This window comes from Quercus lobata, chromosome 1 (assembly GCF_001633185.2).
Source record: "Quercus lobata isolate SW786 chromosome 1, ValleyOak3.0 Primary Assembly, whole genome shotgun sequence".
NCBI lineage: Eukaryota > Viridiplantae > Streptophyta > Magnoliopsida > Fagales > Fagaceae > Quercus > Quercus lobata.
The window spans coordinates 104738-248916 of NC_044904.1; the positions used below are offsets into that span (position 1 = coordinate 104738).

Genomic DNA, 144179 nt, shown 5'->3' on the forward strand with positions numbered 1-144179 from the left:
TCCTTATCTACTCTACTAGCATTGAGGATGATATGCAATCCTAGCTCCCTTCCTGTAGCCCAGACATTTCCTGGGAGGGATTTAGATCATACCATCTTTCTTGTATGTATAGCTCATTTTGCTTCTATCTATCAAATCTCCTTTTCCTTTAGAATCATTAAGATAGTGTGACTTCTAACTTCTAAGAATAAAAATTGAGTTGTAAATTTCCACATAATGCCTATAGTTGTAGATTTTCATGAATGCTTGTGATAGTACTCAAAATAGAACAGGAATATTTGCATACTGCAATGCCATAATTCATAAGTGACCAAAGGTGTGATGAAGAAAGGTGGGGTCTCCACATGCTTGAGGACCATATCTTGTTACAAGAATATTCATTTCTATTAGTAATATTTGGTTGCTCTTGGTTTTACCATTATGCAACATCTAGAAGACCTATTTATTTATATCCTCCTTTTTTCTGCGGGCTCGACTTATTAGTAAGATCAAAGACTCCTTAGTTTTTTTCAGGCTTTCAGAGCAGGTTTAACTGATTATAGAATGCCCTGATTTTTCTGAAGTTCTTTCAGAGATTATTAATACATCAATGTAATGAATTCAGTCTTTGGCATAGTAGTCATGAAGATTAGTCTTAATGATCATCCCACATTGTATAATGGAACCCATCATTAAAGTTTGATATGTATAATGAGAAAATTGGTTGCTGAAGAAGTTGTTGCGTTGGATGTTTGTGATAAATCATTAGTTGAAAGTAAGAATTCACTTGCTGAAATGTGCTCAAGAATTTGCCTTGCCGAAAAGTGGAAGATAAAGCCTCTGAGCTTAGATGGCTCCTAGATTCAGCCTTGTAAAGAACTAATGCATCAAACAAAGTTTGAACCTACTTACACCATAAGAAGCCTGTCCTCCGCCTTAGGTACAGTGTCATGTTAACTGTATAGTGTAGGACACCACAGATTTGGTGTGGAATCTTTCTATGGGGCTTTACATGGATAATATAGGGTGGATTTTCCTTGGCAAGGAATTTGGAAGACTAAAAGTCCCTAGAAATGTTGCTTTCTTTGCTTGGACAGTAGCTCATGGTAACTCTTTGAAAGAAGATAGTCACTGTTGATCAGTGTTGTATGTACATAAAGGATAGGGAGACTCTTGACCATTTCTCCTACATTGTGCTATAGCAATTTGCAAGGGACCTTTGGTATATAACTCTCTTGTTTTTTGATATCTCTTGGGTCGTGCCCTTTTTGGTGAAAGACCTCTTAGTCTTAACCTGTTGGAGAGGTGGTTTTAAGGGCCATCAAAGCACAGGCGTGTGGAACACTATTTTTTCCTTATGTGTTACATTTGGAAGGAGCATAATTTTAGGTCTTCTGAAGGGTTTGAATCCCCCTTTGCTTAAATTAAATTTCTTTTTTCTTAGACTGCTTTTTGATTGCCTTAAAGAACATTGGGGATCTTAATTGTTCTTTATTCGAGTTCCTAGATCTTTTTAATTTTAGGTTTTAATTTGTTGTATAGCTCCTGTATTCTTACTGTGTTCTTGGGCTTTGCCCTTTTTTCCCCTCCTTTTTCAATAGGATTTGTTAGTTTATTAAAAAAGAATATTGACGGGTTGTTTCTCACTTTTTTTTATGCATATGCTGCAATCTCTTATTACAAAGTCTGCTCCATGGTTGCTTGTTTATTTTTTGAAATGGTTAGAAATAGTTATATGAGATATTTGCTGGTACTAAACTCGCCCAACTGGGCGGTGGTAGCTCCATGTTTGCATTAAACTTTGTTATAAAATGATCCACATATTGAAGAACCATTTAGGTGCAGTTCCTTTGCAATCCTATGAGATTAAATTTTTGACCAACTTTACTTTACTTTCCTTTCCTCCCCTCTATCCAAATGCCATAGATTACTGTTTCTACAAATTTTGAATGATTACATAAGGGAGAGGACCAGAGAGGTTCATAACTTTATGCTTGTTCCATGCAATTAAATTGGATTGGTGCTCTTCCTTATCTTGTTAGATACAAGCCGTACATGGTTCTTTTTTCCGTGACGTATCTATATGTGGCACGCGAACAAGGACACTTATTGCATTTTATTTTATTTTTTTAGTTTTTGGTGGTAAATTACACTTACCAAACAGGTTATTAGGAAAAGATTAGATGCAAGGCAACAGGTAACATGCCCCATCTACTAGATGCAAAACAAGGCGACCACTTGTAGTAGACTGGCTATAATCGTTCTTGGGACCACCACCACCACCACAATATGACCCACACCCACCATATTCAAATCTATCACTACCAAGTGAACTCACCGTAGGTTGGAATAGGTGGGTTCGTGGGTGGGTCAGAAGCAGGTGGACGGTTAAGGATGAGATGCAAGAACATAGTTAGAGCATTTAAAGGGCATTCACATTGGGTCTTCTATATGTCATATGTTGGTATATTTTAGTATCAAGACTCAAAAATAGCCCATTACTTGGTCTTGTAAAGTCTTGCTATTGTAAAAAAATTTACAATTGTGCTATAGTGCCATCCTAAATGTATGATGGCACTATAGCACTATTGTAAACGTTTATATATTATTTTATTCTCAAAACCAATAGCTTTGTCTCTCTCTCTCTCTCTCTCTAGAACTCAGCAACGCCAAGCCTCTCTCTCTTCTTTGTTGCTTCAGTTCTCTCTTGGCCAAACAAATATCTTTCTCTCTAGTGGGTTTGATAAGTGTGTTTTATTGTGTGGTGGTGTTGGTTGGGTTGTGGGTTTTATTGTTTGGTGGTGTTGGGTGGTTGCGGCGATGGTGGGTTTGATGAGTGTGGTTGTGGATCGGTGTGGATGGTTGTGATTTACCGCTGTATGTGGATGGGTTGTGGATCGGTGTGATTTGCCACCGTATGTGGATCGGTGTGGATCATGGTGGATTGTGGTGGGTTTGGGGCTGAGGATCGTGGTGGATCAATGTGGTGGGCCGTGGTGGCATGGTGGTTTGGGGCAGAGTTTTGGTGGTGGCTCTGGTGGGTTGGGGTGGGTCTAGGGTTGAGGATCGTGGTGGATCGGTGGGTCGTGGCTCATGGTAGGTTGTGGTGTGTGGGTGGTTTAAGGGGCTATGTGTTATGGGTTTTGTGTGTTGTGGTGTAGTGGTGGCAGCATTGATCTAGCAGCGGAGGTGGCTGGATGTGGCAGTGAGGCATGGATTGGTTGTTGGGGTTTTTCCGGCGGTGTGTTTGTGAGTGTGTGTTTTGTAGTGAGGCATGGATCGATTTTTGTCTTTTGAGCTCGGATGGGTTGGATTTTGGATTATGATGGGGTTTGGATTGATTGGTTTGGGTTGGTGCGGTGGGCAGTGGTGGTGGTGTGGTGGTTATTGGGTTGTTTTGCTATGGATTTGTTGGGTTTTTTTTTTTTTGGGTTTTGGTTCTGGTGGGATTTGGGTGGGCAGTGGTGGCGTGGTGGTAGTGACTGGGTTGTTTGGTTTTTTTTAGTGGGTTTGCTGGGTTTTTTGTGGGTATTTGCTGAGTTTTTATTTTTATTTTTTATTAATAGTTTGGGTTTTGGTTCTTGTGGGATTTTGGTGGGTAGTGGGTAGTTGTAACGTGGGGGGCATGGTGGTGGCGTGGTGGTGATTGGGTTGTTTGGTTGTTAAGAAAGTGATAGAGAGGCAAGGACCGGAATTAGAGAGAGAGGAGAGATAGATAATTTGTTTATTATTTTATTGTATAATTTATATTATTTTAATGTGTTATAAAATAAAAGTTGAGATGTTAGGTGTATTGTAAAATAGTATTGTATAATAGATAAAATAGTTTTTGAAATGATAAAATAGAATAGTTTGAAGATATGGGATGTGAATGCTCAGCATCTAGTATTTAAAAAATATCTTATTTTACCATCTCAAAAACTATTTTTTCTATTATATCATACCATTTTACAATACAATACACCCAACATCCCAACTTAAAATTTACCATACACTACATTGAAATAATATATCTATATAATAAAATAATATAACCTGATACCCAAATAAAACTCAATATTCAAATAAAACCCAAAACCCAATAATTTTTTTTTTTTTTTTTAAATACCATCATGGTAATGTAGCATAATTGAAAGTTTTTTCACAATTAGAGTTTCGAGTAATGCACACTTCAATGGTTTTGATGCTATAAATTTACAATTGGGGGGGTTTTACAATTCCAAATGACTGTGGTATTTCGCTAAAAAAGTTATTTTGCTATTGAAAAACTCAAAAAACATGCTTTATCAACGTAGCTAAAGCTAATTTTTTTTACAATATGATACAGTAAACTAGTATCTATAGCAATTTGTTGTAGCTCTAATTTAAAATTAAAAACCATTTTATTATTCTCTCTCTCTCTCTCTCTCTCTCTCTCTCTCTCTCCGTATCATCTTTTCCCTTTCTCTGACGTCCTTCTCTCTGTCATCTTGCTCTGTCTCAATCGGATCTTGCCAAGATCCATGACCGGAACTCATGGAGATCCACCACTGATAGTGGTGACATGCGGTGGTGCCACCACCAATGGTGATTGCCTCCTTTTCCCTTTTTTTTAAAAAAAAATCTTTTTTTATCTTATTCTTTTGCTATGGCTGAAAATCTCTCTTTTCCTATTATGTGTATATTTTTGGTTGAATTGGGTTTGACTTTGGGTTTGAAACGTTAGATTTTGTAGTAGTTATTGGTTTGATTTTGGCTTGTGGGCACTATGGTGACGGTCGATGGATGGTGGTCATGGTGGTGGTTAGGTTGTTTTTTGGTGGGTTGATTTTGGGTTGGGGTTTATGGTGATGGCATGTGGGTGAGTTTCAATTTGTGTGGTGGTTGGCTGGTGGGCGAGTGGGTTTCGGTATATGGTGGTTGATGGTGGGTGGGTAAGGTTTGTGGTGTTGGTGGCTAGTGGTATGTATTTGTTTGATGGGTTTTTCTGAATTATGCAATGGTTGGTAGTTGTGGCTGGTTCGCCGAAGCTATCGCTAGTTGGTGATGTGGGGGTTGTGGGCGGCAGTGGTGGTGGTGGTGGCTGTGAGTTTGCTAGGTTGAGAAGAAAGAGGTGTGATTTTGTTGGACGATCTTGATTCAGAAAAGAGAGAGAAACGGAGAAGAAGGGAGAGAGACATAGAAAGAATAAAAATAATTACAAAGAAATAATATTTAAATGAGGTGGTAAAAAATAGAAACATTGATGTTGGATGTATTATAAAGTGGGGTGGTAAAATAGATAAAATATATGTTTGAATTGCTAAAAGTTAGAAGTTTTAAATTCATCACTGTGAATGCCCGTAAGCATCTCCAGAGAGTCAAGCCTTAAAAATCAAGCCTAGCAATATCTCCAAATGAAGAAATTTGTTTTTGCTCATCTATATATATATTTGATTAACATGGTTCTTGAGAATGAATAAAAACATTAAAAAAAGAATAAAGAAATAATAGTTAAATGGGATAGGAAAATGATAGAAAGTTTGTTAGAAAGTGTATTTAAAAAAGTATGTAAGCAACAAATAAAAGTAATTGTTTACTTTCCAAACAGCTCACTATGTAAAAAAAAGTGAGTGTGTGCACTTTGTGTACAATAGTATGTGTAAAATAAGTGTCCAAATTTGGTAAGGATAAAGTGTAAAATTCATGGCTTACATCATTCAATAAGAAATTGTCATATTATCTTTTTACTTAAAACTCAATACATCCTACTATACCTAATAACATCTTAATAAACTCCTAGTTGAGTTGGATTTTCATATGAGTATTAAAATTGATTGTGTATGGTTATGCATATTTTTTAATATGTGATATGATGATATGACATGTTGGAATTATAGAACCTAAAACTTAGGTTTTACACTACATCCTTATAGAATTTAATCTCGTCAAACAAACACCACTCTGGTTTATAAACAAGCCAAACTTGATCCTTAATTTTAGGTTTATTTAATAAATGAGCCGAGGCCATGCAAAAAAACATACTCATGAATAGGCTCATGAACAATGGGACTTGATAGAAAACAATTTGAGTTCGGGTTGGTTTAGAAGCCTGGTAATGAGTTTGACTAATAAACTCATATCTTACTAAGTATTTAATTAATTGGGAGTTGAGACCACTCGTCCAAATCAAATGAGCTTAATAATATGCTTAATATGATCTTAATAATGTACTTGTATTGGATTTCTTCGATCTCAAGAACTTGATATTGAGCTTGAGCTCGGAATGGTTAATAAATTAAGTCAAGCCAAATTGAGATCAAGTTTTCTAAGAAGCTTAAACTCAAGCTCAAACATTCTTTGTAGACTTGATTCATGCTCAAATCAAACTTCAACATTTTACATTTGTTGTGTTGAGCCGAGCTTCAACGTTAAATTAGAAAATATATGATCTGGTTATTTTCTCTTAACAATCACCTTCTGTTGGATTTGGTTGCCAATTGCTAAAGGAGCTGTAATCTCCATCACTTGACATCATTAATGCGTGGGTCCAAACATAAAACAAGATTAATTGAAAACGACATCATCTCAATTCTTATTTCTGAAGGCAAGTATACTTAGGTGTATTTATTATATCTGTAGGAGTGAAATTCTTTGGTAAATTCGATTGAAGATCTCCAATTCTATAGCTAAGACTTATTATGTCGGCGAATGAATTTTATCCACAAATAGTATTCCTCGATGAGTTTAGATTAGGCTTAATGGATTTCACTCTTCTCGTTTTCTTCAATTTAATTAACAAGTAAAAAAGATTTTTATCTATTAACTTCTATATGTAAACTGGTATAGTTTCTAATTGGTGAATAAAAGATTTGGGGTTTAATCTCTACTTACACCAAAAATCAATTAATGCATTTCCATCATCTGTTTGTAAACTGGGATATCTATTACACTTTATCTATTTTATCAACTCATTTTACAACTTACTTTATATCCCAGTTTTTATATATACATACAACCTAATAAAATAATATAAATTAACTAATAAAATAAATATAAAACTACCCCTCTCTCCCTCTCCTCCCTCGTATCTCCTTTCATGGCCAAAATTGGAAATTAACACTGTTTTTCAAATAATATAATTAGTAGGCACTGTTTTCAAACTATATTTTTTACTAACATCTCGAGTTTAAAAGACTCGATTTAGGGCTTATAAATTGAGTCTCAAAGACTCAATTTTAGTGTTTTGATCACGTCTGACATGGCATATTTTCCACATGGCGTCCACTTGGAAATCGAGTCTCTAAGACTCAATTTATAAGCCAAAAAAAAAAATTAAGTCTAAGTCTCTCATGTACAAGCCATTCCCAGAAATACCCAAATTTTTTTTTTAAGAAATCCCAAAAACACAACAATCCCAGCACAATGAACCAAGGAAAAAAAAAAAAAAAAAAATCTTACCCACAGCACAGCAACCACCACCACCACCTAAAATCCAACAACACCACCAACGCCAAATCCATACCCACAAACCCAAACAAACCGGACTCCGCCACCTAATGACCCACCAAAACCCAAACCCATACAACCCACTCACCATTTCCCACAACCCAGTCACCGATACCGACAACCCAATCACCGACTCCACAACCCAGTCACCGAATCCCACAACCCAGCCACCAATTCCCACAATCTAGTCACTGATTTCCATAACCCAACCATCGATTCATCGATTCCACAACCAAGCAACCACCGTGACCCATACCTCAACCTCGAACACAAACGCCGATGTCCACCATAGACACTGATCTCCATAAACCCACACCCTCCATGCCACCACCTATCCATGTCGTCGCCGCCACCTAGCAACGCAGCATCTTTGGTCTGTGCTCCTGAAAGAAGAGAGGGCAGACATAGTGAAAGAAGGGAGAGAGGATTGAGGTGAAGAGAGATGTCTGGGAGAAAAGAGACGTGCATATTTGTGCTATACAAATTTTTTTTTTTTGACTGAAAAGGTAGAATTTGAATTAAAATAATGAAATAAAAGTACATAGGTGTAAGTAAGGGTTTAGATGTGCTCTAGGGCTATACATACTAGCTTGACACTCAGGACAAAGAAAAAAAAATATCATCATTACACCCATCCCTTCAAACAGCTAATGTGTCCGTTGGTACGTGCCCTCCAATACACTGATAATGTTTGAATAATATTAAATGTAAGACTTATAAATCGAGTCTTAGAGGCTCGATTTTCAAGTGGACGCCACGTGGAAAAAATGCCACATCAGATGTAATTAGACCTTGAAAATCGAGTCTTTAAAACTCAATTTATAAGCCTAAATCGAGTCTCTATGACTCGAGATGTTAGTAAAAAATATAGTTTGAAAACAATGTCTACTAATTATATTGTTTGAAAAACAGTCACTGGAAAACAACCAGCAACAACAATCATTGGAAAACAATCACAGCAACAACGCAGCCATCACCACGACCAACAACAGCAACAAAAACAATAAACACAATCACCCAAATCACCAACCATAACAACAATCACCACCAAAAACCCAAAACAACAAAACCAACACAAACCCACTGGATCTACCACAAAAAACAAAAACACCAAAACCACAACCAAAACCATATACCCACTGGAATCTGTCACAAACCCAAAAGAGCAAACCACCACAAACCACCACAAACTGCCATAGACCCATTGAGATTCACCATAAACTCAACCCAACAACCATATAACATCAAAACCCACCATCACCGAGACCCATTGAAACCCACCACATCGAAACCCATCAAAACCCTAAAATCAAACCACCAAACAACTCACCACTAAAATCCACCATCACTGAGACCCATTACAGTGACCCGCCATAGACCCACCCACTGATTTAACTCCACCACTGAAACTCACCACTGGATTAGCTCCATCAATGAAACCCACCACCAAAACCAACTCAGGAACCACCGAATCTCCACCCCTAAAACCTAGCCACCATCAAATTGATCCAAACAAAAATGTTTCAGACAAGAAAAAATAGATTATATAGAAACAAAGAGAATAGAGAGAAGACGGAGAAACGGAGAAGAGAGAAATAGAGAAAGCAGAGGGAGAAGAGTGAAGATAGAGAAGAGGGAGAGTGAAATAGAGAGAATAGATAAATAGTGAAGTGTGAAGACAGGGAAGAGGGAGAGTCACTATTCATAGGATGTAAAATATTTTGGGGGCCAAAATAGAAAATTAGCACCGTTTGCCAAATAATATAATTAGTAGGCACTGTTTTCAAACTATATTTTTTAGTAGCATCTCGAGTCTCAAAGACTTGATTTTCATGGTTTGATCACGTTTGATGTGTCATTTTTTCCACGTGGCGTACACCTGAAAATCGAGTCTATAAGACTCAATTTATAAACCAAAAAAATTTTAAGTCTCAAGTCTCTCATCTTGCCATTCCCAGAAATACCAAAAAAAAAAAAAAAATCCCAAAGAGAGGCCTAGGTCGCGCTGTGGCCTGGGTCTCGCGTGGCCTGGGTTGCGCTGCGACCTGGGTCTCGTGCGGCCTAGTCTGGCGCAGCCTAGGTCTCGCGCGGCCTGGGTTTGGCGCAGTGGTGGTGTGGTTTGGTGCTTCAAAGAATTCTCAAGAGGTTTTCTACCAATGAACGCACTAACGGAGGTTTAGATTTTGTGTAATTTGGATGAACAACACTTTTGGTGTTTTATTTCATGGTCAAGGCTCATGACAAGTAACCCTTAAAAAAGAAAAACTGCTCTTATAAATCGAGTCTCTAAGACTCGATTTCTAGATGGTCGCCATGTGGAAAAAATGCTACATCAGACATAATCAGACCATGGAAATCGAGTCTTTGAAACTCGATTTATAGGCTCTAAATCGAGTCTCTTAGACTCGAGATGCTAGTAAAAAATATAGTTTGAAAACGTGGCCTACTAATTATAATGTTTGAAAATCAAGGTTAATTTCCCATTTTGGCCTATTTTGGGTTTACAAACCCGGATGGAGCATGGTTTTAAGGGTTTAGTTGGTAAAATAGCAACTGGGGGCTTTTTACACCCCTAATGCTAGTGCTCTAATATGATTTACAAAATTCAAGACGATTATAAGGCTATCCTAGTTACCACACCAATGCATTTAACTCAACGCTATTCACTAGATGCAATAAACACAAATGTCATCCCTCTCTTATTTTATGCTGATGATATGATAATTGTTGGATCTAACTTGCAAGGTATTCAACAAGTTAGTTCCTATATCAACATTTGAGATGAAATATATTAACAACTTAACTACTATCTTGGTCTTAAGGTAACAACAATTGTAGACACCTCCTCCTAGCTATCACACTAAGGCTAGGTACGTATTTGAGCCGGACACATGATGACGAACCTTTCAATGATGATTCATTTATTTTGATACGTGGTTGGTGTTGTATATATAAATATATAAAAAGATAGGTTGTAATAATAATATATAAGTTTGGAGAGTATATCATTTGTGTAAAATGATAAAGTAAAAATTCAAAGTTCAAGATTCTCGATTGATTAAGAATACTGTTTTGATCAATCGAGATATTGAAGGAAGCTTCTATCTGTTTGACTGCAATCTCGATTGATTAAGATTTCTCAACTGCATCTTGACCGATCAAGATTTCTCGATTGCATCTCGACACCAAGTTTGATAGATTGAGATCACGATAAATAGTTTTTCAAGTAACTGTTATGAACTTTTGAAAAGGTTTTGTACCTAGTGGACATTTTTTTTTTTTTTTTTGAAATGTCATTAGTCTCCAATTGATATCTATTAATGGGTAATAATCTTTTGGGTATAAATAGTGGTTCATGTTCACTTGATAATTAATTCTTTTTTCTCCCTCAAATAGTTTATAAGAAACACAAGAAATTCTGTGGGTATTCTCCGAAATTGCTATTTATAGAATCCAATAAACTTGATTGTGTACTGGGGACAAATTTGTATTAGCCCTTTAGCAACTCACGTATGGGGACAAAAAATGTCTAAAGATAACATTCAATTGTGCTTCCAGGTCAATCATAATTTTAGTTTGCCTGTTGTATTCATTTTGTTCTTTCATTATTACTCCTTAAGTTTGAAATCCCCAACAGTTGGCAGCCAAGAATATTTTAGTGTCACTTTGTCTAGACATATTTGATGCAGTTCTTTATGGCAACATTACAATTGACAGATTTTCCAACTATTCTAAGTATGGTACTTTTTGTTTCATGGACTTCATTTCTCCTCAAATTCACTGCTGATACTACAATAATGTAAAATAGGGTAGGAGAAGGAAATGGTACTGATTGTCGGTCTACAACTAACATCTATTTTATGCTTGGCAACTTACACATTTGATAATGTACTGTTAAATAATATACAATTATTCTAATTGTAATTGGCTTGGAATCTTGATTAGGATAAATTAAAATAATAAAGTTGTGGGTTCTAGTTAGTTTAACTAGTAAACTCTCAATGGTTGAGTATATGTTTTATCAAAATGTATTTTAGTCCTCTAACTTTAACTAAAAATGCATTAATTGACTAAATTTAAAACTTAGATGACTAAAATGAATAAAAACAAAGTTAGAGGACTAAATTGAATTTTGAAGAAACTTAGATGTAGATTTTGCATCTTAGCCAAAAAGTAATTATCAAAAGATAACGTCATATGTTGAAAAAAAAAAGTTGGCAGATAAAACTCCATAAACTAACTGATATTATTATATTCAACAGGGTTTTCACATTCAACAGGCAACCAAAACTCTGCAGGTAAAATTTTAGGATGGAGAATTGTTGCTGCAGCTCCCGTATCAAAAAGAGCTATGACTGGGATGGGTCTGGAGTAAGTTTCTAACAGGATGTGTACTTGGGCTATGGGAGTGGGGTTGGTTAGAGGAGCTATGACGGTTTGGGATGTATAAATGGTTTGGATTTCTGGGTCTGAAACATCATCACTATCTGAGTCTGAATCTTCTTCTAATATGGAATAGACCATGACTGCTAAAGCTTAAGGAGAATATTCATCATCAAGTGAAAAAAGTGATTCTACATCAAAGAAAGGAGTGTCGTATGCATGAATCTGTGCTTGTTTAAGAAGCTTTGCTGCTTTCTCATTTTTTGGACAATTCTTTGCAAAGTGGCCTAGTCTTCTACACACAAAACAAACTTTTGAAGTTTTTTCTTTGAATTGCATCCTTCTAAGGAACTTCCATTTTTTGTTTTTGAAAAATTTCCTCCTTGGCCTTATATGGTGTCTCTTTTTCAAGGAGTATTTTTTGAAATGATCTCTTCTTTTTGTTGGGCAGTCGCAATTTTTCTCGTAGCACTTTATCTAAAAATCCTTTCTCTTGCAACTATCTTTAAGCCTACTGTGAACTTTGTCAATCTCTGAAAGAAATTTTCTTTGGTTGCAGAGCTTTTCGAGAGCAATGAGCACATGCTAATAAATTTCTCCCAAGGAGGCCTGTTGCAGAGTTATTTTTTGGAGATTTATCATCCGGAGAGTTTCATCTCCCAATGGTTCTGGGAGAGAGTTGAGAAAGGTATGCTTGGAATTGACATCATCCATGCCATTGAAAATATAGAATTGTCTTGAGATCCTATCAAAATGTTTTTCCAAATCTTTCCTTTCAAATGAGTAGCATTTCATCATTAAGAATTCTTCTCGTGCTACTTCTGTATGATGGGTCGGCGAACCAAGAAATTCATTATGGATGATAGTGAAAAAATCTTCTAGTGTTTTGCATTGAGCTACTTGTCTTTGCCGAAATTCTCCTAGGTTAATCCACCATTCTCTTAGTCTTCCTGTGATTCTTGCAACAAACTTGGCAATGACCTGGGCAATAGTAGAATTTAGGGCCTGAAGTTCAGCTATGCACCATGAATACATATTAAAAATTTCATTGTGCCATCTGGAAAGAGGGGCATTGTCAATGATAAACAAATGTTTTGAATATGTGATTGATGGTTGGGTTAAACGTGTTTGGGTGTTAGGAACAAAAGGTGGTGGAGGGAAAATTGGTGGTGGGGGTGGAGGTGGTTTAGGGCGGAGAACATCATCTTCTTCTATAGTTGGTTGGTTATCCGCCATGAACACCTTTTCTAGACCAAGATTAGACAAGTCTAAATTAGTGACATCAACTACTGGAAGCACAAAAGGTTCTCTTGGATTTTCAAGGGTGAGGTTTTTTAGGAATGATGAAATTGGATTTGGAGGGTCAGGGTCTACAGCTAACATGTTCATGTCTGGAGGTTTTGAAGAAGCACCAATGGTTGGGTCTGAGGGTTGGTATAATGGTTCTTTGTCCTTTTTCTTAAAAGAGGTTTATTCTGTGGCTTAGTTTGAGGTTCTACTTTAAGTGGAGATAAGTATGTTATGCTTGGAAGAATTCCACTTGGCTTGAAAGGGTTATGTTCAAGATGTGTAATGGCTAATGGTTGGAAACTTCGACTAGAAGAAGTTGATGAAATTGGAAAGGTTAAAGGTATGGACAGGTCTTTATATAATGACTATCGAGGTTGGTAAAGCGTATAAACAAGCATTGGGGAAGGTTGGGTAGCTTCCTTCTGTGAACCTTCTACGGAATGAAGTTATGCCAACAACTGTTTTCTTTCTTTTTCTCTCTATCCTATGAGAGGGAAAGAAACAGACATATCTTTAACTGTGGAAGCAATTGTTGCAAGCTCTTGTTCAACCATCTTGATCTTTTTCTTTAAATCCTCAATAAGAGAACTTGAGGATGAGAAGGTATGAGTAACTACCTTAGCTAGCTTTTGTTGGTTATCAAGGATTTTTGAAAGAGTTTGGTTTTGTGCCACAACATTTTTTGCTTGCCAATTCAGGGCTGCTTCAGCCGAAGAAACTTGTCTCAGGGTCCCATCTGGGTTGATTCCAACAGGATTTTTGATTTTCCAAACATGCTTTGTGTTAGTTTGAGGATGTTCGAAACTTTCAGGAGGAGGGAAGCCTTGTGAGTAAGAAGGTGAAGTATGGTCAAACATATAGCAAGGTAAGGGTTTCTGTGAATGAGTTTGACTAGTAGAAGAAGATTGACATCTCAGTAATTGGGGAAGGACTTTTTGATAGTATGGGATTAATAGGGATTTAAAGTTTTGATCATGATTTTCCTTACATGGAGGAGAAGAGATTTTTTGTTTTTTGGTTCTAGGATAAAGAACATAATAATCAAATTTTCCGGATGGTTCTTCAAGGAGATCAACTTCTGGATCGCCTGCTTCATATCTTTCTTTGAGGATCTGTTAGGTGGATTTTTTCTTCCTTCTTCTTGAATAATATTCTTCAAAACCTTCTTCTTCTTTACAGTTAGCACAATCACAAATATCCCACCATATGGGGTCAGAGGGTGATTTGCCTTCATAGCAAGGCTTTCCATCTTCACGGAATGCATTGATCTTGAGGCCATCTTCACCAACATATAATACCTGTTGAAGCATAGCAATTTGAGTTGGAAAGACTGTTACAACTTTCTTTTCTGGTGGAGTTACCAAGAATCCTGTCTCTACTTCGCCATTTTCTTTCTTGATAAAGAAAGGATTGTTCGACTGGACTGGCCTAATTGCTTGATGGAGCGTTTCATATTTCATATCCATGATTCTGTAAAGAGAAAAGTCATCTAGTCCCTGGTGAGTTGTCTCGGGACAAACGTGCACATGGGTGTCATTCCTAGATCAACTTGGATCAACAAAGCATCATTAGATTGGGCCATGTTTGGAACTACCATGTCAAAGGCATGATTTTGAAGTTTGTAAGCAAGCTAGTAATTAAGTGTAGTAGCAAATGTGTCTTGTACTTGAAAGGCTCTTGTAATTTGGACTTGCACCTTGAGAGCATCACAAAGATATCTTTAAGGGACATATTGAAGTTCGGAAAAGGCGGGACAAAAATTGTTCCCTCATTTATAGCAAAGGTGATGAAATTTTCATTTTCACTTGCTGGAATATTGAATTGGTCAAACTTGGAGGTTTGAACATATTCTTTTACAATAGAAAGGTGAGAAGGACCAATAATTTTTTTTATGGTTTTTTTGAATGAAGGTTGGGGTTTATCAAACACATTATAGAGATTTACAATGGGGAAGTCGATAATAGGGATTTTACTATCTTCTGGTACATGAGATATTTCATACAGGTAGTTTAACCTATTTGCTGTAGATTTATGAAGGGAAAGGTCAAAGGTGGGTTTAGTGGTATCAGTGATTGTTGAAGATAAACCTTCCATGATAGTTTTTTCAAGAAAGAACTATTTACCCAAAACCAACCAGGACCAAAACGCCAACTCTAGGCTCAAATGTCCACAAGGTAACAACGGGAAACTAGGTTCTTTAAGACTTTTGAAAACAACCTCCTTAGTGTTCTACTTGATTATCAAGTCCAGTGTTCTGATGTGAATAATACAGAGGATCCACGTATTGTGGCAACTGTAAATCACAGAGCATACTAATCAGGACAATAATCAAAGTATACTGATCAAAAGGGTGGAAACTGTATAGTAAATTGGCTCTGATACCACTATAGTAGAGAGTAGATGAAAGGGAGTGTAAGAAGATTATGGAAACTGGTTAAGGAAATATATTATCAAGCAAGTATACAAGATTTCATGGAAGTATGGAATAGAACACAGAACAAGATACAACAAACTAACTGATAGCAGAAAAGCTTCCTCCGCTACGGATTCTAGGAACAGGCAAACGAATTTCTACTGAACTTGAGGCAATGAGGCGTGAAGTAAATTACCAACATTTTCTACCGAACTTGAGGCAATGAGGCGTGAAGTAAACTACCAACATTTGATTAACATATATAAAGTTGAACTGGAGATTCCATACGGAGGGTGAGTCTCAATGGGCTAAAGTTCTGTGATTAAAGTATTTCACACATCAGAGGTTAAATTCCAGAAATGAAGCCAACCTCCCTTGTTCTCGTACTTGGAAGAGCATGAAGAAAGGAGAAGAAATATTTAGGAAAGGAATTCAATGGATTCCTAGGTATGAAAGCAGCCTTAGTTTTTGGCATGATAGTTGGTCAAACCTGGGTATTCTAAGAAACATCATCCAAGGCCCTCTTACTGATGAATCCTTCAATCTTAGAATTAAGGATGTTGCGGAATTGGGAGGTTGGAACTGGGATCTGCTTCATATAGAACTCCTTGAGGAAGTCAGAAAGGAATTACAAGCCACCCCCATATCGTATATGTAAGGTTGAATTTAATCAACCATGTGTTGGCTTTATTCCGTGACAAATTTGCTTATAATACAGCACTTAGAAACCCTATATTTAGGTGGGAATCATGTAAGGGTAGTGTGTGAGAGAGTGTGAAGAAATGCTCAAGACTGTGTAGTGAAACAGGGACTCGCGGCTTGATCTCGCGGGAGGTTTGCTGCTTGCAAGCCGCCAAAAGTTGCACACGCGCAGAGCATGCAGGGGAGCTGAACAGTCATGCCACCTGGAGCACTACAAGACAAAAATCCAGACTGGCCATTAAGTTAGCTTGCGGCTTGAATTCGCGACTCAATCAAGTCGCGAGGTCAAGTCGCTAGCCAACCCTGTTTTGGAAAAACTGACTCTTCGCATTCCATTCTCACACCAGTATAAATAGCTCTCATTCCCACAAAATATGTGTGGCTATTCAGAGAGAAAAACCCTAAAAGATGTTTCTTCAAAACACCTACCTAATTAGAGAGTGCTACTCATTCTTAGAGAGAAATCTTTGTAGTCTCTTCTCATTCCCTCTCTCATTGTCATACCTATTGAGAGGAGATTTCTATCCAAACACTACCCACACCCATTTAGAGTGTTGAGTGTTTTTTGAGCTTTGGGAAGTATTGGAAGATGCCAAGGATGGCGGATGCTATGGTCAAGTAGCGGAATCCGGTAAGTTAGAAAAGAAAAAGGTTCGACGCAACCTCGTTGGAGTAAGAAGCTTGGAGGGCTTAGGTACATCAGGTAGATTAGGCTTGGAGGGTCTATTGCTGTTCATGTATCCCAACTACATTTTCTAGTGGATTATTGACCGCTTGGAGGGCGGCGGAGAGGTTTTACGCCGAAGGGGCTTCGGTTTCCTCTTCGATAACACATTGTGTTGTCTTTGTGTTTACATCTTCCTTCCCTTTTATCTTTGCCTTTTATTATCTGCTGTAGGTTGTGATTTTAATTTGGCTTAGATAGTTTTTCCAATTCCATATTATAGTTTATGTTAATTTTCCGCACACTAGTTGTTTGACATAATGCTTGAATTGGTTAAGTTGTAATTTGGGGGTCTAAACGTTCAAGGGTGTTTTTACACTATTTGAACTTTCAGTATATTAGGAGGAACGAAGACAAATTGGCTTGGAAGCCTTCCCCGAGAGGCTCCTTTGATCTCAAGAGGGCGTACCTCCTTGCCATTGATCCTCTGCCTGACCCAGGATTTCAAGGAAGGTGGATATGGAAGCTAGACACCTTGCCCAGGATTCAAATATTCTTATGGAAATGCATGCATCAAAGCATAGGTGGCAATGAGTGCTTACAAGCGAGGGGGATGTTAGTAGACACTGCTTGCCCTCACTGCCTCAACAGACCTAAATCCATAATTCATGCACTTTGGGACTGCCATGTGGTTAAGAAAATCTAGCATCAATTGGGTGTGCACCATTCAGCTAATACTTTTTTCTCTTCCAACCTTCAGGAGTGGCTGTTTGCTAACTGCTCCTCCAAGAACAAACGTGTTACAGGTCAAGCCCTGTGGAATCAAGTATTTATGTTTGCAGTATGATTTATTTGGAAAGGTAGAAATCAATTAGTATTTGAGAACAAGAGGTTGAATCCGAAAATTGATATTGATATTGCCTATAAAGTAGTGGAGTACACTCACTGTGCTGGCAAGCCGTTGATGTCCAAACACAAGATCACGAATCAAATCAGGTGGGAAAAACCGAGTATTGGCTAGATGAAATTAAATGTAGATGGAGCGTCCATGGGGAACCTAGGTCAAGCTGGAGGTGGCGGTCTCTTAAGAGATGAGAATGGGAATTGGATTGGGGGATTCGCTAGAAGAATAGGCATAGCCAATAGCTTTACTGCTAAACTATGGGCACTCCGAGATGGGCTTCTGTTGTGTCAGTAGCTTAATGTTTAGGCAATCATTATAGAACTAGAAGCTAAAGCTATTGTTGATGCCTTTAATCTCTAAGCCAACTCTAATACTGTTGTGTCTTCTATTATGGATGATTGCAGACACTTGGTTACCCATATTCCCCAAACGAGCATTAGACATGTCTTCAGGGAAGCTAATAGGAGTGCAGACCGGATAGCCAACTTAGGACTTAATTTAGATTATGATTTTAAGTTGTTTTCCAGTTCGCCTGTGGACTTAATTTCTTGTTTGGAGGCAGATTGCCGTGGATTGTTTTGTAACAGGCCTTGTTTTGAACCTGTTTTTGCTTTTTAGTTCTTAATGAAATTCCCTTTTTACCAAAAAAAAAAATATTTTTATTTAAAAAATTATATTATTGATGGCAATTGTAACGTTCAACATTTTTAGCTCTGTAGCAAGCTGTAGCTGAATTGAAATGCTAGAACCTAGAAAAAAAAAAAAAGAAGTGAAAACAATTTATTTATTTAAAAATGGAGTTGTGTGACACATAGGCAAAATGATGTCACACTTGAAATGTTAGAAAAAAGAAAAGAAAAAAGAGTGAAATATTTTATTGGATTGTAAATAAAAGAAAAGAAAAAGAAAAAAGAGGTAGAGGAGAGATAAAGAGAAGGTAAATGATGGGGTGGGGTATGAAAATGTGGATGAAAGAGTGAGAGTGTTGTGTTGGTGGAATTTGATTTCAAAGGAGGGAGGGAGAGTGAAAATCAAACGGGAATTGGAAGGTGGGTGTGGGTGAGACAGATAGAGAGACCCGGCCCGTGGTACGTAGTTTTCACACGGGACGGGACACATGGCGTCTCATTTAAATTTCCTTAAAATGTTTTACCTTTTTCTTTTTCCCACTTTTTTAAGATGGAAGATTAATTTGAACATAAATATAAAAATAATATTATTAATATTAAATAATAATTACTTGAGACTTGAGAGAGATAGAGGTAGAGGAGGGACACAAGCACAAGCACAAGCACAATAATCTCGTGAAAGCGCCTCCTCCTTTCATTCATTTCTCATTCTGGTGTGGTGTGTGAGTTTTAATTAAGAACTTTTGAGTGCGTTCTCTTTCTCTTTCCGTGTCTGCGGATGCTCTTCCGGGTTGTTGCAGCTCTTCTCATAATTTGAAACCCCAATTTCTTTCTAAAACCTAAATACTTTTCTCTCTCTCTCTCTCTCTCTCTCTCTCAGCAGTTTAAGTTTAAGTAGTAGTAGTAGTGGTAGTAGTAGTAGAGAAGAAGTATACATACAGATACAGTAGTACGACGCTTATTAGGATCAAAATATTTGGATGCTTTGGGAGTTACGAGGTACATACACTCTTTCTCGTATTTGAGTGCCAAGAAAGCAGAGTTATTAAGAAGAACGAACCAAAAAGGGTTTTGTTGAGTGGAGGAGGAGGAGGAGGAGGAGGAGTAGCTTCAACTGCTCTCTCAGTTTTCCTTTTCATTTTCAACAAAATCAAAAATATATATAAAAAAAAGGTGAGTTCAATCAATCATTGTCTTCATTTCTGAATTCTGATCTTCTCAGAGTTACTGACATTTCTTTCATTCTTCTTCTTCTTAGTGAATTTATGCATACAATGGGGTCATTGAAATGGTGGAGATTTGGCCTGGGTTGTCGAGATCTGGAACTGTATAATGAGATCTTTTTACGGTGCTGAATAAAATCCGAGATCAATCGTCGTTTCGGATGTCTGCTCCTAAATCCTAAATCCTAAATCCAATTGCTTTGCTTTTCATTTTGCAATTACGATTGCTAGGGTTTCTGTTTTCTTTTTATTCCCTTTCATGCCAAAATGACTACAAAACGCGCCTACAAGCTACGTATCCTTTTTTTTTAATCTGTGCTAATATTACTGATATTGTAGAATTCAAATCATTATTATTATTGTTTATCTAGGGTTTCATTCTGGACATTGAAAATGTCCCTACTTGTCAATTCAGTTGTGCAGATCTTCTTCTTTCTTTTGTTTTGTTTTTATTGTTATTTAGCCTTAACCACACTATCAAACAGAGGAATTTGTAGCACACTCTTCCGCCGTGAATTGCCTCAAGATTGGCAGGAAGTCGTCCAGGGTTCTAGTCACTGGCGGAGAGGATCACAAGGTCAATCTTTGGGCTATTGGCAAACCCAACGCCATCCTGGTTCGTATCCTATCACTTTCAAATCTATCTTTCCTTTCAACTATCTTACCATTTTTATAATGTTTCTTTCTGTTGTGATTTTAACTCATATTAATGCACATTTACTGATTAGGTGACTTTTACTACCACTACCTATGATTCTTATGTTTATAATCTAATATTTTTGCCTTCATACCCAGAGTTTGTCTGGACATACAAGTGGAATTGATTCCGTAAGCTTTGATTCTTCGGAGGTGTTAGTTGCTGCAGGAGCCGCTAGTGGTACAATCAAGCTTTGGGATTTAGAGGAGGCAAAGAGTATGCTTTTTTTAAATAAATAAAAAATTTCTATATCCCAATTTCTTTGGGCCTATACAGAACAATTCTATGGCTCTGATTTTGAGAATGGCTTTCCTTATCAGACCTCAATTAGTGCCTTGGTTATCAATGTTATGTTGTCATTGCAATGTGATTTTGTGTGCAGTTGTTCGTACACTAACGGGTCACAGATCCAATTGCATATCTGTTGACTTTCATCCCTTTGGGGAGTTCTTTGCATCTGGCTCTTTGGATACGAATCTGAAGATATGGGATATCAGAAAGAAGGGGTGTATCCACACATACAAGGGTCACACTCGAGGGGTGAATGCAATCAGATTTACCCCGGATGGCCGTTGGGTTGTATCTGGTGGCGAGGACAACACTGTCAAGGTTAGAACTTAGAATTCATCAATAATTCACTGTCTTCTGATGAAAATGAAACAAAAAGTCCCACCCCCCCCCCCCCCCCAAAAAAAAAAAAAAAAAAAAACTAAAATAGAACCTGCCACTTTTTAATCTTGTAGACCTGTGTGACAAAGAAACTTATTTAACAGTTTCTTGAGCTGGATGCACGCTGTAAGGTGCTTGTTGCATTTTCATGCACATTTGTGTGCCTGTTGCACAGTATATATGCATGCATCATGAGCTTGGAGGGTAGGAAAGGGGCCATAAATGCCTTACATTATGATTTAATGGGCTGTGTGATGCACATTAATGCCCCCCAATTGAGTGACTTGTAAGTTATTTTAGAGCCTGGCATGTCTTGCCACTTGAGCTGCATGTGGCAGGAACAGACTTTCTTAAAGTTCATTTCAATATTGGCCCCAAGTTGGTGCTCTTTTCCAGTGCCTGTGTTGCATGGCTAGACGCATATATGCAGAACTAATCTACCTAGACATACATTAACAGCAGGATCTGACTGCTGGAAAGCTATTTCATGATGGTCATATAAGGGCTAAGAATAGTGGATTGATTTCTACCATTAGTGTCTTGGCTACATTGATAAAGACAAATCCTTAAACACCTTTATACCTTTGTTAATAGATTTAAAAAAAAAAAAGACTTTATGATATGCCCTTCTTAACAGTTATGGGATCTGACCGCTGGAAAGCTGTTGCATGATTTCAAGTGTCATGAAGGCCAAATTCAGTGCATAGACTTTCATCCACATGAGTTTTTGCTGGCAACTGGTTAGATTTTCTTGTTTATTTATGACTCTTATTATCCTCACATATGCTGTTTCTTTCCCCCTTGAATAATATTGTTGGTGATTTATTTGTTCATTTACTTTTTGATGCAATACATGCAATGATTAGCCAAGAAGAGTAATGTATGGCAACCTAATATTTTCTTTGAAACCCAAACTTGATTTTGATAGCTAAACCAAGTTTAAGATACCAAGCAAAGTTAAATAAAACAACCTACGGTTTTGGCTATAATATCTTTGGGTTTGAATGGAAACCTAATATTTTTTTGAAACTCAAACTTGATTCTGATAGCTAAACCAAGTGTAAGACACCAAGAAAAGTTAAACAAAACAACCTACGGTTTTGGCTATAATATCTTTGGGTTTGAATGGCATGTTTTCTTATTACTATATTTATCAAAAAAAAAAAAAAAACTTCTATGCACTTGTTATGTTTTGGCAAGTGTATTTAGGGTTTAATTAATTTACCCTAGTGCGCACACACATTATATATGTAGGTAATTACAATGGTAGTTCACTTTTTGTCGCTTACTATTATATATTCCTAACACTGCCCTCAAACTATATATATATATATATATATATATATATAAAATTTTAGCTTGTTACATGGCAAATCCAAACACAACAAATCCAAATGTGTCTTGCCTAAAGGCTTAGTGAACTTTTAGCCGCCTGAGTTCCCGTAGAGACATACCTAGTGGCAATTACACCACTTTCTTCTCTTTCTTGAAAAAAGATGACAATCCACCTCTCTTTGCTTGTTCTACTCATGGAACATAGGATTAAAAGCAATATGAATCATTACTTTATTGTTGCACATAAGCAATTGCAACCTCAATTCCTCGAGAAGATGCTTAATCCACATAAGTTCACATGATGTATGGGTCATAGACCTATACTCAATCGCTACACTGGATCAAGAGACAACACTCTGCTTCATACTTTTCTACTTGCTCAAGTTTTCCCTAGAAAATTCTCTTAGTTGGTGGGTTTTGATAGCAACAAATTTTTAGTGGTTTCTTAGGAGTGGTTCAAGGAGATAACGAAGCCAATTGAGGGAGACAAGGGAACCCTCAATATTGGAGGGAGAATAAAAATTAGAGGTAGACTCGAGTAATGTAACATCTAACTAAGGGATAGCAAACCATAGGTGAATAATACTCTAAGAAAACATACTTCATTGATCTAGATCAAGTTCATCACCCGTGGACCTAAATTGTGAACATAGAAAATGCACCCAAATATCTCGGTGAACGAAACAAAAGTCTTTTAGGAGACAATACAGTATAAGATTTATGACCACCAAGAATGACCTAAGACATGCTATCAGTACTGCATCACTCCAATATGATTTGTCAACACTCATAAAATAACAATGCATGAGTAACTTCCATAAAATGTCAAAACTTGCGCTCTGCCACACCATTTACTTTTGGAGTATATTGACAGGAAGACTGGTGGATTAGCCAAGAGCCTTATAGCTCAATTGGCACCTCCTATTGTTTCCTACCGAGACATTCAGGATACAAATTTCCCCTCCCTTAACTATCAAATTATTAAAAAAGAAAAGAAAAAAGACTGGTTGATCATGCCATCATCATCAAAAAGTTTAGACAAAGATACTTATCAAAAAAAAAAGTTAAGACAAAGATGTATGAAAATATTCACGTGCATTATCAGACTCAAATTTATGAATTGAAGTATCAGACTGTCTTTATTTCCATATAAAACGATTGAAAATTAAGTACGATTTTGATTGTCCTGAGAATGATCAACAAAAAATGACAAAATACCTAAATCCTAAATATGAAGAAGCTTTTATTGGACCCCAAATATCTGAATCTACTAAATGAAAAGGATTACTAACATGATTTTCACGCTTAGACACAAAGCCTATAGTGCAAAGACTTGATGACAAAAAGCCTATCTGATATTCTTAGATGGGTTTATAGTATTTGAGTGCTCACTCCTTTTAAGATCAGTCTGAATGTCTAAAGGAATATGTTTTAATGATCCATAACTATCTAGTCATTTTTAAAATATAAGTCTAGTCATCCCATAGATCTTAGCAACTTTTCCCCTTTACTGGTTTCCACACCCACTCCATGTTAATATCAGATAATTTTCTTTTGGATAAAGATTTCCTCCAAACCGGTTCCTCCAACCTATTATGTGGTGGTTCATATAACCATCCACATGTATTAAATCACATGGCTCATTAAATTATTTAAATAAGTCACATGACTTCTAAATAAATCATGTGACTAAAAGTACACATGGATACTCATTTGAAATGCCATGTAGTGGGTTGGAGGAAATTCCTCCCAAATTGGTTTGGAGGTAAACTTTGTTCTTTTCTTTTTATTTACATTTGCATGCGTTTCTTTTTTATAGTTTTTTACATTTGCGTGCATGACCCTCTTAAATCTAAAAGTACTTATATAATCCTTGAAACCCACACATCACTTCTGAATGATTTTTTTTTTTGGTATATATTTTTCTTGTTTTTTTTATTTTTTTATTTTTTATTTTTTTTTTTATCCCTTGCACAGGTTCAGCAGACAGGACTGTTAAATTTTGGGACCTTGAAACCTTTGAGCTTATTGGTTCAGCTGGACCAGAGGTATTTTTATGTCTTATGGCATTATTGCTCATAGAGTTGAATGTTGAAATTTTCAGTTTTAGATTTTTGTGACAGGGAAGTGATCTGTATGACTTTTTTCATTGCTATTGCAGACAACTGGAGTTCGTTGTTTGACTTTTAATCCTGATGGGAGGACCCTACTATGTGGTTTGCATGAAAGTTTGAAGGTAAGCTATAGTGATGGTTCATCTATTTATAAAGGTGATGTGTTAAGCTAGTGATACTTTTTTCATTTAATTTTGTCCTGCTTTATAGGTTTTCTCATGGGAACCAATAAGAAGCCATGACACTGTGGATGTGGGATGGTCTAGATTGTCAGATCTTAATGTTCATGAGGGAAAGCTTCTTGGCTGCTCGTACAATCAGAGTTGTGTTGGAGTATGGGTTGTAGATATCTCGGTATTACTCAGATTATCCTCCTTTCTACCTATGAATGTGTCTTTTCTTGTCTTTCAGTGCTGGCTGTGTTGGATTTTTATTTTGAACTGATGTGTTGCTTGCAACTTCTTAACTCTTGCACAGCGCATAGAACCATATGCAATTAGTAATGTTACAAGATTAAATGGCCATTCAGAATCTAAATCTTCTTCAAGTGGGAATCTGTCAGTACTAAATGAGAACACTGCTAAGGCTAGTTTGGGTCGGCCAGCTGTTTCACAAAATTCAGATCCCTTAGTGAAGGAAACAAAATCTCTTGGGAGGTTGTCAGTTTCTCAAAATTCAGATCCTATTAAGGAACCAAAACTTTTGGCATGTATGTAGCATTGTTCTTTATTTATTATTTTTTTCCTTCTTAATGCTCACCAGTTATTGATTTTTGGTTGACCACTGCCTTTTGCCTTTCTTTTGAAATTTTCATTTTTGAAATCATTTACTAGGTATAATATTTCTAATTGTCGTCAGATTTTCTCATTTCTGGTTCTTCGTTATGGTTGAAGCCACAGGAAGTGTACCTGGTACTCCTCAGAGGATCAGTTTTAATGCCAGTCCAAAAACAGTTCCTGCTAGTTCTATGGCAGTCCCTAGTGGAACAGCTCCAAAGAGGAATTCCACAAAGGCTCAGTCAACTGCCAGTGTTCCAGTTATTAACAAATTGGATGTGATACCTGTAATTGTCCCAAGAACCAATATGAGGTCAGAGCAAGCAGCTGATTCCCGAAAGGAAGTTGGTCTAGCTGCAAGAACAATGCCATTTTCTTTGCAGTCAAAGGCAACTGATTTCCGAAAACTATCAAATAGCAGAGATGAAGTGGATAAACAAATTGTCTCAGTTGTGCCTGAATTCACAGGTTCTAAGGCTGCTGAATTAAGCAGTGGCACAGATAGGAATATACATCCTGTTGCTAAAAGCTTGACTCAAGGAGTATCTGCTGAAGAAAGGAGCATGAAGGATGATAGATTTATTGGACCTAGTAAGCATGAAATGAATTCAATGACAGAGTCAGCTGCTAGCTATCAGCATGCAAGTTGTATGTTACCTTTAGAATTACGTCTACCAAATTGTTTGATTTATACATATCATTTCTGGCTGATTGTTGGTCAGGATAATTACAATATTTTGCCTAACATTTATTTTCTTTTTACTTTACATTTTGACTCTTTTTCTTCATGATTAAAAGTTAAAATTCTCTAGTGAAATATTTTCAGTGTGACCAGACCCAATAACTACCATGAGGTTGTGTCCTGATAGAAACATCTCATCTGTAAAAGTGAGAATGGGAAGTTTAGCATATGGACATCCATAGGAAAGAGGCATAATACTAAAAAAAAAAAATATCACCAATTATAATGCAATCAACAATAATTATTCACTTAAAGAAAGGGCCATGTCAGACTTGTTTGAAAGTAAAGCCAATGACATATGTAGCAAGTTTAGAAAAATTCAAATAAGAAACTACTTTGAGATATGGTCCAACTAGGGTGATTTTTTTTTCCTTTTTGTGGGTTGGGGGGGGGGTGGGGGAGATGACTATAAATAAGAGATAACATTGTACATTTAGTCATTTACATTCACTAATGATTGATTGAGGATCAATTTCCCTTTTGTGATGTTTTTCTGCTTCATAAGATTTTGTTATGTTGGGATGATTTGTGGCTCTCATTTGCCATTGGTTTTGGATCTATCTTGTCTTAAATTTTACATCTGGGACTTGACTTGAGATTTTGAATTGTCCACTTACTGCTTAAATTTCCTTTTTTAATTTTAATTATATATATTTTTGAAGATGATACTCGGGGGCATAAGTTGAACAGAGATGCATGCTCTACTGAAAGTCAGAAAGCAGGTAAAAGTTATTCTTACATATTGTTGATATTTTTGAGTGATCTTATGAAGTACCACTAATGGTACATTACAAAATATTCAGGTAGAACGCGTTCACTTGTTGTGAATTGGGAGAAAAGGGAAAGATCTCCTAATTATGAGGAACCTGCTTCCAGTATTCCCCCTGCTTCTGTCTCTACAGCTAACATGCTCCCCTTCAATGCGGTATGACCATATCTCAAATGTGTTATACCTTTTCTTATAATGTTTCCTTCCTTCACGTTTTGACTAGCATCAAAATGCTAATATGTTATAGTTTAAGAGAATACATACTGTTCTATTGAAATTCTTGATGAATGCCATTTTGCTGGATCAAATATATATATATATATATATATATAGGGATTGGTAAGTTACGATGCACCTGGTGATATTGAACCCTTGATCTTACTCTCCACTGTGCTCTTTTTAATTAATAATACTTTCATTAGAAACTAGAAAGGCATCATGTACTCGGGAAGTATACTAGATGTACAACATACTAAACATTGCTAAAAGTACAATGATGAATAAACACTAATAAGTTTGAGAATGAGAGACTTCCTAATGCTGCCCTAGAATTGTGCTCTCACATGTCAAAGTTTCTTAAATTTCTTTCCTTCCATATGAACCATGATAAGCAGTGAAGGATTGCATTCCATTTAGTGCTATTCCAATGTCACCCAAATCGACCTTGCCAGCAAACTAGTAAATCATCAACTCTTCCAGGCATCACCCACTAAACCTCAAGGAGAACAAATACCATAATCCACAATTCTATTGCAATAGGACAATGCAAGATTAAGTAATCCAGTCTGCCACTCCCCTTACACATAAAACACCAGCTTAAAATTACAGTGTTTTGCTTCCTAAGTTATTTTCTGTTAAGAACTTCCGAATGAAGCAACCCAAAGAAAGAATGCCACCTTTGTTTGGACTTTAGGCTTCCAAATGCTTTTCCAAGGGAATTATCCATGACCTGAACCTTTTATTCCTCAAGACTTTGTTTGAGTGGATAAATGTTTCGGGTGTATTTTCTTTTGCTTCTTTGCCTAATCTACTTGATAGTTGTGCTGCTGTATAAGTAGCAAGTCTGTAGGGGTTAAAGCTCTATTTTGCTTGTTTAGATGAAAAAAAAAGAGAATTGCTCATGTCGCCCATTCCAAGCGAAGGTAGGTAGTCTCCCACATGAATGAGAGGATTTTTAGAAAAATAAACACTGGCTATGTGATTGAGTTGTTTAGTTCCATATTGGATAGTAATAACAAAATTAAGTGATTAACATAACATTAATGGCTTAAACACTTGGATAAAGTGGTATACCAACATATTATATTAATGGACTTGCACAAAAAGCTTTTGGATTAAGTTTTCACCTATTAGTTCCATCTTATTTCTGTTTACAGTTTAAACAGAGAGGATATTCTCCGTCTGCTGAGAAAGAAACAGAGTCTGCTAGTGATGAGGATGCTATTGCAGATGTAATGGAACAACATGACCAATTTGTCAGCTCTATGCAGTCTCGTTCAGCCAAGTTGCAGGTGATCTTGAATGAAGTTTTGCTCATGGTTTATTGGAGGCCATTATTTGTTATATATATATATATATATATATTGATCCTTTACATAAATTTCTTATGGTTATACTGCCTTTATACTATGGGGGAACTTTGGGGTATAAATTTTATTAGTTTGAAGTGTGGGGTTGTCTGAATGATTTTCTTATTGTGATATGTTCTTTTTTTCAAATGCCTAGCGAATCTCTTATGAGGGTTATGAGAATATACTTGAGTATATACATCCCATATTGGCTTTCAGGATTTCACAGTTGGATGCTCTAATAATTAACATTTATAAATAAATCATCTGCAATATTTAATTTTCCATGGGGAACTGGCTTTGTGCATGGTGGATGCTTAATAACTCTGTTACGTACCAATGATTAAATAAAATTTCAAGAAATCTTAAAATATTAACATTATCCATGAGCATCAATTGCCTAATAGATTATGAATTATTGTTTTATGGCATGCTGCATGGTTTCATGAAAGGGTTTTGTTTTATTTTTGGGTTGTCTTTGCTTTTAATAATTATATACCCACTTATCTTTTGGGAATATAGTTATGCACTTGCTCTTGGAATCAGTTGAATTGTTTTGCAAAAAATGGTGTTGGTAAGCATGGTGACTCATTTGCTTGGAAGTTAGCTCTATTATGTCTAATGTGAGCAGAATTGAGGAAGAGGAACAATCACACCTACGTTGGTGTGGACAGGTCTATTGTGGAGTTGAAGCATTCGTAAGCACTAATGACGTTGTTCGAGTGGCCTTGTATTCTTGGAACTAGTGACAAGCACTCCATTGTATATTTCATAAGCTCTTTCTTTTAGAGCCTAATTTGTCATTGTAATTGTTTAGGCTAGTTTATGTGTTCGTAAGCTTTTCCCTTTTTCATATATATATATATATATATGTATGTATGTATGTAAATGGAAAATATATTTTAATGGAGTGCTTGTACATTCTGGGAGCTAGATGCCAGGATACCTTTGCTATTATTGAAAAACATAGTGAAACTTAGTATTCATTAACTCTGTAAATCCATGAGGTGTTTATTGTCGAGGGTTGACTGTATATTATCAGGCCACCATCATGGTATACACTGCTGAGAAGGCCTTTGGTTGGTCCAGCAATTCTGATGAATTTTCTGTCCAAAAGAATACAATATTATTTTTGACATCATAGACATGGCCTATGAGTGGTAGTCATGGTTTGATCAAGCTACAGAAAGATGGTGTTTGTATGGAATGAGTATAATGGTAAGGGAATAAGGGTGGGACTCAAATAGGTCTTATGTTCAAATCTTATCGAAGAAAAATGTGTAATTATCTAAGGGCATGATAGTAGTAATAGTAGTAGAAGGATATAGTAAGATTATGTGTTTCTGAAATACTGGATCCCCAGTGTCCCCATATCCTGTTCTAGAAAATTGGTTTGCTGATGTGTTTATTTTGTGTATAATTAGTCTCTTGTGTATTATTATGTAACATGGTCTTGTGTCCAGGTGCTTTCTTCAAGTCAAGATTTCTTTAGATGGCAATTTGCTGTATATTTTCTTCTTGATCAGTTGTTTGGGTAGAAAAATGGGAAGTTGACCTAATAAGTAAATTTAGTTCGGTAGAAGCTATGTTGTTTCTCTTGCCTTAAGGTTTATGATTACTCTGTTTTTGAGCCATTTATTAGTGAGTTTTGGCTTTAAAATTTTTCCATTTATTGGTGAGTTTTAGTCAAAATAAAGCTAATTGAATTTCAATGTGATTTTCTGCTAAGAAACTATCTGTTTCAAAGGCGTTTATCATATTTGTGTTTTGTAAAACATTTTTATCATCATATAATCTAAATCTTGAATTATTCATGCTTCGTTCTATTTCCCTAGATTTGCCATTGGTTCCACAGTTTTGTTTCTTGCTTAAATGGTTTTTGTCTAAATGCCTATCAATCAATAGGGCAATATTGAAAGTCTTAAAGTAGGAGTGAACAGTATGCTGCTTCTGTAAATCTTGTTACAGTAGTGCCCAATTTGATTGACTTGATATGACCTAGATTTGGCTTATGTTTATTATCAGTTTGCTAACGTCAACTAATGTTGAACCTCGTGTCTAATTTTTTGCAGGTGATTTATAGATATTGGGAAAGGAATGATGTTAAGGGGGTTATTGGTGTAATGGAGAAAATGGCTGATCATGCTGTAAGTATATCTTAGCTTTGTTGTTATTATTATTATTATTATTATTTTCCTTTTCCTACAAATTTATTTTCTAGCACTAGTTTTTTGAAGAGATCTTGTCTTGTGCCTGCTGTATGCTGCTGTTTGCAGGTTGTTGCCGATGTAGTTAGCATTATGACACAGAAAATTGATACTGTCACGCTGGATATTTTCACGTGTCTTCTACCACTTCTCACAGGCCTTCTTGAAAGTGACATGGATAGGTAAGAATTTTGTGGCTGTGTTTTCTTTCTGGTATTTGTTTTTCTAGTTAGTTAACACCCATCCACCCAAGCAATGTGTCACAGATTTAAATATAGGAATTAGCCTCTCAAAAAATTAGGGGTAAGGCTGCCTACCATCAATCTCTCCCAGATTTTTCTGCAGAGGGACCCAGAAAAGGCTAATACTTGAAGGATTTAATGTTCTTTCTGAGGTTCCATGTCTTTGGTACAGCCTACAGCAACAAATTTCACAACTTTTTTCATTTCTAGTTGAGATGACAGCTTGTAATTTGTAATACGTCATTTTCACACAAAATCACTACTGACATCACTTTTACTGCATGTCAATCACAAACTGCCACTTTGGAAGTTGTGAAATTAATTGTCCTTAGATTTTTTGATATGTATATGAATAAAGTAGTTTCTGTATGGTTTTCCCTTACTTTTATCATATAGAGAGATACGGTTGTATTTTCTTGTTTAAACCACTCTTGGGCCATCCAATTAATGGTTGTTTTTTTTATCTTTTCCCTTGTCACTATTGCAAGGATAGTTTTAGTTTAGTTTAGTTGTAGGAAACCCCTCTTTGCTTCCCCTTTATCTTGGCACGTGAAATATTTGAGGATACGCAACTGGCTTTTGAGACTTGCAATTTGTAGGAGTTGATAGTCAATTTGTAGGAGTTGCAATTATGAAATAAATCTTTGATTACCTATCAAAAAAAAAAGATAGTCAATACCCTATTATGTATTTTTAAGGCATAAAATCTAGTGAATACTTTGGAACCTTTTATGTTTGTCGAAGGTGTGATAGTTCTTTTGGAACATGCCTTACTGTTTTTATGTTTAAATTTGTAATGTGTATATCAAAACATTCCCTAATGTGATAGTTCGTTTGATGGTTCCTCTTTATCCAGTGTTCAGATAGGCATAAGGGGGCGAGATCTCAAACAAAAAGAGTGTTTGTGAAACAAAGTCCATCTAGATAGGAGATGAACGCTACTTTGGCCATTACCAATGAAACCTCAAATACAGACAACTCTTCAATGCATATGTAATTTTACAATCTAAAAAAAATGATCCAGTCTTTTTACTGCACCTACACATTCTACACCAATCTACTAGAGTAATTCCTCTCTTCAAGAGATTATCATTTGTCAGGATCATTCCCCAAACAGCCATCCACATGAAGAAATTAATCTTTTTGGAGCCTTGGCTTGAGCCTCTCAACCTTTTACACTTACATTGTAATATAATGATGTTTAGTTTAGTTATGTTCACAATCTAGCGGTTGATTGGCCACTATCTGACAGTCTGACCATAATTAGGCATCTAAGCATCTCTTTGGACATGCTGCTAAAGCTGGTCAGAATATTTGGTCCAGTCATCTATTCAGCATTATCAGCATCATCATCTGTTGGTGTAGATATTGAGGCCGAGCAAAGGTGTGTTTAGCTTCATCTACATTTTTTTTTCTTTCTGAAAATTCAATATTCAGATATTAAGCATTTGGGCTGGCTACTTCTTAATTCATATCATAGACTGGAGCGGTGCAACCAATGCTTTATAGAGCTTGAAAAAGTCAAACGCTGCCTACTGGCCCTTACCAGGTACCTAATGTAATTTATTTCGTCGCTTGACTGCTCTATTATAATGTTATTTACTTTTTCTTGAGATGTCATTTTCCTTATTCCTGCTCTCTTTTTACCCATAGAAGAGGGGGAACAGTTGCAAAGTCAGCACAGGAGTTAAACCTAGCTCTGCAGGAAGTTTCATGACAAAAGTAACAGTGTGGAAGTGCATTTATTTCCGGCTCACTTGAAATTGTTTTGTTGCTTTGAGGGAGTTATACGACCTCTTGAACAGTTAAATCCCTCTTGATGCAACCCCTAATAGTTCAACACTGTTGTTGCTGGCCCTGATTTACTCCGCCCTTGTATGTATATTCATGTTAAGTGGAGGCCTTAACAACTTGCTAATTCTATGTGTCAACTGCATCTGGAAGGTTATTGCATATGCCACTGTACCTGCTGCTTGTTGCACAGCTTTGGCGATTGTCTAGTAGATGCTTGCTGGAAGATGTCCACACCGTTTACGCTCTAACCCAATATCTCAACAAATTATGTAACTCTTGGCTACATTAGTGCTGATTTAATTCTTGAATTATATTCCTTGTATAAAAGGATTGGCGGTGCTATAAGAGGTGTCCTTATACCTTCCTGTGAGTAGTGTCCTTTAATAGTTAATTACGTAATTTTTTCTAACTTTTTTTTTTTTTTAATCATTTCATTTTTTTGTCATTTATTTTCTTTAATCAAAGCTCGTTTGGTAAGCCAAAAAATTGACTAAACGATCCCCCTTCCAGTTCACTAATGATTTTTCTGGGCTCACATTCCTCGATCTGTGTAATCGAAGGTCCTGGCTTAGGCAAAATGTGGAGACCAGTAGGCCGATCAAAGAAAGACTGGTTCTTTCTCCATGTAGTGCAGGCTCATAAGAGCACTTGCAGCAGTGGAGCTAAATAGCTATATTGTTATTTTAGCTCCATCAAAACACCAAAAAGAGCATGCAGCAATTGAGCTATACTTATAATTTTTAGCTTAATTTTTTACTCCTCAACCGGATTAAAGTATTATTTTTTCTTTCTTTTAATCTGGTCCGAATTGCAAATGAGTCCGACTTCCCTTCTTTCTTCCTCCACTTTCCTCATCTTCTCTCTTCTTCCTCCACCGCCAGCTTGATCTCACAGCCCAGCTGCCAGCCCAGCTCCGACCCATCCCCGGCGTCAACCCATCTCGCCAATCTCCCCACCCATTCTGCCAACAAACCCATCTCGTCAATCAGACCTACTTCTCTTCCGTTGATCAAACCAAGCCGACTTAAGCTCCAAGCTGTCGACCCACGCCTCCGCCCAGTCCTCCATCTCAACGCTCACCCAACGCCGACAAGCTTGGGTTTCTCTGGATTTTGTGGGTTTCATTCGTTGATCCAAGCTTTGGGTTTCATCATTGAAGCCGTTGCTACCTTCCTCTGCCCATTGCTTTGGTTTTCTGTCGATCCAAGCTTTGGGGTTTTTTTATTTTTATTTTTATTTTTGCATTGCATGAATTTGATTGTCGTGGTGTGGGTGTTGCCTGGTGGGTCGGGTGGGTGTGGGCTTGGTTGATTTTTTTTTTCTTTGTTATGGGTTGTGGTGGTTGTGGTTGTGTGTGTGGTTGTGATTGATGTTTATTGTAGAGTATACATTATTTTATTGTAGTGGATATATTATTTTATTATGATATTTATATTATTTTATTGTGTTGAAAGCTAAAATAGATCCACTGCTGTAACATGTATGTAGGTAAAATAGATAAAGTAAGTTTTTGTGGAGTTAAATTGCTAAATTTTTAGCTCCATTGTTGTGGATGCTTAAGAAAGCTTTTCAAATACAATCCTTGCCCATCCATCAGAGATTCAGAGGAATTGTCAAGGATGGGAGTTCAGGGAATATGCATCACTCATGAGGCGTTTTTGTTGAGTAGTGAAGAAGATTCAAGAAAAATGTACTGAAATCTTATAAAAATAAAATAAAATTCAAAACTCAGGCTCAACTCTTTAGGGATGCTATAACGGAGTAGAGGATAAGCCAAATGCAATAATTCAAGTAATAAAATACTCAATTAGGTTAAACACTACAGCTAGTTGGCTAAAGCTTTTAGGTTTGAAGAAAAGTACAAATTCTGTGATTAGGCCTATAACACCATTTCAAGTTTGCTTGAGCTTATGGGGAGGAATTGATATTCCATTAAGGCAACATAACTGGAGCTTATAGGTCATTGGAGTGGTTAATTAGACTGTATTGTGTTTGGATTGATCGAGACGAGAGGAAAGGAGAGTAAAGAAGAATGTTGGTGGGGATTTAATTCTCTTTTGTTTGGATGTTTTTTACAATGGGAGGGTAAATGATTTGAGGGGTTTGGTGGCTTTTGTCTTCTTCCTTTCTTGTTATTGTTCTTTGTTTATTTTATTTTTTAATTCCTCCAATTTGGGGGAACTTGAAGGGGGAAGGGATTTGAGTTTATTGGATTTTGGGAAAAGATTATTGCAACATTGTATGTAGTATTTGATGCATATAGGATAAAGTGGCAATCAAAGAAAAGTGACAGCAAATTATGGGTAAGTTGGTTATGTGCATTGCACATGACTTTTGGACACTTGTCGCTTCTCTTTAGCTGCCACCTTACACTATATGCAGTAATTGATGCATACAAGATTGCAGCAAATCTTCTCCCTTGGATTTTTATTTAATTTCTATTTTGCTATTAATATTTAGAGTAGATTGCATTAACCTCCCTTGAAGTTTTATATTAACCTCCAGGAAATGAGTGCTATTTCGTCCATAGATAATAATGTTTTTTAAAATGGAATGTTGTTTTAGTTTAATCACAGTTTAAGAAGGCATGCACTTATTTGTTGCATTTATACAAATGTTTTTCAGAGAGAGAGAGAGAGAGAGAGAGAGAGAGAGAGAGAGAGAGAGAGAGAGAGAGAGAGAGAGAGAGAGAGAGAGAGAGAGAGAGAGAGAGAGAGAGAGTAAAAGTGAATTAATATAGAATAGAAAATGAAAAGAGAATGAAAGTGAAGATAGAAACTGTGGGGCCCAATAATCCGTGGGCCAGGCCCATTCACTTGTTGGGGTCCAAAGGCCCAAGTCGAGGAGGGTGATGGCCCAAGCTCGGCAATACAAATACGATGTAGCCTTGGGACACAGCCGAGGACAACTCAGTTCTCGGCATAACCGAGATCTCACAAGAGGAAAGGGTAAAAATGGTATAGAAATAACTTTGGAAAAAATCTAAAATATCTACGACATTTAGAAAAGGGTACGCTGGGAAATATAACGACCCGGGAAGGCTGCTCTTACTGCCATTCAATACTCTGCACCTGACAGAGCCATACTCTTCAGCTTTTACAACCACCCCCAACCACTCTGGGTATGGGCTGATGGGACAAGTATCAGTCCGGGAAAAGTCGATCCTACACGTGGACGAAAGATAAGGAACACAGGCTAGTATAAAAGTAAAAGGAAGCAAATCAGAGAGGGGGCTGGGAAAAATGGCCAAAAACCAGAGCCTTCCAGCTTGCCTCCAAGAGAAAGACTCCTAAGGCGAAGACGACTTAACCATGTATGCATATCACGTAAACCCACCGTTTGGCGACCAAGGCCTAGCCTTTCAAACCCACGCTCTACAAATGATATTGTTTGGGCCTTTTTACGTGCGAACCCAACACTGTTACGGTCCGCCACGAATCGTGTCCTTACAATTGGCACCGTCTGTGGGGAAGGCTTGTGTCTTGGCACTGGTGGTGGGTTGATACCATCCTTCACGTCATTTTCAGTAGTTAGATATAGCGTTTTAGAGTAAAGTCCCACTAGGGGCTACGTTTCTTCACTAGGGGCTGCGCTTTGTAGCGTCAATAGCACGGATGGTTCCAGGGGCTTGGCCAAGGGGCTGGTACCTTTAAACCAAGATCCTACGCCATAGCCAAGGGGATAATTCCCCCAACTACTTATCAAAACTGAGTTTTGGACAGAACCAAAGCATTGCATGGTCCTCGGACTCAAGCCTATGGGGAAACCAACTACTTGGATGAGAAAACTGAGTTTTGGACAGAACCAAGGCATTGCATGGTCCTCGGACTCAAGCCTATGGGGAAACCAACTACTTGGATGAGAAAACTGAGTTTTGGACAGAACCAAGGCATTGCATGGTCCTCGGACTCAAGCCTATGGGGAAACCAACTACTCGAATGAGAAAAAGATTGAGTTTCGTAAGGTCGGCTACTTAATAAAAATTCTAAGTTACTCAATCCTCGGCTCAAATACTGTAAAAGGTTAAAGCCAATAAGAGTGTTAAGAAGATGGTGAAACGCCCCACTATTCAGCAACCTAGGGGGGCTGTTCATTTTGCGGGTGATATGTCTTCGGATGGTTACTTCTTACACCGCATCGAGCATTCAGTTATCATCTCGGCTAGTTTTGGGGTAAGTATCATTTTTCATTGGTCGGCATTGTTGTGCCAAACAACTCTATTAAAGTTATGGTGATATCTTTTTATTAGCAAGTATTTTTGACCCTAGGTGTCATTGACTCAAATGCTATATTATTGTGCCGAACAGCACTCGCAAATTCATAATAGCGCCTTTCTCTTTGATAAGGGATTATGGCCCCAAGTATTGTACTCTAAGGTCGATGGTATTGTGTCAGGCCGACTCAGTAAGCTCATCATAATGTCCTTTCTTTTCCTGCCTAGTGGGAGTTTCAGCCCTAAATATCACTTATTCGATTCAGTATTATTAAGCCGGATTGTTTTTATAAACACAGAGCAAGATCTTTTTATTAACTGGGACTTTGGTCCTAGACGTCGGTCACGGTTTAAAAATAAAAGAAAAATTCGCAAGATTGTATGTCTATTCATTGCGTTATCATTTCGGAAATATAGAGATAGAACATGTGAAGTAAAGTGATAACAATTTTTATTAATATAAAGATGTATTACAACGTACAAAGAGGGGCCTAAACAAGCTTATACAAAAGGTGGATTGCCGAAACAATAAAAAAAAAAAAAACAGCAATACAGATAAGTAAACAGTCAGATGTCTTTTTAAACTCGTCTCCGAAGTCCTTCTAAACTCTGCCTTAGTAGCGCCCATATTGAGAGAAGGACCTTCTTCAGAAGAAGATGGAGGAGATGAACGAAGAAGATGGAGGAGATGAATGAAAAGAAGGAGGAGAAGAAGAGGGAAGAGATGAAAAGAAAGAAAAAGGAGCAAAAGAGGGAGAAGGAAAAGTACCAGGATGGATCTGGTGGTGGAAAGAAGAAGAAAGAGAGGCAAAAGGAGGCACCAGTGAACGAAGAGAGGAAGAAGTAGGGGCACTTAGTCCCTGCCTCAATCTTGACTCCTAACACGCTGGTGCCATGTTAGCTATGCTCATCAGAGAGCGGCTGGTACTGATAATGGGTGTCCTCGGCTCAGTCACGCCGAAGGTTTGACGTGACGAGCCCCTGCTTCGGATTTTGGCTGAAAGGAAGGTGAGACAGATTTTGAGTTTTCGCCATCCCTGCCCTGACTGAGCCATTACGAGCTTTATTGGAACATGGTGTTTACGGGGAGGGTATGGTTCCTTCATTACTCGTTGTTATGGTGAGCGTATCACGATTTAGTGTATAACTAGTGGGTAAAGTAAACTCTAGGGGAGGCTAAGGATTTCAGATCTCAGAAGGATAAAAAGGGTCTCTGTATGAGAGCGATAGCCTCCTAACTTGTCTTCTTATAGGAAGGGCAAAACGGAAGGTATTAAATTTGTCCAGATTTCCAAGAGAATCTGTAAACAAAGATGTACCCGTTCCACTTCCCCGCATCGTCAACAAACCATCAAATTTAAGTAGTCTCGTAACAGTAAGTCATTAAAAACACATTTTTTGGATACCAAACGGCAGGAACGCTCGGTGAATGAATGCAAAAAAATGCCTCGCAGACCGGTACATTTCCCAGGCGGATAAAGAAACGCCAGCATTAAATGAAAAGCTGAGTTAGACGAGCCGTAATAAAAGCTTGGAATTATCAAAACCCTCCTCTCCAACCAAGAGGTCAGACAACAGGGTTTTGAGGGGCTATTGTGGGGCCCAATAATCCGTGGGCCAGGCCCATTCACTTGTTGGGGTCCAAAGGCCCAAGCCGAGGAGGGTGATGGCCCAAGCTCGGCAATACAAATACGACGTAGCCTTGGGATACAGCCGAGGACGACTCAGTCCTCGGCATAACCGAGATCTCACAAGAGGAAAAGGTAAAAATGGTATAGAAATAACTTTAGAAAAAATCTAAAATATCTACGACATTTAGAAAAGGGTACGCTGAGAAATATAACGACCCGGGAAGGCTGCTCTTACTGCCATTCAATACTCTGCACCTGACAGAGCCATACTCTTCAGCTTTTACAACCACCCCCAACCACTCTGGGTATGGGCTGATGGGACAAGTATCAGTCCGGGAAAAGTCGATCTTACACGTGGACGAAGGATAAGGAACACAGGCTAGTATAAAAGTAAAAGGAAGCAAACCAGAGAGGGGGCTGAGAAAAATGGCCAAAAATCAGAGCCTCCCAGCCCGCCTCCAGGAGAAAGACTCCTAAGACGAAGACGACTTAACCATGTATGCATATCACGTAAACCCACCGTTTGGCGACCAAGGCCTAGCCTTTCAAACCCACGCTCTACAAATGATATTGTTTGGGCATTTTTACATGCGAACCCAACACTGTTAAGGTCCGCCACGAATCGTGTCCTTACAGAAATATTTTATGTGTGTGTGTAATGTAATATAATAAAATATAATATAAATTCATGGACAATATTTAGCTAAAAATTGTTGTAGCCTAAGGTTACAACTTCCTTTTAAAAAATTGACATTACTACTTATTTTGGAAATCTAACCATTGGATTGCATGTTCTTTACGTTCTTAATATATATATCAAATTTTGTGTTAATCGGATATTATTTACTATATGATTTATAAGCTTAAATTTTATGTATAATTTTAAACTAGAAAAACTTGCAATTTGGATAATTTATTGATGACATAACTATTGATTTTAATTTTTTAGAAATTTTGCAAGCATGGATGATATAAGAAGAAAATGTAATCCAATGGTGGATTTGTCAAAATTCACATCCAATAAAAAGATATTGAGTAAGGTTATAACCTTAGCCGATAACTAATTTTATAACTAAATTTTGTCCTAAATTCATTACCTTTGGCTTTATGTTGACATTTTCAAATATTGTCACATAAGTTTGACTCAAAACCAGTTTGGAGCTATCTTTTTCTAATTCACTATAATGCAATTAAATAGATTGTCCATATGTAATTTCAGTCACATGACTTTGTTAATGAGTCATGTGACTTATATAATTGCTACATAAAGGATCGGAAAAAGATGGCTCCAAATTGGTTTGTTGCCAAACTTTGTTTTGAAAGCCCACTTTTTTCTACATTGTTATTTTGAGCCTGAATTTGGTAAGGATAAGTTGCAAAATCCATATTTTACACCATCCAATAAGAGATTGTCACATCATTTTTATTTATTTAAAACTCAATGCATCTTACCACACCTAAATACCACATCAACCTTTTACTTAAAATATGAAAATATATTGTTTATCAAAATGTTATCCTCTGTAATTAAATGTATTGTGTTTTAGAAATATGATGATGTGACATGTCCTTATTGGAAGTTATAAACCATAGATTTTACACTAAGTCCTTATAGAAATTAATCTCTATTATTTTAAAACATACTTTTTAATTAAGTTTAAATTTATAAGGATTCCTTATAAAACCTCCTATATTTATTTACACCATTTATTTTTTTAAATGATAGGGTACATAGTTCTATATATAAACATATTGATAATAAATGTCTATTAATAACTATCATAATTATCTGTAAGGACACGATTCGTGGCGGACCGTAACAGTGTCGGGTTCGCACGTGAAAAGGCCCTAACAATATCATTTGTAGAGCGTGGGTTTGGAAGGCTAGGCCTTGATCGACAGGCGGTGCGTTTTTCGTGGTGTTCGTACAAATTTAAGTTTTCCTTCACCCCTGGAGTCTTTCTCCTGGAGGTGGGCTGGGAGGCTCTGGTTTTTGGCCATTTTTCCCAACCCCTTCTCTAGGTTCCTTATCTTTCCTTTTATACTCGCCTGCGTCCACTATCCTTCATCCACGTATAGGGTCAACCTTTCCAAGGCTGATACTTGTCCCGTCAGTCCATACCCAAAGTCGTTGGGGATGGTTGTAAAAGCCAAAGAATGCGGCTCTGTCAGGTTCAGAGCATTAAATGGCAGTAACAGCAGTTTTCCCTGGATATTTTAGATCTTTCTTCCAAGTTTCAGTCCTATACCGTTTTTACCCTTCTTTCTAGGGGTACTTTGGGTCTGCCGAGGACTGAACTGCCCTCGGCGGTATCCAAAGACTATCTTGTCGAGTTTGGGCCATAGCCCTCCTCGGCTTGGGCCTTTGGATTCTCCCCGGGTAGATGGGCCTGGCCCATAAATCATTTGGACCCCACAATAGCCCCTCAAAACCCGGCTGTCCAACCTCTTGGTTGGAAAGGGGGGTTTTGGTGACGCCGAACCTCTTCCTACGGCCCAATCAATTTGGCCTATTAATAATGCTGGCGGCTCTTCATCTGTCCAAGAAATGCACCGGTCTATGAGACAGTTTTTTGATTTCGCGCTTGATGCGTTCTTATCGTTTGGGTATCCAAAACGCGCTTTTAATGACCACTATTTACAAGACTACTTTAATTCGGCGGTTTGTTTTGATGGGGTGGAGAAACGGAACCGGCACGTTTATGTTGGCAGATTCCTTTGGAGATCTGAACCTATTAAATGTCTCCCGCTCCACCCTCTGTATAAGAAGGAAGGGAGGAGGTTATTGTTTTTGTAAAGAATCCCTTTTCATCATTCTGAGATTTGAAATACTTGGCCTCCCCTAGGGTTCATTTTACCCACTGGTTTATACGCTAAATCGTGATACACTTTACCATAACAACGAGTGATGTAGGAGCCAAACCCCTCCCATAAACGCCATGTTCCAATAAAGCTCATTATGGCTCGATCGGGACAGGGATGGCGAAGACTCAAAATCAACCTCACCCTTCTTTCAGTCCAAATCCGAAGCAGGTTCTTGTCACGTCAAACTTTCGGCGTGACTGAGTCGAGAACACCCATCATCAGTACCAACCACTCTCCTATGAGCATACCTAGTATGGCTCCAGTGTGTTGGGAGTCAGGATCGAGGCAGGGACTAAGTGTCTCTACTTCTTCCTCTCTTCCTTCACTGGTGCTATCCTCCGTCTCCCTTTCTTAGTCTTCCCAGCACCAGATCCATCCTGGTGCTTTCACTTCTCCCTCTTTTGCTCATTTTTCTTTCTTTTCATCTCTTCTCTCTTCTTCTCCTCCTTCTTTATTCATGTCCTCCATCTTCTTCATTCATCTCCTCCATCTTCTTCATTGATTTCTTCCTTACTATTTCCTTCTCCTTCATTTTTTCCCAAAGAAGGTTCTTATCATAATATGAGCAGTATTGAGGCAGAGATTGGAGAGACTTTGAAGACGAGTTTAAAAGACGCCTGACAGTTTACTTATCTGTACAACGGATGTAATTGTTGGTTAGGCAGTTCACATTTTGTATAGGCTCGTTTGAGCCCTTCTTTGTACGTTGTAATAATTTTTCGTATTAATAAAAATTGTTGTTATTTTATTTCGCATGTTTTGTCTCTATGCCTTTTTTTTTTAAATTTACAAACGCTGCTCGGCACCATAATATAGCATCTAAATCAATGACGACTAAGACCAAAATACTTGATAATAAAAAGATGTCGCCATAACTTTAATAGAAATGCTTGGCACAATAAGGCCGACCAGTGAAAAGTAATACTTACCCCATGCTAGCCGAGGAGAAAAACGAAGGTTTTGATGCCATGTGAGGAATAACCATTTGAAGATATATCACCCACCAAATGAACAGCCTTCTTATACGACTAAATGCTGGGGCGTTTCACCACCTTCCTTACACCTTTATTGGCCTTAACCTTTTATGGTGTTTAAGCCGTGGATGAAGTGACCTGACATTTTCATCAAGTAACCCATCTTACGAAATTCAAACCTTTTCTTATCCAAGTATTTGGTTTCCCCATTGGCTTGGGTCCGAGGACCATACAAGGCCTTGGTTTTGTCCAAGACTTGTAATAATTATAATTTTTTGTACTTGGTTTCCCCATAGGCTTGGGTCTGAGGACCATGCAAGGCCTTGGTTCTGTCCAAAACTTGTAATTTTTTATGTACTTGGTTTCCCCATAGGCTTGAGTCCGAGGACCATGCAAGGCCTTGGTTCTGTCCCTGGGCTCCTATGTTGAATGGGCCTGGGCCGCGAATTTACTGGGCCCGCAAATTAAGAGGTATTTCCGTAGTCTTTGATCACGCAGTACTTTTTGGCGTCCCAGTGTTCGAGGTGCGCCTTCTCGAGACTCCTTTAGCCTCAGGGTTGCAGACGACGTTGGAAATCGAGCCAGAGACATTTTGTTTGTAGCGTTCCTTGGGACGCCGCGTGAGTAAAATGCCTCCACCTTATCTCTTAAATAAATAGGAGAGAAAGTCGCTTTACTTTCGCACAAATCCTTCAATCTTCTCTCCTAGTACATCATGTTCGAAGCGAGGGTTGGGGCAAAAGAGCTCTCTCCGCCACAAACGCGCCGTGTCCTCCTGAGACTCCAGATAGTGAGGCACGGGCAAATGAGGCACAAATTCAAGAGAATATTCCAGTTTGACAGAGGGGAAAGGGTGTTTCTCCCTCTTTTAGTCAAAATCCGAAGCAGGTTCTGTTCATGCCAAATTTTTGGTGTGTCAGAAGAAAGATTCTCCGCCCCCAGCGCCTCTGCCTTGTTGCAGGCAAATTTTTGGTGAAGGCTCCTCAGCTTCCGGCTCCCTGCATCTTTCCCTCAGCGATGTGAGGCTTAAGTCGGGTTCTTTTGCTGCCTGAGTTATGGGCGTGCAAAAGCATTGAGGAGGAATAAGGTCTCGAGGCAGTAGCCAACTTCTCCTCTGTGCTACCTCCTCGGCTTTATCTTCACTCTCTTGTATTTTTCGTTACTTACGTAGTTAGCTTCAATGTAAGCTTTGTTTCAGCTTTTCATTGTACACTGTACTGTTCCTTTGTCTTAATAAAATATGTGTCTATTTCTCTATACATATCTTTCTTCTCCGTAACAACTACTTTATGCATGAATATTAAATATAAGCTTGCCCTTAATGATATTCCAGGCAGAAAAATGCCTTAACACAGATTCCTACTAGTTTAAACTTACAAATATTATCAAGCATAATCAAGGTTAATCCTCAATAAATTAAACTCTTGGAACTAACCGAGATAACCGCTGAGTGCTGCGCGATGCATGCTAGAGCGATGTCCGAGAACGATAAACTCTAGATAATTCGTCCGAGAGGGTAGCCGAGTAGCGAGGGACTTTGGTTGTGCTTTTGGGTAATATGTTGCGCCGTATCGCATCAACCCCTTTGATACTGGGGATCCGAGAGTAGACCGAGGAATCCGCGCAATCAAGGTATTAACCCATCTGTTAACGCGGAGTTCTCTTCGGATGGATTTCGAGGTTTATGGGCCATAATTTTTTTTTTTTTTTTTAAATAGTTGGTTCCTCTTCCAAGTAGTTGGTTTCCCCATAGGCTTGAGTCCGAGGACTATGCAATGTCCTGATTCTGTCCAAAACCTAGTTTTCCTCATCCAGGTAGTTGGTTTCCCCATAGGCTTGAGTCCGAGGACTATGCAATGCCCTGGTTCTGTCCAAAACCTAGTTTTCCTCATCCAAGTAGTTGGTTTCCCCATAGGCTTGAGTCCGAGGACTATGCAATGCCTTGGTTCTGTCCAAAACCTAGTTTTCCTCATCCAGGCAGTTGGTTTCCCCATAGGCTTGAGTCCGTGGACTATGCAATGCCCTGGTTCTGTCCAAAACCTAGTTTTCCTCATCCAGGCAGTTGGTTTCCCCATAGGCTTGAGTCCGTGGGCAAGTCCAAAACCTAGTTCCTCATCCAATGCTTGAGTCCCTATTGCCTTGGTTCTGTCCAAAACCTAGTTTTCCTCATCCAGCAGTTTCCCCATAGGCTTGAGTCCGAGGACTATGCAATGCCCTGGTTCTGTCCAAAACCTAGTTTTCCTCATCCAGGCAGTTGGTTTCCCCATAGGCTTGAGTCCGAGGACTATGCAATGCCCTGGTTCTGTCCAAAACCTAGTTTTCCTCATCCAGGCAGTTGGTTTCCCCATAGGCTTGAGTCCGTGGACCATGCAATGCCCTGGTTCTGTCCAAAACCTAGTTTTCCTCATCCAGGCAGTTGGTTTCCCCATAGGCTTGAGTCCGTGGACCATGCAATGCCTTGGTTCTGTCCAAAACCTAGTTTTCCTCATCCAAGTAGTTGGTTTCCCCATAGGCTTGAGTCCGTGGACCATGCAATGCCCTGGTTCTGTCCAAAACCTAGTTTTCTTTGGCACTGTAACTTGGTTTTACGGGAGTTAGCTCCTCAGCCAAGCCCCTAGAATTATTCGCACGATTAACGCTGACAAACGTAGCCCCTAATCAAGAAGCATAGCCCCTAACGGAACTTTACGCTGAAACTCTATAACCAATTGTTAGGAATAAAAAAGGAACTATTTCGACCTACTGCCTATGCCAACACACAAGCCTTCCCCACAGACGGCGCCAATTGTAAGGACACGATTCGTGGCGGACCGTAACAGTGTCGGGTTCGCACGTGAAAAGGCCCTAACAATATCATTTGTAGAGCGTGGGTTTGGAAGGCTAGGCCTTGATCGACAGGCGGTGGGTTTTTCGTGGTGTTCGTACAAATTTAAGTTTTCCTTCACCCCTGGAGTCTTTCTCCTGGAGGTAGGCTGTGAGGCTCTGGTTTTTGGCCATTTTTCCCAACCCCTTCTCTAGGTTCCTTATCTTTCCTTTTATACTCGCCTGCGTCCACTATCCTTCATCCACGTATAGGGTCAACCTTTCCAAGGCTGATACTTGTCCCGTCAGTCCATACCTAAAGTCGTTGGGGATGGTTGTAAAAGCCAAAGAATGCGGCTCTGTCAGGTTCAGAGCATTAAATGGCAGTAACAGCAGCTTTCCCTGGATATTTTAGATCTTTCTTCCAAGTTTCAGTCCTATACCGTTTTTACCCTTCTTTCTGCGGGTACTTTGGGTCTGCCGAGGACTGAACTGCCCTGGGCGGTATCCAAAGGCTATTTTGTCGAGTTTGGGCCATAGCCCTCCTCGGCTTGGGCCTTTGGATTCTCCCCGGGTAGATGGGCCTGGCCCATAAATCATTTGGGCCCTACATTATCATTTTCATATTTAGGGAAAAAAAATTAAACGAGAAGAGATCATTTTTGAGAGATGCTACGTCTACAACATTTTTACAACAAATCATGGGTGGTTAGTTGTTATTGGTTCAAATTTAAAACTACCACTAAGATTACTTTTTTACCCCAACAATAACAACCAGTAACAACTTGTCATTTAGGATTTGTTGTAAAAATGTTGTAGAAATGTTGTAAACATAGCATTTCTCATCATTTTTTGTTCAATTTTTTTTTTTTTGGCTATATTGCACAGGTTATTGACATGTGGCAAATAAAATTCTCTTCATTTAGTGTTCCACCTCAACAAAACTTCACATTTATGTTAAAGTATTAATTAATTATTATATGTATGTGGATTAAATGCATATATTTATAGGTGATGCATTAATTATTTATGTGAAAGAAATTAATTAATTTTTTTTAAAAAGAATTATACCCAAAGAAATTTATTTGAAATACTTATTTGATAAGGATTCATGCTTGCCTTCAATTAGTTTGATGTTAGAACCATGACCTAGGATTTGATCTACTTTAATTCATTTAAATCTAGTTTACTTGAATAAGTGCCATTTGTACGTCGTTTGTTTAGAAATACATGAATCATATAATGACCTTGAAATTCTATGATTAACTCAAATTTAATGGTTAGGAATCTTGTAACTCAATTAACAATTTCTAGTATTTTTTTAAAAAATGTCCATTGTTCAAACTTGCTCTTCCCCCAATTATCGAATTACAATTTAGTATAATTGTAACTACTTTCATTAAATTTTTAATAGACTAATTGACCAGTTGACATTACTAGTAACGCCCAGTAAATTTTGGAAGAGCATCATTTAATTTGAAATTTGAAATTTAGTTTCATGTCATATATGAAAATTTATTGCTTTAACTGAAAAATGGTTTGAAACTATCCAAAAAAAAGGTGTGAAGAGAACTTAGGAATGTAGAGTAATTATAAATTAGTTTGAGCCAAATATGATAGCTTTTTGGTCTCTCTCTTTTCCTTGGGAAGGAGAGATAGGAAAACCAAGTAAACAAGAATGAAATGGAGCAGGTATTTGATACGTTACCAAAGGAAATGTAAAAGCCACGTAGCAGTAATAGAAAATTTCGGTTACAAAAATAAGTTGTCTGGTTTTGAAATGTGGTGGGCGCGAGAGATGAGATGAACATGAGCCCATTATCCATATATGATGATATATATCTCCTCCGCATCTAAATGTTGGAAGCGGTTTTGTCTGGTTTCAAGTGAAAAGCTGCCAAACATTGAGTGCTTTTTGCCTTTTTTTGCTTTAGTTTTAGTTTTGTCATTTGGAGCGCGAAGCATGCAGTTTCTTGTCTTGTTCTTCATGTTCAGGGTCGTCCGTTACTCTCTCTCACTTGGTACTGTTGGTAGAGATATGGAAAGGAATCAATCACAAAACCAAAGGATGTGATCAGAGGAGCAAGACGACAATAGTGGGAAAGGGGAAAAGTGAGAAAAACTCGAGCAAAGTGTTGAATGGTGAAATAAATGAGGATGGTTGTCAATATGCCATATATGAAAACAGGCATGCAACATTACATATTATTATGGAATTACCATGGATATCATGCCTACTTTCTAACCGTGTTTGTTATTTTCACACAATTTTACATTTTGTTTTCCAATATATCTATATATGTGTGTGTGTGTTTTCATTTGGGGAATCTCCAACAATTCTATTCCATTAACGCACAGCCATCACCACCACCTACTGAGCTTATTTATGCTTCAAAAGTACAGAGAGATAGAGAGATAATTACCTGAAACTTTCAACATCTTGTTCCCCATCTTTCTCATCTCTCAAGAAACAAGTGGAAACCAAACCATCATGCCACACTCTCCCTGGGACTTGCCATTGCTTTCTGATTTCAATCACTACTCCAACCTTCACTGCTTTCTTCAATCTGTAACTCCCATTGTTTCTACTAAACTTCTTCCCAAGGTATTCTTTAATTTCCATTCTCAATTCTTTCATTATTAGCGAAACAATATGTTTTCTCTTCTCGATCGGTTGAATTCTACTTAATTTCTCTTTGCTAATCTAGACCGATATTCATGTCAGCTATTTGTTTGTGTAACTTTGATGATCTTTTACCAATTTCAAACTAGGATCTAAATGTAAGATAGTCAATGAGAGGGCATATCTACGCTTTTATTCCAAATTTGATATACCAGAATGTTCTTTTTTTTTTTTTTTTTTTTTTTTTTTTTTTTTTTTTGCGTTTACTTCTGATCCTTATTTTCACATATGCACACAGCACACCAATACGAAAAAGTTTCATCACTTACTCTTAAACATTAATTTTTCATGTTTAGACATCATTGGTAGGTAATAAATTTAATGGAGATGGAATTGTGGGTTTTAATTAGTTCAATTGGTGAAGTTTCTTGTCGTCAAATAAAAAATCTGAAATTCAAACCCGGTCTATACACCAAAACCTATTAGTGTTTTGTAAAGGAGCACAATGTCACCAAACTCCAAAGTTGTGTTTGGATACTTGAATTTGAATTTTAATGTGATGGATTTGAAATTCCTTAATTCAAAGTCCATATATATATATATATATATATATATATTTTATATAAGATAGAATTTCTATTTTAGCCTAATCTAAGTGTATATGTGAGTGAAACTCCCTCTTGAAAACTTGAACCCTGACTCTTGCCTCCATACCTATACATATATATATATATATATATATTTTTTTTTTTACAAGATAGAATTTCTATTTTAGCCTAATCTAAGTGTATATGTGGGTGAAGCTCCCTCTTGAAGACTTGAACCCTGGCCCTTACCCCCATACCTCATAAGCACTTATATTTGTAGAGTGACCACCGCACCAAGGGTGCAGTCTATAAATATTTAAGTATATCATATGAATTTCTAAAATTCTATGAGTTTAGAAATTATTTCAAATTCAAAGATTTTAAGATTTAAAATTCTTGGTTATCCAAATAGGGCATTTGGATTTTAATCACCAAAATCTAAATCCATGTGCCCAAATCCTGTCATCCAAACGCACCGATATTTAATAATTACTCAATTGTTAAATTCCCAGAAAAAAGAGCCATGATCCTCTGTAGTTTGGAAATTGGAATCTTTATCCTCTCCATGTTCCCAAACTGAAGAATAGCTGAGAACGGATCACATGAATTGGTAGCCATTTCATGGCATCATTTATAGCAACCCCCCGTATACTATTTTCCATAATACCATTTATGTGTAACCCTGATAATGCTCGGCTTATTCATACACCATTTACCATTTACCATTTACCATACTCCTGATGGAAAAAAATTTTATAGGACCAATTGCTTCACTTTTTACCATTATAAAAGAAGCAGCGAAGAAAAACGAGTATAAATGTTATCTAAAACCATAATTAGCACTGGCACACAGGCTATGGCAAAAATAACTTTTGGAAAAAAGTAATTTTTCAAATGAATAACAGCTGTCTACGTTTAATAATTAACCCTATATATTTTGGTGCAACATCATTTATTTGGAGGGTTACCGACTTACCGTTCTTTCTCATTTTCTTTTATTCCTCACATCTTATTTATATATGCAGGCTCGTTCACTAAATGGGTTTGGGCAATCAAGTGAGAGTAGTGGTGGGAACGATATGGTGGGGTGTTTCTCCTTGAGTGACGTTTGGGAGTTTCATGTTGAGAAGAGTTTCTATGGGGCTTCTGTACCAATACTGTTGAACAATGGTGAAAGTGTTGTACAATACTATGCACCTTCCCTATCAGCTATCCAGATATATACAACAAAACCTTGTGAATCTATCTCAGTGAGTGTGAGCAATAATAATTCATCAACTAGGACTTCACAACATACCACACTGCTAGTTGACCATCATGAGGGACCATCCAAAATAATGGAAAGCCTTCGTCATCTCTACTTTCAGGTCAATGAGACATTAAGTCCTTATGATAGACTTCCGCTGACTACAAAGGCAAATTATCATATCTAAATATTCCTCTTTTCTCATTCCTCAATACCACAATATAATTATCGTTCTTTCACTAGCTAATATTTGATTATATATGGTGGGATATTTGCTCAGATAAATGAATTAGCTGAGGCTCATCCTGGCTTGACGACATTCAACAACATGGATCTCTCTCCTTATAGTTGGATAGCCATTGCTTGGTATGCACAATTCATCATTCCTAGCAAAGCCTTTTTTTTTTTTTTTTTCTTCTTCTTTAAGTTAAAATTGCTATAAGGAAATATCTTTTTTCCAGTTAACATGATTTATCTTTGGGAGTTGCTTAGATTAGAAAGATGTATAGGGGCCTAGTATTAGTGTAGGATAAAATGCAAACACGTCGGACACTGACTACGTTTAGCAAATATCAAAGGCTTTAATACTAATTTATTGTGAGTATACTTAATTATAATAGATTTATGTGAAATAGGAATATAGAAATGGGATAAAACAACCACACAAAGAATACAAACATTCATATGGTTCGGTCTTTAACTTATGTGCACAGGTGGTGTTAAAAAGAAAGTTCTACTAATAAAATTGAGAGATTACAAAGATAGTATATGTCAAAATAAAATAATTCAAAGCACCCCCTCTATTCACAAAGGCTACTGCTTGAAGGTTTTAAGGAGCTCACATATATATAGTACCTAAAGTCTTAGCCGAATGTGACAAAATAAAATTTGTTGTTTCACACGGAACGGGAAAAAAAAAAAACGTAGGAATCAAATACAAAGTTGAATAAGAGCGACTAGCTTTTCATGGGTATGCTGTGACACACAGCACCTTATAAAACGTATCTCAACAAAATTTTCACCGAAACTTGATTCGAAAGGTTAAACTCCTTTAACGCCTGCATCAAAACCTCTATGAGCTAAGTCTAAGCAATGGTTAAACTTGTGTAAAGGAATTAGGGGTGGCTGCACATACACTTCAGGGGGATCAATGAATCCCTTGACTTGAAAAAAAAAATTATTTATATATATATATATATATATGAGATGGGTTCAAGTTACACATTTTTAAAACCACTGAATTTAAGTATCTAATGGTAAAAAAAAAAGACTATCATTAATGCTAATATTCTGATTAGGATCTCATTAATTATTTCTCATTTATTATATTTTATATCTATCTCTAGACTCAAAAAAAGTGTTATATTTGACTCTCTCTTTACTTTTCTCTCTTTATCTCTTCCTCCGCCACCGTTGTTCCACCTCAATGGATAGATTGCCGGCATATGAAGGGGAAAAAAAAAATGAAATACAAAAATTTAGAAAATTTTTATTTAAAATATATATATATATATATATATATATATATTTCCACGCAAATGTATTGCATGAAGCACAATTTCTCTTTTTTTTTTGTTTGGTTAATAGAAATTTTCAAGCAAGACCAGTTTTAGATGAACAATTAGATGAAACCTACACCAGAAAGAATGGATTAAGTTGACTTGACTTGTTAATGCAACTCTATCTTGTATGTTGTGTACTTGTGCTTGCATATGCAATGAAGAATGGATTAAGTTGACTTGACTTGTTAATGCTACTCTATCTTATGGTAATATTATAATTTTGGTTAAAAGAGTGAGTGAAACAATGGAGCATGATTTTCCCCTTACATGCATATATCTGTGGGCTAACTGGGCTGTCTGTCATTTCCTTGAAGAATGTTGGACTCTGACTCAGGTGTAACTTCAGCAGGGGCACCATAATTGATCGGTAGTCATAAGCAGTTACCGCTTCAATTTTCTTTCCCGTTTGCTGCATAGCAATAGTAGTTGTCCTTATTATACCGTCAAATTTGTAAAGCTGCAACAATAAACATACTGAAATTCAATCATCCAATGGAATGAAACAGTTCATCAAGCAACGTATCTAATATCAAACACAGAACTACACCTAAGGACATTGGGTTTCACTTCAAGCATGAAAGTTATCATGCTCATAAATTTGGCTGTATCATACCTTTTCATCGATCTCGCTAATATGCTTCTTGATCTCTAATTTTATTTCATTGTCCTCGTGATTTTCTTCCAAAATATACCATATGATATCCGACTCAACATTCTCACCATTTGTGTTCTTAATCTGTCTCTCACGCTCTGACAAGAGAGACTTGTAACTCAATGGTTTGTGCCCAAACTCTTCCCTTCTTTTATCTTCTTCAACGCATATACTATCCAAGTTCTGCCATACCTTAATGTATCTCAAATACAGTATTTTTTTTCTCAAAAATGTTCTACATCTGGTGAAATTCAGCCTCATAGATCTTGAAAAGATCTTTCCCTTGACTTCTACTTGTTTCTCTCAAATTTGCCCACTGCTTCAATTGCTCCTCAATATTAATATTAGTACCTCCCTTCAATAACAAATCCACAATAGCATCTTTACACTCATCATCATTTAATATGATTTCAACATTAGCACTAGAAGTAATAGCGGCTCCATCTTTCGGCACAAGAAGCTCTCCATGCGACACTCGTCGAAAACTACACAAGAGAAGTCCTCATTGAATAAAATCTTCTCATGATAAGCAACACAAGACTCACCTCTAATCTTATCCTTTGCAAGACTGAAGCAGAGCACGTATAACCCACAAATATGGCTGAGATCATCCAAGAACTTGAACACATGATTAAGCTCTGAGATGTCAAGAAAGCAGGCTGAGAGCAGAGTGCGGTTCATCCAATGTTCCTTAAGCAGCTGTTCCGGGATTCACTTCTTAAGCATTTCCATTTTTTTTTCCTTCTTCTGCCGGCAATCTATCCAATGTCAATGCGCTTGTTTCTCTCATGATACATAAGATTTTTAGTCAAATGTATGGTGCTTTGACTATCACAAAACACAATAGTCTCACTATGCTGCAAACCAGATCTCTCAACCAAATAACTTCTTTCACTACCTTTGCTGCTACCATATAATCTGTTTATGTGGTAAACAAAGCAACAATTGACCTTAATATCATCTTCCAATTGATAGCGTAACTAAAAAGTGTAAAAAAAAAATGACATGTTAGAAATTTCCTCTTATTTAAATCACCAACGAAATCAGAATTACTATTACTAGAATTATCTGTAATACACTAAAAGCATGCGAAATATCTAAATGAGTGCAAAACATAACATACGTCATGGTATCAACTGCACAAGCATAAGGAATGCGAGACATGCTACTTCTCCTCCTCACACAACAATGACAAAGTGGTTGAAAGCTTAATGTTTGTTGTTAATGGAGTACCTTGTCCGAAGAATCATGCATCTCATCTTGAATGGGTTGAACTATGAAATCAACTATGTTAAGTTTTTAGACCGAGGTTGTTAATTTCATAATGAATTAACCAAGTTGTTATATTAGTCCAATTATACCAAATATCAATTTGAATGGAAAGAGATGAAGCATGTAAAGCTAACTTGAAAAATGTGTCACCAATCACACAAAATTAATCGAAAGGAGAAAACAATATGGTGGAGGAAGTGGAAAATCTAAGAAAAACTATCCAAGTAAAAAACCACTATGGGAGAAACCTTTCCCGATGAAGCAAATTCTCTATGATATGAAAAGTTTTACAATCAAGGAAAAACATTTTCTTAGCCTCTATTGACTCGTAGAGAACTTAAAGAGAAATTAAAACCCTTCATTGCACTAGAATGCCCAGATTCTTCAACCATATGAATTGCTTTCACAAATGACACGCATGATCATGATTAAAACTTCCGCTCACCTCTAAGAACCTCTTGAAAGTAATCTTCACAACAACTAGTATATGATATGTGCTATGGCTTCAACTTTTTCACTAACTGGTCTTCAAATTTGCTTTAATATCTCCCTTATGTTGAAATTGAGAATCTTGGTTACAAAACCCTAAGCTCACAAACATGGCCCTCTCCTCTAAATAATCTCTCTTATCAACTTATAATTTCTATTTTATATTCTAACAAGTAGGACTCAAATTAGGGGTGAAACATACAAGCTATTGGGCTTTTTGCAAAGAGGGTTTGTGCAAGAGGTTGCTATCAATCTCGACCGATTGATGTTGCTATCAAAGTTGTTGTCGATATTATAGAAACTATGCTTTCATGAGCTAATGTTTGGGTTTTTGTTTTGATCTTGAATTACACCTTTAAGTCACAACATAACTAGCAATTTTTTGACATGGTTTAACAACACTAATACATATAGACCTAACAAATTATAGTGTTTTCATGCACTTTGTCAGTTGTTTTAACTTTAAATCCACAAGCTTGCTAACATCATTGTCTTTGACTATATCAAGCTTCTTCTTCTCTTTTTTAATGGTTAAGAGTAGAGACTCGTTTAATTTTAAATTGATGATGATTGATGATAATTTTACTTGAAGATGCTGAATTCATGCTCCACAACCTATAATATGTTACCCCCAATGCATAGCCTTAGATAAGAATAATGAAGGTGTCCAGTGCAAGATAAAAATTCAAACACCATAGTTGATATTGAGACTGTGATTCGGGTATAGACTTTACTTTGACGGGCAACATCAAAGAGAATTGAAACTTTCACCAATAAAATAGGAAGATTACAAAGCCAGCATAGACTATCACAAACTCAAACCCAAGGCGCACCAAATTTCTTTCAATTTACGAAGGCTACGGTTTGAAGGTTTTACAAAGAGTCCACTATATATATATAGTAACAATGATCTTAACCAAGTGTGACGGCTGGTCGCACATAGAGTGAAAATACAACTGACTCAAATAGGAATCAGGAAGCTCACGATAACAAATAAAATGATTTGCCCATACATTGCATGTCGAAAATTAATTTGTTTACTATTTTTTTTTTCCTAGGAGTAAAACCGATATTCCAGCGACACACCCAATGTGCACCCTATAATTTGTTGAAACGAACATGAGTTAACGTTTCGAAGGAAGGTATGAATATGACTAACAATTTAAAAATGGTCTCCATTGTTTATTAATTAGGTATCCTATCTATCCGGTACCAACGACAAGAATTGTGAAGGAATTATCTGCATGTTTCCTCACTTATCACCCATTATCATTACCCCTCCAAGGTATGTTTTCATCTCTTGCGGGGGTCTTCTTCCCTTTCTCAAACGTTTGTGTAATACAAGATAGTTATGAACGCATCCCAGCTTTCCATGCTAGCTAGGCTTAGAACATTATTTGCATCTCTTTATTTTCTTCTCGCCATAAAAATATTTTCCTATTCTTACTGTTTGGTTTAATATGTCTCAAGATTATAGTATGATTTACTAATATTTTACCCATTAATTACTCCACACATACTCTTTATCCTACCTACTTTTTGCTATATTGAAGTTAAAAATATAATTTTGGAGTGCTTATAAAAGAGAGGAAGAACTCCAAATTTACCTGAGACTGTAAAAAGAGAACTATGAGAAGGTATATCTATTGTATTGATCAATTAAATTAAATATGTAGCACCAAGTCTTAGGATTACTGGACTTTGAGGGGACTAGTACTGGATTTCTCATTTGGAAATATTATGATCAGTGTCATTGTCAACCATTTGATCGAGCTTTAAGGTTCTTGACTGCCAACTCTAAATCTAATAAGACTAGTACAAAAAGTACAAGAATAGTAATTCTAATAGCCCCTCAAACTCAAAATGGATTTTGATAAGCCAACTTGAATTTGGATTCAAGATCATGGAAACGGCCTAGTGGATGGGATTTGGTGAACAAACAAAGGTCTTGCTTGATAAGAGGTAGTGTCGAATGAGATGATAGTCAATCTTAAAGTCAGGGGCGGCTTGATGCATTTGGGGGCCTAAGGCGAAAATTGATCATCTTATTTAGATGCAAAATTACTATTAATTAACATGAACTACATAGAATTTTTTTTTTTTATTTTAATTTTTAAGACAAAAAAAATTTGACAAAATTTTTCATACTTGTTGATGTAGTAGATTGATAGTGGTAAGTAAAACAGTGGTGTTAGTGGTAGATTTAGATGAAAACTAGTAAAAGTTTGCTAATTAAACTCTTATTATTATTCTTTTTTTTTTTTAGAAGTGCAATATTCACAATATTTTTTACAACAAATCCTAGATTTTAAACTGTTTTTTGTTTTTTATTTGAAAATATCACTATAATTATTTTTTTGCCATCAACAATAGGCTGTAATAACTTGCTACTTAGCATTAGTTGTAAAAGTGTTGTGAAAAATATTGTGAACGACGTTGCATTTTTCTCTATTTTTTTATTTGTTTTTCATCTAATAAAAAAAATTATTTTATTTATTGATTATAAATAATCCTATTGGTTAAAATTTAGGGGCCTTTTTTTTACTTGGGGCCTTAGGCGGTTGCATTTTTTGCTTCACCATAGAGCCGGCCCTGCTTAAAGTGCTTGGTCCGCTCATGAAAAACGCTATTATGAGTGAACCAAATAGGACTCATATTAATATATTATTAAAGTGCACGACGGTGACAAAAGGTAGTGAAATGCCCATGTCTTGTTGTAACTATCGGAACCAAAGAAACTGAATACACCTGAAATTGTCCTATATTCACGATAATCTTATAATCCAAGTCATTAAGGTATATTATGTTCACGATCAAAGCTCAATTAGCGAATCGATAAGATTTGCTTGCTAATACAAATGAGTCAAGCTTAAGTTTACTGCATGGCATGTTTCGTTTTACTAAACAAGCTGAGCTCAAGCATCAAGGTGCGCGCTTAACCTGTAGTCTCGCAAGTTGTTAATGTTGTAAATGTATAATATGGGACTAAGATGCTTCAAAGCCCATGTTGAAAAAGAAGTAAAGCTAGTTCTTGAGCACCTCTGGATGAGTAGACTCAATTTTTTGGTAAAAATGTGAGGGTGTCACTTTCAAAAGCTCACAAAGAGATTGACGATGACAATTTAGAGGGAGAAAAATAGGTCGAAAGAAAGTCGCATATGGAGTCTAAGAGAGGAGGGTGTAACACACATAGTGGATTATATAATTTCACCATATACAAGGGGTAAATAAATGAAATTATCCTCATTTATGATAACCTTCCAATCCAAGTCATTAAGGTATTTTATGTTGACAATCATCTTTTATAAACTTTCCATAAATCTTGTATTCGTAGATTGTACCTTCCATATGGATATAAATGAGCTGAACTGTTTATGCAGTGACTCGATGAAAGCTCAATCAGCAGATTGATTGGGTTTGCTTGCTAATACAAATGAGTCAAGCCCAAGTTTACTACATGGTATAAGAAATACAGAGAGCTAGGGAGAGAGAAAACAAGCTAGAGAGAAAGGATTGAAGAGAGAATTTCTGTAATTGTATTTGATAAATCAAAATGAATGTACAACAATGTATTTATACTAAAAACTAACACAGGAAATAGAATAACTAAGTCTAACTGACTCTCCACACTATACGGATCCAACTGTACAACCAACCAATCACTGTATTACACGTGTTCAAGTATACATCTGTCATTTATTCTAATAAGCCTAAACTACTAGTCGTATACTATCTCAGTCGTTTAGCAAGCTGCATCAGTTTTCTTCCAATGCTCTGTTTCATTACTCTGCCTCACTGCCTGAGCTGACTCCTTTGCATATTCTTCAGTTCAATTGACTTGAATCACTTGCATCTGTTTTCTTCTTCTGTTTCTTATCTATGCATTTATCCAAACATTGACACATGGCTCATTTTGGTTTGCTAAACGAGCTTAACTCAAACATCAAGGTGCTCAACCCGAAGGCTCGCAAGTCGTAAATGTCGAAAATGCATAATGTGGGACTTAAATACTTCAAAGCCCATGTTGAAAATGAAGTAAAGCTCTTGAGCACCTCTGGATGTATAAACTCATATTTTGATGTATAAATTCAATTTTTTAAAAAAATATGAGGGTGTTGCTTTCTGAAGCTCACAACGAAATCACTGATGATGATGTAAAAAGAGAAAAATAGGCTGAAAAAAAGTCATGAATGTGAAAAATTAAATAGGAAAGGGCACATCTAGGCATCGGTAGAGCCAATGGGATCGAGAAAGGGCAATATCCCCCTCAACCTACCAAAAATTTCAAAGATAGTAGTCACTTTACAATGTTTGCCCCCTCCTCCTCCTCCCATTTATAATTTTTTTTTTAAATCCTTTTCATGTATTTTTAAAGTAGGACAAAATTTACTATTTAATTTTTGTAATTATTTAATTTTGGTATTTTTATGTAAAATTTGTTATTTTAGGTGCTTTTAAAGTGTTTTTAGGTTAAATTTGGTTCTTGTTATGGTTAGGTATCAATTAGGAGTTATTTTATAATATATTTTCTTGTCAAGTTTTACGAGCCCTTAAATAGATTTTAAGTTTGTAAACGTTTTTTGAGTATTATTGATATTAATAAAAATTCAAACTTTTGTCTATTATTTCTTTGGTGGATTCCAAAACCCTTTCTCCTTGTGGATTCAATGAACCCTCTTGGATTCAAGGTTAATTTTAGAAGCAAACGTGTTTTTTTTTTTTTTTTTTTTTTTTTAAGTAGACGTGTTTAGCTATTTAACGATTACACATCTTGCATCAGTTGGTATCAAAGCCTTGACTTATTCTGATCTGGTGGCTAACGTATGAGATGGTAGCAATTCCCGTGACAAAAAACTTAGCAAGTATTGTGTGACATACAACTAGCACTCAAAAATATCTTTGTTAGGATGCTATCATTGGAGCATGGAAACAATATGGATAACTATATTACAGAGACATAACTCACGGGAAACCCATCGGTAAGCTATTTTCATATAGGCCTTATAGAAGAATTGCAAGTTTTAATGATTATTTTTATAAAGAAGATTTTCTTGATTGGTTACTTGATCTAGAGAATTTATTTGACAATGAAAATATTTGTTATGAGAGAAAAGTTGGACTTGCATTGTATAAACTTAGTAAGTATGCCTTATGTTGGAGGGAACAAGTACAATCTAATAGAATCCGACAAGGTAAAGACAAAATTCGTTCATGGCCAAGGATGAAAAAGATGCTTGCTATCAAATATTATCCTTTGGATTGTGATGAACTTTTGTCATATACAAAAAGAAAAATTGTTATTGGCCAAAACTTTCATACTTGAATTTTGAAGAGCCATATATTCCACCATTAAAGGAAGAATTGCATGTTGAAGAAAACACTATTTTTGAAGATTATGTAGAAGTCAAAGAAAAAAATATAGAGATTTTTGAAGAAATTAATGAAGGTCTTGTTATAGAAAAAGATCCTAAAGTCAAGATTATTGTGGAGGAAAATAATGAAGATCCTATTATAGAGAAGTCGAATAGGAAGGAATTGAATAGGAAAGTTTAAAGGATCTCAATGAAATGAAATCATATGATTGTGTCAATCTCAAGATCCTTTTGCTTTGGTGGTAAGCAATACACCATAGTTTATTGATTTTATTGGGGTTGATAGATTTGATTCAATTGTTAGTTCTTATCTGGTAAATCTCTAGAATAACATGAAGATCAAGGAAAAAGAAATTCAAGTTGAATTGTTTATCCCATTGATGAGTTGCAAGTATGGTAAGAAGATCAAAGGGCTTAAGCATTCGAAGTATTTGCTTATTTGGAGCGGAAGATTTCAGGTTTCAAAAATGAACTCGAGAACGAGTTTGTTTCAAGTGGAGGAGTCTGATGTAGGACAAAATCTACTATTTAATTTTTGTTATTTTTATGTAAAATTCATTAGTTTAGGTTTAGTTTATGAATTTCCTTACTTTTAGGTGCTTTTAATGTTTTTTAAGTCAAATTTAGTTCCTATTATGGTTAGGTATCAATTATGAGTTATTTTAGAATATATTTTCTTGTCTGTCAAGTTTTACAAAGCCCTTAAATAGGCCCCTAAGTCTATAAACATTATTTTGAGTATTATTGATATTAGTAAAAATTTAGACTTTTGTCTATTGTTTCTCTAGTGGATTCTAGAACCCTTTCTCTTTGTGAATTCAAGGAATCCTCGTGGATTCGTGGTTTATTTTCAACAGTGTTTCTTGTTTTCTAGAAGTAGACGTATTCTGCTTCTTGACGCGTCCACATCAATTTCTAGTTAATAAATTATTATTTTGATCATACTTACCATCAACGCACTATTATCTCTTTCCTATGTCAAAATTCATTAAAAAAATAAATTAGGAAAATCTTTCTTATTTTAACAATGTGTTTTAAGGTTAAAAACCTTTAAAATTAAAACAAAAGTAAGAAATAAAATTACAACGAGGCTAGAGTTTTTTCAAAATATTATTATTATCTTCTAAAAGTGATATATACACACACAAAAATTGGTAGGACCTCATTTTTAATGTATTAATTTTTATTCATAAAACTTTGTGTAATAAGCAATAAAATTTAGAATAATTACATAACTATTAAAAATATATTCATTCCTAAGTGAAATTTCAACTTTGAAAAAGATTGAAAAAAGACTTATTTATGCACAAAAAAAAAAATCCTTAATTGATAAACAAAATATATATAATATTCTATCTTATTTTAGTTTTCTTACATTAAAATAGAATTTAATATACACATGAATTAATTTTTTATATTTCATATTTATCTAAAGGGTGTGTGTGTGTGTTCAAGTATATGTGTACATAAATTTTGTACCCTAGAGTCAAATCCTAACTCCGGCACTACATTTAGACCCCTGGAATCAAATCCTAGCTCTACCACTACATCTAGTACTAGGGAAGCAACACTCGCACCTAGGCCACAACAAAAGATTTTGGTTTGATGCATGGAATTATATAAAAATTAGCAAGGCTACTAGCTTTGATTAGATATTAAATTTGAGCAATTTAAATGAAGAAAAAATAGTTGTTATTTACCTTGTTTGAAAAAAATGATTGTTTCCTAAAGCAATTTTGTTTTTAGGTAATCAGAAAATTAATCGTTATGTTCATGTTTAATTTTTCCCTTGAGAGATTTAAAGGATAAAACTCAATGGCCACTCTGAAATAACTCAATCATTATAGTATGTAGATTTTTTTAAGCAATTCTAATCCAATCAACTATTGTTAAAGGAGTGAGTTTTAGTTAGCTCAATTGATAAAAATTTTTATGGTTGTATAAGAGATTTGGCGGGGTTCAATCCCCACCTATACCAAAAACTGATTGGTGTATAAATTTGATAATAAAGAGTTATCATTAGGAGCAAACGTCATAGGTTGAAACTCTCTAAATATATATATATATATATATATATATATTGTTAAAGGAAACCATTGTTACTTGAGGACAAGGATCTTTAACTTTTCAAATGAAATAGAGAAAGTCTATTTTACAATTAGATTTTAGATTTTATACCTACTTGTATACATGCTGACACATAATTTAAAATTGTAAGTAACATGGCAATGGATACTCCTTTAGTTTTGTATAGGTCTATGCATAAACCAGCTTAGTTTTGCCAAAATTATCTTACGCACTCTATATTGCATTGATCTCCACGGATATGATATTAATTTTTAAGTGGGTTAGGTGAGTTCAACTATTAAAGTGGTTGGTTGAGTTACGTGGCAAATTAAGTTTTCTTTTTTCACTTTTAAACTACCAAAATCCAACCAAACCTGCCTTTATCTTATATCAATTTTAAGTTTTTGTTTTTGTTTTTGTTTTTTTTTAACACCATGATTGACACATGCAAATATGAAAAATAAACGATCCTTGCGAACAAATTTGTAAGCATACATAGTGAAATGGATATGATACTCTAATCATTTAAAAAAAAAATTAGAAAGTACTAATAGGTTAAGACGTATGTATTTTAATCTATCAAAAGTGGGTTGCTTCCTATAATTTTCCTCAATGGTTTATAGGGTATAGAGGAAATACAACTTATTACATTTATCTTTAAAAGGTAAAATAGTTTTTAAAGTTTAGCATATAACACAATTAAAACTAACCTTCCGAGTCGAAATTGCCCAAACTTTAGATCAACTTGCTGTTTTGGAGGTTGATAGGTTAGTGGCAGTTTGAAAATTTTCCAATCCACCGATGACAATTTGGTTGAAATTTTTTCCCTCAATGCACCCAATAACCAACACACATTCATAATTTTGTAAACTAAACCATTTTAAAAAGAGAGGATGCTAGTCTTGTTATGAGTGGCTGTTGTATTAGAATCCACATAGTGTTTTCTAAAAAATATAATTTGTTTTTTTTATTGTCTTGTCTACTTGACATTTCAAGTATCATGTAGGCAACTCATCACCAAATCTCCCAAGAAACCAAAAATTTCTATGAAAACACAATTATGGTACGACTGTACCGTACGAACAAAGAAGTTACCATTGTATTGGTATTGACCGTACTGAGGAAATATATTGTATTAGCCATTAAACTAGTTTTGGTACTCCTTCAAAATGTAACAAATAAAATACCAGGTTGTATTAGGTTGTACCAGGATATTTCAAGTATTTTGGCTAGCATTGATGTTTCGGCCAATACAGCAAATTTATTTCTAAAATGTTATTTAAGCAATTGGGTTAACGTACTTGGGTTAATATTTAGGATTATAAAATATTTGAATTTAAAATTTTATGTTGATAAACATGAAAATTAATAATTTCATACTTACATAAATAAATTCAAAAATACATATATGTATAGAAATATATAAATAGTAATAATCCCGAAACAGTACACCGGTATTAATCAGTACCGAAATATTTCGTTCCTTTGCCCAAACCTAAATGGCTTCTTGGAAATTGACTCTCTTGATTACAAAAAACATATTCCTAAATCACCACATCTAAATCTTAATAATTGACTACCACAACACTACAACCAACCCTATATCTCCTTAACCAGTATTAGTTGTCATACCAATTTTTTTTAAACATTAACACACTGTTTGATTGAAAGAAAAGTGGAGAAAAGGGAAATCAATAAAAGGAAAGTAATGTGAATCTTTTCTTTTGTTAAATAGAAAGAGTGGAGAAAATGGAAAGTCATGATAATGGTATTTGTTTATGTCCCTCAATTTATCACTTTTCTACTTCCCTTCGATTAGGTAGAATTAGAAGAGAATTTGTAGTATAATTGATTAAATTATTTTTATGACCATAATTTACTCACTTAAATAAAATATTTTATTATTATTTTAAACTGTTTTAAGAGTAAAATCATACTCTTGATATTTTGTCATTATTTTTTTATAAAAAAATGTGGTGCTTGAACCTAAAATGCTCAATGATTTTTGGGTCATACTCACAATTCATTTGTTTGGGTGGGTATGGTATTTCCTACAATGGGAAAACCTCCGAGAGCCAACCCAATAGCCCAAGGGAGGGTTCTCAAACCCACTCTATCCTATTTTCCTTCTTATGTATGCTTCTTGAGAAGGCCCAAGTTATATTGAGTTGAAACCTTCTCTCCCTCTTTGGTCGTTCCTCCCTCTTCTCTCGTGTATCTTTCCCTAAGAATGCCAACCACTTATTCTCTAGCCCATTTTCCCTTTTATAATGCCCTTCTAGTGGGGTCCCAATGATGATGTTTCATCCACCTTTCACATGGACTCCACTTCTATTCAAGATTCTTGATCAAGTGGGGCCTTTTAATGAACTTGCACTTGATGTCGGATGGTGCTCTGTAGATAATTTCCCTTAAGGCACTATCGTTCTCATTTGTTCGGGCTGGATTTGGTCTCCGGCCCATCGAGGGCTAACAGGTTGGTGTGATATTGGGTCCTATCCTCATAATCATACGAAGGCTTATGGGCTAGGCCCCAATCTTATACTGGGCCCCAACCTCTTAACCATACAAAAGCTAATGGGACGAGCCTCAACCTAATGCTCGTACAATAGCCCCTATGATTCCATTCCCATGGAGTAGGGATGGGATCGAGGTTAATTTTTATACACCGATGAGGGGATGGGATTGGGGTTAAATTTTATATATCGGTAAGGGGTACTTTGGAGTCTGCTTCCCTTTAGGAAAACCAACCGCCAATCAATAAATGCGAAGGACGTGACAACCTGTACATTTCGCACGTGTGACTGCAGTTGTCATATCAAACAATCAAGATCGCCTGACGTTTCGTATGCCAAGGTACATATGGAATGGATTTAAGGGGGAAGTTATTAATTTTCCCTCAAATATCATTTAAGATCACCTCTCCTATAAATACGGACAAACTCCTTTTAATCATTTTCTTTATTCCATTTTTCTCTCCTAGCCTTATTTGCTTCATTCTCTTGAGCCACAATCGTCCCCCCTGAGATCATCCCTTTAAACGAAAAGGCAGCACTGTAAGTTCTCTAACCCCTACCTCTCTCTTCAAAAATAATATTTAGACTTCCCAGTAATGGGATTTGTGTATCTATTAAACTTTGACACCGAGGATGTGGCCTTCGAAACTAGATTCAACATCCCTCAGGACATACATATTGAGTATTATCCTAGAGGGAATATAGAAAATGATAGGCATCCTAGGGTAGTTTTCTTGCCTCTTATAGCAATACTTGAGGGCGACATCAGATTTCCCGTAGATCCTCTTTTGCTTAGGACCCTAAGTTTCTATGGGCTCAGCCCTGACCAGTGTCTCCCCAAATTCTATAGAGTAGTGAATAGTGTGAGGTGCCTCAACAAACTATACAACCTACGGCTTAACCACCATGACATCAACTTTTTGTATGGTATTTGTGGTAGTCTGAAAAATGGCTACTACCTTAAAATTCGAGACCTCGTAGCGAGACTGATACAATGCCTCCCTAACTCTAATAGGAACTCTGCGAGAGAGTTCATAAAAGTGAGCGAGAATTGGCTAGCTGGTGAACTCACGTACCCAACATCACCTAGGCACGTTAGTCCCTTATTTTCCTGAGCATAAGTAGTGTTGGGTTTACTTCTGTTTTATGTTTCCTCTTATTTTGTTTTTGCATATATTTCTTCTTCTTTTTTTACTGAACTTTTGTTCCTGGCTTAATTTACTTTGGCCTATAGTACAGTTTCTAAACGCTTTAAAATGGACATCAACGTTGTCCATGTTCGGGACTTGAATTTCGTCCTATGCTCAGAGATTTTCGTCCACTACGATGAGCAACTTAGAGCTACCCATCTGATCCTCGGCTGTATTCCATCCAATGTTATGAATACCGTTTCGGAGCCCGTTTCGGTTTGTCAATTGGAACGGAATATTTCGGTACCGGTCTAATACCGATCTATTTTGGTATGCCATTTCGGGTTATAGTTATTTTTTTTATATATTATAGGTTATTCATCAAAACCCATATAAATTTTTAAGAATTTTATAATTATAAGTTCATATTTCAACTAATATGTCAAACTTATTAAGCCCAAATCCCAAATATCACTCAATAATAATAATAAATTAATAATTTTTTTTTAGATTATAACAATAATAAAAATAAAATTAAAATTAAAAGAGGAAAAAAAATTAAAATGGTGAGACATAAGTTAGCCACGTGGAGTGGGATGGCTTAGAAGTCAACATAAGTGGCTAAAGGCTGAAACTTTCAACTTTTCCAATAAGTGACTCACATGTGAAGGGCTCATAAAACTAAAAGAAATTAAAGTATTAACTATTAAACAATAGTAAATTAATACAAGGCAGTGAAGGGCCTGAAGGCAGACTACACGCAAAGGTGGAATAGTGGAAGAAGGTTAAGGATGAAGCATTCTATTTTTACTGTTAGTCTTGTGGGGCTCACAAAAACATAATAAAGAAAAAATTCAAATTTTAAAACACAAGTGACAAGAGAGAAGAGTATATCACTTGGGCTGGCAAAACAAACAAAAAATTTAAAACAAAGCATTTAAGGAAGAGTAAGGAGGTTGACAAACAGTCAAATACATCACCATTTACCTGTACAACACACAAATAAAAAACAAAAAGGAGATTGGCAGGACTGAAACCCACCAAAAGAAAAGAAAGAAGAAGATGGGTTTGAAACCCACTAGAAGAAGTAAATAACAAGAAGAAAAAAAAAAAAAAAACAAGAAGAAGAAGGTTCCGAAACCCAGAAGAAGAAGGACGAGGAGGTAAGATTTTTTTTTTTTTTTTTTTAAAGCCAAAATTTGGTACCAGTCAAAATATGTATTTCGGCCGAAATTGGTCGGAATTGGCCAAAATGGCGGAACACTCTGAAATAGGCCGAAATTTGATCTGAGGTGGAAAGAGGGGTATTATGGTACCGATTTTCATGCCGATAGGAAATATTCCGGCCGAAACGGAACAAAATCAATAACAATGGTTCCATCCTATACAAGCTATCAAGATCCGAGACCTGCTTTGACTGTTGGGAGCCCCCTATTATCTTATATAGATGTACACCTTCCAGGGTTCTTACTAAAAGGCCTTACCGTGGGAGAAGCTCGGGAAAAGGGCCCCTGTCATAAAAGAGAAAGTTCTTTGGATTCGGTCAAAGACGGTTCAGTGGGTACAGTTTCCCAGGATAGAGCAAAACACATCCCTGTAGAAGAGCCCACTATTTTAGCCCCAAATGCCATTATGGTTCAACAGCGTAATATGAACATCAAGCGTTACTTCTCTGATGCTCAACCAGTCGGAGGTTAGGCAACCCCTCAGTAAACCACCCCTCCAATGTCCTGAGGTTGCCACAAGAGGATAAGAACTGCTGATGAACCGTCCAGGGAGTCTGACATTCCCCCTGCTGAACGTACCCCCCCTCCTCGTGGTCACAGCCATCATAGATTTTCTCTCTGCCAGGGAAATTACTCCTTGACCGAGGTCCATCGAACGGCCGACCATCACGGGTGCCGATATGGCTTCATCTTCCACTTTCCCATCCTCAAGTTGGTAGAGTTTTTTCAAGCTGGGGGAGGGTCCTCTTCCTTTGGACTCTTATGTGTGGACTTGGAGAAGTGGGCTAGGTGGCCAGGTTACGGACAACCTTGGGCAAGCTTTGCTTCTTCCCGAGGATCTGAGGTACTAGTAGAATGGCAGGGATAAAGATATCGCCCTCAACTTAAAGTGGCATACTATCGTTGTAAGTATTCCTGATCAGCATCTTTCATTCCTTCTTAATGTTCTATATTCGTCTAAATACCCTTCCTCAGCTCATATCTGACCCTGCTCTTTCTCTTTATTTGCTCTAGGCCTTTAAAATGATGCACCTCCTCGAAGGTTGGCTAAAGTTGTCCACCAAGAGAGTGGATAGGGAGAAAGCCCTTAAGAAAGTGGCTGAATCCACCTTCTAGGAGAAGATTCTAGAATTGGCCCAAATGGAGCCAAAGGTCGTGGCTGCCAAGAAGGCCCAAGACTTTGCCAAATGAAAGATAGGGGTACTAAAGGGTAAAATAGAGAATTCAGACTCTAAGTTGGTTATGGCAATAAGTGTGGTTTCGACCCGAAACAAGGAACTCGCAGATTTAAAGTAAACAATAAAGCAGGTTGAGCGGCTATTCTATGATATGAGCTTCAATGATGCTGAGAACTCAAGCGGCCCCGTCACCTTTGAAACTCGAAGGATGGGGTTCATGCAAGGTTGGATGGTAGTAGTGGATGCCATTAACCTCCCCGAGACTTCTCCTTTTAGAGATCTTGCTCAAGTACCACTACTTAATGACCCTCATGTCCAAGCTCTGATTAAGAACCTACCTACTACAAAAGGTGAAGAAGAAGAGAGGGATAGCCCCAATATGAGAGAGCTAGCCGAAAAAATCAACTCACATATAGTGGTGGTATATTTGGACAATTCGGCTTCCGTTGCTGCTCCTGAAGGCACGAGCACCTCAAAGATCACTCTTGCACTGACTACCCTAGTTTTTGAAGGTATTTCTCCTGTCCTCCTTGATGCTGCCCAAGATCCTGCCCCTTAAACACTTAGTTTTATTTATGCTTAGGAACAATGTCAACCATCGATTCGATGCAACAAGCTGAGCTATTACAAATAATTCCTATGCTGAAATAAGTTTTGGTTTCTCATAGGGATTCTCCACTTACCTGATAATCGTGGTCAATCCGAATGAGACTTCTGTTCTTAGATAATCCTCATATAGATTTTTATTTTATTCGCTAATCGGGATTAAACCAAACTAGCCTTTTGTACTTAGATGGTTTTGTTAAGGTTTCCACCTAGTCGGTGACTGGGGTCAGGCCGAGACTAAGTTTCTATTCTTACACAATTTTATTAAGATTTCCACTTAGTCGGTGACCAAGGGTCAGGTCGAGGCTAGGCTTCTGTCCTTGATACCTTCAGAGTAAGAACTTGAATACATCAAACATAATTCAAAACAAATTGATATAATTGCTTCCGTTTCATTTCTTCTAGAGACAATTTACATCAGATAAAGTGTTGGACATCTCTACATAACAGTTCCATTTAGTGGTAATATCTTCGTAAATTGCTCACATTCCAAAGTCGGGGAAGCAGTCTCTCTTCCATAGCCTCCAAGTAGTAAGCCCCAGCTCCTGCCATTGTAGTTACTCGATAAGGACCCTTCTAGTTTGGAGCCAAATTTCTCGAGCTTTGATCCTTCATATTTCCCACAACCCTTCGCAAGACCAGGTCCCCTACGATGAACTCTCTCGGCTTTACTTTTCTGTCGTTCCTTTGAGCTAACTTTTGTTGATAGTCGGCCAATCTGATCTTAGCCATTTCTTGGTTCTCTTCCAAGAGGTCCAACTGCTTGGTCATATAAGCATTGTTATTGTACGAGGAGAAACATGCGACCCTCATACTGGATAAACCTACTTCCACGGGAATCACTACTTCTGCCCACAAAGTCATGGAAAAAAGGGTTTTACTGATAGATCTCCTAGGCATGGTACGGTAGGCACACAACACATTTGGTAACTCCTCAGCCTATTTACCTTTTTCCTCTTCTAGCCTTTTTTTCAACTTATTAACGATTGCTTTGTTCGTCACCTCTACTTGTCCGTTACTCTGAGGGTACGCTAGAAATGAATACTTGTTCTTGCTTCTGAGGTCATTGCAATACTTACGAAAGGCCCTACTGTCAAACTGCAACCCGTTATCCAAAATTAATGTCTTTGGGATCCCGAACCTCATGATAATATTTTTACAAACAAACTTCTTTATATCTACATCTTGGATATTTGCTAAGGCTTTAGCCTCAATCCATTTTGTTAAATAATTCGTAGCTACTATGGCAAACCTCTTATTACTGGTGTCCCAAAGAAATGGCCCCACAATGTCTAGTCCCTATTGAGCGAAGGGCCACGGATTGGAGATCAGGTTTAGGTTTCCTCCCAGCTGGTGGATATTTGGAGTGTGCTTCTGATACCGATCACATTTTTTAACATACTCAGCAGCATCCCTTTGCATGTTTGGCCACCAAAATCGTTGGATCATTACTCGATGTGCTAATGATCGTCCTCCCATGTGACTATCGCAAATCCCTTCCTGTAATTCGGTTAGGAGACCCTCCACAACTCCTGGGTGAAGACATAACAAATAAGGTACTCCAAACGATAGTCGATACAACCTCTTGTCCTTAAATAACCAAAACTGAGCTGAAATCCTTCATATCTTTTCAGCCTCTTTTGCTTCACTTGGGAGGACACCATCTGATATAAATGAAATAATAGGATCCATCTAGCTCAGATTGGGTGTCGATGCTACAGCTACACATTGTTGACATTCTATGCTCGGATGGTTCAACACCTCTACAGAAATTATACGAGTAACATAGTCATCCATGGATGAGGCCAAAGTGGCCAATGAATCTACATGACTGTTTAGTCCCCTGAAGATCTGGGACACCTTCACTCTTTGAAAGCACACTCGTAATGTGCTAACTACCTTTGAGTATTTAGCCATCCGAGAGTTTCTTGCTTCAAAACTTCCTTCTACCTGGCCCATCACCAAACACAAATCTGAGAGGATCTCTTCCTCTCTGACATCCAACTTCTTAGCTTCTCTTAGCTCGGTAATTAACGCTTCGTACTTAGCTTTGTTATTGGAAGCCCAGAAGCTTAACCTTAACGAGTGCTCCAACCTTATGCCTTCAGGCGAAACAAGTACGATCCCTATCCTTGCTCTTCAAGCATTAGATGCCCCATCCACGTATACTTGCCATGGCCAAATCGAGATTTGACAGACCTACTCTTTGCCACTAACTGAAGGGGTAAACTCCACAATAAAATCCGCCAATACCTACCCCTTGATAGCATTCCTCAATTAATACCTAACATCAAATGACCCGAGCCTCGTCCCCCACTTGGATTTTCTTCCCATGAAATTAGACCTCCTCAATAGCGATTGCAAGGGATGTTCGGTTAACACATACAATGTGTAAGCCAAGAAGTAATGAGGCAACTTCCTTGTTATGTGGACCAATGCTAAAGCAATCTTCTCCAATGGCAGGTATCGAGTTTACGAATCCATTAGGGTTTTACTAATATAATACACCAAGCATTAGATGCCCCATCCATGTATACTTGCCATGGCCGAATCGAGATTTGACAGACCCACTCTTTGCCACTAACCGAAGGGGTAAACTTCACAATAAAATCCGCCAATACCTACCCTTTGATTGCATTCCTCGATTTATACCTAACATCAAATGACCCGAGCCTCGTCCCTCACTTGGATATTCTTCTCATGAAATCGGACCTCCTCAATAGTGATTGCAAGGGATGTTTGGTTAACACATACAGTGTATGAGCCAAGAAGTAATGAGGCAACTTCCTTGTTAAGTGGACCAATGCTAAAGCAATCTTCTCCAATGGCAGGTATCGAGTTTATGAATCCATTAGGGTTTTACTAATATAATACACCAGCTTTTGTACCCCATCTTGAGTTTTTAACAATACAGCATTCACAGAGTGATTAGATCCTGCTAGATACATATACAGATCTTCCTTGGGTTCAAGACTGGACAAGATGGGCGGGCTGACCAAATAATGCTTCAAGTTCTGAAATGCTTCATCGCACTCCTCAGTCCACTAGAACCCTTTCCATTTCTTTAGTAGTTGGAAGAATAGCCTACATTTGTCTGCCAATCTCAAAACAAAGCGATTTAGGGTTGCAATCATCCCTGTGAGTTTCTACACCTCTTTAGGGTTACTCGATAGATTAAGTTATTTTATTGCCCTAATTTGTTTGGGATTCACCTTAATGCCCTGATTCGTAATCATGTACCCCAACAACTTTCCAGCTCCCACTCCAAATGCTCACTCACCAGCGCTAAGGCATAGTTTGTGTTACCTTAAGATTTTGAAGACTTCTATTAGGTCTGTTACGTGCCTCTCATTTTCCTTGCTCTCGACCACCATGTCATCAATATAAACTTCTACCGTGCTCCCAATCTGATCCCTGAACATTCTGGTAACCATCCCCTGTTAGGTAGCCCCTATGTTTTTCAACCCGAAGGGCATCATTGTATAATGATAGTTGCCTTTGGGGGATATAAAAGACGTCTTCTCTTAATCCTTGGGAGCTAGGGCGATTTTATGATATCCCTGAAAAGCATCCAAGAAACTCATCCTCGAGTGCCCACAAGTGGCATCCACTAACTGATTAATTTTTAAGACTAGAAAGGGGTCTTTCAAGCAAGCTCGATTCAAGTTGGTAAAGTTTACACAAACCCTCCACTTCTCGTTCTTCTTTTTCACCATCGTTGTATTTGATAACCATTTAGAGAAGAACACTTCTTTAATAACCCCATCCTGCTTCAACTTCTCTACTTCTTCCTTCATGGCCTCCATATGCGGTTTAGCAGATCTCCTCAGCTTCTGCTTCCTCGGTGGGAGCAAAGGATAAACATTCAACTTATGGGTGATGAAGGTCGGGTCCACACCGGGCACTTCATATGGACACCATGTAAAAACATCCAAATTTTGTACCAATTCTAGCGACACTTCAACATAGTCCTTCAGCCGTAGGCTCTTTCCGATTTGGAAATATCTATCTTCATAAGGCAAGATTCTAATCTAAACCAACTCTTATGCACTGTCAACCCCGACGTCCTTTTCGGGTTCCTGTAATTGCTATAACGGTTCTGTTTCTACTTGCTCCTTAAATTTGATCATTGATCCCCCATGACCACGACAATTCCATCTTTGGTGGGGAATTTAACCTTCATATGTAGCGTAGATGGCACTGCTCCCATGGCATGAATCCAAGGTTGACCTAGGATTGCCATGTATGGTGAAAAATTATTGACCACTATAAAGTTCACCATCACCTCCTTCCCCTCAGTTAAAACGGAGAGAGAAATTTGCCATTTAGGTACTACCATCTTCCCATCGAACCCTACTAAAAGGCATGTCGTACTTCATCAAATCTTCTGGATTCAAACCCAGGTTTTTGTAGAGGTCGGGGTACATTATCTTAGCTCCGCTCCCTTGATCTATTATCACCCTCTTGACCTAAAATCCTCCTATTCTCGATGCCACGACAAGGGTGTTATCATATGGCTGGGATGTCCCCTCAAGGTCATTATCGCCAAAAGTGATCGGTTCTCTAGTCGGACTTAACCACTTCTCTAGCTGATCCCCAGCTTCTAGCCCTTTTTGGAAGGTAATGCTTAGAACCCCTTTTCGGCAACTTGCACTCATGCCAATGGAGGATGCATGGATAACTTTAATGATTCTGAAGGGCAGAGGAAGGGCATTTCCTCGATTTTCGAGGGTTTGCCCTATCATGTTCCCTCCTTGCTCGACCACGAATTCTTTCAATGCCCGGCTTTAATGAGTTACTCCAAATGATCCTTGAATAGTCTACACTATTCGATGGTATATCCTTTCTCCCGGTGATACGTACAATATAGGCTTTGATTCCTTCTGGCTGGGTCTCCTTCCATCTTACCTGACCACAAAAAATAAGGTTCATTTTTTATCCACTCCAAAATTTTGTGTACTAGCTCCTTAGATGCTACGTTGACACCCCCAATATGGATCTCAGGATTCGGGGCCCTAGCTTCCCTTCTGGGTCTTTGCTGGAAGCCCCCGGATCTCAAATCCCTATTGTATTGAGAAGTAGTCGAAGCTTTACCCTTGCTCTGGTGTTGGTCATCTTCCAACCTTTTATGTTCCTTAATCCTCCTCATGAGCTGATACATGTTCTTGGGTGGTCACATAATCAACGAATCTCTCAATTCAGACTCTTAGGGAAGCCCCAGCTTGAACGTGTTTGCTGCAACTTGCTCATTCCCTTCTCATATCTTGTTGTATAACTCCTAGTACCTGTTTGCATATGATCAGAGAGTCTTCCCACTCCCTATCCTCGTGGAAAATAGTGCATCAATGGATTGGGGGACTCAACTACACATGATAAAACATGCCCCAAATGCCTGAATCAGCTCTCTGAAGTTATGTATGACCCTTTCCCTAAACCGTTGAACCATCTAATTGCCATGGGCTCGAGACTAAAGCCATTAACTAAATGTAATGACTGACGTGCTCCACTAGGTTGGTTTTACCATCATAGAAAATAAACGGAGGACGGTTGAAACGCTTGGGCATCTTAGTACGCTCTATCTCATCAGAAAATGGCGATCAAGCAACTCTCTGAAGTGCCCTGCTCATGGCATCTAGGGCAGCCCTAGGGTGTCCATGTCTTTCTTTTCTTGGTGTTTCAGAGCGACGCCCAATAGTCTCATTAGATCTGTCTCTCGACCGGCGTGAATGACTTTGGTGGGATGACTTTCTCGTATAACCACCAATAAAGCCATAATTGCAAGACGACTCCTCTCGGTCCCATCTTCGATGTCGGCCCCTTATTTCAAGTTCCAACTCCTTGACTTGCTTTTGTAAGTTCTCTATCTCTTGGTCCTATTCGCTATGATATGAATGCTCAGGGATGTAGGAAACCGATCTTTCTCGTTGTGAAGCAACGTCATCTAAGTTCACTCTCGTCTTTTGCCCATCTTGCATGTGATCTTGCTCCCTTTTCCGTTCCCTTTCCAGCCTTCTAAGGCCTTGGGATGATATTCTAGATCAATTACCCCTGGAGACCACTGACCCTTACCTATAGGTGGCCCTTCCATCCTAGGCAATAGCAGACTAGCTTTAGATCTTCAACTGAGTAGGAGATTTTCACAGACGGCGCCAATTGTAGTGCCTGAACCCAAAATGCTCAATGATTTTTGGGTTAGACTCCCAATTTATTTGTTTAGGTGGGTATGGTATTTCCTATAATGGGAAAACCTCCTAGAGCCAACCCAATAGCCCAAGGGAGGGTTCTCAAGCCCACTCTATCCTCTTTTCCTTCTTGTGTATGCTTCCCAAGAAGGCCCAAGTTATATTGAGTTGAAACCTTCCCTTCCTCTTTGGTTGTTCCTCCCTCTTCTCTCGTGTATCTCTCCCTAAAAATGTCAACCACGTATTCTTTGGCCCACTTTCTCTTTTATAATGCCCTCCTAATGGGGTCCCAATGATGATGTTTCATCCACCTTTCACATGGACCCTAATTTTGTCCAAGATTCTTGATCAAGTGGGATATTTTGAGGATTCTCTTGAAACTTGCACCTAACGCCGGATAGTGCTTGGTAAGCACTATCGTTCTCATTTGTTCAGGTTGGATTTGGTCTCCAGCCCATTGAGGGCTAACAGGCTGGTGCTGACCTGATATTGGGTCCTGTCCTTGTAATCATACGAAGACTTATGGGTTGGGACCCGATCTTATACTGGGCCCCGACCTCTTAACCATACGAAGGCTAATGGACTGGGCCCGACCTGATGTTTGTACAAAAAATAATTTAAAAAAAAAATATTTCCTTTTTCCCTTTCCTTTCCTACCATTATCCAAACACATTAAAAGAAACCTAGAATCCTTTTCCTTTCTCTTTCTTTCCACTTCCATCTTCTTCTTTTTACTTTCTTTCCAATTTTTCTTCATGTATCCAAACATTGCAAAATTATCAAATATTCTTGCCATACAAACTAAAACAACATTGTCGTTTTATAGGCACCTAACCTCAAAAAAAAAAAAATTAAAATTAAAATTATGCCCCAGAAACACCATCCATGCCACCCATTCAACCAAACCATTGCTCAAAGTTACCCAATTGTTACTCCATCCACCCAAAAACCATCACTACACTGGCACTATCTGTCAATGACAAAAACTCTCGGGTCTAACTTAGTATAAAAAAAAAAATCCACTATAACTATAGTTGTGGTACATAATGACTTACAAAACCTCTAGTTATTCAATGTACATGTACTCAAGCCTCCAACTTCTGCTAAATATTGTCTAGATGTTGACTGCAAGTCTAACTACTTGGACATTTTGACCACTTGAAGGTTTTAGAAGGTCACTGTGGTTTTTAGCAATCCAAAACACTCAAAGTCACACTTAATCTTTTAGTGAAGTTCTCTTCTCAAGAATATTCAATGAGAAAGGGTGAAGGCATAAGAGAAAACAAGGTTTCTCTCTCTAAGTTATAGAAGCCTCTACCTTAGATCTATTTTCATTAGGGTTTTATTTATTTCTTATAAAGAGTATAAATTAAGGGTTAGATAGCTACTCTAAGATTTGTAAAATATGATATGACAACTTTTGAGAAGTCCCACTCAACTGAGGAGATGGACAAATGTCAAGCGAGTTTCTCTGTAAGTTTATTTTAATGCTCTCGCTTCACACTTCAATACTCGCTTGATCATGGTCTTCTCGGATGCAACTTCTTTCAAATTTTCTTCTTTGATTACTCAATTGATTATAACTCAAATGAAAAAAGTATACATGGAAATTAATATAATTACAATTAAATATTTGACACAGAACTAGCCAGCACATAACAATCTTCCCCTACTCAACACCAAATAAAAACAAAATCGTATATGCTTCTCCCCCATGCATATATACAATCACAATAAGTCAAGTGTGCAACAAAAAATTTCCTCAATTTTTTCCATAATTTGTTAAGGTTGCAATTTATGGCTGGTGCTCAATAAAAGTATTATTAATAATGGTCTCTATATAAAAGTGGTGTTACACCAACGCTCTGTTTGTTTCGTTGGAAAACTTTTTGTAAATATAGTTTTTCACATTTTCTAGTGTTTGGTAGCCAAAAAAAAAAAAAAAAAAAGGGGTCAACGGAAAACAATCTTTAGTCAACGGAAAATCCTATTAAAAATAGGACTTATTTTCTATAGATTGTTTTCCAAAAAAAAAATTTGGAAAACAATCTCTCTCTCACTTGTTGCATCTTCTATAAATATTATATTCTTCTGTAACCACGGGAAACATAAATTTTTTGATGTCTTTTCTCTCTCATGTTAAGCTCTCTTCCTTTTTTTTTTCTCTTCTCTTTGCTTTTTATCTAATCATATATTCTTTGTTTTGAATTCCAAGCTTGATTTTTTTTTTCTCTAGGAAATTTCGGTTTAATGGATTCCAGGCAGAAGTTACTTCTTTTTGCACATAAAAGTGCAAAAAATATATAAAATAAGGATGAGACATAATGCTTTTTAGGCGCTTTGTATGCAAAGGCAGCTTAATTTATTTGAGGGTCTAAGGTGAAAACTAAAATTGGGGCCTTTTATATATTTAAATATGATTTTTTTTAAATAATTAACTATTACTTAAACTTTATTGTCTTATTTTAGGTTCAAAATTTACAACTAATTAACATGAACTACGTAGTTTTTTTTTTTTTTTTTTTTTTTTTTTTTTTTAATGAAGTCTATACACAAAAAATTTGACAAAACTTTTTACACTTGTTGATATGGCAGAATGATAGTAGTAAGTAAAAAAAATGATGTTAGTAAAAGTTTGCCAACTCAGCTTGTGAAAAATGTTGTGAATTTTTTTTGTGTATTGCTTTTAAAAAAAAAATTATTTGAGAAGTGCTACATTCACAATATTTTCACAACAAATCCTATGTGTTAAGTCATTACTAATTCTAATTTGAATTCATCATTGAAATTAATTTTTTGTCATTAATAATAGCCTATAACAACCTACCACTTAAGATTTATTGTGAAAAATATTGTTGACATAGCATTTCTCTCTTCTTCTTTTTCTTGTTTTTCATTTGATAAAAAATATTATTTTATTTATTGACTAATATTTGAGCTTAATTAATACTATTATAATGAAAAAAAAAAACACTATTGGTTAAAATTTGGGGGCCTTTTTCTACTTAGGGCCTTAGGTGACCCCAAAATTTGCTTCTAGTATAGAGCCAGCTCTATGTATATACGGTTTATGTGTGTGTGTGTGTGTGTGTGTTACTGTCCATATATATGAACAAGATAAGTGGTAGAGATCATAAAAAATTGACAACTAATTTTGATTGTATCTATTATCAAAATTTTAGTACAAAACCAAATTAATTATTGGTTTTTTATTTATATTGATTACATTAGTTGGTTTACATAATACATATGTTTTAAATTATACAAGAAATTTAAAAAAAAAAATTACATACCAAACACCAGAAAACATTCTCAAGGTCATTTTCAAGGTCGTTACCAAACACTGAAAAATGAAATAGTTTTCCAGAAAATTCTTTCTGAAAAATGAACCATTTTTCAAAAAACGTTAATGTTGAAACAAATAGAGTGCAAGTACATCTTTACTAATTCTTCCCAATTTGGAAAGAAAAAAAGATAGGTTCAAGTGGAAAACTCCATCCACCCAATGTTCTTTTCTATTCCCTTTCACTCCAACCAAACAATAGAAAATCAAGTTTTCATCTCCCTTTTCCTTCCCTAATTTTTCATTCTCTCATTTTTCATCCAACCAAATAATTGTTTTGGTTATGCATCACTTACTCTTGGTATTGTAATATGTAACGGTCTTTGTGATCCTTTAATAGTAGATGTAACTTTAAGAACCAATACATCTAGCCCTAATAAATAGATTGAGACATCATCCCAAATAATCGATGCTTTGATCTTTCTGCTTTAATTATATATATAGGAAATGCCATGAAGAATAAATTTCAGCTAGCAAGATTTAAATCCAAAGAGTTTTTTGTTTAGTATGGCATAACTAATATGTGATATGAATTTTTGTTATGGAGAATGTGCAATATCAATCTTCTCACCACAATAGTATCACTTATAAGTCGTTATTATGGTTTTCTATTTAAAGAAAATAGTTGTTCTAGTTGACATTCTTCTTATTGTGGAGTGACCTTAATTAAAGTTATAAAGTCATTATCCTTATTTGAACATCATAGAGGGGAGTTCTCTCCAAAGGCATCAATATTATGTGTTGTTTGTTGTGATACAAATTGGTTTAAGTTACTTGATGGATGATAAGGCACGGGTGTATCATTCTTTGTGCATGTTGGTTAAAAATGGCATTGACTTCATTATCATTTGAGCTTTTTTTTTTTTTTTTTGACCCCTTGTATTTTTTTGGAAACGTTTGGTCTTAAATTCACTAGAAGGAATCACTTGTATATTTTCCCTTTTAAACTGCGCATTTTATCAATTGTATTGAATTTTCTACAGTCTGAATTAGATCCAAACTAGAATTGAATTCTCTAGAGTCTCATCAATGCAGTGCTTGACTTAAGGATTCTTAGCTACCTTGAATATTAGAGTACTCTTGTACCTGTTATCATCAAAAAGATAGAAATCTATGGTTTACTACTATTGTGCTAAAAAATGTTTTTAAGGAGTTTTACAAATTATACTCAAAAAGTGTAACAAATTGGTGTAGTTGTTTAAGTATCATACCACGTGTATCACACTTCTTCACCCCATGAATTTGCACACGTGAAGGTGTGCAACTGGTGAGCATTATCACACATGATATATGCCATAACCATATCAAATTTATAATAAATTAATATTAAAATTTGAAACATACCTAACATATAATTAGTCTTTACTAGAAAATTATGCATATGCCAAAGAGTTGGTTGATATGAAAGTTGGTTGATATGAAAGGATATCTATATAATTGAGATTATACTTAATTTCCTCTCAAGCTAATACTTCTGTTGGTAATTAGATCTGCCAAGTAGCGTGCCAAAGGAGGATGATGATCTTCGATGCACTGACTCTTTGGGAAAGAAATGTGAAGGTGGAACATCAAGAGGAAAAGTTTCCCTTTCACCATTTGCAATGACGACTTATAAAATGTACGGAGAGCTTTGGATGAATCCCGAGACACCGGGTGATCATAAGGAGAGGATCATCACTTATCAAAATGCTGCACATTCCTGGTTAAAGCAGCTTGGGTTCAAGCACAATGACTTCAACTTCTGCATCTCTCATTCTTAATAATGTTCATTAGCAGCTAGCTCTTCTTTGCCCATTCGAAGTCACCATTAGAGCAACTTAAACATTGGTTATGGCCCGGAAGTATAAATGGATAGACTAAAGGTTGCGTTTGAATTCGAGGATTTTGTATTAATGGATTTGAAGAATTGTTAGTATAAATTACTTGATATAAATTCAACATATGATGATTAAACTTAAGATGTTGTACTGAAACCAATGCATTTGTGATGTTATGGATTTGAAATAACCTCTTACAATTAATCTTTTAATTCATACACACAGTACATACAAAAGCATGAACCTCATGTGAGAACAAAATATTTTATCATATGGCTAGTAGGTTTGACACATCATATTGTTGAATTGGAATTGATGTATTATTTTTAATTAGTTGAGGTGTGGGATTTTTTTAAAAATTTATTTAAAGATAAGCTCCTTAATTTAAGAAATAGAAGAGTTCATATAAATATGTGGAGTTCATTATTTTCACTTTTCAATTTATTTACAATTTTGCCATTAAAAACATTTTCTCTATCTTGAAAACATTCTCTTAGCATTTTCAAAGTCCTTTTCTGAACAAGGAAAATATGATACAATTTTTCAAAAAGGTTATTTAGAGAACATCAACCAAACGATAAAATCAAGTGTGTGACCCACCATTTTATGGATTACAAAACGAAAAACTATATTTAAATACTTTTAACCCTTATTGTTCTTAGGTATAATCTGAATTTCAATGAGGTGATTCAAGCGAAGAGAATCGGTAAATTCATTCTGTGTTTCCAAATAGAATTGGGCAGGTCAATCTTTGGATTTTAAATTTGAATCCTAGAAATCAATTTGAAAAATGTAGAGGCTTTAATGAGGTGTTGAAAGATAAGATCTTTCCATTGGAGTTAAGCTCTTAAATTCGAATTTAAGTTGACATTTCTATTGGCAAAGTTTTTGATAAGTGATTGTATCTTTTCTCAAATAAGTGTGTCATTAGTGCCAAGAGATTTTATTTTAATATTAAGAAATGATATGTCTACAATATTTTTACAACATTTTTACAACAAATCCTAAGTGACAGGTTGTTACTGGTTGTTATTGTTAGGGCAAAAAAGTAATCTTAGTGTTAGTTTCAAATTTGAACCAATAACAACTAATAACCTGTGATTTGTTATAAAAATGTTGTAGACGTAACATCTCTCTTTAATATTTAAATTCAATTTCAAATTGGAAATAAAATATGAAAAGTATAAAAGATGTTTGGATCTTGAATGAGAAGATTTGGTCAAGGTTTTAAATTGGAAAATGAAATAAAAGGAAAATCTATAATAGGAATATATATATATATATATATATTATTTCTTGAGTTCAAACGTGCTTTGAGACTTTTTTTTTTTTTTTTTTGGGTTTGGTGTTACCAAAAAACCTCCTACATCAAATGTTATAAATGCTAAAAAAAAATTTAGCATTGATGAATAGGACAATGCTATGTTTGGAACTATACGGGCAGAAAATGTAATATGTGCTAAACATACTTTGATTTTTTTTTTTTTTAATTTATTTCAGTTCTCTCTCCCACATCATATCCCAAGTCCCCTCTCTCTCTCTCTCATATGGAGCCTCATGATAAAATATATTTGTTTTGTTAATTTTTTTAATATAGAGGAGGTTTGTTTTAAATTATTTTAATGTATTATAATCTTAAATAGAAGATGTGATGTAGAATATATTGTAAAATTGTATGTTAAAATAGATAAAATAACTTTTTGACGTGTCAAATGCTAAATTGTTTTAGAAGAGTTGATGCCCATGATATACTTTTTTTTTGTTTTTTTGTTAAAGATAAGGAAAATTTTCAGCCCATCAAAGGGTAGCTTTTTGTAATATCTCTAGGCGTATTTCTCAAGGTCTAGTCAGAGATGGGCAGGGCCCAAGCTTTCTCTTTTGTAAGCCTTCCATGGCCTTTTTTGTTCAGCAAATCAAATTTATTTTTAGGTTGGGCTTGTCTATTAAAGTGAGTATTGGTTTTAATTGTGGATTGGACTTAGACTGGTTTAGGCTTCCTAAATGGGTCGGTTTCAAGTTTTAACCCAACCGAAATCAATTTCTCGTCTTCCAGAAATCTCTCAAATCTCCCTCTTTCTTTCTCCTTTATTCGATCCTAGCCACCATCAACCCCACCAGCAATGGTCTCTCTCTCTCTCTCTCTCTCTCCAAAACCTCTATGGCCACAACAATCAAGCTACCACCATAGTGGCTCCCTCTTCTCATGCAAGCCTAGCCCAGGGCCGACCCAAATTAGCACCACTACCATCCACAGCAGTGCAGCTCAAGGTGCCACCACGAAAGGTGGCTGCCATTTTTTATTTTGGGTTTGGAATCTAGAAGTGGGAAAGAATTAAGGTAGAACTGCCATTTGAAAAAAAAATAATATTAAACCATAAATGTTTTTTTTTTTTTAAATGCAGACCATGTGAAACTAACTCATAAGAAATTTTGATTACATACTAAGTTACTAACTTATAGCATTAACATCAGCTTCACCTATTTAATATTTTAGCAAAAATTTGTCTACACTCAACCAAAATAAGTATGCATCAGTCTCAGTAAATTAACTAAAATTTTTAACGAGGATAGTCTCATCACTACATGTAGTGGGCCTTTATCATTGCTACATTAATTTTATATATATATATATATATATATTCAATTTCATACTCTTTCCCCATCTCTCTTCTCCCTTCCTCTCTCTTCCCGACTCTTTCTCATCAGCATGCCACTCTATACCAACACAGCTACATGGGAAGTAGCCACAGGCCTCTTCCTTAATGACTTCCTTGCCCCGACCTTCTCCAATGGGAAGGGAAAGCATTCAACAAAACTCCATAAGGATATTGTAGACACCTCATTTTGTACCCCTTACGACCTGAGCCCCCATTCCCCAATGACGATGTCACTCAGAGGCCCAATGTTGATTTAGGGCCCAATTTCGTGAAATCTTGACTTTAGGAATTATTTATGGAAAAATAAAACTTATTTTTGGAAAAGAAAGGCTACAAGATACCTTAAGTGTGCACACGCATACACGCGTACGCACACACAAACTTGAAGTATGCATACACATACTTAAGGTATGCGCATGCATCTAGGATTCTAGAAACAATGAAAGGAAAGCTTTTTGGACATAAATTCATGTAGACTGAATTCCACATCGTTTAGGAGCCACCCTGCACCCCTATTTTACCATTATAAAAAGCCATAAAAGGTACTTTTCAAAAGAGGACAAAAGATACAAGATTCACTAGAAAATAGTGAATCAAAGAGGGAGTTATTCACACAAAAACATCCTCAAGTCAAGTTTTACTTGGTTAGGACCTACTTTGGTCTTGACCCTTAAGTTCTTAAGTTTACTAACCTTCTGGTTTTGTTATTGATTAGATTAACTGAGGAGAACAGTCAAATTAAAGCTCTGAAGAGTTTTTGTGTTTTATTTTTTTGTTTGCTTACATGTTTTGATGCCTTAATATACCTGTGCTAGTTTAGGTTTACTTTGTGTTCGTATTAGAAGCATGATAGGTTGTTAGTTTTCTTATTTTGCTTTGTTTTTCTGTTCTGTATTTCTAGGTTGGCTTATGAGTGTGTATGCGTGTGCATGCTTCATGCATGTGTACGCGTACTCGAAGTGTTCGCACGCATGCAACTAGGATGCGCATGCATACCCTATGTATGCGCATGCACACTCGCGCCTAGAAACCAAGATTTTGTTTTCTCTGTTTTCTTTTGTTTTCTTTCACATGTTTAGCCTCTATGTAATCTGTTCTTCACATGTTTGAGTCCTGGGTCAGCGAATTAAAATGTTTTATTTGTTCTTTTATTAGATGAATGATTAGGGTTTATATTTTGTTGAATACCATGAACATGCATTGATACATAGGTGCTGTGATGTAGGGATGTAAGTGAGATAAGTCATGCATAAAAATTATGAACATGCATTTGAGTGATTTGAACATGAGTTATCTAAATATTGATGATGTGCTTGGTTGAATGCCATGATGCAATGCTTGAACATTTGAATATGCTTGATTTACTTGCCTAATGATGTTTACTGCCCTTGGTGATATATACTTGTGCCTTGATAGAGTACAGGCTGACCTATGGGTCTGTTGGGGTTAGGTGTCTAACACCTTCTCATCCTAATACCTAAACACCAAACACGTGTTTTGGTAAAGATCAGTCCTAAACCTAATCTAGGTGGTGACTCCATTTACACCATCCGCAATGATTCACCCTAGGCCAAGGCATAATTCACACGAGGAAACCACTCGTCGCAAGTGTTTGCTCCCACAGATACATCAGCCAAAAGAAAAGGAGATAAGCAACACACCAGTAATGGAAGTCAGTCTCAGTAGTGCGGTGGATCGATGGTGGTGCGGTAGTGCGATCTAGTCTGGTGGTAGGTGTGGTGGTGCAATCTGGTGGGTGTGGTGGTGTGATTTGATCTCTCTCTTCTTCTCTCTCTTTGTCAGATTTGGTGTTTTTGGTGGTGGTGATATCGGTCTTGTGGTAGTGCAATTTTGGTGGTGTGATCTGGTGGTTCTAGATCTAGTTTTTTTTGCTTTCGTTTGATATTTTTATTTTTATTTTGGTGGTTTTGTGATTTGGGTTCTTTGCAGAAGTTGAGTGGGTTTTGGATTTGCTGGGTTGTGGTTTGTTGAAGTTGAGTAGATTTTGGATTTGTTAGGTTGTAGGTGTGCTGCCTTGTTGGCTTGTGCTTGTGCTGGGTGGTTGTAGATGATTGTAGAATTTAGAAATAAAATTGTGAATGAAAGGAAATAATATTTAATTTCAATATTGATAAAGTATTGAGACTAATGTATGTGTATGAAAATAATAGATTTCTAAACTAGAAAATGTAGAGTTTTTTGAATTAGTTTAGCTAAATATTTGAGGAGACTGATGTGAATGCTCTTAGAGTAGCTATTTTAACATATATGTATATTTGCTTAAAGTACAATTCCAGAAACTTCCAAAAGCAATAACAGAAGACAACCCTAGACTGAGAGTAATTGAGTTTTGCTAAAACATCAATACGATAGTTACACCCAAAAATGAATAACAAAATATGCTTCAATTGAATATTTCTTCACACGTATGTAACCAACCACGATGCTGTTAAAATTCCATGAATAAATGATATCATACATGCTTTGGTTGAAGGATTTAATTATACAACTACAACCATCCACAATGAACAATTTATCATATTCATATTTTCTCATTTATCGTCTTACATTTTATGCCTGTAGCTTCTATGTTTAGCTCTTTAGTTTTTCATATATTTAGCTTACTCAATTTTCAATGAAAACCCTTTTACCCGTATAAAAGAAAAAAGAAAGTACGTTTTAAACATTTTATGTAATATATTATAAGCTTGTTTGAAAAACTCTATATACTATTTTCATGTTCGTGTGTTCTAATAAGTATTGCTATTTCCTAAAAAAAAGAAGAGATTTTTAGTTTTTTTTTTTTTTTTTTTAATTTCTTATTTTGAAGGACCAAAGTAGACCGAAAGGGAATGAGGTAGACCAAATGGACCAAAGTTATTCGAATTGAACCAAAATGAAGCAAATGGACCGAATGAACTGATGTTGACCGAAGTGGACATTAATAGACTGAAGTAGACCGAATAGACTGAATTGGACCAAAATATACCAAAGTGGACCGAATCGAACTAAAATGGACTATGGACCAAAATGAACCAAATTGGAGCAAAACTTTATATTTGCGCTATTTTCAATATCATGTAAATAATGTAATATAATTGCAACTAATTCCTCAAATGCTAAATCACACAATCAGTTTATGCATAGTCAAAAAGATAATTTCTCATGAAATAGTTTAAAATAAATTTATACCATATTTGTGCATTGCACAAGGAAATCGGCTAGTAATTTCTGATATCTAAGTATATTAAGATTGTCTTTTGCATAGGATCTAAAAGAGCATTGATACTTTGGAACAATTTATGATTTTGAAATCTCTGTGAAGTAACCCAAACATACGTATGATCATGTTGAGTTGATTCATTGGATATATAAATAAGGAAAAATATAGGTACAGTTTTTGAGAATACTAAACATTTAAACACACACACACGGGGAAAATGGAGAGCGTCTTAAAGAAACTTACAGTGGTGTATGGAAACTGCTCATACCCACTACATAGCAACTGCTAAAATTATTCACCATATAATTTTAATCACATTGCATATTTAATTAGTCATGTGACATAACTTGTTTAAAAAATACATATGAATAGATTTTTAATCACAGACCCCACCCGCTGGGCATTCCGATTCCCAACCCCATTGGAAAAACTAAATCCCTAGGACCCTATCCTTATCGTGCCTGATCAGAGATATATATATATATATATATATATTCATTCACTTGTTAGATATCTTAAAAAAACTAAATCCCTATGCAAGCTGAGACCTAATTAGGGTAGTTAAACCCAAAGGATTTAACCAAGAGAAGATAATTCTAGGGGGCCACTTAACCGGAGGTATAGTATGCTGCTTGAAACTGCTAATCACAAATACTGCTTGACACATAAATCACTCGACTCAAATAGCAACAGAACTTGCAAATAATTTTCAAAATAAATGCACTGTACATACAATGTCAAAATACATGAAGCATACAATGTCATGCAATATTATAAATGAGATATAGTATTCCAAATTAATTTTAAATCTTGAAGTACTTGTATCCAAAATCAGGGTTTGTCATCCCCTCTTCCCAGTCACCCATGCATCGACCGCCAAAAACTATCTGTTGAATGCCTAAATAACTACATGAAGAAAAAAAACCTAGTCAGCAGTTGAACAAGTGAATGTGGATGGTACAAGTATAGTCAAAGAAGAAACACCCATCCAATCCAAAAGTAGATCACATTCTTTTCTAATGTTTCCTTTTGGTCGTTGTGACTTACTCTGAACTTAAGACTGTCAAGCAGTTGAGGAGTACATCAATGGCAAAATAATCAGAAGTTCCGAGGTCTACCCTGTTATACACATATCTGATTAGATCACTTTCACGGAAAAGTACCAAAACAAATATGCTATATGATACTGAAAAGAAAAATAATGAAGTTCTGGAACTCATACCAAAAACGACCCCAGTTATCTTGAAACTCAACATCACTGATATCATGAAATGAAGATGGCATCACATTGAAACCCTTATTTGCATCATAAAGGGGATTGTACTCCATCGATGAATTAGCCAGCTGTCATCAATTTGACACTACATGTTTCAATCTTTCTTAACAAAGCAATGGTAAGATATTTAGATAATGATGAGCTAATGAGGCACAAAAGTTTCATTACAATCGTTTAAAAGGCAAGGGTGTGCTAATGAGGAGGCAAAAAAGTTGCAATACTATCATTTAAAAGGCAAGGATAACAAAAGGGCAAAACTTTCTTACATTAGGCTAAGTAATAGCATAAATTACTCAATTAAAATCTTCATAAAAGTTTCACTGATACTAAAACCTATTATTATCTAGGCCATAGAATTACAGAACAGTGTCAAGGATGTGAACTAGTTATTAGGTGTATTGTACTAATGTTTTGACGTTGCTATCTGTTGTTAGCCTCTGCTTGGGGCTTGAGGTTGTATTTTTAAGACTTTTGACTTGAGTGGATTCTGTATTTGTTGCTGCTTTCCAGCTTGTGTTTCGATAAAATTTGCTTGATATCAAAATAGGATGCAAACTAGGAGAGCATTTATTTTGAATGAGAGGATAAAACTTATCATTACAAGCACCTATATGCATATGAAACAAATATATATATATATATATATATATTTATATATATTAAAGAAATAAAAACGTCATTAAGAATAAAGACTTGGCAACATATGATTATCAGACCACACAAGCACACTAAAGATAAAAATTACATAGTGAGAAAATAGTAAGTTAAAGTAAAAGGAAATGACATGCAAAGAACAATGGTTGAACCTGTAGATTAGCAGAATTAAAAGCTCCCAAGCGCCCCATAACATACCATGACTGAATTACCTGCATAAATTCCTTAATAAATTAATTGTAAACTTTTTAAAAGTGTTGCTATGAAGCTGAAGAAACAAACAGATGATGTCATCTTTTTATCATCTAAATTTTTGACATAATTTGTATAAAAACTAGTGGCAATGGAAGGAACTCAGTGAGATGTTATCACATGATATACTTACACCACCAATAAGGTCAACATCCCGATCAGATGGTGCTCCATACAATTCAAACCAAATGTAAGAATCAAGAGGATTGAAGCTGTCAATAAACAAAAAGGAAGGTTAGAAACAAAGAAAGTACTACTGGGGAAAAACAAATTATATAAGGTACCACACAAACATCATTTGTTTTCTATACCCAACAATGATCCAGGGAAAGTAATGAAGTACAAAATATCATATATGATTATTGGTACACTGAATCATATTCCTGTAACAACACAGGTCTTGATTGTCTAAGGAATGGTTCCCTGGTCACGATAACTCTTAAAAGAAAGTAGAATATGCTCAGGAAGAACAGATAAATTTAAGTCATCCAAAATTTTCAAGATAGTATTGTTGACAAAAAAAAAAAAAAAAAAAAAAAAAACCAATGAAAATGTGAAACAATATTAACATGGGTATTGAAGCATTCAGCAAGATAAGATCATATAGTCATCTACAACATCAAGCCTGGTACTGATTTGGATCATTACTTACTAGTTAACATATGCAAGAAAGAAATGCCTACGCCTGCCTCCTGTACTGAAAAATTGCAGATATGAAGCATACATGCAAAGAAGATAAACTATCGCTTAATGTCTAGATGGTGGAAATGTAAACGACTTAGAGGGATCTACAGGTGTGTCCCAACTGGACATTTCCAATTATTTCCTTCCCTTTTAATACTTGAAAGCTTCTGATTTAACTAGAAATTTATAATTTGACAAGAATTAAAATTTATAGAAAAGAAATGGAACACAATGTGTGAGGCATCTTTCAAAGAAGAAACAAAGCTCAATTGAGAGAGAGATGGGGGAAAAAAAGCCAACAAACTGACAGAACCAACCAATGAAGGAGGGCATATATCTTTCAATTTATAATCATGTTTTCCAACAGTCCCAACAACTTGCCAATTGATGGTAAGTCCTTGCTTGTGGAAGGGATGTTTTGTACTTTAAAAAATATAGGAATTCTAAATTTAATAACTTACTTCAACATAACAGTATCCAGGTTTTGATAAACATAGTAAAGAGATACATAGAAAGACAAAGGAAAGGAGTGTGGAGAAAACAAGTAGAGTTCAATTTAAGCAGATTACTCTCTAAAGCTGACTTTGAAGGCAAGGATGGAACCCGTTTTTGATTTTTGAAAGTCTCGACCCTTCTTCCGAACTCTCTCTTCAACCTGTAACATGTCCACCACACAAATTATATAGTTTACACACACGAAGGAATTGAAGAGAGAGAGAGAGAGATCTAGACCCGTTTGCGCATGAGGTCCGGGTTGCCGATGGAATCAGCGAGAATGGCACGGAGCTCATGGTCATGTTTGCAAGCATCTTCAAGAACTTTGGCCCAGGCAGGATAGTTGTGAAGGTTGTCAAGTTGGCGCTTCCTTTTCTCTTCTCGAATCTTCAGCAATCTGCGCCCTCGAGCGCTGCTTCCTGTCGTTACTTCAATTTCTCTTCTTCTACTACTACTGTTTTTACTTGTACTTGCGGTGGCACCAGACTCATTATTGGAAACCCAAGAAGAAGAAGAAGATATCGGAAACAAAGGTATTTGCTTCTTCTTACTTGTATACACAGTGGGAGAGGGAGAGGGAGGACAGACTGATATTTTTGGGCATGGATGATAATATATTGAGCACAACATAACTTTCAATTTTACACAACTCTGCTTCTCTCTCTCTCTCTCTCAATATATATCGATCATATCATCGCTTTTCATTTACATTTGCTCGTTCCTTTTTTGGGTTCTTTTTTATTTTTTTAATCTCCAGCATTTCTTTCTTATTTCTTTATCTTTTTTTGTAACAGCAGCAACCATAACTATTACTTACTGCTCCAATAATGGGCACTCTTGCCAGCCCAACTCAATTTTTGCACATTTTTAATATGTAATATACTTAAATAAAATAAAAACTTGTGAGGAAAACCCGGCCTCCATGCTTTTTTTTTTTTTTTTTAATTTCAATTTGTTCCAAGTTTTCTTCTTTTTTTATTTTAACCAATTATTCTTTTGGATAATCTAGCATCCTTATCTTCTTTGTTTTATATTCTTTGGAAATTTATCTATGCATCAGCATTAACAATATCACCTTCTCCAACTGCACCACTCAACTCAAACAAGGCAATTTAGTTTGTAAATCAGTATCATATCTATAACACTTACATTGCATTGCAGGTGAATCCTTTTTCTTTTTTTAATTTGGTTAATCATTTATTTACTTAACCAAATAATAATTTGTCTTATCATAATGTTTTTTTTTTTCTTCTATTACGAATAGTAGATAATGCCGAACAGAAGAAGGAACAGCCTTGTGGGGGGATAAAGGTTACTACACTACTACTCATTTTGCTCATTTTAACAGAAGACGAAACTTTTGCTTCCTCCAATTTTTCCTTCTTTATTCCAGTTAAATTTTCGTTACATGAACCCGTAGAAAAGAGACATTTGTAAAATCTCAATACTCTCTCACACTACAGCATCAGGTAGCTTGGAATTAACAGTAAGAACATATAGAAGAGAGCAATGCCAAGTGTGACATCAAGCAATTGGCTTCAACACAAACATTTTGCATCCGTGAGATGGCACGGTGGCTGTCAAGTTTCCAACGAATCGTGTCTTCAGTGTCTTGTGCTGCAAGAGACACATGCACAGCACACATATATTAGAAGGTATCTCACAAATACAAACGTGGAACTGAAATGCCCATGACCTTAAAAGGCATGAGAAATGAAAGCTTAATCAAAAATACCTCCCAAACATCTCTTGCTACAACAACACTGTTTTCAGGGATTCCAATGTCTTCCCAAAGGCTTGTAATTGAACGACGCACAGGGCCTAGGTTGAGCAGAACTAGAGCAAACCTATAACCCGAAAGAGGCCCCGCCCAATTCTGTTGCAATTTAACATAAAATTCATGTTTTGCTCCTATGAAGTGAGACAAAAGTACACACTACGCATCATAAGATAATTTAGGCAAACTTTACCTCAATATCACCTTCCATCCTAACCTTTTTACCTTGTACACCAAGTCGATCTGTTATAGATGATGATCAAGTCAATTTTCATAACCATTGCTACAGAGTAGTTCACAAGACGGGAGGAAAAATACACAATCGGTTACAAAATTGATGCACTTACCTTGATTAACTGCAATAACCTCTTTATTGGAAACGATATCAAATGTCTCTTTTGTCATGTTCCTCACATCACAACCAAGGATAAGGGGAGCCTACAATACCATTTTATGTTTAAGCAAACAGAAAGCCAAAACCCCAATAATATGCATTCATACAAATCAGAGCATCAAATTCCACATAGTACTGCCTGAAATACCTTGGAAATAGCCCATAAACTAAAGTGCGCTATATATTCATCATTTGTCATCCCTCCATTTCCCACCTCAAGCATGTCAGGATCTGTACAAAGTCAAGCAGATAAGATGCCAATAAATTTCTTAGAAAAAAGGGGACTATAAAGTTTTTTTTTTTTTAAATATGTTAGTGTGACTTAACTATTGTAGGAGAATACTAACCATTCCAACCACCAGGCCTAGCATAATCAGCATATACATCATTTGCATCTATTCTAGAGATCATACTGTGGAAGAACAAACAAAAAGAAATGATTTTGGGCTCAGGATTTGTATAATCAATTATTAACTTAACAGAAACATGAAATTTATCTACCTTGCCCAATTATCAGCAATGTCATTAGTAGTTCTCCAGCTATTTCCAACCTTAGAACCCCATAGAGCAGGGTGCAAGTCCCCCCTATTAAGTGAAAGAAAAACAAATCATTAATGGAGTGACTTTCACAACATTGATTTAAAAGTTAGAGATATAGGATTACCATTCACAAAGTGAGAAAAAGATTGGACGACCTGCTTTCATTAGTGCCCTAGTCATTACAGGGTATCTAACAGAAGAAGAAATAAACGGATCATTTATTACTCTCATAACTCAAAGTTTGAACATACATGTGCGGAAAAAAAATTTTAAAAAAATATACATTTCCCCATTTCCTTGTGAGGTTGATGTCAAGATGACTATATTACCTAACAGTTGGCTTTGTTCCATCATTGTAACAGTTATCATACTTCAAATAATCAACACCCTGCATACAAATTTCATTATTGCATGATTTGGTATTGCAAATGTCAATAGCAAAAATGGACAAAGTAAAACCCATAAAGAAACTAAAAAATAAATTTCCTACCCATGAAGCAAAAGTTTTGGCATCTTGCTCCTCGTGACCAAGTGACCCAGGCATAGTTCTGCTACAAGTATAATAACTGCAAAGTGGAGGTGAAAGAATTTGTTTTCCTAGTTGTTTCAGTAACAAGGGAATATTGATATTGAACAATTATCATATAGCATAAAGTTGTGTTAGGGTGTAGTACAGTCATGTTACCCTGAATCTGAGTAGATTCCTAACTTAAGGCCCTTGCTTTGAACGTAATCTGCAACACCTTTAATGCCAGATGGAAATGTTGAATTCCTAGGCAATAGATTACCCTGAAAGGTAAAAATCTAATGTTTAGTGCAACAACAAAGTTCAAATGTTTGTATTCTTCTTAAAAACTTCAAAAACACTAAAATTGTAAGAGAAGCCAACTTATCAAAAATTATAAAAGAAACCATACATTGTCATCACGATGTATTTCAGCCCAGCAATCATCTGGGAAAGTAAGAAATAGAAGTTCTGGCTCAGTTTCATGTACCCACTTAGCTAAAAGAAAAGACGATTTATGATAAAAGAGAAACTACGTAAATCGATTGCCACATACCTATATTAACGTAGATATATCCAAGCTTGGCAAGACCAGTGGAGACCAGAGCATCAGCTGTTAAACCAAGAAAACAAGGACTCTTGTAAGTCGATCTCTCCCACCTCAATAGATGCAGTCTACCATTTTACTATGTGAACTTTGACAGCACTTTTTGACATATATAAGTTCCTCATTTAAGGATATTTAAAATAAAGAAAAAAGACAGCACTGGTTAACGTTTGAAGGAGAATATTGCATTTGAGTAGTAAACCTACCAGTTTCTTTGATGACTTTCTCATCGATATTGCATTGGAAGTGATTCCAACTATTCCACCTACATAAGTAGAAAACACCTCAATCCCACAATTCCCCATCCATATTATTAGGATTTTTTTTTTTTAAAGTTCATGGTGTTATTAGGCAATAGGAAAAGTAGTTCTAGTAATAAATGTGAAAAGCTTTCATCCAAAAATAACAATAAATATATACTAAAAAAAGTGATCGAAGAGGATATGATTATAAAAAGATAAGTAGAGATGAACTTGGAATTAATTACAAAGCACTCTTTCAACGGTCACCAATTAGATAAGATCTGATAAAATTGTATATTCGAAAATCTTACAAAAATCTATTTTATTATTGTTTTATACCAATTTATCTTATTATTAGGAATTAATGAAAAGTTGAATCTAGGAGTATTAAAAGGAAACAAAGTTCCCATCAAAATTTAAAAAAAAAAAAAAAAAAAAAAAAAGTTTTTCAAGGATACAAAATGCATAATTTCTCTCATTGACATTGTTATATTTTCTTGAACAACCGACAAGAAGATATTACTTCCCATTTCCATCTTTAATTTAGAAATATTTGAAGAATGATCACGTATTAATCCAGAATATATAGATAAGGATCATTATAATGATCTTCTTGATTAGTAAGGGAAAAATAAAAAGAAATAAATTAAGACATACAGACGAGAGATGAAGAAATGTGATTTTAAGAGAATGATAAAGCAAGACCAATATTTGTCCTCAGCAAACTACAGTATTAGGACAATAAATAAATAATAATAATAATAATAATAATAATAGGATTAAAATAAAAGTTCACATTGGAATTACGATCTAATGGGTTTAATGCTAATCAGACTGCAATCCAGATGAGGAGGACCCAGCTGAAAATGAACCTGAACCTGATCTAATGGGTTTGTATATACACACAAACACAACATCAAACAAACAGTACTGCAAGATCTTTTCTAATTTGATTATCTGATACAAACTGTTGATTGTCACGTGACAAGCACAAACTGGTCGTTCATCACTCACACTCACAGTCACCGACCAACAAAACTATAGTAGTTGCAGTTAAACTTAAAACTTTAAAATAAATAAATAGATAAGGAGTACTGAAAAGAAGAAGAATGAGAGACTAAGCAAGTGCAAGGTGGTAGTAGTAGTAGTAGTAGTAGTTACTAGTTAGTATAGTATTACCCCATTTGAGGAGTCAAGCCAAGCCCATTGGCAAGCAGATTTCTCCTGTGTCTCAGGCTGTAGTACTGGAATTTGCTATTCTTACCCTCAGCAGAAATAGTAGTACTACTACTGATCACCATCATCAACACCGCTACAACTACACAAACACCCATAGATCTCTCCATCTTCGTAGTCGTAGATGTACCCTTTCACCCACACCCACTATTTCTCGACAAGTCTCTTTAACCAGTAGTGGTGATCCTATGCTATATATATATATATATATATATATATATAGAAATAAAAAATACTTGTTCAATAAATAAGGACAATGTTTTTTTTATAAATAAAAAACGAGGAACAGGACAATGTGTTCTGATCCCTGATTGGATAAGAATTCACAGTATCCATGTATGCATGTCTCTATTAATGGGACAGTATATGCTGGAGAAATAACATATACTTTCTCCTCTTTTTTATATTCGGTAAAAAGTAAGTCCAGTCCAGAGGCAAGAGAGCTGTCTTTTTATTTCTTGTGATTCCAAATTTTCCCTTTCATTATCTCTAACTCTCTAAAGTTAGAAATTTAATTTGTTGAATATCAATATACAATTTTTTTGTCCTAATCCTGTTTTTTTAGTACATGAGGACAACTTTGTGAATTAAGGAATTACTTTCAACCTCCAAAAAAAAAAAATAAATAAATAAATACTTTCTACCTATTTGGTGCCACTGCGAGCCATTTACCAATTACAACTTTCCTCTTTCTTTTTTTTTCACTTGTCCAGATGTTTCCAAAAGAGAAGTCTAAAGTTGAAAGTTTCTCTCCTCAATTATTGAATTTTATTATGGACCAAAAAATGAAAAGAGGAATAAAAAAATGGCGGAGAAAAGAAAAGGCCACCGTCTTGGACTGAAATGAACAGTCACAATAAAATATTTGTCTGCCTTTTTCTTTTGACACGTCTACCAATATCATGCTCTCATTCTTGGCAGGTGTTACAATTAACAAACATTTACAATTTCTTTTTATAACTACTCTATATTATAAAGTAGTAGTGTTCATAATTTAAAATATGAATTATTTTTATTTATTTCAAAAAAAAAAAAAAAAAAAAAACAAAAGAACATAAATGAAGCGGTTGACAGTATGTTTGTACACGTACTTATATATAAACTTTAATAAATATGTGTTATATATATGAACTTTTTCTAATTAATTATTGGATAAGTTGTGATGTGTCCATGACTCTCCATTAATTCCTTTAATTTGTTGGTGGTCGATTTTGATTGGTAGAGCATAAAATGGTACTGAGAAAGTAAAACAAGATTTGAACTTCAATTCTTTTATATATATATATATATATATATATATATTTGAACTTCAATTGTAGACTACTATCACCTTCCATTTCTTTTTCTTTCTTTTTTTAAAAATAACCTTCCATTTCAAATTAACGTTATGTTCACTAATTTAATTGTGGGAACACTTCCCGCATTAAGCAGTTTTTATCCGCTTTGGGGAGTTAGTCCCTCACGGTTTTGTCACGAAGGGGTGGGAGCTAAGGATTTTTGCCATGAAATGATTGACACCTAGGCTCACCCGAGTCCCACATCGCCTAAGTAACCCTCCCACTCATGGTTTATAAGCTTCTGGAGCGACCATGAGTAGGAGGGGTACTTAGGCGATGTGGGACTCGGGTGAGCCTAGGTGTCAATCACTTCATGGCAAAAATCCTTAGCTCCCACCCCTTCGTGACAAAATCATGAGGGACTGGCTCCCCAAAATGGACAAAAACTGCTTAATGCGGGAAGTGTTCCCACATTAATATATATTCATTATTGTAATATTTCTAATTATTCCATATTTATAATATTCTTACCCCGGACAATTTTAGATTACTATTACACAACTTCCATTTTAATTTCATTAATAACATTCATATGCAAATTGAATCGATGTTATGCATCTCCTCGCCCTCACCCTCCATATTAGTAAGCATTATTATCCAATAGAAAAAATAATACATCATACCCGTATAAATAATATGTTACACAAAACTTGGAGTATAATGTTATATTTTAGTAATTATTTTAATTATAAGAGTAAGTCTGATATTACCACTAATTCTACAACTTGGTCACAACTTTGCCACATGGCAACCCGTGAGTGGTAGAATCATGGACCTATCATTTTATTTTTAGAGAAATGATATGTCTACAACATTTCTACAACATTTTTACAACAAATCCTAAGTGGCAAGTTGTTACTAGTTGTTATTGTTGGGGCAAAAAAGTAATCTTAGCGTTAGTTTGAAATTTGAACCAATAACAACTAACCACCTGTGATTTCTTGTAAAAATGTTGTAAAAATGTTGTAGACGTAGCATCTCTCTTATTTTTATCACTTACAACTCGTCATATAGGAAAGTTGTGGCAAAAGTAGTAAAAATTGTTGTGACACTAGACTTACTCTAATTATAATAATATCAATAGGATAATTAATTTTCTTTCCCTTTTATGTCCATCTTTTGATATTTGCTTTCTATGTTTGCTGTTGATGATTCATTCTTTTTTTAGTTCCAAGAAATTATTTAGAGTATCTTTTTCAAATTTTAATCTTGATTTATTTGATGAACCATGATATTATCTGCTTATTTATTTCCTTGATTAACTAATTTGTTTCATTTATTCCTCAAACAAAAAAAAAAAATTGTTTCATTTTGATATCCATTAGTAAGGTTTCCTTGATATGCTCAATCCCCATTATTTATTTGATTTATTTAGTTGGGATGTTGATTTTTTTTTTTTTTGCTGAAAGTTGGGATGTTGATTTATTTAGCCTTTATTGTTCTTTGGCATTTCTTAATAATCTTTGGTTGGCCCTCCTGTTAACTTTACCATACACTATATACATTTTGGTCCAACCACGTGCTTTTATTGTCCGTTGTCTTACTAGGAGTGAGAGCACCAACCACCAAGCCAATCTCATCCCTTATCACAGTACCCACACCACGTGTCCGTTGAGAAGAGAAAATAGCAGCATCCACAAAGGAGCAGTAGGTGGAACCCATGCAAAGAGAACAAGTCTCATTAACAAGAGAAAACTTCTCATTTGCAAACCGAAATTCAGCAATATACTGCCCAACCCACTGCACTTGCATATGACTCGATCAAATTTTTTTGCCATTTCTTCTCTCATTCCCTCTTCTCCACATAGCCCAAGCAATAGAAATAGCAAAGAGAGAGAGAATCATCATTGCATTGTTGGCTATCCCAGAGGAACAAAGCAAGTCAATAAAGGTCTAGAACTAAACTGTATGCCAAGCTTAAAAATAGAAGATAACTCCCACACTTCAGCAGCAAAACTACATCTCCAAAAGAGATGACCCGAAGACTTCCCCTTCACACCTATCATCCACCAAAACACCTCTCTTCTTAAGATTAAAAAGACAAGGGAGGATATTTTTACAGGTCCTCCAAGCAAAATGCTTAACCTTATTAGGAACTTGTAAGCTCCAAATCTTCCTCCAAAATTTTTTAATCACCCCATCATTAGAGATACAGCCTCTTTCAGATTGCTCACACAAGTTCATAGCCAATTCATATGTACTCCTCACCGAGAACTTGCCATTTGGTGTAGCATACCAAATCACAGAATCCTCCAAAAGAGCTGAACTAATGGGAATACCCAAAATAGTTTCAGCCTCATGTGGAATAAACAGAGACTTGACCACCTCTGCCTTCCACTCCCCACGATCACAATTAATCAACTCACATACCCAGGCATGTTCCTCCAGCAGGTTCAAAAGTCGATGGGGGTGGGAAGCCATTTATCAGCCCAAACCCTAATCTTTTGACCATTTCACACCCTCCATCTCAACCCCCTCCTAACCACATGTTGAGCGGACATAATATTCCGCCACAAATAAGGTCTTCTCCCCAAATAAGTATCCACAAAATCACTCTCAAAAAATATTTAGCTTTGAGAACACGATAAGCTAAAGAAATTTGAGAACACGATAGACTAAAGAATTTGGTTTCGTCTAAAGTTTCCACCAGTGTTTAGCTAACAAGGCTAGATTGAACTCCTCAAGAAGCTTAAAACCCATACCACCTTGACTTTTAGGAATGCACAACTTCTCCCAACTAATCCACGCCATCTTCTTTTCCTCACCCTTCTGACCCCACCTGAAATTCCTCACCATAATAGTTAATTCTTCACATAGGGAGTCTGGAATCTTGAAACAACTCAATCTCAATCATATTCCTCGCCAAAAACTAACTGCTGATTTGGTTCAAATCAATCGTATTTATCATATCTTTTCAAAAGATAACTTCTATTCAAATTTTAAAAACATAGATCTAGTCACAAATTAATGCATAGGATAGGACACCATATCAACGCAGACAAACAACAAAAATCAAAACCAATTAAAAAAACATGGAGACAAAACACAAGGGATTACAAAAGTAACGTGGTGCGAATATCTAATGGGAACTACCACAACCAGAAATATTAAAAGGGATGTCCTGCCCCTTATTTCTACCAGGGCACTGTAAAATATTTCATAACATTAGCTAACTGGAAAAACAAGAAATCCAGCATAGCTCCAAAAAGATGAAAAATAGCTGAATATTTTTAGTATTGTGAAGATTAAATAGCATAAACATAAAATAGATAAAATCCAAACATAACCACCTTTAGATGCCAAGCATTGTCTCCTGCATACCCTATCAATTATCACTTCACAACGCAGATCTTAATAACTGAGGCAGCTCCAATACGATGAAGTGCCACTACTGCATCACCAGGCTTGCAGAGGCCCTTCTGTGTTGCTGACTTCAGAGCAGCTTCCAAAATCACCTCAGTCGATTCTGCATCAGTGGCCTTAGCAGATCCCTCAGCCAGAAGAGGAATCAAACCCCGGTATATTAGGCTATGCCTTGCTGGTGTCTCATCACTGCAAGTCCAATCAAACGAGTCTGTCGTCAAAACTGGAACAACTACTGACAGGATTGGAACAGCTGGCCTGTACTTGGCAACCAACTTGGCCGTGGTTCCTCCACGTGTCAACACAACAATCAGTTTTGCTTTGGCCTTGTTAGCAGTCCGGACAGCAGATGATGCAAGGCTCTCCAATGGGCTCATTGGAAGTGGGGTTGACCTAATCATCTCCTTAAAGATAGCCCCATAGTCGAGGGATGATTCTGCCTCTATACAAATTCGAGCCATTATCTTCACAGCAATTTCTGGATAGGCCCCAGCTGCACTCTCACCACTAAGCATCACACAGTCAGTGCCATCAAGGACAGCATTTGCTACGTCAGTGGCTTCAGCGCGGGTTGGCCGGGGAGACTTGATCATGGATTCAAGCATCTGAGTAGCAGTGACCACAGGCTTGCCCACAAGATTACACTTATATATCATCATTTTCTGTGCCAGGAAGATTTTCTCAACTGGAATCTCCATTCCAAGATCACCACGGGCAACCATGAATGAGTCAGTCTCACGCAAGATCTCATCAAAATTGATTACTCCCTCCTGATTCTCAACCTGAGAAAACCACAGCAATTAAACAATCATCATTTGACCAACACTCCACAACAACCAAACAATCATCGCTTGATCAAGATTTAGGGGGGAGAGAGAGAGAGAGAGAGAGAGAATGGTACAGCAACATGGAAAAATGCATTTTCTTTGACAATTTTTTCAGTAAAGTTGCTCAGATTAATTAAGGAACGAATTATCTTTAATATTCACAAACATATAGAGCCATACTTGACTTTTTTCAAACATATTTTGTTACCTCATCAAGCTTCAAACTTGAGATTAAGCTTGGTTCATTTAATTAAAGAACGAGCTCAAGGAGTATAATAATGAATTGAACTCGAGCTTTTCATGAACAACTTTATTCATTTTAAAACCCTAGTGGCAACTCATGCATGGGCCTTGGAGAGTCCAAAAACGCAGATTTTGCAAATTAACCATGTATAACTTGCATTTCTTTTGTTAAATGGCACCATTTAACATCAACATCTTACCATATGAAAGTCAGGAAACCCTTTTTTTTTTTTTTTTGAGAATCAGAATGTGTGAGGCATCTTTCAAAGAAGAAACAAAGCCCAATTGAGAGAGAGATGGGGAAAAAAAGCCAACAAACTGACAGAACCAACCAATGAAGGAGGGCATATATCTTTCAATTTATAATCATGTTTTCCAACAGTCCCAACAACTTGCCAATTGATGGATAAGTCCTTGCTTGTGGAAGGGATGTTTTGTACTTTAAAAAATATAGGAATTCTAAATTTAATAACTTACTTCAACATAACAGTATCCAGGTTTTGATAAACATAGTAAAGAGATACATAGAAAGACAAAGGAAAGGAGTGTGGAGAAAACAAGTAGAGTTCAATTTAAGCAGATTACTCTCTAAAGCTGACTTTGAAGGCAAGGATGGAACCCGTTTTTGATTTGTGAAAGTCTCGACCCTTCTTCCGAACTCTCTCTTCAACCTGTAACATGTCCACCACACAAATTATATAGTTTACACACACGAAGGAATTGAAGAGAGAGAGAGAGAGAGAGATCTAGACCCGTTTGCGCATGAGGTCCGGGTTGCCGATGGAATAAGCGAGAATGGCACGGAGCTCATGGTCATGTTTGCAAGCATCTTCAAGAACTTTGGCCCAGGCAGGATAGTTGTGAAGGTTGTCAAGTTGGCGCTTCCTCTTCTCTTCTCGAATCTTCAGCAATCTGCGCCCTCGAGCGCTGCTTCCTGTCGTTACTTCAATTTCTCTACTACTACTACTACTGTTTTTACTTGTACTTGCGGTGGCACCAGACTCATTATTGGAAACCCAAGAAGAAGATATCGGAAACAAAGGTATTTGCTTCTTCTTAGTTATATACACAGTGGGAGAGGGAGAGGGAGAGGGAGGACAGACTGATAGTTTTGGGCATGGATGATAATATATTGAGCACAACATAACTTTCAATTTTACATAGCTCTGCTTATCTCACTCTCTCTCAATACATATCGATCATATCATCGCTTTTCATTTACATTTACACGTTCCTTTTTTGGGTTCTTTTTTATTTTTTTAATCTCCAGCATTTCTTTCTTATTTCTTTATCTTTTTTTGTAACAGCAGCAACCATAACTATTACTTACTGCTCCAATAATGGGCACTCTTGCCAAGCCCAACTCAATTTTTGCACATTTTTAATATGTAATATACTTAAAAAAAAAAAAAAAAAAAAAAAAAAAAACAAAAACAAAAACAAAACAAAACAAAAAAAACTTGTGAGGACAACCCAGCCTCCATGCTTTTCCTTTTTTTCTTTAAATTTCAATTTGTTCCAAGTTTTCTTCTTTTTTTTTTTAACCAATTATTCTTTTGGATAATCTAGCATCCTTATCTTCTTTGTTTTATATTCTTTGGAAATTTATCTATGCATCAGCATTAACAATATCACCTTCTCCAACTGCACCACTCAACTCAAACTAAGACAATTTAGTTTGTAAATCAGTATCATATCTATAACACTTACAATGCATTGCAGGTGAATCCGTTTTCTTTTTTTAATTTGGTTAATCATTTATTTACTTAACCAAATAATAATTTGTCTTAACATAATGTTTTTTTTTTCTTCTATTACGAATAGTAGATAATGCCGAACAGAACAAGGAACAGCCTTGTGGGGGTATAAAGGTTACTGCACTACTACTCATTTTGCTCATTTTAACGGAGTATGAAACTTTTGCTTCCTCCAATTTTTCCTTCTTTATTCCAGAAAAATTTTCGTTACATGAACCCGTAGAAAAGAGACATTTGTAAAATCTCAATACTCTCTCACACTACAGCATCAGGTAGCTTGGAATTAACAGGAAGAACATATAGAAGAGAGCAATGCCAAGTGTGACATCAAGCAATTGGCTTCAACACAAACATTTTGCATCCGTGAGATGGCACGGTGGCTGTCAACTTTCCAACGAATCGTGTCTTCAGTGTCTTGTGCTGCAAGAGACACATGCACAGCACACATATATTAGAAGGTATCTCATAAATACAAACGTGGAACTGAAATGCCCATGACCTTAAAAGGCATGAGAAATGAAAGCTTAATCGAAAAATACCTCCCAAACATCTCTTGCTACAACAACACTGTTTTCAGGGATTCCAATGTCTTCCCAAAGGCTTGTAATTGAACGACGCACAGGGCCTAGGTTGAGCAGAACTAGAGCAAACCTATAACCCGAAAGAGGCCCCGCCCAATTCTGTTGCAATTTAACATAAAAGTCATGTCTTGCTCCTATGAAGTGAGACAAAAGTACACACTACGCATCATAAGATAATTTAAGCAAACTTTACCTCAATATCACCTTCCATCCTAACCTTTTTACCTTGTACACCAAGTCGATCTGTTATAGATGATGATCAAGTCAATTTTCATAACCATTGCTACAGAGTAGTTCACAAGACGGGAGGAAAAATACACAATCGGTTACAAAATTGATGCACTTACCTTGATTAACTGCAATAACCTCTTTATTGGAAACGATATCAAATGTCTCTTTTGTCATGTTCCTCACATCACAACCAAGGATAAGGGGAGCCTACAATACCATTTTATGTTTAAGCAAACAGAAAGCCAAAACCCCAATAATATGCATTCATACAAATCAGAGCATCAAATTCCACATGGTACTGGCTGAAATACCTTGGAAATAGCCCATAAACTAAAGTGCACTATATATTCATTATTTGTCATCCCTCCATTTCCCACCTCAAGCATGTCAGGATCTGTACAAAGTCAAGCAGATAAGATGCCAATAAATTTCTTAGAAAAAAGTGGACTATAAAGTTTTAAAAAAAAATTAGAATACTAACCATTCCAACCACCAGGCCTAGCATAATCAGCATATACATCATTTGCATCTATTCTAGAGATCATACTGTGGAAGAACAAACAAAAAGAAATGATTTTGGGCTCAGGATTTGTATAATCAATTATTAACTTAACAGAAACATGAAATTTATCTACCTTGCCCAATTATCAGCAATGTCATGAGTAGTTCTCCAGCTATTTCCAACCTTAGAACCCCATAGAGCAGGGTGCGAGTCCCCCCTATTAAGTGAAAGAAAAACAAATCATTAATGGAGTGACTTTCACAACATTGATTTAAAAGTTAGAGATATAGGATTACCCTTCACAAAGTGAGAAAAAGATTGGACGACCTGCTTTCATTAGTGCCCTAGTCATTACAGGGTATCTAACAGAAGAAGAAATAAACGGATCATTTATTACTCTCATAACTCAAAGTTTGAACATAAATGTGCGGAAAAAAATTTAAAAAAAAATCTACATTTCCCCATTTCCTTGTGAGGTTAATGTCAAGATGACTATATTACCTAACGGTTGGCTTTGTTCCATCATTGTAACAGTTATCATACTTCAAATAATCAACACCCTGCATACAAAATTCATTATTGCATGATTTGGTATTGCAAGTGTCAATAGCAAAAATGGACAAAGTAAAACCCATAAAGAAACTAAAAACTAAATTTCCTACCCATGAAGCAAAAGTTTTGGCATCTTGCTCCTCGTGACCAAGTGAACCAGGCATAGTTCTGCTACAAGTATAATAACTGCAAAGTGGAGGTGAAAGAATTTGTTTTCCTAGTTGTTTCAGTAACAAGGGAATATTGATATTGAACAATTATCATATAGCATAAAGTTGTGTTAGGGTGTAGTACAGTCATGTTACCCTGAATCTGAGTAGATTCCTAACTTAAGGCCCTTGCTGTGAACGTAATCTGCAACACCTTTAATGCCAGATGGAAATGTTGAATTCCTAGGCAATAGATTACCCTGAAAGGTAAAAATCAAATGTTTAGTGCAACTACAAAGTTCAAATGTTTGTATTCTTCTTAAAAACTTCAAAAACACTAAAATTGTAAGAGAAGCCAACTTATCAAAAATTATAAAAGAAACCATACATTGTCATCACGATGTATTTCAGCCCAGCAATCATCTGGGAAAGTAAGAAATAGAAGTTCTGGCTCAGTTTCATGTACCCACTTAGCTAAAAGAAAAGACGATTTATGATAAAAGGGAAACTACGTAAATCGATTGCCACATACCTATATTAACGTAGATATATCCAAGCTTGGCAAGACCAGTGGAGACCAGAGCATCAGCTGTTAAACCAAGAAAACAAGGACTCTTGTAAGTCGATCTCTCCCACCTCAATAGATGCAGTCTACCATTTTGCTATGTGAACTTTGACAGCACTTTTTGACATATATAAGTTCCTCATTTAAGGATATTTAAAATAAAGAAAAAAGACAGCACTGGTTAACGTTTGAAGGAGAATATTGCATTTGAGTAGTAAACCTACCAGTTTCTTTGATGACTTTCTCATCGATATTGCATTGGAAGTGATTCCAACTATTCCACCTACATAAGTAGAAAACACCTCAATCCCACAATTCCCCATCCATATTATTAGGATTTTTTTTTTTTAAAGTTCATGGTGTTATTAGGCAATAGGAAAAGTAGTTCTAGTAATAAATGTGAAAAGCTTTCATCCAAAAATAACAATAAATATATACTAAAAAAAGTGATCGAAGAGGATATGATTATAAAAAGATAAGTAGAGATGAACTTGGAATTAATTACAAAGCACTCTTTCAACGGTCACCAATTAGATAAGATCTGATAAAATTGTATATTCGAAAATCTTACAGCAAGACCAATATTTGTCCTTAGCAAACTACAGTATTAGGACAATAAATAAATAAATAAGCGCCATGAGTTGCATCGCTTGGAACTGCAGGGGGCTTGGGAACCACCTAGCAGTTCAAGAAATCGCAGAGGTAGTGACTGCAAAAGCTCCTGCTGTCGTGTTCCTAGCCGAAACACTGGCAGACTAAGCTAGGCTTGAGTACGTGAAAGACCGGATTCGTTTTGATAAGAAATTTGTTGTTCAACGGGTCCACAGAGGGGGAGGTTTAGTCCTCTACTGGAAGAATGACTTGCTGGTTGATGTAGTCTCCTCTTCCTTGAACCACATAGATGCAATCATAAATAAAGATACGGAGACAGCATGGCGTTTTACAGGGTTCTACGGCGAACTGGAAACACACAAACGGCATGAATCCTGGGAATTACTTCGCAGCTTACACCACCAAACCTCACTGCCTTGGCTGTGCGCCGGGGACTTTAACGAGATCCTAAAGCAAAGTGAGAAGCTCGGAGGACGAACAAGACCACCAGGACAAATGCAACCCTTCCGTGATATTTTGGATGAGTGTGGACTTATTGACATTGGGTTCAAGGGCTCCCCTTTTACTTGGAGCAAAATTTTCAACAATGGAACTTCAATTTGGGAGAGGTTAGACAGAGCAGTGGTTTCCTATGAGTGGTTTTCAAAGTTTCCAGGCACCCGAACTCATCATGTGGACAGTACAACTTCAGACCACAAGATTCTTTGGATTGAATGGTCGGATTTGGATTGTGCACCGAGGAAGAGGTTGTTTAGATTTGAGGAAATGTGGCTAGGGGACAAGGGGTGCGGTGAGACGGTGGAAGGTGTCTGGCAGATCAGCTATGAAGAGGCAGGAAATAGCAGGGTGATTAAAAAGGTTGAAAATTGTGGAAAGGCTCTAACTAAGTGGAGCAAGGATTGTTTCGGCAATATTAAAAAACAATTAGAAAAAAAAAGGAGAGATTTGACACGGTTAGAAACAAGGGTCCTCCAGGGAGGTAATTCGAGCAAGTTGGTTGAGCTAAAAAAAGAAATAAATTCTCTAATGGATAAGGAAGAGCGTATGTGGCGACAAAGGTCGCGTACTTTGTACCTCAAGGATGGAGATCGTAATACCCGCTTTTTCCATAGTCGAGCAACTCAAAGAAGGCGCAAGAACCTCATCACTGGGATAAAAAATCAGTCTGATAACTGGTGCACAAAACCAGAAGAAGTTTCGGACATGTTCATGACATATTTTCAACAGCTATTCTCGTCTTCCAATCCAGAAATTACTGAGGCTGATCTGGTCTCCATAGCGCGGATTGTCACAGCTGAAATGAATGAGAATTTGACTGAAAACTTTCAAGCATGGGAAGTTGAGTTGGCTTTGAAGCAAATGGCACCACTTAAAGCACCAGGGCCGGATAGAATGCCGCCACTATTTTATCAGAACTTCTGGGAATTGGTAAGAGGTGATGTAATTCATGATGTGCTGAGCTTTTTAAATTCAGGTTCTTTACCAAACTCTCTAAATCATACATTCATCACTTTGATTCCAAAAAAAAAAATCCAGAGTATGTTACTGAGTTTAGACCTATTAGCTTATGTAACGTGCTTTACAAGATTTTTTCCAAAGTTCTTGCTAACAGGTTAAAGAGAGTTCTCCCCAATATTATCTCAGAGCATCAAAGTGCTTTTCTTAAAGGGCGCTTAATCACAGATAATATTCTGGTTGCTTTTGAAACACTGCATTATATGAAAAATCACAACTCTGGAAATTCGGGACTCATGGCTCTCAAACTTGATATGAGCAAAGCTTATGACCGAGTTGAATGGTCTTTCTTGAAAGCGGTAATGTCTCAGATGGGTTTCCAGGATCGGTGGATAGACCTAGTCATGGAGTGTATCACTACAGTCACCTATTCCATCCTGGTGAATGGGGAACCAAGTGGAGAAATTAAACCAAGCCGGGGTATCCGCCAAGGTAATCCTTTGTCACCCTACTTATTCTTGCTATGCTCAGAGGGCCTACACCGAATGATTCAAAAAGCAACGGAGAAAGGTGATATTCAGGGGGTATCTATATGCCGTAATGGTCCTAAACTAACACACTTATTTTTTGCAGAGGATAGTCTTTTGTTTTGCAGGGCTACTACTCATGAATGTGAAAAGGTGATGGATATTCTTTCATCTTATGAAAAGGTGTCGGGGCAGAAATTAAATAGAGATAAAACTTCTCTATTTTTTAGCAAGTCTACCCCAAATGCAGTGCAAAGACAGATTATGGAAGCTCTTGGAGTTAGTGAGTTGAAGCAATACGAAGAAAACTTGGGTTTGCCGGCTTTGGTGGGGAGGAACAAAAGAGTGAGTTTTGATCAATTGAAGCAAAAAGTCTGGAAGAGATTACAAGGTTGGGAGGGTAAGTTCTTGTCACAAGCGGATAGGGAAGTACTCATCAAATCAGTTATCCAAGCAATACCCACCTATACGATGAGTTGTTTTAAACTCCCTAGCACTTTGTGTCATGAGATCGAGACCCTAATAAGGAAGTTTTGGTGGGGGCAAAGGGGAGATAGGAGGAAGATACATTGGGTTAGATGGGAAGACATGTGCCAACACAAAGATCAAGGGGGAATGGGGTTTAAAGATTTGACAATGTTTAATGAGGCGATGCTTGCTAAGTTAGCTTGGAGACTCCTTCATGATGACAACTCTTTGTTCTATAAAGTTTTCAAGGCTAGATTTTTTCCAAGAAGTTCCATACTAGAAGCAAAGGATTCTTCCTCGGCTTCTTATGCATGGAAAAGTATTCTTAAAGGAAGGGATGTCATTCGCAAAGGGGCTCTTTGGAGAGTGGGAGACGGGAAGCAGATAAAGATTTGGGGGGACAATTGGTTGCCACTTCAACCTTCAGGCAAAATAACAACACCGGTTCTTTTTGGACAAGAAAACTCAAATGTGGAGGTGCTAATTAACCCAGTGACCAAGAGATGGAGGAATGAGGTTATTGATCATATTTTCAATGCACAGGAAGCAGAAGCGATTAAAAATATCCCCCTGAGTTCCACAAACCAAACGGATGTATTGGTTTGGCCGTTTACGCCTTCCGGCAACTACTCAATCAAATCGGGATACCGGTTTTTATTTGAGAACTCTGTACAACCCCAAAGAACAGATACTGATTCAGCTTTTTGGAAGAAACTGTGGGGTTTGGAGGTGCCAAGCAAGATCAAAAATTTTCTGTGGAGAGCTAGCAGAGAAGCATTGCCAGTGAAAGCGAACTTATGCCGCAGACGGATCACTCCAGACGGTCAATGCGAAATCTGCAAAACAGGGGATGAAGATTGCTCTCACGCTATTTTCTTTTGCTCTGCTGTGCAGGTAATGTGGAATGCAGCTCCTCAGTGGCGGTGGCTATCGGAAATGGCAGGACGAAGCATCAAAGATATTCTCAAACGAGCCTTTGAAGAAGAGCTGGACGTAGCTTTGTTGGCTTACACGAGCTGGGCTGTGTGGAATAGGAGAAATCAAGTTCGGCTCAAGGAAACGGCGTGCCCACTTGACCAGATTTATGCAATTTCAAAAGATAGGAAACACGAGTTTCAGCTTCTGCACCAAACGGTCGGGACGCCACAACACAAGAACCATGTTAGATGGAAGCCACCAGATCATGGGACCTACAAAGTTAACTATGATGGAGCCATTTCTGTCCAGCAAGCAAGGGCTGGTATTGGCGTGGTGATCAGAAATGAAGATGGAGCTGTAATGGCATCGATGACGCAACAACTACCACTCCCAACAACAGTGGCCATGGTTGAAGCCTTAGCTGCGAGGAAGGCCGCTGAATTTGCAATGGAACTAGGTCTAACTAAAGTGATAATGGAGGGCGACTCAGAAGTAATTTGCAGGGAACTCCAAGATCCAAGTTCGTCACTATCTTTACATGGGCATATTCTTCAAGACGTTAAATGTTTATCTAGTGCTTTCCAATTTATCAGATATTCTCATGTTTACCGTCAAGGGAATAATGTAGCACATGCTTTGGCAAAAAGAGCTCTGAGAGAGCCAAATCTAACTGTCTGGATGGAAGAAGTACCACCAGACATTCACCATATTGTACAGGCTGATTTAGCCAATTTTGAATAATATTAGTAACATGCTTCATTCTCAAAAAGGACAATAAATAAATAACAATTATAATAGGATTAAAATAAAAGTTCACATTAGAATTACGAGGGTGGTAGTGCGGTGCATGTGCCTACCACAGAGAAGCTACTTTAATGCTAATCAGCAGGGCCGGCTCAAGGCCTAGGCAAGTTAGGCCTAGGCCCAAGGCTCCACCAAAATATAAAATAAAAAAAAAAAAAAAAATTTAAGAAAAAAAAGCCCTTCTTTTCATAGTTAAAAATCCAAATTTTTATAAAACTATATATATATTTTCTAAAGGTTATACATTTTTTTTATTAGTGATGTTAAGTATACTACAAATTTTATTATTGGCTTACAAATTGTCATGTTATTAATCACAAAAAATTGATATAAATAGTCATTAGTTAAATTGATGAAGTTCATCAATGAGAGACAATGTCACATTATATTTTGAACATTTTATAATACTTTTAATTAATGCATTTTTTTTTTTTTTTGCATTTCTATTAAGACTCTCAAATTACAAGACCAATAGAACTTAAACTCAAGTGAAACCCTAAAATATTTCAAAAAGATGTTGCAAATGTGTTAAATCATCAATTATAGATTAATCTCCCCTGATAGTTTGAGGCTTTGATTTTTGTAAACTAATATCCTACAAAGCCACATACCAAATAATATCTATCTCTCTTTCTTAAAATCAAAATATAAAATTAAAAATTAGATTACAACTTTATTTAACTAGGCATCGTCTTATATCCAGAATAAAGTATCTTTTTCAATTGCAATATATTTTTATTTCTTTTTATTAATATTTATAATTCAACTATGATATTCAATTCTCTATATGAAATTAACATTAGTCTAGTTGGTATTATTTATGTATTTAATGTATCAAATTAACCTTAATTTGATTAGTATTAAATAATTTTGTTTAATTAATATTTACATATTAAAAGCCCCGCATAAATTTTTCGCCTTAAACCCCAAATTATGTTGGGCCGCCCCTGCTAATCAGTACAGCAATCCAGATGAGGAGGACCCAGCTGAACCTGAACCTGATCTAATGGGTTTGTATATACACACAAACACAATATCAAACAAACAGTACTGCTAGATCTTTTCTTTGATTATCTGATACAAACAGTTGATTGTCACGTGACAAGCACAAACTGGTCGTTCATCACTCACAGTCACCGACCAACAAAACTATAGTAGTTGCAGTTAAACTTAAAACTTCAAAATAAATAAATAGATAAAGACTGAAAAGAAGAAGAATGAGAGACTAAGCAAGTGCAAGGTGGTAGTAGTAGTAGTAGTTTGGAGTATAGTATTACCCCATTTGAGGAGTCAAGCCAAGCCCATTGGCAAGCAGATTTCTCCTGTGTCTCTGGCTGTAGTACTGGAATTTGCTACTCTTACCCTCAGCAGAAACAGCAGTACTACTACTGATCACCATCATCAACACCGCTACAACTACACAAACACCCATAGATCTCTCCATCTTCGTAGTCGTAGTCGTAGATGTACCCTTTCACCCACACCCACTATCTCTCGACAAGTCTCTTTAACCAGTAGTGGTGATCCTATGCTATATATATATATATATATATATATAAATTATATATAGAAATATAAATACTTGTTTAATTAATAAGGACAATGTTTTTGTTTTTTTAAACGAGGAACAGGACAATGTCTATTTACTCAATTTTTCTGCTCTGATCCCTGATTGGATAAGAATTCACAGTATCCATGTATGCATGTCTCTATTTATGAGAAAGTATAGCTTTGGTGAGTCATTTGGGGGCCATTTTAAGGATTGGGGTTGTGGAAGGGAAGGCATGTATCTAGCCAAAGAAATAGATATAATTTTTTGTGATATCCGTAAATCTGCAATCTAATAGAAATCAATGAAATAAAAAAATATCAAAGATTTTCAAAAACAATATTCATAAAGCTGATAGCAAATTCACTGATTGAGAATTATTAAGGAAAGAAAAACAAATAAAACACACGAAGATCGAAATTCCCTTACCTGATCTGAGTTTGTGAGAGAGAGAAATGAGATAGGAGAGACTGAGGAGAGCACCCTTTTTTGATGAGAGAAAGACTTCAGGAAAGACTTGCGGAAAAAGTAACTAGGACACTCTCTCCGCGTCTGTGAGAAATGACAGTCAATTAAAATGGATGCATCTCATATATTCAAAATACCGTTATACCCTAAAAAAGTAACACTCTCTCCCCTCCCTTCTCTTTCCTTTTTTACTTTGTCGAACCATCCAAGCACTTTCAAAGTTTTATTCCGTTTGAAAAATAAACCATTTTTTTAAAATATTATCTTCAAGATACACTGCTAGCAGAGGCAATGTATTCATGTGGTGATAAAAGTGTAATTCTGTAAAAAGTACCCGACAGTGATCTTATGTTTCAAGACGGAGAATTTACAGACCTTCCTTTTCATATTAAACTACTTCTTGATAATTTACAGGCAGCCTTTACCCTTAGACAGAAACCCTTATTCCAAATGACCCTTTAGGCTTTGGAATTACATCTTGTTAACACTGGTGCAGTTATTGAAGCACTAAGTTGTCAACTCCCTGGCAAGAAGGATGGAGATTCAAGCTCCACAATAACAGAATCACAGTCTCTAAAAAGCTATCTTATGGGAACAAGTTTTTCAAAGCTCCACCCTAAGATTCAGCAAAATACGAGACTTGCCATCACAGCTTTACTTCCTGAAATTCAACAGAAAATATTGACTCATAAAGCCCTAACAAGTTCTTATGACAGATGGATTCATCTTTTTACGGTATTAGTTTCTACAGCAATTATCAGGACAGAAGATATGACAGACGATACATGGCTATCTCATAAAGCTACATGGTATGAAAGTTTTGGAGACGCAGACAGAGTTTATGAAGGACTAGGAGACAGATACAATCCTTGCCCGGGATTACTTATCAATACAGAGACAGAAGATCCAGTAATTTGTGATCCTTTTTGGTTATTTGAATTGCTAGAAGCCGGGTTTATCAGCAAATTAACCATAACTTCTGCAGATCAGATCAGTTTATTTCCTAATGTCATCCGAGAAGCAGCCATACAGATTGAAGGACTTAATTATATGAAATTACTAATCTGGAGTACTCTTCCAGCCTGGAATAATAGCTATTATATGGAAGTTCAACCAGCCCACATTTTAGTTCTTATCCATGATTGGGGTTGTATCCCTGAACATAATTGGTATACAGGAGATACTTATTTATCACTTGATGATCCAGGTACTCTGACTCAAGAATGGTCTAATTTCATGAGTAACAAGATTAATAATGTACAGAAAGAATTAGACAGAGAAGGCTTCCACTTATATGGCTACACAAACAGGATAGCTATATATGGCCCAAGACCTTCAGTAAGAAAGCTTATTGGGCAAAGAAAGATTGTTAAGGATCCCAGACAAATGACAGCAAAGGATCGTGGTCCTATTTACCGACTTATTTCATATTGTGCCCTATGTAATTGTTATGGAGTGTACCACGAGCATGATGAGGACAACTCTGATCTGCTAGATTATGATAACTATACAGATACAGATAGACAGAAGGCACAGACAGACAGAATACTCTTCTGACAGACAACGGCGACAGATCACTATTCACCAACGACAGATCACTATTCACTAGAGACAGATCACTATTCACCGACATGCATGAATAACTTCCAGATAGATACAGACAGATTTTGAAAGATATTTTGACAGAATATTATTCACATACAGACAGACTATTACTGTTCAAGATTCTACCGACAGATTAACTTGAGTCCACTTTACTTAACTCAGGTTACTTTTGAAGACTTACCATGGTTCACTTCATCTATAAAAGGACAGACTCCGAAGACAGAAGGGAGGTCCAGTTCGAAGGTCCAAATTTTAGGTCCAGAATTAAGGTCCAGTTTTTAGGTCCAAATTTCCATTTCAATTCCAAGGTCCAATAGATCCAAGATAGCCCTCTCCCTCAGAAAGACTCTAGCTCTCCCTTTCCCCGAAAGACTTTTGTACTCTCGCTTAGAAAGATTTTTGTACTTTACTTTATCTTTTTGTAATCTTGTAACCTTACCTTTCCAGACAGACAATCTTGTAACCCTTTATAGATTTTACTTTGTAATCTTGTAACTCTTCAGACAGTGTTTATTTTCAAAGCTTGTAAGAAAGACAGAAGTTTTCAGTTTTAATCAAAGACAGAAGTATTTTCAAGTAAGATTTTATTTGTTTCAGTTTTCATATTCCATACCCTGTTTTAATCTATTTTGACTATATCTATTTTGCTATTCTCTTCTTTATCAACTATTTTATCATTGTTTATGCTTCTATATTACTGCTGTGCTCTCTCCTAGGTAGTCAATGGTATCAAGTCCAGGTCGGTGAACATTATATGATATTCATGTGGTTTATAAATCACAAAGTACATAATCATTTGATTTGAGAATAAAATTGTGTGTCTGTGTTTACTGTTTATATCTAAAAAGAAATTATAAAAAGAAATCTTCAAATTATTTACATATAAAATGATAATGATATAAAATCCTTTTTTTTTTTTTTTTTTTTGAGTTGGAGTGATTAATTACATATACAATTGTCAATTCATAATTAATAGACACTACCCCAAAAGAAACTTTTCTGCCTCCGCCACTAGAATCGTCCATGCCTATTCAGGCTAATGAAGATTACTTCAAACAGTAATAAGGAAATTTGGAGTCAATTTTGGCAAAAAAAACAACAAAATTTCTAGTGATCTATGACGTAAATCATGGTAGCCATCTTGTTGGAATATAGAAGTAAAGCTAATGATTGAGTAGAGTTCTATTTACTGCGTGATTAAGGTCCATTTGCAATATTGGGGTAATATCTTCAAAAAGTGACATCTTGTACAATTTTCTATTGGAAATTTTGGATTACTATTACACAACTTCTATTTTAATTTCATTAATAACATTCATATGCAAATTGAATCGATGTTGCCTAATTTGATGCATCTCCCCTCCCTCGCCCTCACCCTCCATATTAGTAAGCATTATTATCCAATAGAAAGAATAATACATCATACCTATAAAAATAATATGTTACACAAAATCTAGAGTATAATGTTATACTTTAGTGATTATGTTAATTATAAGAGTAAGTCTGATATTACAACTAATTTTACAACTTTGTCACAACTTTGTCACATGGCGACCCGTGAGTAGTGGAATCATGGACCTATCATTTTATTTTTATTATTTACAACTTGCCATATAGGAAAGTTGTGGCAAAAGTAGTAAAAATTGTTGTGACACTAGACTTACTCTAATTATAATAATATCAATAGGATAATTAATTTTCTTTCCCTTTTATGTAATCTTTTGATATTTGCTTTCTATGTTTGTTGTTGATGATTCATTCTTTTTTTAGTTCCAAGAAATTATTTAGAGTATCTTTTTCAAATTTTAATCTTGATTTATTTGATGAACCATGATATTATCTGCTTATTTATTTCCTTGATTAAATAATTAAGTAAAATAATTTGTTTCATTTATTCCTCAAAAAAAAAAAAAAATATTGTTTCATTTTGATATCCATTAGTAAGGTTTCCTTGATATGCTCAATCCCCATTATTTATTTGATTTATTTAGTTGGGATGTTGATTTATTTAACCTTTATTGTTCTTTGGCATTTTTTTTTTTTTTTTTTTTATTGGAAACAGATAACATAACTTCATTACTCTGGACAGAAGTCCAAAAACCTTACATCAACCAGAATCTGGTGTTCAATTAGGGGAGGAGTATCCTCTACCCATATTACACTATCATTCACATTCCTTGCATTCCTAGCTAGTAAATGCGCTGCTTCGTTAGTGATTCTCCTAGAGTGTACAGCCTTCCAAGAGTTAAACCGCAGCAGAAAAAGTTTCAGCCCTTCAACAACCTTCAGAATGGACAGGGCCGGTGTGATGGAACCATTTAGAGCTTGTATAACTTGTTGAGAGTCACCTTCCACTACTATCTCTTTCAGTCCCAGGTCCCAAGCTAAGTAAATACCTGCTTCCATAGCTTTAGCTTCTGCTTCAATAGGCCCCAATGGAAACTCAACTTTCTTACACAAAGCACCCATCAGCTCCCCTTTATCATTTCTAATTACCGCGCCAAACCCACAGCAGCCCCAGTTGTTGAATACTGCCGCATCAGTATTGACCTTGTATGTTCCTTTAGGAGGAGGACACCAGCGTTTGAGTCTAGGAGCAGAAGAAACTCCAATAAGGCTGACTGGCCTGGCAGAACACACTTCAAACTCATACTTCTGAGCTTCCTTTGCAATAGTTTTCCCCCGTTTACAAGCTTCCCCATGCCGGACTGCATTTCTGTTATTCCACAAACCCCAAGCCGTGATAGCAAAGGCCTCCCAATTCGTATCCCCAGGTGACTCCAAGAGCAACCAGACCACATCAAGAAATTCCTTCGGTGGATGGATTAGCTTATCAATCCTGAATTTTGTTTCAGCCCAAGTTTCCTTAGCCATGGCACAACCCCACAAAGCATGACTAGAAGATTCACTTTCACCACAAAAGTCACAAAAGTCCTCTGTGAGTACCTTTCTGTGCAGCAGACACTGTTTCGTGGGGAGCACATTTCTACAAGCTCTCCACATGAAATGTTTTATTTTATTCGGACACTTTAAGTTCCAAACAACCTTCCACACTTCTGTCATTTTGGAATTATTCGAGCTGCCAGGACTTTCCTCTCTACCCTTGAGCTCATCAAGGTATTTAGCAGCCACTCGATGTGCGCTCTTGACAGTGAAGATCCCGTTTGGGGACTTTGCCCACACTTGGGAATCCGGCGGGTTCATAGGGCTAATAGGAATGCTAAGGATAGCCTCTGCATCGTAAGGGAGGAAAGAGCGACGTATCAAAGCACCATCCCACTCCGCTCGATCATGCACAATTAGGCTTGCCACTTTCGCCTCACTGTCCATATAGGTTCTTGGGGTTATAATTCTGCCTGAGTCCGATGAGGGAATCCATTTCTCCCCCCATATTTTAATGCTTCTCCCATTCCCAACAATCCATTTGGTCCCCTCCTTAATCACCGGTATAGCAGCCACCAAGCTTCTCCATATGTAGGATGGCTTTTTCCCTACTTGAGCTTCCATGAAGGAGGAATTCGCAAAATACTTTGCTTTAAGGACTTTGTGGATCAAAGTGTTAGGGTTTTGTTGTATTCTCCAGCCTTGCTTGGCTAGGAGGGCAAGATTGAAAGCTTTTAAGTCCCTAAAACCCAGCCCCCCCTCCGTCTTTAGCTTACACAGCTTATGCCACGACACCCAAGCAATCTTTCTTGCTTTATCTTTCTTTCCCCACCAGAAACCACTCTCCAAAGATGCAATCTCAGCGCAAAGAGAGTCCGGGAGCTTGAAACAATTCATGGTATATGTTGGAGTGGCCTGCGCAACCGCCTTTATAAGGATTTCCCTACCCGCATTAGATAACAATCTCCCTTTCCACCCGCTATCTTTCTGCCCACTTGGTCTTTAATGCGACTAAAAGCCTTTTTCTTTCCTCTTCCAACTATAGGAGGCAAACCCAAGTACTTTTCATGTTGTTTGACAATCTCAGCACCGAATGTCTCCTTCACAAAATTTTGAATGTCTTCCCTTGTGTTCTTGCTGAAAAATAGCGAGGTTTTTTCCCTATTCAACCTTTGTCTCGACTCCTTTTCGTAGACTTCCAGGACCGAGGCTACTTGTCTGCACTCCTCCTCAGTTGCTCTACAAAAGATGATGCAATCATCCGCAAAGAAAAGGTGCGAAATTGAGGGGGCAATCCTGCTCACCGCCACCCCCCTTATCAACCCCCCGGCCTCCTTTCTCCTCAGAAGTGCAGTTAGACCCTCGGCGCACAATAGGAACAGGTATGGGGAAATAGGATCCCCTTGACGCAGCCCCCTCGAAGGTGTAATTGTGCCTCTTGGCTCCCCATTAATAAGAACTGAAAAAGTCGCCATGGTCACGCACATCATAATTAGCGATATCCATTTTTCTTCAAAGCCCATTTTCCGCATCATCGACCCAAGATAGGCCCACTCAACTTGGTCATAGGCTTTTGACATATCCAACTTGATCGCCATTGAACCAGCCTTCCCCTTTTTTCTTTTAGCAATTGAGTGCATGGTTTCGAAAGCCACAACCACATTGTCTGTTATAAGTCTTCCTGGAACAAATGCACTCTGTGCTTCATTGATCACACTGTGCAAAATTTTCTTCAATCTATTCGCAAGGACCTTTGATATTAATTTGTAAATCACATTGCAGAGGCTGATGGGACGATAGTCAGTTATCTTTTGTGGGTTTTTGGTCTTAGGAATCATGCAAATATAAGTATTATTGATACCCCTAGGCATTATACCAGAATTAAGAGCTTGTAATACACAATTTTGTACACTATGCCCAACAATATCCCAATATTTTTGGTAAAAGATAGGGGACATACCGTCGGGGCCCGGTGCTTTTGTCGGGTGCATTTGTTTGAGCGCACTCCAGACCTCCTCTTCCCTGAACTCCTTTAGAAGTGCCTGGTTCATCTCTGGGGTTACCCTTCTGTCCATAGCCTCCAAACTTGCATCGAAACTTGCAGGTTGGTCCGAGCTGAATATTGACTTGAAATAGTCCAGAATAATATTTTCTACAATCTCGGGTTCTTCTTGCCATACACCTTCTTCATCCAACATTCCCCCAACTCTGTTTTTCCTCTGCCTTTGGCTGGCTGTGGCATGGAAAAACTTTGTGTTTTTGTCTCCATTTTGCAGCCAGCACACCCGTGACCTTTGGTTCCACATGATTTCCTCCTTTGTGTGAAGATCATTGATTTCCTTACGTACTGCCTGAATTTCCTCTGCTGTCTCATGAAGCTGGTTGAGGGACTCAAGAAACTGAAGATGCGACTTCTTTTGCTTTAAATATTTGTAGATATTCCCGAAGCTATTCTGGTTCCAGCATTAGAGTTGACGCTGGCATCTCTCTAATCTCTCCTGGATTGGCCGGGTAGCATCATCCTTATATGGGTCCCAAGCCATTTCAATGACTTCCTTACACTCTTCCTCCTTTGTCCACATTGCTTCAAAAAAGAACCGCTTCTTCCCCCTATTTCTGTACTGATTCTTTTTGAGTAGCAGGACCAGCAAACAATGATCCGAAGCCGACATTGATACATTGTGAACCTTAGCTTCAGGAAAAATCTTCATCCGTTCCTCATTTGCAACCATTCTGTCCAGCCGAAGCAGCGTGCGCTGATCACCAAAACGCCCATTACACCAGGTAAACCTCGGACCAACAAAACCTAAATCAATCAAACCGCATCTGCTAAGTGACTCCCTAAACTCCCTCATCTGATCCGCATCCCTTTCCTTCCACCCTATCTTCTCGTCTGGATGCAAGATTTCATTAAAGTCCCCGCACACTAACCACGGCATCTTGCATTGGCCATACAGGGATTCTATCAATTGCCAGGAGCTTTGCCTCATACTTGTGGCGGGGTGACCATAAAACCCAGTGGTCCTCCACGGGCCTCCACTGCCTTCACCGTGAACCACCACATCGATATGGGAGTGAGAGCAACTCTTGAAACGGACATCTACGCCTTCCTTCCACAGCATTGCAAGGCCACCACTTTTACCATCGCAAGGAACAATAATCCCTTGAGTAAAACCCAACTTATATTGAAAGCCTTTCATCCTCTCCGTTGTTGCTTTTGTTTCTGCCAAGAACACCAAAATGGGATTTTTTTCTTTCACCTCTTCGGTGAGTGTACGAACTGCCGGAGGAGTCCCCAACCCCCGACAATTCCATGCTAAGACGCTCATTGAGCTCGACGGTGCTGCACAGTAGCCACCGCCTCTCCGCCATCCATATTCTTGTCTTCATCAATTTTTTCCCCTGTCTGAGTCTTACCTTTCTTCCGTTTGGTATTTAGAGCATTAGGATCCAGCTCTTGTAAAGGGACCGGGCCACTTCTTTTTAATTTTTCTGGGCTGTCTCTTTTAACTGGGCTGGGCTTATTATTTTGTCTTGCAAGCCTTTTCCAATGCCCACTTGTAGGGCCCAAAGTCTCAGCAACCCACCCCTTCTCTTTGTTAAAGCTCATTGCTAACGGGCTAGATACTTCTTCAGCCCATGGTATGGTCTGTATTGTCTCTAGGCCCAATACATTCCCAGTATCCGTGTGCCCTTCCTTCTCTTTTTGTTTGCTGTCTTCCACCTTACTCTTTGTTTTCTCCCACTGCATATCTCTCTCAATTTCTGCTGTGGGAAGGTTGCTTGTCAGAGAGTTCATGCCTCTCATGTCTAATCCCCCATTCCCCTTTTCTTGTGGCAGGCTTGACTTTCCATTTTCATGATTGCATTCCTCATCTTCACACGCCACCCTCTTTTCCTCTGACTTGTAACACTGACTAGACCTTTGACTGGTCCTGCTCCCACTCACGTGACCTCCACCTGCTTCCTCCCTCACCTCTTGCCGGACCGCTTCTTGCACAAACATCCCAGCCGTCGACTCCTCCCTATTCTGCTTGAAGCTCATTTTATTAGAGCCTTCCGATCTTCCCTGATCATTCCCCATCCGTCTTCTTGGTTCACCCCTTTAACCACGCCTCGTATTGCATACAACCCCCATCCTCTCCATTCTCCGACCCCTGTTTTTCTGCACATTCCTTTTCTCCATGATCCAGCTTTCCACACCGGTAGCAGAAGTTCGGCAGCCGCTCATATTTAAAAAATACCCATCTGCTCTCTCCGCCTTCAATCGAAACCCTTTTTCCCCTAACCAGTTTTCTAGTGGCATCAAACTGAATTCGTACCCTTAAACATTTTCCCCATTGTACTCCTTTTTCAGGCACATCAATGTCTAAAACTGTTCCGATCTTTGCCCCGATTTCCATCCCAGTTTCGCGTGTCATGCTCTTTAGCGGAAGGTTGTATATTTGAACTCAAAAAGGGGTCCATTTCAGGACTATTTCTTTTGGTACCAACTCACCTTCAAATTCCTGCAAAAGTATAAGTTGCTTTTCAAAACACCAAGGGCTCATCTCCATTACCCGTTTCTTATCTCTGCCATTGCCAAACTCCACAAGAAACATGTCATTTTCAATTTCAGAGATTTGGAGGCCCCTGTTTGGTTTCCACAACATTCTCATGTTCTTTCTTAAAGCTTCCAGAAAAATTATGCGTTTTGTAAGAATCTTCATCACCACACAATTTTTTCCAATCTCCCTTGCTAACTTTGTACTACTACTCCCTAAAACAATATCTTCACCTTCTTCTTCTGTAAAACTTAGTTTACTCCACATAGCTTCCAGTTCATCCGCCATACTGCTATAACCCCACTCTCCCTTCCCCAGAGAAAGAGGTTACCAAGACTGACCTCACCTCACCAGGAGGTCACCAAACTCTTGCAAGACTAAACTGCAAGACCAATACTGCTTCTACACGCACAAGGGCATGAGAGCACGTTCACGAAAATTTCCTTACTCTTCCAATGGTTCAACCCTTCTTTGGCATTTCTTAATAATCTTTGGTTGGCCCTCCTGTTAACTTTACCATACACTATATACATTTTGGTCCAATCACGTGCTTTTATTGTCCGTTGTCTTACTAGGAGTAAGAGCACCAACCACCAAGCCAATCTCATCCCTTATCACAGCACCCACACCACGTGTCCGTTGAGAAGAGAAAATAGCAGCATCCACATTAACTTTGAACAAAGGAGCAGTAGGTGGAACCCATGCAAAGAGAACAAAGTCTCATTAACAATATACTGCCCAACCCACTGCACTAGCATATGACTCGATCAAATTTTTTTGCCATTTCTTCTCTCATTCCCTCTTCTCCACATAGCCCAAGCAATAGAAATAGCAAAGAGAGAGAGAATCATCATTGCATTGTTGGCTATCCCAGAGGAACAAAGCAAGTCAATAAAGGTCTAGAACTAAACTCTATGCCAAGCTTAAAAATAGAAGATGACTCCCACACTTGAGCAGCAAAACTACATCTCCAAAAGAGATGACCCGAAGACTTCCCCTTCTCACCACATTGCTCACACCTATCATCCACCAAAACACCTCTCTTCTTAAGATTAAAAAGACAAGGGAGGATATTTTTACAGGCCCTCCAAGCAAAATGCTTAACCTTATTAGGAACTTGTAAGCTCCAAATCTTCCTCCAAAATTTTTTAATCACCCCATCATTAGAGATACAGCCTCTTTCAGATTGCTCACACAAGTTCATAGCCAATTCATATGTACTCCTCACCGAGAACTTGCCATTTGGTATAGCATTCCAAATCACAGAATCCTCCAAAAGAGCTGAACTAATAGGAATACCCAAAATAGCTACAGCCTCATGTGGAATAAACAGAGACTTGACCACTCTGCCTTCCACTCCCCACGATCACAATTAATCAACTCACATACCCAGGCATGTTCCTCCAACAGGTTCAAAAGTCGATGGGGGTGGGAAGCCATTTATCAGCCCAAACCCTAATCTTTTGACCATTTCACACCCTCCATCTCAAACCCCTCCTAACCACATGTTGAGCTGACATAATATTCCGCCACAAATAAGGTCTTCTCCCCAAATAAGTATCCACAAAATCACACTCCAAAAAATATTTAGCTTTGAGAACACGATAAGCTAAAGAAATTTGAGAACACGATAGACTAAAGAATTTGGTTTCGTCTAAAGTTTCCACCAGTGTTTAGCTAACAAGGCTAGATTGAACTCCTCAAGAAGCTTAAAACCCATACCACCTTGACTTTTAGGAATGCACAACTTCTCCCAACTAATCCACGCCATCTTCTTTTCCTCACCCTTCTGACCCCACCTGAAATTCCTCACCATAATAGTTAATTCTTCACATAGGGAGTCTGGAATCTTGAAACAACTCAATCTCAATCATATTCCTCGCCAAAAACTAACTGCTGATTTGGTTCAAATCAATCGTATTTATCATATCTTTTCAAAAGATAACTTCTATTCAAATTTTAAAAACATAGATCTAGTCACAAATTAATGCATAGGATAGGACACCATATCAACGCAGACAAACAACAAAAATCAAAACCAATTAAAAAAACATGGAGACAAAACACAAGGGATTACAAAAGTAACGTGGTGCGAATATCTAATGGGAACTACCACAACCAGAAATATTAAAAGGGATGTCCTGCCCCTTATTTCTACCAGGGCACTGTAAAATATTTCATAACATTAGCTAACTGGAAAAACAAGAAATCCAGCATAGCTCCAAAAAGATGAAAAATAGCTGAATATTTTTAGTATTGTGAAGATTAAATAGCATAAACATAAAATAGATAAAATCCAAACATAACCACCTTTAGATGCCAAGCATTGTCTCCTGCATACCCTATCAATTATCACTTCACAACGCAGATCTTAATAACTGAGGCAGCTCCAATACGATGAAGTGCCACTACTGCATCACCAGGCTTGCAGAGGCCCTTCTGTGTTGCTGACTTCAGAGCAGCTTCCAAAATCACCTCAGTCGATTCTGCATCAGTGGCCTTAGCAGATCCCTCAGCCAGAAGAGGAATCAAACCCCGGTATATTAGGCTATGCCTTGCTGGTGTCTCATCACTGCAAGTCCAATCAAACGAGTCTGTCGTCAAAACTGGAACAACTACTGACAGGATTGGAACAGCTGGCCTGTACTTGGCAACCAACTTGGCCGTGGTTCCTCCACGTGTCAACACAACAATCAGTTTTGCTTTGGCCTTGTTAGCAGTCCGGACAGCAGATGATGCAAGGCTCTCCAATGGGCTCATTGGAAGTGGGGTTGACCTAATCATCTCCTTAAAGATAGCCCCATAGTCGAGGGATGATTCTGCCTCTATACAAATTCGAGCCATTATCTTCACAGCAATTTCTGGATAGGCCCCAGCTGCACTCTCACCACTAAGCATCACACAGTCAGTGCCATCAAGGACAGCATTTGCTACGTCAGTGGCTTCAGCGCGGGTTGGCCGGGGAGACTTGATCATGGATTCAAGCATCTGAGTAGCAGTGACCACAGGCTTGCCCACAAGATTACACTTATATATCATCATTTTCTGTGCCAGGAAGATTTTCTCAACTGGAATCTCCATTCCAAGATCACCACGGGCAACCATGAATGAGTCAGTCTCACGCAAGATCTCATCAAAATTGATTACTCCCTCCTGATTCTCAACCTGAGAAAACCACAGCAATTAAACAATCATCATTTGACCAACACTCCACAACAACCAAACAATCATCGCTTGATCAACATTTAGGGGGGAGAGAGAGAGAGAGAATGGTACGGCAACATGGAAAAATGCATTTTCTTTGACAATTTTTTCATTAAAGTTGCTCAGATTAATTAAGGAACGAATTATCTTTAATATTCACAAACATATAGAGCCATACTTGACTTTTTTTCAAACATGTTTTGTTACCTCATCAAGCTTCAAACTTGAGCTTAAGCTTGGTTCATTTAATTAAAGAACGAGCTCAAGGAGTATAGTAATGAATTGAACTCGAGCTTTTCATGAACAACTTTATTCATTTTAAAACCCTAGTGGCAACTCATGCATGGGCCTTGGAGAGTCCAAAAACGCAGATTTTGCAAATTAACCATATATAACTTGCATTTCTTTTGTTAAATGGCACCATTTAACATCAACATCTTACCATATGAAAGTCAGGAAACCCCTTTTTTTTTTTGAGAATCAGAATGTCAGGAAAACTTGATATTGAAAAGAAGCAACATACCTTCGACATGAGTTGAATATTCTTCGCATGTGGCCCAAGAACCTTACGTACATTAACAAGATCTGAGCCCTTGCGCACAAATGAAAGAGCAATCATATCAATTTTATTAGGAACCCCCCATTCCAAAATATCTTCTTTATCTTTCTCTGTCAGTGTAGGAAGATCCACCACAATACCAGGAAGATTGACATTTTTCCTCTCACCCAGCATGGCAGTGTTCTCACAGCGGCATCTCACAGTCCCAGCATCTGGATCACAAGACAATACATTGAGGGTAATGGTGCCATCCGCACACAAGATGGTATTTCCAGGCTTTAAGTCCACAGCCAGCTTTTTGTAGCTCATGGATATCGTCTTCTCATCCCCCTTGATGCTGTAATCAGTAGTGATGGTAATCTCCTGACCTTCTTTAAGCTGAATAGGCTTTGAATCCTTGAGAAAACCAGTTCGAATCTCAGGTCCCTGCATAAACAAAGTGGAATACAAATACAGGAAGGTCAGTTATTTTATAATTCAAATTAGTGACCAGGACTTCAAGCACATTCAATTTGTAAATGTGTGAGAAGTAATCCATGTTTAGAAGTAGCATCACCAGATGAGTAGTTATTGAAAACAAAATTATGTCTTGTATGCCTCGGTATATCACAAATAAAATTCAACACAGAAAATGGAATAATATGAAAATTGTCAGAAAATGAGTATTGTGCATTCAATTCTAGAATCAACAGGAAAATGAGTCAGACAAGGTAAGCATAACTAACGTAAGTTTGCTTACATATTTAGAAAATAGCGTCCACTCTTTTAACCTTTGACATGTAACATGCAAAAGAAAGGAATTTTCCTTCTTCTTTTCTTCATTGATAAGATATAATATCTAATCAATAATGACGCTCCATTGAGAATTCATCTTGAACACACACAGACACCCAAAAAAATAAAAACCAAACAAAGCACTAGGTGGAGCTAGTCAGCTTGCCAGTGCCCAAATTTTAAGCCAACTTTCAGTTTTGGGGGCCGAGTATGAATTTTTTGAATCCAAGAACTTGGTCTCTTAGTAGTTCTTCCTCTGCTCATAGGGTTTGAACCCAATACATCACCTTCCATTCCATTATCTGTAGTTTTAATGAGTTGAAGACCCGCTGCATGTACTTATTATGTCCATTGGCACCAAGAAATTAACCAAAACATCACATCCCTTAAGGCATAGACAAGTTAAGCACTATATAAGCAGAATTGGACAATTGTATGTTTTTCTTTTGATAGAATAATTTAATTGGGGTATGTATTTGTTGAAAGCACCAAGAAATTGGCAATTGACCCAAAGGTAATTGGAGAATATAGTGAGCAGAAGAGAAATAATTTTTAAAATTCCTTAGTTTGAACATTCATTCCCATATGTAATATCTTGTTTAGGTATCTGTTGGGCAGGAATTAGAGAGTTAACAGCACAAATGTGTGGTGAGTGAAGTGTAATATTATAATTAATTGATTGGATTGGTGTTTTAAGAGTGGAAAAAAAAAGAATTTGAAGGATGTTGTGTTGTTTGATGGTGATGAAGAGTAAGTAAAGCCCAATATAAGGAATAAGAAATAGATAGTGAAAAGAGGAGAAGAAGGGGAACCTTGGTATCGAGCATGATGGCGGAGAGAATCTGAGTGTTGTGCATAGCAATCCTGAGATTGTTGAGCGTTTCCTGATGGTACTCGTGAGTGCCATGGGAGAAGTTGAAGCGAGCGACGTTCATGCCAGCCCTGAGAAGCTTTTCCAGCATGGGAACAGTACGAGACGCGGGACCTAGAGTGCACACGATCTTGGTCTTTGGGATACGACCATCGTTTGGGAGCTCCTTCATTATTCCCTCTATGTCTATGTTCGCCATTTCTCTCTCTGATTTCAGATCAGATCAGATCAGATCGCAAAAGACTTTTACAAATTAGTTTGGGAGAAACTGAGAAGAAACAGAGTCTGCTCAGCTCGTGCGGTGCGTGCTTACTTTCCTATTAATTCCTTCTTTTACTTCTTTACTTACTCTCTTTAGCTTCTCCACTCGCCCACCTAATTGCTTTCCTTTCTACCAGATGTCTCTCTCTCTCTCTCTCTCTAAATTATTACAAGTTGTATTGGCGTTTGTGTTAAACTGTGGGCAAAGTTTGAACATGTGGATGATGGAGAAAGTCTGCCTAGCCTAGTCTAGTGATGACATGATGCGGCTCCGCTAAAAAATGGAATATAGGGAATATCTCTTCTCATACTCTCGCGGCGCTCAAATAAATAGTGTGTGTAATTATAAATATAGCGCTTTTCGAATTAAAAAAAAAAAGGGGGGGGGGGGGGTTGGCAAAAGCGTGCGTTGATGCGTGGGTGGGTAAGGCCGTAAGGGATAGTAAAGTTTGGTACACAATCAAATCAGTCTCAGTCGCATGTTTTGCGTCTTCTTCTGTGTGCTGTAATGTAATGTGCGGCCCCTCCTCACTCCCACTTGTTTTTACTTTTACATTTCATATCATCATGTCATGTTCAACGTCCATACTTGATACCATAAATATCCCACGGTCGGTAAATATCAAAAACCAAATTATCTTTTCTTGCTTCCAAATCCCATCGGTCATGCCCTTTTCCTACTTTCAACAATCTCTTCTCCCACAGTTTCTACTCTTTTTATCTATTCACTATTGGATCATTTTTAATCACCATAACAATTCTTCTTCTTTTTTTTAAATCAATTATATTATAAATCAGATTCATGTAACAAGACCAAAAAAAAAAAAAAAGATTTTCTTTCCTTAACCACGAAAAATACGCTGCCTAATACTGATTTTACAATATTAGCCTTTACCAAAAAAAAGAAAATAAACAAAACACGTGTCGTTAGCAAAATACTATCAATTTTCTTTAGTTGCCACTTTGCCGCGCCTTATTTTCCTAAACTAATGCATACATACATCCTTTGTTTGGCGTTTGTTTCTTGTGTAAATACTACTCCCTCCGTCCCATTTTATTTGTCCTGTTTGAAAAGTCAATTTTTTTAAGAGAACATCATTTATTATCTTGTCTACATTTTAAAAATACATAAGTTTCCAAAACTACCCTTAAATAAATTTATCAAAAAATTGATGACTTTTAAAATAGGGGTATATAATAGGAATATTAGTAAATTAATGACTTTTATTTTTAGAAACGGGACAATATTTTGGGACATCCCAAAATGGAATAGAGGACAAACAAAGTGGGACGGAGGGAGTACTACTAAAATGCTTTTTGATCAGCTAACCCACTGCCGGACTTTTTCAAACCACTCATCATTTCCCGTCAAGTAGGTGTTTTTGGATTTTTTTCGTTTCCAGAAAAAAAAAAAAAATATATATATATATATATGTATATATGATTGTAGGGACACGATTTTAGTTGACCCGGTCCTGGATGGTCAGGCCCTAGCCCAAAAGGTCCCACACAATAAATTTTTGTAGAGTGTGGGCTGAAGAACTTGGTTCCAGTTGGCTTAAACGGTTCGTTGCATGGGCTCAGAAGATATAGAAACAAGAATGGAGAAAGTGGATGTGAAGGGGGGAATTTTATTCATGGGCATGTATTTGTACAATGAACTTTTGTTCCTCTGTTCCTTCTCTCCTTTTTTGCTCTCCCCTCTCTCTTGGGGGACTCTTACATATTATATAGGCCCTCTTTTATCATCTGGGTCTTACACTTATTGATCATCCAAACCCCCACTTAAGCACCTGTCCCATTAGACACCCTTACCAGTTCTTTGTGAGTTGCAGTGACGAAGGTAGCACTGTTCAGGGGTCTTCTCTTCATTAATGCGGCCAGGAGAGTAGCTGTGGTGCATTTAATGTGGTGGTGACAGCCTTTGCTGAAATATTTTGGGTCTCCTTTCTTTTTACGTGCTTGGAGTGAGGACTACAGTAGCTAGGATGCACCTTTGACCTGGACTTTGGAACGTCCAAGGAGGAATTACTCCTCGGACGTGTTCTCTTAGTTCCAGTGGACCTGAGTAAGGATTCTGGGCCGCAACGTCTCCTCGGACAGAATGGTCCTCGGACGGGCCCAAGGCCCAGCCAACTTGTTATTCTAGGCCGGTCCCCACAATAACCCTCAAAACTCCGGTTTTGATCTCCTTCCGAGGAGAAAAGCGGGGTTTTGACATTTACAAATGATGAAATTAATGAGGTCTTGGTCCGCGCGTGCGGGCGGTCACTTTTGACGCGCCACAATTTACGAGGCGCAGCCATTTACTCCAGGCAGTTTTATGTCTCCTTTATCCAACGGCGAGGTGTAGATCTGACGGCCATCATTTTTCCTTGAATTTTTGAGCGGGAGGGATTTTCTCTCTCCCTCCTACTATATAAAGCGCCAGAGAGGCTCATTTTTTCTTTTTTATTTGCACGTCAGAAGTCCAGAGAGCTCCAGAGAACTCCAGCGCCCAGAAATCTAAGAGCACTTCCGTTCTTCAAATTTCCACAATCGTTTCCGCGAAGCGTCCTTCCTAGAAGAGATTTTCAAGCATCTCACCGGTCATTTGTGAAGATACCTGTAAGTTCCGCTCGTTTCGTCGCTTCGAATTTCTCCTCGGATTTTACTTTTCTCCTCGGTTTTTATTTCCATCCCTCCAGTTCAGCCTAGATGGGTAGATTCAAAGACCTAGTAGACACTCCGGCTGCCATGGAGGCCTTTAGGGCAAAATACCATATCCCGCAGGGAGTGGTTCTGCGGTACTGTCCCCCAGAAGGAGTACTGTTAGATAGAGACGTGGGTGAAGTGGTCATTCCTATGATTGCCTTTATACAAGGGGGAATAACACTTCCCATGCGTAGGATTACCAGGGACTACTTGTTCCACCATAGGTTGACACCACACCAGTGCGCTCCAAACATGTTCAGGGTATTAGGCTGCATAGATGTCTTGAACGAGCGAATGGGTTTGGACCTGACCTGGCATGATGTGGTTCACATGTACGAGTGCCACTACGTCGAGAAGGGAGGGTATTACCTTAAATCTCGATCCGAGGTGGTTAGGCTAATCTCTTGTCTCCCCATATCCAATAAGACTATAAAGGATGACTTCCTCATTGCCTCAGGAGAATGGAGCGATGGTTTTCATTATCCAACTCGGGCAGGAATTCCAAGTGCGGCGCGTTTAGAGCCAATCCTTTAGGGAAGGGGTTTAGCTCCTCGAATTTACTCTCTTTTTTGCTTGAGTCATAAATTTTGTAGTTTAACTCTAATTTCCTTCTCGGCTGTATTGCAGATAGAGTTTTGGTTGCTCCCAGGCTGAGCCACATGAACGTTCCAGCTTTGAACTATCTTCTAAGGTCAGAAATTTACGTTGCCGAGGACGGGCAGCTACGCGCGTGTCATTTGGTTTTGGGCTATCAACCACTAACCCGTTCTTTCCAAGCCATTGACCACGCCATCAGAGCTGGTAGTCCCAGGTTGGCTAGGATTGACATATCCGAGCCTAAGTTTTTGGTCCAAGAAGATCTTAAACCAGTCGTGCTACTTGGTGTTCGAGATCCTCCACCGGCCGCGCAACTGCCTCCACCAGACAACTTTGAAGTTGCCACGCCAGTTGAAGGAGAGATCGAATCATCTCGTCTTTCTCTTGAGGAGGAGATAGACAAGTTCTATTTTGAAGAGGAGGTTGATAAAGGCCCCTTGATTGAGCTCTCGGATCCTGAAGGAGAGCAAGATCGAAACTCCGTGGTCGGCGCTCCGATTATTATAGCCTGCTCGGAAGACTCTTCAGACGAGGAAGTAGACAACATGGCTGGCAAGGGAAAAACCTTACGAGAATTGATGTCCAACCGAGGAAAGGGTCAATCCTCGAAAGTGCCTGCTCAGTCACAGGCCCAAGACCTTCCTCCAGCTGCCCCTCAGGTTCCTTCCGACCTTGACCTCAAGGTTAACCCGGACCTACAAAAGAAAAGGCTGGTTGACATTCCTGAGGAAGGTGAAGTGGCCCCCCGCCCTGCCAAGCAGCAAAAAACCACTCGGGGGCAGAAGAGTAAAAGGGCCAATTCCGTGGAAAGCCGAGATGAGGAGAATCGAGCTGAAGTGCGCGTTAATCCACGCGTATGGAGTCCGAAGCTGGAGTTAGACGGGGTCGCTATCCCCTATACTGCCTCGGTTCGAGAATACAACAGGGGCAGAGCGGGTTACATAGTTGAGGCCCTGGAGCAGCCAGTGCTCCTTCCTCGGGACATGGAGGCCTACAGGCGATTCTCTCAGCCCGAGCTCTTTCTATCCCTTAAGAGGGACCTTGCGATGGTAAGTCATTCTTCTACCCTTTCATTAAGTCATCATACATTGTTGCATTCTAACACAATTCTTGTTTTGTTTTGTTGGCAAATCACTCAGCAGGTGTTTGTGGCTGAGGAGTTCTGTCACAGCAACCGTAACCTGGCTGAAGCTGAGGTCTAGTCTCGGACAGAGGTGGAGAAGACCGTGGGGTCCTTCAAGTAAGAGAACCTTGAACTCGCGGAGAAGTTCAAAGAGTCGGAGAAACAGCGCCAGAGCGCGGAGGCTGGCCTGAAGAACGCTGAAACCCAAGCGGAGGATCAGCGCCAACAATTGTTCGTAACCGAGACCAGTCTTGCCATTGAAAAGCAGACGGTACTGGATCTTAAGGCCGCTCTGCAGAAAGCTGAGGAGGAGATACAGCGGGTTAAAGAAGAGGCTCAACTGATCCGGGAGGCTGCAGAGGCTGAAAAAAAAGCTGCTCATCAGCTCCGGATTCAAGAAACTGAGGCCAGGCTCTCCGAGGAAATTCCCGAGGTGTGTAGGGATTACTGTCGCATCTCATGGGCCCATGCCCTTGATGCTGCAGGAATTCCTACAGATTCGACGCTGAGATTTCCTGAGAAGGTCTTCTACCCTCAGGAGATCCGAGAGAATCCTAATGGCGCTCAAGCAGCTCCTGAAAAGGGCTTGGTTGTGCCTGATGCCATCCCTTTGCTTGATAAAGCCAAGGATCCTGCCAAGGACTCCATCTCCGAGGTTCCTCCTCCTCAGCTAGAGCAGAAAAAGGATCCTCCTGCTGAGGCTTAGCTTTTAGGTTTTTAATTATTGTACTCTTCTTTTTTTTTTGAATGAAAGTTGTCTTATTTTTGTTCTTTTGTAAAGACCTCTCTTTGTATTGATCTCGGAATATTAGTATAGAATGTTCTCTTCGTTTTCTACGGATGTTTACTAACAATATCCCTATATTTAACATTCGTAATGATATAAATAAATATAAACGAATAAGAAAGAAGAATACCGTGCAGCGAATTTGAATAATGGTTGTAATAATGCTAGACTACGCATGTACCTTGAAATTGCACAAGAGTTCTAAGTAATAATTTCCCCCAAGTCTGTGGTCCGAGGGGCCATGCAGGACTTAGGTTCTATTTAAAACTTGAATGGATTGCATAAGTAATAACTTCCCCTAAGTCTGTGGTCCGAAGAGCCGTGCAGGACTTAGGTTCTGTTTAAAACTTGTATAGATGTCATAAGTATTAATTTCCCCTAAGTCTGTGGTCCGAGGAGTCATGCAGGACTTAGGTTCTGTTTAAAACTTGTATGGATTGCATAAGTAATAATTTCCCCTAAGTCTGTGGTCCGAGGAGCCATGCAGGACTTAAGTTCTGTTTAAAACTTGAATAAATTGCATAAGTAATAATTTCCCTTAAGTCTGTGGTCCGAGGAGCCATGCAGGACTTAGGTTCTGTTTAAAACTTGTATAGATGTCATAAGTATTAATTTCCCCTAAGTCTGTGGTCCGAGGAGCCATTCAGGATTTAGGTTCTGTTTAAAACTTGTATGGATTGCATAAGTAATAATTTCTCTTAAGTCTGTAGTTCGAGGAGCCATGTAGGATTTAGGTTCTATTTAAAACTTGAATAAATTGCATAAGTAATAATTTCCCCTAAATCTGTGGTCCGATGAGCCATGCAGGACTTAGTTTCTGTTTAAAACTTGTATAAATGTCATAAGTATTAATTTCCCCTAAGTCTGTGGTCCGGGGAGCCATTCAGGACTTAGATTCTATTTAAAACTTGTATGGATTGCATAAGTAATAATTTCCCCTAAGTCTGTGGTTCAAGGAGCCATGCAGGACTTAGATTCTGTTTAAAACTTGTATAAATGTCATAAGTATTAATTTCCCCTAAGTCTGTGGTCCGAGAAGCCATTCAGGACTTAGGTTCTATTTAAAACTTGTATGGATTGCATAAGTAATAATTTCCCTTAATTCTGTGGTCCGAGGAGCCATGCAGGACTTAGATTCTGTTTAAAACTTGTATAAATGTCATAAGTATTAATTTCCCCTAAGTCTGTGGTCCGAGGAGCCATTCAGGACTTAGATTCTATTTAAAACTTGTATGAATGTCATAAGTATTAATTTCCCCTAAATCTGTGGTCCGAAGAGCCATTCAGGACTTAGGTTCTGTTTAAAACTTGTATGGATTGCATAAGTAATAATTTCTCCTAAGTCTGTGGTCCGAGGAGCCATGCAGGACTTAGGTTCTATTTGAAACTTGTATAGATGTTATAAGTATTAATTTCCCCTAAGTTTGTGGTCCGAGGAGCCATGCAGGACTTAGGTTCTGTTTAAAACTTGAATAAATTGCATAAGTAATAATTTCCCCTAAGTCTGTGGTCCGAGGAGCCATGCAGGACTTAGGTTCTGTTTAAAACTTGTATAGATGTCATAAGTATTAATTTCCCTAAGTCTGTGGTCCAAGGAGCCATGCAGGACTTAGATTCTGTTTAAAACTTGAATAAATTGCATAAGTAATAATTTCCCCTAAATCTGTGGTCCGAGGAGTCATGCAGAACTTAGGTTCTGTTTAAAACTTGAATAAATGGAAATGGATCGGTGGGTACGCGATGATCACGGAACACAACACAGGCAAAGCTGTTTTCATTAATAATAATATCTTCTTAGGTTATTTACATTCCACGGGCGAGGTACAGTTTTTTCATCCAAATCTTCTAGATAATAAGCACCTATTCCAGCCACAGATGTAATGCGATACGGTCCTTCCCAATTGGGCCCCAGCTTGCCCCAAGAGGGGTTTTTTGCGCTGCCAAGAATCTTTCTCATCACGAGATCACCTGGACCTAGAGGTCGCAGTTTAACATTAGCATCATATCCTTGTCTTAGCTTCTGATGATAATAGGCCATATGGATCATTGCTTTTTCCCTTCTTTCCTCGGCTAAGTCTAGACTTCTCCCCAATAATTCGTCATTGTTGTTTGGGGTAAAGGTGTTAGACTTCAATGTGGGGAAGCTATTCTCGATTGGGAGCATGGCCTCAGCCCTATAGGTCATTGAAAAGGGGGTTTCATCGGTTGACCGTCGCGGCGTCGTCCGATAGGTCCATAAGACGGGAGCTCTTCCACCCATCTCCCCTTTGCCTCGTCCAACCTCTTTTTCAGTCCATTCACTATGACCTTGTTCACGGCCTCGGCTTGTCAGTTTCCTTGGGGGTAGGCAGGAGTGGAGTATCGGTTAGTAATCCCAAACTCGTAGCAATACTCCCTGAAGTTCTTGCTATCAAATTGGAAACCGTTGTCCGAGATGAGTGTGTGTGGAGTTCCGAAGCAGGTAATAATGTTTTTCCAGATGAATTTCTGGGCATCCACGTCCCGGATGTTGGCTAAAGGTTCAGCTTCCACCCATTTAGTGAAGTAATCAGTTCCAACTATTATGTATCGCTTATTCCCTGCAGCTTTAGGGAAAGCATCGACAATATCAAGACCCTACTGAGGAAACGGCCAGGGGCTGGAGAGGGGGTTAAGGACTCCTCCGGGTTGGTGGATATTTGGGGCGAATCTCTGGCACTGATCACACTTCTTTGCATATTCTTGGGCCTCCCTTTGCATGTTCGGCCACTAGTATCCTTAGGTGAGCGCCCTGTGCGCCAGCGACCTCCCTCCAGTGTGACTTCCACAAATCCCCTCATGTAATTCTTCAAGTAAGGACTCGGATTCTTCTAAGTGTATACATAGTAGGTACGGCCCAAAATAGGAGCGCCGATATAGTTTGTGGTCCTCTGATAACCAGAACTGAGGAGCATTCCTCCGTATCTTCTCGGCCTCCAGTTTTCCCTCTGGTAGTGTGTCGTCTTTGAGGAAGTTCTTTATAGGATTCATCCAGCTGGGACTCTTTCTAACCTAATGGACCTAAGCTGGGTCTCTTCTAATGGAACTTGCTTGGACCAGATCCTCAACAAGGATTATTCGCGGTAGATCATGCGCCGAGGACGTGGCAAGTGTGGCCAGTGAGTCTGCATGGGTGTTTGCACTTCTGGAAACATGTGTCAGATTGAAGGATTCGAAACCTGACTACAGGTGTTTGACTCATCCGAGATACTCTTGCATTCTAGCATCTCTAGTTTCTAACTCACCCATCACTTGGCCAACGATCAATTTGGAGTCCGAGAATGCTTCCATTACCCTTCCGCCCAATCTTTGAACCATCGTCATCCCTTGAAGTAAGGCTTCGTACTCGGCCTCGTTGTTCATAGCCGAGAACCCGAGTCTCAGTGATTTCTCAATAGCCACACCGTCGGGCGATATTAAAACTATCCCAACTCCAGATCCTCTTTGGTTGGCCGCGCCATCCACGTAGACCTTCCAACGCAAGGTCTTCCCTGCTGAAATTGTGCCAACCGATTTTCAATCCATATCTTTCTTCTCGGTTATTGTTTCTACAGAGGGTTCAGCGAATTCCGCGACTAAGTCTGCGAGGACTTGACCTTTGATAGAGGATCTGGGCATATATTTAATATCAAAGGCTCCCAAAAGCGCACTCCACATGGCGATCCATCCTGTGTAATCGGGGCTTCAAAGCACCACTCGAAGGGGAAGCTGGGTTAGAACGATGACCGTATGTGCCTGAAAGTAGTGAGGGAGCTTCCGTGTGGCGTGCACTATCGCCAGAATTGCTTTCTCCAAAGGTAAGTATCGTACTTCGGCCTCATGTAATGATTTGCTTACATTGTAAATTGGTCGCTGTACCCCATTATCATCCCGTATCAGTACCAGGCTTACAGCATGGGGAGTTACGGCTATGTATGCAAACAGTACCTCGTCTGCCTCAGGGCGGGACATGATGGGTGGTCGCGACAAGTATTCCTTAAGTTACTGGAAGGCCCGAATACAATCCTCCGACCATTCAAACCCTTTCCACTTATTTATCAAAAGGTAGTAAGGTCGACATCGATCTGCAGATTGTGATATGAACCGGTTTAATGCTGCGATCATGCCAGTGAGCTTCTGTACTTCTTTTGGATTCCGAGGAGCCTGTAGGCTATTAATCGCTTTGATTTGATCGGAACTCACTTCTATTCCCCTGTGGGTTACCATATAACCTAAGAATTTCCCAAATCCGACTCCGAATGAACACTTGGAAGCATTGAGTCGCAACTTGTGCTCCCTTAAGATAGCAAAGATGATTTCAAGGTCTTTCACGTGCTCGGACACCATTTTACTTTTTACAACCATATCGTCTATGTAAACCTCAATAACTTTGCCTAGTTGTGGCTCGAACATTCTGGTCATCATCTTTTGGTAGGTTGACCCTGCGTTCTTTAGTCCGAATGGCATCACCTTATAGTGATAGTTTCCGACAGGTGTCATGAACGTCGTCTTCTCCTGATCCTCTAATGTAAGGGGTATCTAATGATAGCCCTGGAAGGTGTCCAGGAAACTCATTCGAGGGTGGCCTACAGTTGCATCCACCAATCGGTCGATTCGCGGTAAGGGGAAGGGATCCTTCAGGCACGCCTTATTTAGGTCAGTGAAGTCTACGCAGACTCGCCACTTCCCCATTTTCTTTCTTACCACCACCGTGTTTGCTAGCCATTCGGGGTAAAAGACCTCTTTAATAGCCCCTGCCCTTTTCAATTTTGCCACTTCGTCTCTAACGGCACTAGCATGTTCCTTTGAGGGGCGTCGGGGAGGTTGCTTCTTTGGAGTGGAAGATGGGTTAATGTTCAGGTGGTGACAAATAAGGCTAGGATCAACCCTCGGGGCGTCGTAAGCGTCCCATGCAAACACATCGACATTTCTTCTCAGAAATCCGACCAGTTCCTCTTTTTCTTGAGGAGGCAACTCGAAGCCAACCTGGAAAAATCTCTCCGGGTCACTGTAAACGATAAACTTTTCTAAACATTCACACCTTATCTCCTCGGCTGGCTCATTGGCTTGCCCTGCCGAGGCAGCTGGTTGCTATAAGTTCTTAGAGGCTGAGGACTCGGCATGGGACCGTCGTGAGATGGCGGCCACCATACACTGCCTGGCCATGGCCTGATCTCCACGAATCTCTTCTACTTGGCCTTTGGATGGGTATTTTACTTTTTGGTGAAGTGTGGAGGATACAGCTTCTAGGGCATGGATCCATGGCCTGGCTACTATCGCTGTGTAGGGTGAGTAGGCATCGACCACAATAAAGTTCACCTCCACCACCTCTGATCCAGTCTGTATGGGTAGTTTGATCTGCCCTTTTGGCGTAACAGTCTTCCCTTCGAAGCTGATAAGGGGAGAGTCATAAGCCATCAAATCCTCTAGCCTCAGGTTCAGCCCCTTGTATAGATCAAGGTACATTACCTCTACTGTGCTTCCTGGGTCTACCAACACCCTTCTCACATCAAAGCCTCTGATTCTCAATGTAACCACTAAGGCATCGTCGTGAGGTTAGATAGTTCCCCTTTTATCCTCGTCCGCGAATCCTAGTACCAAAGAGCTTCCCTTTTTAGACCTTTTAGGTTCCCTCTGCCTGTCCTCGGAGGGGAGCCGACCAATAGCCAGTACCCTGGAAGGAGATGGCCCAATTCTTCCTAGTGCAGCGAGGATGACGTGTATCATCCCGGTGGGGGGTCTTAATGATACATCCTTTCGAGGCTCTTGCATTGCCTGACCCGGATGGCCACTCGAGGGGTGCAAAAGGTGACGTAACTTCCCTTCTCGGACCAACTGATCTAGGTGATTCCATAGATTCTTGCAATCCTCAATGGTATGCCCGTGGTCCTGATGATAGTGGCAGTACAGGTTCTGGTTACGTTTTGAAGGGTCTCCAGCCATCTTTCCCGGCCATCTGAAGAAGGGTTCGTTCCTTACTTTCTCCAGCATTTGTTGTACTGGCTCCCTGAACACGGCATTCACCGTTTTCATGTTACTCTGTCCAGCCTGTCTCGAAAAATCTCTCCTCGACTGGTTAGGGTTATATCGTTCCGACCTGAAATCATTCACTTTGGGGGGAATGATCATCTCCTTTCCCTTTTCTTGTAGCTGATCTTCTTCCACCCTTTTGTATTTGTCAATCATATCCATCAACTGATGAACGTTGGCCACTGGTTTACCAGTGAGAGATTTCCTTAAGCCATGCTCGGTAGGGAGACCGCTTTTGAATGTGCTGATAGCAACATCATCATGGTTCTCATACATCTCCCAGTATCTATCCGAATATGCTTTCAGGGTCTCTCCCTCGTGCATGGATAAGGACAATAGCGAACTGAGGGGTCGAGGGACTCTGCTATTTGTAATAAAGCGGGAGCAGAAAGCCTGAGTGAGCTACTTGTATGAGCCTATGGAATTTGTCTTCAGGCTGTTGAACCATCTCATCGCCATTGGTCCCAAGCTGGATGGGAAGACTTTGCACATCAGGGCTTCATTTTGCGAGTAGATAGCCATTTTCTGGTTAAACTGAGTCACGTGCTCCACCGGGTCTGCTCGGGCGTTATAGATGGTGAACGCTGGTTGATTAAAGCGTCGAGGCAACTTAGCCCCTTCAATTCTGTACATGAAGGGTGATCTTGAAATCTGGTCTAGTGCCCTATTCATAGCATCGTTCCCCGAACCCTTGCTGGATGGGCTCTCGTATTTTCGTACAGGGCGTGGTTCCCTCTTGTAAGAAAAGGTTTCACTTGGGGGGGTTCTCGACCTCCGTTGATAACTCGCGTCCTCCCCATTAGAGGACTCATCTGAGCTAGAAGGAGATCGCTTTCGCTGTACACGTCGTAATTTCCTTTTCAGGTCATCTATCTCTCGCTGCATGGCCTGATGACTATTTCGCCTCTGGGATACGTGACTACCTATCTGGGTGTGATTCTGGCTCGTCTGGGTAGTATGCACGCTTCCCTCACGGTTCCCTCTGCTGCCTGGGTTGGCAGGATTATTTTACCGCTGGGACTCAATGGGTTCTGTCTGTTGAGGGTTAGCCTGGTGAGGATTCTCCTGGTGTGGACCTAGTTCTGCCATGCTCGACCGTTGTGCTTACTGATACTTTAGTTCTTTCCACAGACGGCGCCAATTGTAGGGACACGATTTTAGTTGACCCGGTCCTAGATGGTCAGGCCCTAGCCCAAAAGGTCCCACACAATAAATTTTTGTAGAATGTGGGCTGAAGAACTTGGTTCCAGTTGACTTAAACGGTTCGTTGCATGGGCTCAGGAGATATAAAAACAAGAATGGAGAAAATGGATGTGAAGGGGAGAATTTTATTCATGGGCATACATTTTTACAATGAACTTTTTCTCCTCTATTCCTTCTCTCCTTTTTTGCTCTCACCTCTCTCTTGGGGGACTCTTACATATTATATAGGCCCTCTTTTATCATCTGGGCCTTACACTTGTTGCTCATCCAAACCCCCACTTGAGTACCTGTCCCATCAGACACCCTTACCAATTCTTTGTGAGTTGCAGTGACCAAGATAGCACTGTTCAGGGGTCTTCTCTTCATTAATGTGGTCAGGAGAGTAGCTGTGGTGCATTTAATGTGGTGGTAACAGCCTTTGCTGGGATATTTTGGGTCTCCTTTCTTTTTACGTGCTTGGAGTGAGGACTACAGTAGCTGGGATGCACCTTTGACCTGGACTTTGGAACATCCGAGGAGGAATTACTCCTCGGACGTGTTCTCTTAGCTCCAGTGGGCCTGAGCAAGGATTCTGGACCGCGACGTCTCCTCGGACAGAATGGTCCTCGGACAGGCCCAAGGCCCAGCCAACCTGTTATTCTGGGCCGGTCCCCACAATGATAATTGTAAATAATAAGAGCATTCACATCAACAAACATATAATTTTTTTTTAAAAAATGTCTAATATTTAACCCCAAAATTCACTCACATTGTATTTACACATACATCTCCCAATACTATTACTATAGTACACTCTAACCCTTTTCCCTCTCTTTCCTCTCTACGATCTATAGCGCTCGTGGATTCAATTTTTAGGGCACATTTGATAAACTGTAACAGTAATTATATAAGAATAGGAATAGGTATTACAAAAAATACAATATGCTATAATATAATACTTGTTACTATTTATTTGTTTGGTCACAACACAATAATAGACCCCTAAAGACAATGCAATTAAAGAATTTTAAATCAAACTTAAGATATATTTTAGGAAATATCTTACTCATATAATTATATTTTCTAAAAATATATATATATTTTTTAAATTTGAAAGAGAAATCAGTTATTGTTAAGTTATAAAAGTTTCGAACAATTGGCAAACCGTAAATATAAACTTGTCTAGATATAGATTCTTAAGTCTATAGGTATATTAGACAATGCTCAAGATGCTGCAAGTCAGAATATAAGAAAAATGAAGCTGCAAGTTTAGGAATTGGAACTATGCTAGGTTTGACCAATCGAGAAAAAGACTCAACCAATCAAGGTGCATTTCTACATAATTTAATTTCAGCCCATCAAGCCCAGTCAGTGAATAGGATTTCAGATCTAATTCTCCTAGTATTTAAAGGAAATCTTAAGGCACATTTTGATATGACTCTGAAGGTGCTCTTTTAAGATCTAAAAGGTATTGTACCTTCTCCTTTAGAAATTAATACACCTACTAAGGAATAGTTATTACAACCTTGTTACTATTTATTTGTTTGGTCACAACACAATAATAGACCCCTAAAGACAATGCAATTAAAGAATTTTAAATCAAACTTAAGATATATTTTAGGAAATATCTTACTCATATAATTATATTTTCTAAAAATATATATATATTTTTTAAATTTGAAAGAGAAATCAGTTATTGTTAAGTTATAAAAGTTTCGAACAATTGGCAAACCGTAAATATAAACTTGTCTAGATATAGATTCTTAAGTCTATAGGTATATTAGACAATGCTCAAGATGCTGCAAGTCAGAATATAAGAAAAATGAAGCTGCAAGTTTAGGAATTGGAACTATGCTAGGTTTGACCAATCGAGAAAAAGACTCAACCAATCAAGGTGCATTTCTACATAATTTAATTTCAGCCCATCAAGCCCAGTCAGTGAATAGGATTTCAGATCTAATTCTCCTAGTATTTAAAGGAAATCTTAAGGCACATTTTGATATGACTCTGAAGGTGCTCTTTTAAGATCTAAAAGGTATTGTACCTTCTCCTTTAGAAATTAATACACCTACTAAGGAATAGTTATTACAACCTTGTTACTATTTATTTGTTTGGTCACAACACAATAATAGACCCCTAAAGACAATGCAATTAAAGAATTTTAAATCAAACTTAAGATATATTTTAGGAAATATCTTACTCATATAATTATATTTTCTAAAAAAAATATTTTTTTTTTAAATTTGAAAGAGAGATCAGTTATTGTTAAGTTATAAAAGTTTCGAACAATTGGTAAACCGTAAATATAAACTTGTCTAGATATAGATTCTTAAGTCTATAGGTATTGTAGGGACTCAATTTGTAACGACCCCAAAATGATATTGGGTTCGTATGTTAAAGGCTCAAACAATATAATTTGTAGAGCGTGGGCTTGAAAGGTTAGGCCTTGGTCACCGGATGGTAGTTAATCAGGGTTTCCATAGCGACTTGCACAAGGATGAACCTAACGTGTTTAATAATAATCTATTCCGGTACATCATGAGTGACTCCGATCCTTAGACCTCGTCCAAGGAGCTTCATCTCCTTATTATTCTCCCTTTTTTAGGACAGGACTCCATCATCTGGGAGCCTCCCCCTTTTTGGCGCATAAGTCTTCACATTATATAACCCCTCTCGGTTGATCTTGACCCTCCACCTGTTGATCTGGTAGGTACCTATTCAAATACTTGTCCCATCAGCCGCCTCCCCCTGCTTTTTGTTAGTTGCGCTAACCGAAACCACATTGTTCAGGCGTCTTTTCTCATTAATATGGTAAGACGTTTGTGGGCACATTCAATGCAGAGGTGACGTATTTACCTTGAACCACCCCCACTCCGTACCCCCATGTGGGTCCCATTCTGCTCGCCTCTTCTTCTGGGGGCATTTTGGAGGCGGCCTTTGACAAGATGTCGCTCTTCCTTTTGAAGTCTTGGGATGCCGAGGACAGAGTCATCCTCGACTACGTCTCTAGGCTATTTGGCCTTTCACCACTTGTCCTCGGCAACTACTCTCCTCGGCACGAGCCCTAGGTCCTAGTGGAAAGTGGGTCGGGTCATAAGTTCTCTGGCCCCACAGGTATATTAGACAATGCTCAAGATGTTGCAAGTCAGAATACAAGAAAAATGAAGTTGCAAGTTTAGGAATTGGAACTATGCTAGGTTTGACCAATCAAGAAAAAGACTCGACCAATCAAGATGCATTTCTACATAATTTAATTTCAGCCCATTAAGTGAATAGGATTTCAGATCTAATTCTCCTAGTATTTAAAGGAAATCTTAAGGCACATTTTGATATGACTTTGAAGGTGCTCTTTTAAGATCTAAAAGATATTGTACCTTCTCCTTTAGAAATTAATACACCTACTAAGGAATAGCTATTACAACCTTTTTAGAGATGAATAATATGCTGCTAACCTCGCAGCTCAAACCCTTTCTCCCCTAAACCCCCAAGCACTTTGTGCATGTGGAGGTGCCAATTCAGCTACAAGGCCTTTGGCAAGTATTTCTCATTTTAAAGAATAACTATTTATAAAGAATAACTATTCCTTGTAATAAAATCATAACCAAACTACTGAATATCTAAACCATAGGAATAACTATTATATTTTCGTAATTATTACAATTTATCAAACATACCGTTAGAGTTTCTTGATTCCGATGGAAACAAGTAAAGAGGATTGTGGGCCATGAGCCTAGCCCAAAAGGCTTGGGGAATTTAGGCCGTACGTGTGGTTGGATGGAAACTTGGGGGGGGGGGGGGGGGTTTGTGGGGTTTTTTTTTTTTTTTTTTTTTGATAAAACGGTTTCTGTGGGCTTTCAAATGAACTTGGTGGAACACCCATTTCTCTTACTTTACAAAATAGTGCTGACATGATATGAATTGTCCAATCTCCAATAATGTCGTGCCATTCCCATGAGTCCTGAGGAAAAATAAAAGAAGGCCGCTGAACCATATGTATAATTCCAAAATATCATTATTTTATATTATATTATACAATGCCTAACCCTTTTTTTTTAATAAAATTTTTTTATTTGATAAAGAGCCCATGTCTAACCTGACCCAACATCACGTTCATAATATCAAATGAAGTCCAAAAATGACCCAAGAATGCATGTTGTATAGGTTCAAGAGATGCGGTTCAGGCACACATGATAATAAGTCAAGCATGGCCAACTATTTCAATTTGTTTAGATCTCACTTCAAGTATAACTTCATTTCGTTAACTTTTATGTTGAACTCCAAGCTTTCATGCAATGCATTATGAGGGTAGAGCAAATTTTTTATCAATCTTGTCTTCATTTTCACTCCCTTACAAAAATAAAAATTAATAAATATCCTAAAAAAATTAACGTCCACTTTTGAAGATTGCATTTTATTATCAGATTAAGGCACCAGTTTTTAGTGTAGGCGTGGATCAAACCTTATATCCTTTATTTGATAACAAAAGACTTCTAGTAATGACTCCTAAAGGCCTAGCCATCAAGTCTCTCAAAGAGACAACTACAAACTATGTAAGAGATGAGTCCCCTAGGATGCTGTTTGATTCTCTCAAGGGATTTTTGACCATTTCAAGGATGGTTTATTGTCCCTTATACCTCCCATGAAATACCAATTGAAAGGAAAAATATTAATTAGTCTAACTCAAATGTAAATTTGGTGGTACTATTGCCCCTTTACATCAGACCATAAGCTATCCTAGATAACTATGTATGACATCAGACCATAAGCTATTCTAGATAACTATGCATGACATGTTGTAGAAAGATTGAGCAAGCTAACAATAGGATAACTAAATGATCAAATTTTAGGGATGTAAATGAATCAAGTCATTTATAAACAGGTTTAACTTGATAAAAAGTGCATTCATATTTTTTGTTTATAAACAAGCCAAGTTAAAGTAAAAAAAAAAATGTATTCATGAACAAGCTCATGAACAATGTCTCGATAAATCAATAAAAACACAAGTCAAGTTTAGGCTAGTTAATGAGCTTGGTAATAACTAATGATATGAGCTGAAAAATAAACTCATATCTTATTGAGCCTTTAATCAATGTGGTCAACTTCGGAAAATAAGCTGTCATAGCTTAACGAATGCAAGGAGAAGTGCAAATACAGCAACTCACAAGCTTCGGCAATGGGTTTTGGCTTCTAACTTTAGCCAAATACAATTAGCCTTTAGAGGTGGCTTGGTTGAGCACCGGTTACTCTGGTAGCTGATTCTTGTAATCCTTTTGTTGTTATATAATGTTTATTGTTATTCCACCCTCTACAAGAATTTAACATAGTAAAAATACAATAAATGGCAATAAATTTTTTATGTATAGAAAATCATTCAAGTTCTTCCATTAGAGTAGTGAGTGCCGTCATTACTCTCTGAGATTCTGTCTCTCAGATTGAGCTGATCTAAACCCCATATTCGAATGGTACAATCATCGCTGGCTGAAGCCAACATGTGAAGATTTGTAGGATTCCAGCTCACACAATTAACAGCTCCAGAATGCCCAGGCAGTGTCAGTAGGAGCTCCCCAGAACCTCTTAGCCATATATAGACCTGCAATGAAAAGTGGCGGACCTCAAATTAAACTCGAAGAACCACCTTCTTTCTTTCCTTTTTTATCCTTTATTTTTTTTTTTTTGGAGGGAGGGAGGAGGAGGGGGGGGGGGGGGGGGGTGGTGGTAAGCCATCTTATACATAGAGTGAATGAAAAGGAATAAGCACGCACTTGCAAGTTCTAGGAATAAGCACGCACTTGCAAGTTCTTTCATACATATCTACAATATCAGACAGAGTTCAGTACAAATGTAAAACTCGATATACTCAAAATCTAGTTATATGTAAATTTTTAATTGAAACTCGACTTTAGCAAAATCGAGTTTCACTTTCTTTTTCTTTTTTTCTTTTTTTTTTTAAATTAAGTGGCAAAATATGCATAGAACTCGACATTGCTAATGTCAAGTTCCACCTGTAACTCGATTTTTTTTAAATCGAGTTTCAAAACAGGGACACGGTGCTTAATAGTTTCAAAACAGGGACATGGTGCTAGATTTTTTACAAAATAAGGGCAAAAGCACATTTTCCCCGTACAAACTATTGTGGTCTATCATACACCCAAATCAAAACTGTTATTCTTAACTGACAACTGTGGATCAATTGTCCCACTTGAATCAGCCAGCAAGATTTTAATCATGGTCATCATGTATATGAGGCTCTAATTTTCAAGGCCAATAACAAAATGGAGGTATGCTTAAAATTTGGCTGGTTTAAGATTGTTTGATGCATTTTCAATTATTTCTGTTTCTCTCTATATGAATTGATGAAAATTTGTCAGGAAGCCTACCATAAGAACATAACTTTTTTGATCATGGGCCACAAATTCTCATACAATTAATGACAATGACAATGATATCATGGTGAGATGTTTCTAAAGGGACTCCTAATTAAGCAAAAGAAATAAATAAAAGAAATGATGAAATGATTAGAAGGATCCCTAGTTTACATTTTTTGAGGTGTAGCTGTCTAGCATTTCTCTCTCTCTCTCTCTCTCTCTCCCAACCACCACCCCCCCCCCCCCCCCGGCTTACAATTAATGACAATGACAATGATATCATGGTGAGATGTTTCTAAAGGGACTCCTAATTAAGCAAAAGAAATAAATAAA

General features: G+C 37.6%; 9 protein-coding genes across 15 annotated transcripts in view; 2 read left to right on the forward strand and 7 right to left on the reverse strand.

The window, feature by feature from the left end:
* Window positions 1-19057: 19057 nt before the first annotated feature.
* Window positions 19058-32979, forward strand: LOC115966021 (katanin p80 WD40 repeat-containing subunit B1 homolog). Of its 3 annotated transcripts, none has more exons than XM_031085435.1 (19): window positions 19058-19604; window positions 19690-19949; window positions 20140-20270; window positions 20450-20567; window positions 20734-20960; window positions 21658-21760; window positions 24333-24403; window positions 24517-24591; window positions 24680-24823; window positions 24947-25178; window positions 25363-25893; window positions 26650-26709; window positions 26791-26912; window positions 28133-28267; window positions 30397-30471; window positions 30601-30713; window positions 32041-32157; window positions 32254-32322; window positions 32430-32976. In XM_031085435.1, the coding sequence occupies exons 2-19, from the start codon at window positions 19922-19924 to the stop codon at window positions 32488-32490; spliced, it is 2412 nt and encodes an 803-aa protein (XP_030941295.1). In that variant the 5' UTR covers window positions 19058-19604; window positions 19690-19921; the 3' UTR covers window positions 32491-32976. The 3 variants fall into 3 exon arrangements, with proteins under 3 accessions (XP_030941295.1, XP_030941320.1, XP_030941237.1); XM_031085460.1 differs by having other exon boundaries at window positions 25363-25836; window positions 32427-32909; XM_031085377.1 differs by having other exon boundaries at window positions 19354-19604; window positions 32427-32979.
* Window positions 32980-47346: 14367 nt separating this feature from the next.
* LOC115964027 lies at window positions 47347-79134 on the forward strand. Its single transcript, XM_031083349.1, has 5 exons — window positions 47347-47657; window positions 49288-49677; window positions 49789-49874; window positions 54677-54768; window positions 78592-79134. The coding sequence occupies exons 1-5, from the start codon at window positions 47544-47546 to the stop codon at window positions 78861-78863; spliced, it is 954 nt and encodes a 317-aa protein (XP_030939209.1). The 5' UTR covers window positions 47347-47543; the 3' UTR covers window positions 78864-79134.
* Window positions 79135-85482: 6348 nt separating this feature from the next.
* LOC115966336 lies at window positions 85483-100422 on the reverse strand. Of its 2 annotated transcripts, XM_031085601.1 has the most exons (8): window positions 100317-100403; window positions 88399-88742; window positions 88236-88321; window positions 87116-87194; window positions 86883-86942; window positions 86023-86144; window positions 85848-85919; window positions 85483-85706 (listed from the first exon to the last, which is right to left on the reverse strand). In XM_031085601.1, exons 1-8 carry the CDS (start codon window positions 100375-100377, stop codon window positions 85604-85606), a joined length of 927 nt encoding a protein of 308 aa, XP_030941461.1. In that variant the 5' UTR covers window positions 100378-100403; the 3' UTR covers window positions 85483-85603. The 2 variants fall into 2 exon arrangements, with proteins under 2 accessions (XP_030941461.1, XP_030941501.1); XM_031085641.1 differs by lacking the exons at window positions 88236-88321; window positions 88399-88742 and adding an exon at window positions 99818-99903 and having other exon boundaries at window positions 99985-100422.
* LOC115966255 (alpha-galactosidase 1-like) lies at window positions 89509-93661 on the reverse strand. Its single transcript, XM_031085542.1, has 15 exons — window positions 93406-93661; window positions 92191-92249; window positions 91934-91990; window positions 91790-91824; window positions 91558-91661; window positions 91363-91438; window positions 91202-91260; window positions 90997-91062; window positions 90834-90917; window positions 90680-90744; window positions 90481-90563; window positions 90286-90376; window positions 90132-90181; window positions 89897-90037; window positions 89509-89778 (listed from the first exon to the last, which is right to left on the reverse strand). Exons 1-15 carry the CDS (start codon window positions 93570-93572, stop codon window positions 89686-89688), a joined length of 1230 nt encoding a protein of 409 aa, XP_030941402.1. The 5' UTR covers window positions 93573-93661; the 3' UTR covers window positions 89509-89685.
* On the reverse strand, window positions 97808-99890 carry LOC115966452 (pyruvate kinase, cytosolic isozyme-like). Its single transcript, XM_031085710.1, has 2 exons — window positions 99818-99890; window positions 97808-98944 (listed from the first exon to the last, which is right to left on the reverse strand). The coding sequence occupies exon 2, from the start codon at window positions 98882-98884 to the stop codon at window positions 98132-98134; it is 753 nt and encodes a 250-aa protein (XP_030941570.1). The 5' UTR covers window positions 98885-98944; window positions 99818-99890; the 3' UTR covers window positions 97808-98131.
* A 709-nt stretch (window positions 100423-101131) lies between the features above and the next one.
* On the reverse strand, window positions 101132-110472 carry LOC115966530 (alpha-galactosidase 1-like). 2 transcript variants are annotated; one of them, XM_031085811.1, is made up of 16 exons: window positions 110332-110472; window positions 109631-109884; window positions 103794-103852; window positions 103537-103593; window positions 103393-103427; window positions 103161-103264; window positions 102966-103041; window positions 102805-102863; window positions 102600-102647; window positions 102437-102520; window positions 102283-102347; window positions 102113-102195; window positions 101918-102008; window positions 101764-101813; window positions 101529-101669; window positions 101132-101409 (listed from the first exon to the last, which is right to left on the reverse strand). In XM_031085811.1, the coding sequence occupies exons 2-16, from the start codon at window positions 109795-109797 to the stop codon at window positions 101317-101319; spliced, it is 1212 nt and encodes a 403-aa protein (XP_030941671.1). In that variant the 5' UTR covers window positions 109798-109884; window positions 110332-110472; the 3' UTR covers window positions 101132-101316. The 2 variants fall into 2 exon arrangements, with proteins under 2 accessions (XP_030941671.1, XP_030941633.1); XM_031085773.1 differs by having other exon boundaries at window positions 102600-102665.
* Window positions 110473-117323: 6851 nt separating this feature from the next.
* Window positions 117324-118187, reverse strand: LOC115992164. The gene has a single exon (XM_031116248.1). It carries the CDS (start codon window positions 118185-118187, stop codon window positions 117324-117326), a length of 864 nt encoding a protein of 287 aa, XP_030972108.1.
* Window positions 118188-121430: 3243 nt separating this feature from the next.
* On the reverse strand, window positions 121431-125375 carry LOC115966651 (pyruvate kinase, cytosolic isozyme). The gene is made up of 3 exons (XM_031085860.1): window positions 124752-125375; window positions 123130-123591; window positions 121431-122567 (listed from the first exon to the last, which is right to left on the reverse strand). Exons 1-3 carry the CDS (start codon window positions 125007-125009, stop codon window positions 121755-121757), a joined length of 1533 nt encoding a protein of 510 aa, XP_030941720.1. The 5' UTR covers window positions 125010-125375; the 3' UTR covers window positions 121431-121754.
* Window positions 125376-142513: 17138 nt separating this feature from the next.
* Window positions 142514-144179, reverse strand: part of LOC115966723 (WD repeat-containing protein 26 homolog) — a 12678-nt gene continuing 11012 nt past the window's right edge. For 2 of the 3 annotated variants that reach the window (XM_031085911.1, XM_031085943.1), the window contains one exon: window positions 142514-143071. In XM_031085911.1, coding sequence (XP_030941771.1) covers window positions 142853-143071 — 219 coding nt within the window. In that variant the 3' untranslated portion in view covers window positions 142514-142852. The remainder of the gene's footprint in view (window positions 143072-144179) is intronic. The other variant, XM_031085987.1, reaches the window with a different exon arrangement.

Coding starts and splice junctions, on each gene's coding strand:
- LOC115966021 (XM_031085377.1), top strand. CDS start 19,922: ATGACTACAAAACGCGCCTACAAGCTAC. Junction 26,913..28,132: donor ACATGCTCCCCTTCAATGCG/GTATGACCATAT, acceptor TTCTGTTTACAG/TTTAAACAGAGAGGATATTC. Junction 30,714..32,040: donor CTTGAAAGTGACATGGATAG/GTAAGAATTTTG, acceptor GACCATAATTAG/GCATCTAAGCATCTCTTTGG.
- LOC115964027 (XM_031083349.1), top strand. CDS start 47,544: ATGCCACACTCTCCCTGGGACTTGCCATTGCTTTCTGATTTCAATCAC. Junction 49,875..54,676: donor AGTTGGATAGCCATTGCTTG/GTATGCACAATT, acceptor TTTATTAATTAG/GTATCCTATCTATCCGGTAC. Junction 54,769..78,591: donor ATTATCATTACCCCTCCAAG/GTATGTTTTCAT, acceptor GTTGGTAATTAG/ATCTGCCAAGTAGCGTGCCA.
- LOC115966255 (XM_031085542.1), bottom strand. CDS start 93,572: ATGGAGAGATCTATGGGTGTTTGTGTAGTTGTAGCGGTGTTGATGATG. Junction 91,991..92,190: donor GAAAGTCATCAAAGAAACTG/GTAGGTTTACTA, acceptor TTGGTTTAACAG/CTGATGCTCTGGTCTCCACT. Junction 91,825..91,933: donor ATATATCTACGTTAATATAG/GTATGTGGCAAT, acceptor TTACTTTCCCAG/ATGATTGCTGGGCTGAAATA.
- LOC115966452 (XM_031085710.1), bottom strand. CDS start 98,884: ATGGTTGCCCGTGGTGATCTTGGAATGGAGATTCCAGTTGAGAAAATC.
- LOC115966336 (XM_031085601.1), bottom strand. CDS start 100,377: ATGTTGTGCTCAATATATTATCATCCATGCCCAAAACTATCAGTCTGT. Junction 88,322..88,398: donor CGGACCTCATGCGCAAACGG/GTCTAGATCTCT, acceptor GACATGTTACAG/GTTGAAGAGAGAGTTCGGAA. Junction 86,145..86,882: donor TTAATTCTGCTAATCTACAG/GTTCAACCATTG, acceptor AATTGATGACAG/CTGGCTAATTCATCGATGGA.
- LOC115966530 (XM_031085773.1), bottom strand. CDS start 109,797: ATGGAGAGATCTATGGGTGTTTGTGTAGTTGTAGCGGTGTTGATGATG. Junction 103,428..103,536: donor ATATATCTACGTTAATATAG/GTATGTGGCAAT, acceptor TTACTTTCCCAG/ATGATTGCTGGGCTGAAATA. Junction 102,864..102,965: donor CCAAAACTTTTGCTTCATGG/GTAGGAAATTTA, acceptor TTTTGTATGCAG/GGTGTTGATTATTTGAAGTA.
- LOC115992164 (XM_031116248.1), bottom strand. CDS start 118,187: ATGAGCGTCTTAGCATGGAATTGTCGGGGGTTGGGGACTCCTCCGGCA.
- LOC115966651 (XM_031085860.1), bottom strand. CDS start 125,009: ATGGCGAACATAGACATAGAGGGAATAATGAAGGAGCTCCCAAACGAT. Junction 123,592..124,751: donor CCATCATGCTCGATACCAAG/GTTCCCCTTCTT, acceptor TTGTTTATGCAG/GGACCTGAGATTCGAACTGG. Junction 122,568..123,129: donor ATATTCAACTCATGTCGAAG/GTATGTTGCTTC, acceptor TGGTTTTCTCAG/GTTGAGAATCAGGAGGGAGT.